The sequence below is a fragment of the Amblyomma mixtum genome, chromosome 10, assembly GCF_055824585.1.
Source record: "Amblyomma mixtum isolate Tamu chromosome 10, ASM5582458v1, whole genome shotgun sequence".
NCBI lineage: Eukaryota > Metazoa > Arthropoda > Arachnida > Ixodida > Ixodidae > Amblyomma > Amblyomma mixtum.
In genome coordinates, this window is record NC_143021.1 from 95,595,939 (window position 1) to 95,719,107 (window position 123,169).

The following is a 123,169-nucleotide window of genomic DNA, read 5'->3' on the forward strand; positions in this document are numbered from 1 at the left end:
TTTCCTCAGACGCATGCCAGAAGCGGAAACGTGTTTGCGTCCCCTACGTGAGAGGCGTGAGCGAGACGCTCGGTCGCATTCTCGGAAAAGAAGGGGTGCTGACAACGCACAAACCGACCAGCACTATCGGTCGCCTTCTCCCCCGCCCAAAAAACCGGCAGCCCAGAGAAAAGGCCCAGGGCGTCGTGTACAAAATTCCGTGTTCCGTCTGCCCGGCGTCGTACATAGGGGAAACGAAGAACTTCGCGGAAAGGATGAACCAACACAAAGCGGACGTCCGTCACATGAATCGTCAACGCAGCGCCGTGGCCGAACACTGTGAAGGGTGTGACCACCCAATTGACTTCGACAGCACCATTGTATTGGAAACGGATGCTAACCCACGCAGGAGGCTTCTACTCGAGTCGTGGCACATACAGCAAACACGAGAGAATGTTAATCGTTCCCTGGGGACTCTCCCCTCATCCTACGTCCATGGGCTGCGGCCATTGACCCGCAGGTCCTCCACACAGGGGCTTAAAAAGCCAAGCTGCGCTCGCCCGTAGTCACACCGTGAAGAAGGGGCCGAGCCGGTCCCGAAACGTCGTGTTTTTTCTGTATTTTACTTGGTTGGCGTCACTTACCTTCTCCTAACAATATGGCGGTTGGCCGCAATTCACCTTCATGCAGCCCCCGCCTTTCATGCACGAACTGCATGTTTTGCCACTGCGAAGCTCACGCTTAGCCCTTTTCTTTTCTTAGCCCTTTCAGCAAAACCGTGTATGTGTTGATTATCGCATTTATGCGCACGCTGCCCCTCCCCCCCTTCCCCTAAAAAATATCTGCTGGCGTACAACAGTCAATATGCAGACCAAGCACCAAAACCGCAGCACATATCGCTCTGTATACAGGCTGGTATGTCCGGTTTGAGCTCCGTACCGGACTAGTCTGTCCGGTTTCAGCTCCGTACCGGACTGGTCTGTCCGATTTGAGCTTCGAACCGGGAATGGACAGTCCGGTATGAGCTCCGTACCGGAGCGGTCTGTCCGGTTTGGGTTCGATACTGGACCGGTATGAACCGGTATAGCCATCAAACCGGACGGGTCTCGCCGGTATGAGAGTGATACGGGACCGGTATGAAACCGATATGTTCCGGTAAAATCCGGTTTGCCGCGATACCGGATTTTTCAATAGGGGCAATCCGGAGACCGGGGTTCGATTCCCAACTCGACCAGTTTCCTACTCCGTTTTATATATTTATCTGACCCGACTAGAAGGCTTAATTAGATTAATTCGGCAATTAAGCAATTAACTAAACTCAGTCCCACTTACTTGTGGCATCACTATACGATCCCCTTATTTCGTTGCATGGTTACTCGCGAAAGTACTGTTGGCCCAGTTTGAAATTCGTCCGCTGTGACGTCACGACCAGTTCGGCCAACTGAAAAGCGTGACATTTCTGTCGACAACTGCTTACGACGATGAGGCATTAAAAGCTTCCTCCGTAATTCTCTGTCATCTCGGCGGACACCCGAACCGCACCGTACAGGAAGGGAGGAACGCCACCACCCTTTCGGCGCGAAGCTACCGGCGCTTGTATGCTGGTCCTGTAGGAGGGCTTAGAGAGTCTCGTTAAATCTTGTAAGGTGCCCGGATGTTATCGTTCCAGTGCCCGGATGAGCGGAATTCAGTGCCCGGATGTTGGCTGTCAGTCTCGGCGTGACGTCACCACACTGCCAACAACAGGAGCTAAAAGCGTTTCATGCTTAGAATTGGCTGTGGTTTATGTCTGGTTAAACCTGGAAGATTGCGGAAGCAACATCTGCTCGTATCCATATATTGTTGCGTGAGCTATAATGCCCACAGTCTCGCTCTTTCGCGTGCTCTTGCACAACCATACTGTACGATGCCCAGATGTTCTCGTTTCAGTGGCCAAATTAGTGGAATTCAGTGCCCGGATGAGTGGAATTCAGTGCCCGGATGTTGGCTCTCGGTTTCGGCGTGACGTCACCACACTGCCAACAAGGGGAGCTAAAAGAATTTCATGCTTGAAATTGGCTGTGGTTTATGTCTGGTTAAACCTGGAAGATTGCGGAAGCAACATCTGCCCGTAGCCATATATTGTTACGTGAGTTATAATGCCCACAGTCTCGAAGTTTCGCGTGCTCTTGCACAGCCATACTGCGCATGCGCGAGGAGCAAGTGACGTCACTGCGCACAGCTGGCCTGTGCGCCGGGGACGGGGAGCAGGGGACTTCCTTATCTGGCGGAAAATAAAGTTTATCATAATCATCATCTGGCGTGCCTCGCCTTCCTTTCCTTAAAATGATCGGAGTGTAAAACGTTGCCAACGTCAACGCCAATGAACACGATGAACGCTTGCTTCAGCGCCGCGTTTCTGGCACAACCTTGTCAATGCCTGCAGCTCACATCTCTCTCCCATCACCCAACGTATCTATTTTCACGATTTAGGCGTCCGCTGACCCAGAGAGCCATTATGCGCACTTCCTTTCTTTAAAATGATCGGAATCTAAAAAGTGGTCAAGGCCAACGCCAATGCACACAACGAACACCGACGGAGAGAAAGAGAGAACAGAGGTCATTCTAAAGGTCAAACGTGGCCACCGGCCGTGGCTACGCGAAAGGCCGTTCATGAGCATAGTATTGCTTTCGCAATAAAAAATTGGCTGAGGCTTACCTTGTTTAAGCCCGGTAATTGCGAAAGCAATTTCCTCTGGCTGCGCCTAGGCTGGCTGGTGGTGGGTCTTGGTGGTGCTCTTAGTAAGGGTGATGTTATGATAGTTAATGACGCTTAAGCTTCGCCTTTAGGAGTGGAAAGCGACAGCGTGTTGTAGCGCTGCCAGGCAGTCCACGAAACGCCACCACTCGTTCGGCGCGATGCCTTGCCCTTTGAACGCGACCCTTTTGAGGAAAGGCAATTACGCAGTAATTCTCTGTCATCTCGGTGGACACCCGAACCGCACCATACAGGAAGGGAGGAACGCCACCACCCGTTCAGCGCGATGACTTGCCCTTTGAACGCAAGGCTTTTTGAGGGAAGGAAATGGCGCAGTAATTCTCTGTCATCTAGATGGACACCCGAGCCGCACCGTAAAGCGGTGAGCCTCGCGCTCTTCCCGCTATGGGGCGCTACAGCCGCTCACCGCTGTTGGTAGCTACCGCCGCTCTACACTGACGGCGCGAGCTGGGGGCCCTGGGGCCCGATTCTCGATATTCACATTCGCCTGTCGGCGCCATATTGCCTCTCTGATTGGCTGTCAGAAGTGTCAATCGCCGTCAATGGGCGTGCCAATCAGGGTCGGTTACACGAGCACTTTTTGCGGTGACGTCAATTTGACGTGGCATTGAAAATGCATTTTCGTAGCGCTATTTGGTGCCCGGCTGGTACATATATGTGATTGTGAAGGGAAAAGAAGCTACAAGTGGTCCGCCGCGAGAGCACTTGCGCTCGACTTGCCAATTTGGAGAAAATAGCTGCACACCGGAAATGGCAACATCCTAGAATCTGATTGGTTGGAACAATATCACGTAAAGCACGTGATAGGCACACATTTTGGAGTGATGTCAGAATGACGTTTCATCACGTTTACGTTGTGCCGCCATTGCAAAAAATGGCTGAAATTCGCCGCCATCATTTCGCCCGGCAAAAGGTACCCGAATCATGCAAATGGGTTAGTGAAATGTTGATTTATACGGCGTTAGGTAGCCGCACTTTAACGGGTATTTATTTCAAGACAAAACTAAGCTCACAAAAGTCTTGTTTTGATTGTACAATGTAATGGTATGGCGTTATAAGAGCACATCTGAAATAAGCAACCCTTGAGAGCGTTAATAGTGAAGGCTTAAGCGTACAGCCGCATAGGGGCGCTAACTGCTCTCCCGTTGCAAATCCTTCGCTCGCAGTGAGAAATCATCGGTCCGTGCGGTTAGTGAAGCGCGAAAATTGCTCGAATGGCGGTGCCGGCGCTGCGATTTGCTGCTCGTTGCATTCATTCGTCGTTTGTTAAATCCTATAAGTGGGAAAGGTGAGCGACCTTCGAGGTCACCGCGATGCTTTCGAGTTGTCTCTGACTAGACAGCTCGTCTGTGCAATCACCTGACGAGGCATATGGTGTGGTGGCTATGCAAGGATGCATTGCGGCGAGAAGCAGTGCCGAACTGTCGAGCTCTGAGGGGCGATCGCCAGCTGTGAAACGTCGCAGAACGGATGGGCTTTGCGCGCGTGATGAGCGGATGACACGCGGCCGAGCAACAAACTCCAGGAATGTGTCGGGCTTCTCGACGAGACATCCGTGTGTGTGTAGCGTCATTCTCATTCCTTTTGCATGCATGCTGCGAATCAGAAATTTTTATTCGGCATTTCGCGTTGCTTTTTTTTTTTCATCATACTGTTTTCAGTTTTTGCACACGGCTCAAGTGGAGAAGACAAAGTCTAGCATGCTAGTACGTTGGTCGATTTCTTTGTTTTTGGTGTTGATGAATGGGAAAGGCAGCATAGGGGAAATCAGCTGGAAGGCGTCGTTTCCTTAAGTGTGGAAAAAAAAATCGCGTGAAACTGTAAAAGAATACTATACCCTGGCTTAAGCATTATGAGTGAAGCAGACAAAAGTGATTTTGCTATTCAAGGTAATATTTTCATAACAGTGTTACATCATCAGTTGCACAGCAGTCACGTGGAAATGACCGTAGGAGGGTGAAAAAAATCATCTCTTTAGGGCGCGCGAAAAACAAATATGTACGACTCTTGTACATTTTATTTACAGGTGTGTTGTTCCTGCTGGTGAAGGTTCCAGCTCACTCGAAGTCTGTGCGGGATCCATCCATGACCCGTTTGTGTGCAATCTCTCTTCATGTGCTGCCCGCATGGAAATCGTCAAGCTGGTGAGCACGCGCTTAGTGTGTTGGGGCAAGCATTAAGGGATAACATGTTAGCCTTTAGTAAGATTGCATACGGCTAATGATATCTGATTGCATTTATATATAGTTTATTCAGCAAGCAAGAACAGTGTAAATAGAACCACATATGGAAATAATGTAAATTAATCATGTCTGTACTTTTCAGGTGACAGCGGAGATAGGTGTGCATGACACGCAGTGTTGTTCTGTGGTTTTGAATTTATCTCAGTGACCGCAATGTCAAGGTAGCCCCATTTCGATTGGTGCAAAATGCGAAAGCATGCATATGCTAAAAAACTCAAGGTAGTCATAAACAGTTAAACTTGTGCCCTTCCTTGCAGTGCATTCTGTAGCGGTTTTCTTGAGCATAAAAAGACTGTAGTAATTATTTCTGTGCATCAGTATGGGAAATCTGCCATCAAGTACCTCTAGCTATATAGAAACAGTTTTCTTTGATACTAATGATTGGTTTTGCAGTGAGCGTATTTTACATTTGTACGTAAAACTAGACTATTTCTGAACACTATGTCTAGGTCGTTGGGAGATTTCAGTGCACAGCATTGATTAGTGTGCAGGTGATGGCGTGCATCTTATGCAGATGTGGCAGGCCACCCTCACCATGGGGTCTCATGTGCTCTGGAGCCAGGATACCAGATTCATGTTTGGTCACTTCCCAGCTGGTCTGGTTACCAGCTGGGTGGCCATACCGGGCTCCTGAGGTGTCTGCAAAGGCCATGGTACAGCATGATCAAGAGTCCTCTGCGAAGGTCACCACAGCTTGCATTGTGCAACCCAACATATTCATCCACACTCAGCTGCAGGACCATGACACCTCTGGCAAGTGGTGATAATAGCAGGAGCACCAACACCTACAACAAGGAGGAGGACACAGCACCATTTGGGTTCTGCCTGACAGACCGGAAGTGCATGATCAGCAGCTGCGTGCGGCAATTGCACTCACTGCCATGGTTTTCACGTGTAGCTATGCCACAAGTAATCAGTGTACATTTGCTCTGCTTCAAGTTTGATGGCATACTGCTAGGAAGCCGGTGAAGTCTTCATCATTTCGGTGTTCTTCATTAAACTAGACCATATTGGTGGTATCCATGACAGTAGAAATCAGTTTTGTCTGGTGCTGCAGTTTTTTGTGAGTCAGGAAGTGTCCCAAGTGTTTTCAGCCTACCGTCTGCCAACTTGCTGAGTGCGTGCTTCAACACATGCTTTGGTGATTGTGAAGAAGTGCTTTCCTTCGAGTGGTGCCTCCCTATGTGCTCTGCTTGTACACAACGCACATTTTATTTGGTGCTTAAGTTCAGTGAAAGACAGGAAGCCACCAAAATGTTTTCCTTCTAGCACCAGGGTGTTCACTGCACATGCATTCACCAGTGCTTTTCTGTTTGCTTTGGTGTTTGTTGAGAGCCAGCAGTCCACAACATCCTCAACATACAGCATGGTCATTGTGTCTCTAGTCATTTACAACATCTGTTCTTCAGGGTGCAACATGCCTTGTGTGGCACTGTTTGTGTGATAAGATCGCAACATGCTTTGTCTCATGGCATCTGGTTGCCTCTGTGTGCTTGCTTTTGACTGCCTCTTTCACAAGCTGCTTGTAGTTATACAGCAGTGAACTATTTTTCCTGAAGGAGAAGTCAGTAATTGTTTCATGGTCATTTTCCCAGATGAAAATGCAAGGCCTGGCCAGCGTCTTCACACGTCTACCCATTCCCATCTTCTAGCTCAAATTTGTACCTGTGACGAAAACCTAGAATTTGTATATTAATTCAGTTGAAGGTAAATGGAGGTATAAATTATGCAGCTGGACGTAATTTGTGTTTCAATAATAAAGCTCCAAATGGCATTTTGTAGCTGGAAGGGCATGATCCGGTTCAATAATTCTACAGGAAATGGATCATAATAGTCGTAGTAGTAGTAGTAAACTTTGTTGATCTTTCTGGGTTACCCAGGCGGTCTTCCCAGGTTTGGGATCTTTTTCTCCTTCCAGGATTTGTGGTCTGTGTTCTTTTTCTGTGCTGGGCCATCAACCTTGAATGCATGCATTGGAAGATCACTGCCCACCTGTCCTCCCAGTGAAACTCTGTTAGATCCCATTTTCATTGACATGTTTCCTTGCGTTTTGCTTCATGAAAATTGGGGATGCTGTTTGGTCATTTTATGAAAAATCCGAGACAACCTGCTCACCCCCTGAACCCTTAGTGTGACTGGATCATATCAGTGTACGTGCTGCCATTTTTCTGTTTAGCAAAGGCGACTGCTGGCTACTTAAGTTTGCGAACTAGGCAACACTAATGTGCATGTATACCACTGTCAAACGGTTATGAAAGACGGGTCTGTCCCAAAAAAATTCTTATCTTTGTAGACGCAACATATTCGTCAATGTGTATTGTTGCACTAGGTAATGATTCGCAGTTAGGCTGCATAATGAATTCTAGGATGCATGAAGTTCAGTGATGGAAATAAATTATTTTGCCAATAATGGCTTCCACAAACTTTTTACTCTGCATGTAAAAGGCACCTCACTTTTTTTAAGCAAATTGTAACACCTAAGAGGCAATGCAACTTGTCTCGCTCCCCAAAAATGTAGGGGCACACTTAAGCTCAGCATTCATGGGTATCACACAACAGTGTTTATGGCTCCCTGCAGCGGTTTCTCTTCACACACACAGTCACTGTTCTTCATTCGTGTTCACACATTTATCACAGTTGCCTCAACACAGGTTCTTTGAACTCTTCCGCACTGTAGTTCACCTACATAATGTTATTGTAATTAGTTTCTCACTAATTGGCACATCTCTAGTTCACTGCAGTAATTACAATGCTAGGCTTCAAATTAAGCCAACAGCACCCGCGCATCACTCCCTCCCACTTTGTACCTCAGTAAAGTCAATGTGCCTGCATGGCCTAGTTGGTAGCGTGCCTGGCTGGCGATCCAGGGGTCATGGGTTTCAAGGCAGACAGAAATTTATTAATTTTCTGTACGTAAAATCTATTATTTTATAAAGTGAAGTAGTTTCAGACATGTGCTGACGTTTGATTCAGATTACAAATCCTCTTGTCAGTGTCTTTCCCTGCCGACATACACGCGTGAAGCACGTTTTTTGACACAATGCCGGCTGGATAACACTGGGTCTTCTGCAGAATCGCAGCCTCTCTCCTTGACAGTGGTGTGTGCAGGCTTTCTGTACCTTTCTTTTCTGGTTGCACATGGCACCCAATAACTTCTTAGCACTAATTGCTATGCCATCATATACCATACAGCACTAATGATATTACTTGGTGGTAGTCAGAAAAAAAAATATTCTTATAGTGTGAAAAAAGAATAGCAGCCTGTTTCTAACTGACTTGGTTTGGTTTCATACTTCTGCTAGAACTTAAAGAGAAATTAGCCAGCAAAGCTGTACAAGACGGTAACTTTTCAGGGGGCTTAAATTTTATGCACAGGCACTTGCAATGACTCCAATTTCATCAACATTTTGCAACCTGTTCTATCATTATATTGGTGATGAATAGCTTCTGTTCATTAATTTAACACTCTCCTCGGGGAAACTCTGAGTCAAACTTGCTTGACATTTTTCACGCTGCCTTAATCATGCTAAAAAAAAAAACAATTTACCCTCCATGCGCACACACCACTAGGCATTTTAAGTGTTATTTTTTTTTCATGCAGTGGAGTGTAATACATACATAGAAGGGAGAAATCTCCAACCTGTCACTTATGCTCGAGCACCAGAGTGGATTTGAAATGCACATATCATTCTTGCCCAAACAAACCGAAACCTCCTTTCCAAGGGATGGAATCACAGGAGCGATGGGAGGCTGCTCTGCGCATTGCATCATGGTCTGGGCCTTGAAGGTCACCGCAGCCAAACAGTGCCTGGTCACCTAGAGTGGCCTGACGGCCGGCGCCAACCTGTTCAACACCCCTTCAGCCACCCTCACCTGATCCACTGAAGTGGGACTAATAAAGTTATTACCAACCAAGGGCTCCTTCCTGCCAACGCGTTTCACCACAGTAATTTTGAACTGCTTCATTGAACAAATAATCTCTGAGCTGTACACAAGCTTTGTTCTCAGTACAGGTAGGCCCTTTGTTATTGGAATGTGGTAATCTACTTTTGCAGAGCAACTTTGATTGGTCCTCAGTGTCCTTTCAGACATTTGCCAACATTTCAGCACCTACATCTGGTATGGTGTCCTTCACTGAACTGTAGATGTCATATTTTGAGTGTACATAGAGGGTTGTCTATTTTAGTTCACAGTAAAGGAAAGTACTTTGAGAGTGAACGCATTTCATTGAGCATTACTCTCCTGTAGTGCACAATAGTGGCATCACAGGGTCTTTATTGCATCAGCGTATGGTGTAAATGTTGCCTAACGGCATTGTGATCCACCACTCAAAGAGAACCAACAATGGCCCTGATATGTATGTGATCAGGAGTTTGCACAGAGGGAAAGTCATGCACTTGCACATCAGGCTAGAAACATGACTGAGGCCTCTTGTAGATTGCTCGTGGAGTGCACATGGCTTGCCAAAACCAATCCACATTATCCAGTGTTATGCTGCATTAATGGACCTTCTGCCAGAATACCACTGCTTGTCTGTGATGCTGCCTCCCTCAAATACTGTGGGCCATGTTAGCCTTGCATTTCATGCCCCCTTTGTGTGTTATCTTGCTGCTGTGCAATGCTTGTGCTCTTCTTGTTGTGTTGCTGTTCTTCCTTCTTAACTCACCATTGTTTTTATTCTCCTTCAGCTCCTTTACCTGACACCGAGGCATGTTCAGGCTTAATATGACATGTGCACTAGATAATACGCGTGTATGTGCATCCTATGATAATAACTTGCATGCACGTTAAAGAACCCCAGGTGGCCAAATTTTTCGGAGCCCTCCACTACGGCGTCCCTCATAGCTTGAGTTGCTTTGGGACATTAAACCCCAATAAACCAAACCAATAACTTGCATGAAGCGAATAAAGCAAGTGTCTTGCACACTGCATTAGCTGTTTGTAATGTGGCATCACCCTCCACTTTCACTATCCTCTTCTATATTCGTCCCACTCCCCAATGTTGAGTAGCATATGTGAAGATATCTTTTTCCAGCCGACTTCACCTCTCTTGACATCATACGTTGCCCTCTTACAAGGAATTTTGCTGCATTGAAAGGAGCTGCCTGGTGCTGCTGTAGATGCATTACTGTTGTCCTACAGCAAAGGAATTGTAGGGATGGGCATGACAAATTTTGTTTCACCTCTCACATTTTGGTGCGTACTTGCATCACACGAGTGGTGTAGCTGCCTATATGCCCTTGGTAAGTGCTGTGTGCTCATTGTTAGACAGAATTAAAGAGATTGAGGGCCTTTTCAAACATTGAAATTAAATAGCATTATTGAGAGCCTTTTTTTATTTGAATGGAATAATGTACCTGCCACTCTACGCCATGCATTCGTGAGGTGCTTTTATATAAAGTCCGTAAAGTCTGCTTGCAGGCAGACTTAGTTAATGTTCACAAAGCAAAAGATGAGTGCCATGTCCTATTCAGATTAAGTGAAACGCCAACACTGTGAAATACATGCTTCTGTTGACAGTGGACTTTTAGCTGTGTCTTTTTCTTTAAGTACTGGCAGGAAACAATATCTCCCTATTTTGCTTTCGCATTTGACGCTTTTGATAATAAGAAGTACGCGCTCATAGCGTTGCACTTGACGCGATTCGCAGTCGCGTTTCGTGCGCGGCCGCTTGCAAACGTAACCAAGGGTAGCGTTAAGTTCTATGCACCTGAAGAAGTGACACGGTGAGGAAAAGCTTTCCAACGCCACTGACGCGTTGAGGTTACGATCGAGAGCCAGCCGTTTCTCCGCCAATTCCTCTCCCCGTGACGCTGATCGCATCTCAAGTACGGAGATGCGACACGCTGCGCGATGGCTTCGGGCAATAAGCGGTCGCTCTTATTTCCGTGACGACCGGCCACAGGGTCTTTAGCGTCGCATTCAGCACCATCACTCAGCTAATGTGTGGCGAGTACGCCGAGACCGCCGCCGCAACGCATTTCACCGTCCATCTCTACGGTGCTACTGTGCTAACTCACCTTCGCGCCGCAACTCGGCGTTGTTTTTTGTACTTGGCGCCAAGTAGCAGGCGACACTTCATTTTTTTGTCGTACTTTTGTCTTTATTCTTCGATGTCGTCATTCTATTCTGCTGTTACGCATTTTCGCACCGCCCCGATTCACACGTCACGGGTACGCCCCGCTCATGGCGGATTGGCGAATATCGAGAATCGGGCCCCTGGTTTTTCGCAGCTAGTGTGACGTCACTCCGGCTGTAGCGCCCCTAGCGGAGGAGCGCGTGGCTCACCGCTGTTAACCGCTGTTGGTAGCAACGTTTGTTGGTAGCTACCGCCGCTCTACACTGACGGCGCGAGATGGGGGCCCTGGTTTTTCGCAGCTGGTGTGACGTCGCTCCGGCTGTAGCGTCCCTAGCGGAGGATCGCGAGGCTCACCGCTGTTGGTAGCTACCGCCGCTCCACACTGACGGCGCGAGCGGGATTAGGCACATGCACACATCATATGGGCTAAGGTGGCTCGTTCTCCACAGGCCCTACATTTCCCGTCCTTTAGTGAATTGCAAGGAGTCATGGGAGGTTTTGCTACGCAGCCAGGACCTCCAGGAACAAAAAGAGACCATCAGATATGCCTTCGAAGCCGCCCGGTTCCAGGGGATCTCTGCCGTCTGACAAGGACGGGATGGCGAGGCCGCCGTCCTGATTATCTGATATAATAAAGTTTTTCTAAGCCTAAGCGCGAGCTGGGGCCTGGTTTTTCGCAGCTGGTGTGACGTCACAACAGAGGTCAAGCTAACGGACAGTGGTAACTACCGCCGCGCCACGCTGAAGGCACAAACCGCTAGCCGTATTGCTTTCGCAATAAAAAAAAACTCTGCCCCTCCCGTAACCGAGAGTAGAGTAAGCATGAAATGTTTACGGGCATAACACATTGGTTGTAGATGGTACTAGTCAAAATCTTGAAATGGGTCTAGTGTTCAACACACCACACCACACATACTGTGCACTGCTCCATGTGGATGCAATCGTTTCCTGTGAGTGTCTGGGGAATCTCTTCCACCCTGCCTCGTCAGCTGTATTCGGTTTCTGTTTGCCTTTCACCTTTGTAATCATTGTTTGCATTCCTCGGTTATTTGTACCACTTTGCCTATGTGACACTGGTGTCGTCACCACTTGATTACGTCACACATAATTGATGACGAATTAATGACAAATCATTAAGAAGTGACTACTTACTAATTAATGACTGAATAGAAATTAACTGCTAATTAATGACGCTGAAGCTTCGCCTTTGCGAGTGGAACGCGACAGCGTGTTGTAGCGCGGCAAGGCAGTCCACGGAACGCCACCACCCGTTCGGCGCGATGCATTGCCCTTTGAACGCGACGCTTTTTGTGGAAAGGAAATTACGCAGAAATTCTCTGTCATCTCGATGGACACCCGAACTGCACCGTACAGGAAGGGAGGAACGCCACCACCCTCCCGGCGGCCTGTTCGCCAAATGCAGCCGGTACAGCCAGCGATGATAGCGCCGCCCACCGGCAGGTAGCAGCCACATTAAGGCTGGTTATAAATATTCATTCAGAACAACGGCTTGACATCGCCGCTATGGCGCAGTGGATTAGAGGCACGTGTTGCGTATGGAAGGTCGGCCGTTCGACTCCCCTCTCTGTGCTGCAATTTTATTGTTTTCTTTAATTTAATTTCTTTATTTTTTTGCCTTTTAGGTCGCAAATCGTGATGCTTAGTGGCATATAACGCCGTTTAAGATTTGAAAAAACATTTTCTGCATATTTAATACACATTATTCACAGCACTGGAACATGAGTTTTGATTTTAAACTAAATATTACATGATAAATAACAATACCTTGGTATAGACTTTTAAGCATTATTTAGGGATTTATTATCGCTTTTAGGTAAGCCCTTGTGACAATCTTCAGTCACCGTGATCGATTCACCGTGGTTTCAAGCATTGTGGCTGTACAGGCTGCAGTTGGCGAATACGCCTCCCGGCGCGATGCTTGCCTTTTGAACGCAAGGCTTTTTGAGGAAAGGAAATTGTGCAGTAATTGTCATCTCGGTGGACACCCGAACCGCACCGTAAAGGAAGGGAGGAAAGCCACCACTCGCTCGGCGCGATGCCTGGCCCTTTGAACGCAACGTTTTTGTGGAAAGGAAATGGCGCAGTAACTCTCTGTCATCTCGGTGGACACCCGAACTTCACACAGGAAGGGAGGAAGGCCACCACCCGCTTGGCGCGATGCCTTGAACTTTAAAAGCAAGGGTATTTGAGGAAAGTAAATGGACAGGTAATTCTCTATCTCGATGGACACCCGAACCGCACCGTAGAGGAAGGGAAGTACGCCACCACCCGTTCGGCGGAAAGCTACCGGCGCTTGTATCCCGGTCTTGTAGGAGGGCTTAGAGAGTCTGGTTAAATCTCGTGAGGTGCTCGGATGTTCTCGTTTCAGTGCCCGGATGAGTCGAATTCATTGCCGGGATGTTTGCTCCCGGTCTCGGCGTGACGTCACCACACTGCCTACAACGCTGGCTGAACGCATTTTATGCTTAAAATATCTCGGTGGACACCTGAAGCGCGCCTTAAGGGAAGGAAAATGAAAAGAAAATTGGTTTTAAGGAAAGGAAACGACGCCTGTCTCTCTCCTATACTGGTGGTTGCCACAACCATGACGTAAGGGCCTTAAGGAAAAGTAAATGAAATGAAAATTGGTTTTAAGGAAAGGAAATGCCTGCCTCACATATCTTTGTGTACACCCGAAAGGGGTGTACACTACAGTACATGTCTCTAAAGCAACCTTCTAAGACATTACCGTATTCACTACACGCGCATCTCCTCCTCCGCCTCCGCACAGGCGGACGGCAGAACGCCTCCACCGTTATTGTGGTGCTCCCTGTGCATTGTGCGCGAACGTCGACAGCCGTGACGTCAAACCAAGCGTAACTGAAGCTTTTCGCTTGAATATCCAGGCTTAACCACAGCTGAGCCACTGTCAATTTTTTAAGGCGGATGCCTTTAATGCCGCATCGTTGTAAGCAGGAGTTGTCGACAGAAATGTCACTCTTTTCAATTGGTCGAGATGGTCGTGGCGTCACAATGCACGAATTTAAAACGGGGCCAATTGTACTTGGCCTAGTAATCATAAAACCAATTAAAGGGATGGTATAGTTATGCTCCAAGCAAGTGGGACTGAGTTTAGTTAATTAGTAAGTTAACCAATTAAGCAAGGTATGTTGCTGGGCGAATTGGTTGGGGTACATCTTGATAAAAACAGCGCTTGCTGACAAAAGACCAGAACAAGAAGGACACACAACCGCGCTGACTAACAACTTTTATATCGGCTCCCTTCCGAAATAAAAGTTGTTAGTCAGCGCAGTTGTGTGTCCTTCATGTTTTGGTCTTTTGTCTGCAAGCGCTGTTTTTCTCAAGACTAACCAATTAGCCTAAATGTCCATTCTATTCAGACCAGAGAAATAAATGAAACTAAAGTACAGAAAGGTGGGCAAGTTGGTTATTATTATCCATGGTAAAACAGCGCGGAAAAAACACGAGGACGGAACAAACACGACAACACGAGCGCTGACTTTCAACTGACGATTTATTACGCACATGTGTACATATATAGCATTCCCGCCAAACACTAAACAGAACAAAAAAACACTGCATCATCACTGAAAATATTAAATCTACATATCTACAAATGCATGCTCCAAAAAGGTGATTTCGCGGTTAGCCAGTGATAATGAGGGCTTACTAATGCATGCTGTACCCCCTTTGTCAATGTAATATGCCTCTACTATTTCCCTTACTATCTGATCCTTATGTTTGAAGATGACGGATGTCTGATGAAGCAATGGGGCGCACGTGTGCTCAGGTTGCCTGTAGTGAAGCGCCAAATTCGAACCGGCTGCCTTGTCCAAAGAATTATGGTGCTCCCTTAGGCGTTCGTTTAGACATCTCCCAGTCTGGCCAACATACCACCCACCGCAAGAAAGGGGAATCTTATAAAAACACCCTCGATGCACTCAACCCTGCTCTCTACGTGTGCTGTGGTACAACCACCACCGATCCTCCTTCCTAGTAGGGCCTCTCGCTTCCGCTGCACAGCTCGGCAAATGTTGCTTAATTTTCTGCGAGACGAAAATACCACATCAATTTGAAACTTTCGCCCCACTTTCTTCAGACGGTGTGAAAATGCGTGGACGTATGGGATGACAGCTATCTTCCGGCGCTTTGAGACTTCATTCGCCTGAGGAACACGCTTATGGTCCGATTTGATTTTGGCCACCAACTTTTCGCATAACCTTCCAATAGTTGCCTCAGGAAAACCAGCGTGCTTAAGCCTGGAAATTTGGCCTTGCACTCCTTTCTCAATAAGATGGACACACGACTTGGTCAGAGCGGCGCGAACACAAGACAAGGCGATGCCTTCCTTTACCAGCTTAGAATGCCCGGACTGAAAACTGAGTAAGGGCTTTACGGAGCGAGGCGAATACAACCAGCAAACGTGTCCGGGCTCAAGTCTCAGCTCCACATCCAAGAACTGAATCCTACCTTGTTTAACGTTCTCCATGGATAAAGCAAGTCCATGACCATTACTGACAAATGTGTTCACGACATCCTGCGTGCATTGTTTGTTTTTTACAAAAACGAGGTAATCGTCCACGTATCTGTGTACTTTCAGTACGCCTTCCGGTAACTCTCCTGCAATTGCTTTGTCAATTCTGCTAAGGAACAAGTCACTTAGCAGCGGAGCCACGCGAGAACCAATGCATATCCCGGAACGCTGTATAAACACACCTTCATTCCATTCAACAATGGTAGACCGGAGGTACATACACAGCACTTCAAGAAAAGCATCAACAGATACACCGAAAACATTGCGGAAGCGCACTTCATCATTTTCCTCACTTATACATTCTGTTTGCTGCGCTTTGTAAGAGTGCAAGGCCAAATTTCCAGGCTTAAGCACGCTGGTTTTCCTGAGGCAACTATTGGAAGGTTATGCGAAAGGTTAGTGGCCAAAATCAAATCGGACCATAAGCGTGTTCCTCAGGCGAATGAAGTCTCAAAGCGCCAGAAGATAGCTGTCATCCCATACGTCCACGCATTTTCACACCGTCTGAAGAAAGTGGGGCGAAAATTTCAAATTGATGTGGTATTTTCGTCTCGCAGAAAATTAAGCAACATTTGCCGAGGTGTGCAGCGGAAGCGAGAGGCCCAACTAGGAAGGAGGATCGGTGGTGGTTGTACCACAGCACACGTAGAGAGGAGGGTTGAGTGCATCGAGGGTGTTGTTTATAAGATTCCCCTTTCTTGCGGTGGGTGGTATGTGGGCCAGACTGGGAGATGTCTAAACGAACGCCTAAGGGAGCACCATAATTCTTTGGACAAGGCAGCCGGTTCGAATTTGGCGCTTCACTACAGGCAACCTGAGCACACGTGCGCCCCATTGCTTCATCAGAGATCCGTCATCTTCAAACATAAGGATCAGATAGTAAGGGAAATAGCAGAGGCATATCACATTGACAAAGGGGGTACAGCATGCATTAGTAAGCCCTCATTATCACTGGCAAACCGCGAAATCACCTTTTTGGAGAATGCATTTGTAGATATGTAGATTTAATATTTTCAGTGATGATGCAGTGTCTTTTTGTTCTGTTTAGTGTTTGGCGGGAATGCTATATATGTACACATGTGCGTAATAAATCGTCAGTTGAAAGTCAGCGCTCGTGTTATCGTGTTTGTTCCGTCGTCGTGTTTTTTCCGCGCTGTTTTACCATAAATGAAACTAAGTAGGAGATTGGTCGAGTTGGGGATTCGAACCAGGGTCTCTGGAGTGCGAGACGAGCATGCTAACCACTCCGCGATGCCCTCTCAATGGTTTGGAATGAACAAAGGCGCGTCTGGTGAATACGGTGTCTTCGTCCACTCCCATCTTCCTCCCTTCCAGTTACGGTGAGGTTCAGGTGTCCACCGAGATATGCGAGACAGGTACATTTGCTTCCCTGAAAAATCGATTTACCGACGAGCAAGGCGTAGCGCCGAACGGGCGATGGCGTGCTCCCTGGCAAGTTGCACGACGCTGTCGCGTTCCACTCTCGGAGGCGAAGCGAAGCGTAACATCTCAACCACACATCAGTGACGCCTGTGATTTCCTTACGAACAGAATCGTCAACATCATCACCGGCACAAAACACACAACGCAAGTGAAGATGGGCAGTAGAGGCACTCTGCAAGGGGCAGTACAACAAGGGGCGAAACAACAGGTTTAACGTTTCGGTCTTGCATGTGTGTATTCCAAAGGCTATGAAGTCCAGTCAGCAGGATCATATCAAAGATCTTGGAATCATGTTAGGAAACAACAAGGTCGCGGACACTGTAGGAATTTAGGAGAAAATAGTTTGTAGCGTCCTCTGCAACACATCACAAAACAAAATCGCATTTTTGCGGTCTATAAGACAATGTTCAATTTTTTAGGCAGATTGCAAAAGGGGCAGACTACAGAAGACACAAAAACGTTTTTCCTATCGAGCCACGTGTTGACAGGTAGAGTTTCGGTGTGTAATTTATAGAAAAATGTTTTGGTGCAAGGAGGAATTGGTATTTTATGCACTCGCTTTGAAACATGAAGAACATGAGCCCAATCTAGACAGAACGATGTAGTGGGGTCAGAAATAACACCGAGTAGAAAATTGGTCTAGCTCGGGAACCGAACCATGGTCTCTGGAGTGGGAGAGGAGCACGCTAACCACTCCGCCATGCCAGCCGGAAAGTTTGGAATGAACAAAGGCGCGTCTTGTGAATACGGAGTCCTCGTTCACTCCAATCTTCCCCCTTCCCGTTATGGCCAGGTTCAGGTGTCCACCTACATATGCGAGACAGGTATATTTCCTTTCGTGGAAAACCAATTTGCCTACGAGCAAGTCAACAGCCGAACGGGCGATGGCGTTCTGTGGACTCCCTGGCAGCTTGGCGGAATGGTCACGTGACCAAATATAGCTGCGCCCATGCTCCCTTGCTGTTAAGCGTCTATAAATGCGCGCTAGCTTTGGCGTGAATGCTTTGCAATGCAGTTCTCTAAAGAGAAATGACAACGACAGGAAGAAGCGAGAAAGCGACAACGCGCAGAGGAGACGGCAGAACAGCGTGAAGAACGTCTTGCAAAGCGTCGTGGTAGTGGTGGCGAAACTTTGTTTCCAGCGGGTGTAGAGGAGCGACACGAAGTCACCCCCCGCTTAAACGGCCGCCGCTATCCCTTGGGCAGCGGCGGCGTCTTCAGCCAGCTGGAGGAGCTTGATCTGTGTCCCCAGGTCAGGGCTGAGCAATAGAGCCTCCCAATGAGCAGAGTCGGTATTGAACTGACTCGCGGGTAGGTACTGAGGGCAGTTCCAGATCATATGATTTAGATCGGCTTTGCTATCACAATTTTTGCATTTGTCTGAGTAGAGTCCTTCCGAATAGAAGCTACACAATTGGGGATTTGGATAGGTGTTAGTTTGAAGTTTCCGCCAGGCTTTGGCCTGTTGCTTGGAGAGCGTTTTTTCTGCTGGGGAGAATCTGAGTCTTGCTAGCCTGTAGTGCTGCATGATATCTCTGTAAGAAAACAACCTGTCCTTGGCGGAGTATAGGGCGGGTGGGCTGCACGACCCCGCTCGGCGGGATAGTTCTCGAGCTAGGTTATGAGCCGCCTCATTACCAGCAAGGGAGGCATGAGCAGGCGTCCAGATTAGGCGAATGCGCCGCGTGGGCTGATAATTTAGCAGAATCTGTGTTAAGGATGCAGCTCGGCGACAACGTTCTACTCGAAGAGTGGTTCCACGTCATCGGTCACCGATAAATCTCAACACCTGCCTGCTCAGGAACGCCGCAATGCTACCAGGCGAAGGCAAAGCGCCGAAGAATTGCCAGAAGAACGCGCACACCATTCCTTACGCAGTTTACCCGGTTTAACCAGAGCTAAACCCCTGACAATTTTTTTGGTCGTTTGGTGCTCAGCTTTCGCCGGTCGCAAGCCAGGGAATGTTTAGGAGCCAAAGGTTCACAGAACAAAGTTTATACAGCAATGAGATGATACAGGGGTTTCACAATAACTAGTACAAGAACATACAAAGTGATTAACAAGCGAATGCAACTCGCGCAAAGTTCGAGCAATGGGAGAGCTTTCTCTCCAGCAGCGAGCTCGAGGTCCAGAGGGCCTTGGTACAGCACGCTGTTGAAGCGGCACGACTCAGTGGAGCCCTGGACTGAGGGCCCACCCTTGCTCGAAGACTCAAGTCGCCAGCGCCCAAGCAGGACGACCAAGAAGTCTTCATCTCCGCGAATCTCTTGAAAGAGCAATAAAAGTTTTCTCTCTCTCTCTCCACTTGGGAGAGATTACAATGCAAAAGAATTATTGCACTTAATGTGCACTACCACAGCATACCACAAAAACAGGACACAAGGCATACCACAAAAACAGGACGAGCATCTTCCTAAGATTCTTCACGACATTGGGGAACTTCTGCACGTGCCCATTGCTGATGATGACATTGAAATCTGTCACCGCGTGCCAACAAAGAACTCGGATGCTGAGCCGAATATTGTTGTCAAATTCCAGCACCGCTCCAAGCGTGATGCAGTGCTGCAGAAGGCGAAAAAGATGCGCATTTCGACAGACGATCTTGGCCACTCCCCCGGCGCCCCTGTTTTTATCAATAAACATTTATCCCCGGCAGTTAAGCAGTTACTTGGAATGGCCATATCAAAAAAGAAGGAACACAAGTGGAGCTTTGTTTGGATCAAAAACGGAAAGGTGCTTGCAAAGAAAGACGAGTCATCTGATGTCATTCATATCCGACAAACACAGGACCTTCATAAGATTGTTTAAATGGAAATGGCGGTGCCCCCATCTGATGTAAATGCCGCTGTCCGTTCCAACAAAGATATCAGGCTGACATGCTTTCACCTTAATATCCGTTCCGCAAGACGTAAAGAAGAAGAATTGGCTACCTTTTTAAATGAATTTTCTTTTGACTTCGACGTGATCATGTTAACAGAAACATGGTATACCTCAAAGGAAGAAGTATACAAACCTGCATGTTATCAAACCTTTTTTTTGAACCGATCACACAAAATTGGTGGTGGTGTGGCAGTTCTGGCAAAATATGGACTGGGTTTCGAACTGATCCCAGAGCTCAGCATGATCAATGCAGATATTGAGTGTCTAACTTTGAAGTCTCGTAGTTACATGTGCTGTGTAATTTACCGGCCTCCTGATTCTAATTTAAGTAATTTCTTCGTTTTCCTTGACAATATCCTGGAAACCGTGAACAAAAACAGGTTCAAAGTTATTCTTGCAGGAGATTTTAACATCGATATCCTTAAATCCTCGCCTGCTCGTGCAGAGTTATTTTCGATCCTAGAGTCAAATGCACTCACCGTTTTTACAGAAACTCCGACCCGTATTACCGTCCGCACAGAAACTTTAATTGATTTATTTATCTCGAATATTCACGCAAGCCATGTGCATTCGGGTGTCCTTTGTAGTGATATTAGTGACCATTTTCCTATTTTCATGCTCATAGAAGACACTCGTAAAGTAGCGCACGATGAACCTTCCTTTACCATACAGAATATTACACCCCTTACACTTGGCGCGTTCCTAACGAGCATCACAAACATTAGCTGGGATGATGTGTACCACTCTGAGGACGTGGATGCAGCCTACGAGTCGTTCATTTCTATATTTAAAACGATTTATAAAAAACATTTCGAAGAAAAGACTGTCAGGATAAAGGGAAAAAACCGCAAGCCCTGGATTACAAAAACGCATCTAAAGATGATAAGAAAGAAAACAAATCTTTTTAAAAAATTCTGAGTACTAAATCTTTGAGTGACTTGGCGAACTATAAACAATATCGAAATAAGGTGACTGCTCTTTTGAAGCGCGAGAAAAGAGCATTCTTGCATGATAAATTTGAAGCCTGTAAGGGAAGCAGCGACGTTTGGAAAAATCTTAATCATTTATTTTGTCGTGCATCAACTGTACTTCCTGTCAGTGGATTAATTCATAAAGGGCACCATATACAAGGATCAGAATTGGCAGAAGCATTCAATAACTTTTTCATAGACATTGTTGGAAATGTGCCATCATATGACACCGTGGGGCTAGATATAAGACGTAATACTGACAGTATTTTTCTTGGACCAACTGATGAGCATGAAATTTGCAGCATTTTTACCTCTTTCAAGAACAGTAAAGCCTGTGATATTGACGGCATTCAAATAGGACCGGTAAAACATGTTATCAGTTTGGTAGCTCCCGCACTTACCGACATATATAGCCTTGCTTTGTTTTCTGGGCAGTTTCCCAAATTAATGCAGATTTCTAAAGTTAGTGTGCTTTTTAAAAGTGGAGACAAAAATAATATGCGAAATTATTGGCCCATTTCCATCCTACCAGTTTTTTCTAAAGGTTTAGAAAAGGTCATCCACAGTAGACTAACAAAGTTTTGCGCTAAATTTTCCTTACTTTCTTCATACCAGCACGGATTTTTGGAGGGCAAGTCTACTGAAACCGCCTTGTTGAAGCAAAAAGAGATTATTTTGAGTGCTTTTGAAAATAAACAGATATGTCTAGGTATATTTATAGATTTTTCTAAGGCATTCGACCGCCTTAACCACCAGCGTTTATTAAGAAAATTGGAAATTCTAGGCATTCGGGGCACTCCTCTGTCTCTTATAAAGTCTTATTTGCAGCATCGCCTTCAATGTGTAGTAATAACAAAGCAGGCCTCATCTTTTTTGACTGTTAAAACCGGCGTTCAACAGGGAAGCATTTTAGGTCCGCTGTTGTTTCTTTTGTACATAAATGACATCACGAACATCGACAACACACCAGAGTACATAATATACGCAGACGATACAACTATGCTTTTTAAAGGCGACACTCCTGATTCAATAATTCCAGTTGTAAACAGTACGCTAGACAAACTGAGGGCTTGGAGTGAACATAATTCTCTAATCATAAATACACAAGAAACAAAACCAGTCGTATTCCACCCTAGGCAACGTGTAATTTCTAAAAACTTTGATTTATGCATGGGAGACTCCATTATAAACGTTTCACCTTCTGTTAAAGCACTAGGAGTTATTTTTCACGAAAATTTGAGTTGGAATGCTCAGATTGACAATGTTATATCTAAACTTTCAAAATGCACGGGTGTTCTTGCAAAATATCGCTCCTGTTTACCAGTGTCAATCAAACTCATAGTGTACAATGCACTGTTTTTGCCCTATCTCAGTTACTGTTTTTTGGTCTGGGGCAGTACCACGGAAACAAATATCCAAAAGCTTTTTCGTGTGCAAAAGAAAGCAATTCGTTTTATTGCAAACGCTGAATACCGAGCTCACACGGATGAGTTGTTTACCCGCCTCAATACCCTCAAAATTTCAAAGCTCTACGAATATTACTTAGCGACAAGGTATAAAAAATCCCTTCACCATATCCATGACAGCTTTCTGTACATGTGCGCGCTAAAACCAAATGACCCAGCATATACTCTTCGAAATCCTGAATTTTGGTGGATCCCCTTTTCACGCACTACATATGGTCATCAAATGCTCCGCCATAGCGTTCCAACACTGCTAAATAAGCTTACCTTGAACAACGTCTGTATTGACACCTGCAATCAGAGAGACATCCGGGACATATGTTTACGATTGTAATGTTATTTATGTTGTTTGTGCCTGAGACCGCATTTTAATCACTTGACGCACTTTTTTTTATATTTGAGATCTAGTGACCGCTTTGCTTGACATGTTTTTTGTATTACTAGAATGTACAGCTTAAGTGCCAAATGTTTTGCGCTTTATTTCACACGCAAATCTTATTCGTGTTATTTTTTTTGTTTTTGTTTTGTTTTGTACACGTGTCCCCCCGCGCTGCAAGTCATGTATACGGGGGGTTCAGGCTGTTTCAAGTGGAAGTTGTTTCCACTTTTTGCCTGAACCAACCCTCATCAATTTGTGATGAAAATAAAAACGTTTGATTTGATTTGATTTGATTCGATTTGAAAGATTGGTTGGTTTTGTGGGGTTTAACGTCCCAAAGCGACTAAGGCTATGAGAGACGCCGTAGTGGAGGGCTCCGGAAATTTCGACCACCTGGGGTTCTTTAACGTGCACTGACATCGCACAGTACACGGGCCTCGAATTTCTCCTCCAAAGAAATTCAACCGCCGCGGCCGGGATCGAACCCGCGCCTTTCGGGACAGCAGCCGAGCACCATAGCCACTGAGCCACCGCGGCGGCCGATTTGAAAGAGCCAAGCAAACAAAACACAATTTGTTCACTGAAGCTTAAACGGCGGCTCGGGCGGGCAACGCCCTTATTATATAGGCTCACTCCACGTCTGGCTCTTCTTCGCGCCAAGGCAGGGGTGCACAAAGACAGTGTCGGCTGTGTAGTTTTCTTCACCTTCTCGCGCTGGGCGCACGTCATCATTGGTCAAACGCCGAGAGTTGTTTCGTGGAGCATGTGAAATTTTCAGCCGTGGCGCCGCCGCCATTGCGATAGTGAAGATGTGAAGGGCATCTCTTAGCTCACGGAAGGCTACGCCCTGTCCATCAACATCGCGTAGAAGCGACTCGGAGTGTCTGGGACAATCGACGGCAATCCCTCCGCCGCCGCCTCGGCGAGCGGTAGGAGAGGGGGGCAGCTGCACCCACAAGGGTAGTCGCTCTCCAGGGGTTCCTTCTCCCGCGTTTCACGACGCACGGCGCTGTTTTATTTTTTTTTTGTTTCTTGCCAAAGAGGGGACGAGGCTTCTTTTTTACCCTTTGCTGGTTACAACGGACCAGTCGTCGGTGACTCCGCGAAACACGGAAACGGGCGCCTAAGAGTTGCTCCCTAAAAAGGATATTCAGGGGGTCACTTTGTTGACCGAAAGTGCGGTGAGGCGGAAGCCTTAAGCGCAGTGTTGCTGCTTGTGTCACTGGTGTGCGGCTAAGATGTTAAGCTTCGCCTCTCAGAGCGGAACGCGACAGCGTCTTGCAACGCTGCCAGGGAGTCCATAGAACGCCATCGCCCGTTCGGTTCTACGCCTTGCTCGTCGGTAAATTGGTTTTTGAGGAAAGGAAATGTATCTGTCTCTCACATCTCGGTGGACACCTAAACCTCGCCGTAACGGGAAGGGAGGATTGGATTGGATTGGATTGGAAAACGTTTATTGTCAGCACTGAGCCCTAGTGGGTATTATACTAGGTGGCTTCGAGCCCATGGCTCTTGGCGACCTTGTGAGCCCACTCAGTGGCCCGGACTTGCGTCAACGGGTCTGAGCTGGCCAGTATAGCCTCCCACCGCTCTAGAGAAGGGACTGGTAGTAGGTCCGCCGGTGGCGGCGCCTTTTTGCAGCTCCATAAAATGTGGTCATATCCGGCTATCTCGCCGCATTGTTTGCAAGTAGCGTTGTATTGTGTTGGATCCATGTGTGCTAGTCTCGACGGGCTAAAGAAGGTTCGCGTCTGGAGCCGACGCCACGTTACCTCCTGGCTTTTGTCGAGCTTTTTGTCTGGTGGCGGATAGATCCTCCTTTCTAGTTTAAACTGATTGGTGTATTCGTGAAATGATATGAATGCATCTCTTGTGAAATTTGGGGACTCAACCCGGCTCACTGCTCGGCTGACATAACCTCGAGCTATACTGTGAGCCAACTCGTTTCTCCTGTTCCCCGAGTGTGCCGGCACCCATATTAGTTCAACCTCTCTTTGGTCCCAGGAGGAAGATGGGAGTGAACAAAGACACCGTATTCACTAGACGCGCCTTTGTTCAATCCATCGAGCTGGCATGGCGGAGTGGTAGCGCGCTCCTCGCACTCCAGAGACCGGAGTTTGAGTCCCGAGCTCGGCCAATTTTGTACTCGGTTTTATTTATTTATCTGGTCTGACTAGAAAGGTTAATTAGGCTAATTGATTAAGAAAGCAATTAACTAAACTCAGTCCCACTTACTTGGAGAATCACTATACGATCCCTTAAATTGGTTGCATGGTTAGTAGCCGAATTACAATTTGCCCCGTTTGAAATTCGCGCACAGTGACGTCACGACCGTTTCGACCAATTGAAAAGCGTGACATTTCTGTCGAAAACACCTGCTTACAACGATGAGGCATTAAAGGCTTCCGCCTTAAAAGTAATTCGCCTCTGCCGAGAGGCCTTAACGGTCGAAATACCCGGCGTTGTCTAAGCCACCGAGATCCCCTTTTAACCAGACACTGCGCTGCTGCACACGGCGGGGTCCGTGGTGGGGCCCTACTCACCAGCATTCCCTTGCGAATGCCCCCAGCCAGGTCTAATATGTAAGCTGTCGCGGGTTGCATATGTATGATGCATGCTCAAGTTTAAGAAGAATTAGTGTTCGTTCCCGGACCCCCGCCTCACCGGGGCAGTCGCCCTACGAACTACGCATAAGATAACGCGGTCGTTTAGCTTTGATTATGCTTAGGACAACAGCAAATTGATCAGCTGTTCAAAGTAGAAATTTTGTTCATCCAATGTTTAGTTTAATACCTCAAGTTTGAGTATAATATTATCATCCATCCAAGCGCAGCCAAAAGGATATAAAATGAATAGCTATGGAAAGCTATTCCTTAGTTGCTGTTTGGCTCCGCATGTGCAGATGACAATCATTTTACGGCGGTTTCCCGACGACGTTGGATTTACTTTGCCGAGCATGGGCGGTAAAGGGGTTTAACTCAGTCGGATTGGTTTGGTTTACGGGGATCTAACATCCTGAAGCGACTCAGGCTATGAGGGTCGCCGAAGTGTAGGGCTTCGGATATTTCGACCACCTGGGGCTCTTTAATGTGCACTGTCATCGCACAATACACGTTCCTCTAGAATTTCGCCTCCGTCAAAATTCCGCTGGTACTGCGGGGATCGACCCCGCGTCTTTCGGGCCAGCAGCCGAGCGCATTAACCACTGAGTAACCGCGGAGGCTTTTAACTCAATTGAAACATCAGCACTGAGGCCGGCAATGCGTAATAAGAGCCAGGAAGGGGCGTACTGAAAAATGGCTGAAAAAGTTCTTGGGGACTGCAGAGCGTGATAATGGTCATGGAATCGAAATGGTACAAAATACGAATCAGGATAAATGTCATGCAGGGTAGCGCAACCTCTGCACTGACAGCCGCCGCATATTTGCAACAGACATTGAGACAGTTGGATTGGGAAGGTTTGGGGTGTGCTGTCAGACAAACCTGCTCTGCAGATGCCACCGTCGCACTGGCTAAAGGACCGCCTTAGTTCGCCATACAGGTCCTGCTTCTACTTGTGGTGGGCAGCATCTACAATATCTGCCAATCTATCGGCGACATTGCTTCTCAACACCATGTGACACAGCCTGCTTCCTGTGCATTGCCTCCATTCATTCTTCAGGCACGCTATCAATATCCGTGAATAGTCAAAAAAAAAAAAACTTCTGGGCTGCATCGTGGTCAACGGCTGCAAGTTCAATGCCAATATTTAAGCGCTGATGTCCACGAGACCGCTTCAGTGGGCAGGACAGCAGCGTTGCAGCCGGAATGGCTAACGGACTTCTTTTGCTGGTCATGCGGGAGGTGCGCAATTGCATTCGTTTGTGTGGGAAGAAAAGTGACGATCGGTACTTGTTGCTGCTCCCGTGGCCACGGAAGTTTTGAGCGTGTTGACTGAATGCTTCACAGCTGTCTTATTTTGCTGTTGCCTGGGTATGTGGAAGTGAATCCAGGTGCTTTTCACACGCGTTGGAAGATCAGCACCGACGATTTGAGCACAGACACGGCGAGCGAGGTGAGCAATAAAGCAGTTGATGTGATATTAACACAATCGAAACAAAACATGGAAATACTTCGTATCTTGAAGGAATTACAAGCACCCCCAATCGCGATTTCATCCAGTAGCAATTATATAAAGAAAATCACGGAAGAATTACGGACTGGACAACAAAGTATTGATTCAGCCCTCGAAAATATGAATTCCAAGCTTATGGCTGATGAACGTTCACTTGAAACAATTGAAGAAGTGAAGGAGGCTATCAAAATGCACTGCCTTTGATATTGGCAAACACACTCAACTGTTGCAGGCGCGAATTCATGAATTAGAAGACTAGAGTCGTAGAAATAGTTTAGTGTTTCATAAAATCGCTGATCACGATGACCAGGAAACATGGGATCAAACGGAAAAAAAAAATGTTCTAAACGTCCTGCCAAGTACATTGACCCTGAACTCAGGCGTAATGACATTGATAGGTTTGGTTTTGGTTTTTTAGGGTTTAACGTCCCAAAGCGACTCAAGCCATGAGGGACGCCATAGTTAAGGGCTCCGGAAATTTCGACCACCTGGGGTTCTTTAACATGCACTGATATCGCACAGTGCACGGGCCTCTATAATTTTGCCTCAATCAAAATTCAGCCGGCGCGGCCGGGATCGAACCCGCGTCTTTCGAGCCAGCAGCCGAGCGCCGTAACCACTGAGCCACCGCGGCGGATTAATGACATTGATAGGGCTCATCGATTAGACCAGTGTTTTAATTCTGAATGCCTTTGGTGATTCCGAAGTTCACCAGCTTAAAACCAGAGGAAAAAAATCTGAACTGTAAAAAGGATATCAAAGCAGAAAACATTGAAGTAACAGAAGATTACTAGTTTGCCACACATCAAGCATGCAAAAAAATTATTGCCTCTCCTAAATAACTAACCGGCTCCTTCTCTTTCAAGCTAAAAAAAATGGAGGACGCTTAAGCTTCGCCTTTAAGAGTGGAACGCGACAGCGTGTTGCATCGCTGCCAGCTAGGTGTCCACGGAACACCTTCGTCCGTTCGGCGCGACGCCTTGCCCGTTGGAGAAATCACTCGGAGTCACCAGGAGGCCTCTCAAAACAGCCCATCCGCCAAACGAAGATATTGTGAACGGGCTTCAGTGATTCTGCTCCCTTAATTGGCCTTGTGCGTCTCGGCTGTGACTGTGATTTTGGAGGAAAGGAAATGCGCAGTAACTGTCTCGCACATCGATTGCGAATCAACCACGCCATGAGGGAAGGGATGAAGTTGAGAGTGTAGGAGAAAAAAACAGAAAGAGAGGCCGTAACGGAGGCCTGCGTTGGCGTCGCATGCGTTGATCACAACAACATACAGACGCGTACAGCACAGGTGCTGGGACAGTATGGGTTCATTGATATTCAAATGGTTGACACACGCACAAAATATTACGCATACAGGTTCGCTGGGCGCAGCCTGTCCATCTCAAGCACAAAGAGGCCGCGAATTGTTGCGCCCACGCTGCCGCCCGCAGGGCCGAAGCCTTCGTGTTATCACCGGGCTCCGCGTTCTGACCAGTTGACATCTTCAAAGCTTTCGTCTGCCAGTCCTGAAAATTCAAATCCACAACCCCTGTTCGGTGTCAGTGCACGTCAAAAAACCTCAGTCCGCCGAAACTACCGAATCCCTCTACTACCACGTCCATGATAGCTTCAGTCGCTTTGGAACGTACACCTCCAGAAACCAAAACCAAAACCAAAATCTTACCTGAGCGCAAGCTTTTCACATATACTTTCATGTCTACAACATTGATGGTGCTCCTCTGCCACAGCTGATGGCAGTAAATTAAAATGTTTATTAGTAGAACGCGATTGTTATCGGGTTCATTTTCAACATTCAGATACACATAATTACTTATGTACGCATCAGTAAACAAAGAGAAGCCGCTGGTTCGGTTCCGGCCGTAGCACTCGAATTTCTATGCAGGCGAAATTCTTGGCGCCCATGTTCAAAGCGACATCAGAGCACGTTAAAGAACCCCTAGGTGGGCAAAAATTTCTGGAGCCCTTCTCTACGGCGTCCCTCTTAGCTTGAGCTGCTTTGGGACCTTAGACTCCCATGAACCTAAACTAAACGAAACCAGTTCACTTCACTTCACTTTATTACCTTAAAGACCCCAGTTAGGGGGTATTACATAAGGTGTGGGTACAGATAGAATCAAACTTTATGTACACAGATGTTATTCGTTAAATATGGCAGTTATAACATTCAAAAATGAGGATGGGCAGGTGGTTGCAGCGACGTCGTGTGGAAGGCCGTTCCAGGCTTTGGCTGAGCGAGGAAAGAATGATGCAGCAAACGTTGTGGTATGAGTCTGTGGACGGGAAACTGCAAGGGGATGACCAAGGCGGAGTGAAATGCGTGCTCGAGGGCTAATTTAGGGTGGAATACGCAATTAGCTGTAAAAACCTTATGAAATAAACACATACTGGCGATACGACGACGACAGGCAAGGTTTGTTAGGCTCAATTTCGCTTTTAAATATGATATGCTGATATCATATGAATAACATGAACGAATGAATCTAGTGGTTCGCTTCTGTAGCGATTCTAGAGATCTTAACAAATAGATTTGGTTCACAAAGACACTTCACGATGTGAAAGACCACAACGCATTCACTAGGTCCACTCTTATTCATTACGAGCCAACGAGCCTTCGCAGCGCTTAATTCGGCATTGAAGCCTGTCAGGGTGAGTGTACTTCCATGCAATAAAAAAAAAAACTTTTTAGCGTGTTCTGCATGTGCTCTCTTTGTAATCTGTGGGACCCGGGCTCGATTCCCCGTATTTGCACATGAATGTTTGTGTTCTCGTGTTACAACGCCTACAACACCGATAATGGCAATAACGCTGACACCGGCTTTTGTGCGACACGAGCCCCTTAACGCTGGTGCGTTAGTGCAATAACTTCGGCGTGAAGGACAGATCCTACATGTATGACCCTATCAACCATAAAACATTCGAGACTACCCCACAAAGCACCAAGCCGAAAACGCAACACGTGCCTTTGTCTCCCCATGCTGCATCTAGTCCTGGTAAATCCAGCGGTTACCAAGGATTAGTAGCCGTTATCTAAGCGGCGCTAAAACATCACTTTTATTTACAGATATCCGAAGTGTCATCTAAAGACGTACAGAGCTCTGCTCTGCCTTAAATGCGCGTTGCAGTGACATGATCTTCCTGAATGAAACTTGTCTGCATGAATACATACGTGGCTGTGTAATATTCGATTCACCAAATCATTTCAACTTGTATCGTGACAGGAAATATCGGCCTGGTGGTGGCATAGTGATAGCAGTCAGTAAAGAAATAGTCATATTCTGTTCGAATAACCTCAAAGATAGAAATTATATGAGTATCTCTTCAACTAGGCTACTATAGAATAATCGTAGGCACATGATATCGACCGCCTAATGCATCTCCCACATTTGTTGCAGAGCTTCATGATGTCATTAATATCATCGTAACGCGTTACCCTTCGTCGTCTATCTTTCTGTTGGGCGACTTCAGCTATCCGGCATATCTATTGGTCCTAGCTGAGACCGGCCTCATTTTCGACACTATGCATTGAATTAACTAATGTATGCTCGCTGTTTAACCTTACCCAAATCGTTACAAGGCCTAAAATACGGAATTTACAGCAGGTAGATTGGACAACGTACTAACAACAAACCCAGAACTGTGTTACTCTGCATGCCCCAATAACCTCCATGCCACAGTAAAGCGACCATTCTCTGCTATATTTTTCTCTCAACATTCCCTTACAAAAATATGCTAGTCACGCTAACACAATACACATGTATCATCGCCAATCCACGGAAGTTTCCACGGAGTGTCCACGGAAGTTTTAAGCGTGTTGACTGAATGCTTCAATAACTGTCGCCTTTTGCTGTTGCCGGGAAATGTGGAAGTGAATCCAGGTGCTTTTCACACGCGTTGAAAGATCATCACCGGTGATTTGACCACAGACACGGCGAGTGAGGTGAGTAATCATGCAGCTGATGTCCTATAAAACAATCGAAACAAAACACAGAAATACTTTGTACCTTGAAGGAAGCCGCCGGAAGGAAGGCGCCGATTTCAACAAATCAGTAATGATCTAGGTTCTTACGTGCCCACTTTATTCGATGGATTTGACTAGTGATCGGTGAACGCGAACTGGCTCTTATTCAAGAAAAAAATCTTAGATCTCGCCATCCGCTTCATAACCACTCCCGTAATACTGCCGCTAATCTTTGCAACGTTTGCTTATTCATGCTTCAAGGCTGCCGACACGCCGCTTTATCGCTTCCTTTGTGACGCCAGACGCGCCTACATGTATCACGATTGAGCGCATCCAGGCGGAGCTGGTTCTACTTTGCCCCAGAATGTTCTAGTAACTTTCCAAGCTTTATCTTAAATGTTCGCTATCAGCTTTAAAAAGAGCACGGCCGACAGCGGCGGGGATTCGGTTCGACGACCCCCGAGCACGCTTGTTGCTACGACGCCGCCGAGTGATTCAGTTCTTTGCGGGCGCAAGTCAGCCCAAATAAAGAGTTTCGTTTGGAAGGCATTCTCGCTGTTTTCTTGTTCGTCGGACTGCTGTCACCACTACCTGACATCTGGTGGAGTTGCTTACCTCCTATCCAGCTATGCCTCTCACGATGGAACCTGGTGAATAGTCAACGTCCGTCGTGCTTCGCCAGCCCCGTGAGCCACCGACTTTCCGTGGAGAACCACACGAAGATGTAGAGGACTGGCTGGACATGTACGACCATGTGGCAGCGCTGAAAGCCTGGGACGACAGCGCTAAGCTTCGAAACATTTATTTTGCAATGGATGGCACTGCCAGAACGTGGTTTGAAAACCACGAGTCTTCCCTCACGATCTGGGCGACCTTCAAGAAGCAGCTACTGGGTAGTTCACTAGCGTCGTACGTAAGGGAAGAGCCGAATTCCTCCTGTAGTCAAGAATTCAACGCCCAAACGAGACCGTGACTACGTATGTGGAAGATATGAAACACCTTTTCGGGCGCGCCAGCCCTGACATGACTGAGGAAAAGAAGCTCTCCTTCCTGATGCGTAGCGTGAAGGAGCAACTCTTCACGGGCCTGATCCGGGATCCTCCAACAACCTTCACCGAGTTAGTAGGTGAAGCTTCAAAAATCGAAAAGACTCTTCACGCCTGGACCCGTCCCTACAACCGACCACTTGAAGTGCTGTCTGCAAGACCCCCCCCCCCCCCCCGCCCCTCCCTCCAGAAGATACCCCTGCAAGCGGAGAACCTTCGAGATCTAATACGCGAAATTGTTCGCGATGAACTTCGCCGACTGCTGCCATCCCAATCACAGCCGACGCAGGAGACTCAGGTGGCGTCTCTCAAGGGCATCATTGGCGCGGAAGTGCATCATGCACTTGGCTCCCCGTCACCAACGACACCAAACGAAGCTACAGCCATGACGTACGATGCAGGACTACGCAATCCTCCGCCTCGACGAGTCCCCCCCAAGCCGTCTTCGACGCGCACCAGCTCCACAAGAACGACCGCCCCAAGCTCCCTCACGCCTTCATTACGAGCGACGCAACAGCTTTAGGAAATGCGACGAGTGGCGGACTCCCGACAACCGCCCACTGTGTTTCCATTGTGGCCACGCCGGGCACATACTTCGCCACTGCCCGTACAGACGCATCGGGCTGCGAGGTTTCGGCATCTACGCCCATCGACCGCTCCCTGGCCAGCGACCACGGGAAATCGACGACTACCTGCGCAGAGGGGAGTACGTGTCTTGAAGCTGCCTTGTCCGCTCCCTGTAGCCGTCCACCACACGTTTTGCATCACCGGGCGGCAGCTGCGCCGCGGGTGTCCGGGGAAGGTCCCCTCGCCCCGGTAGGGGAAACTAAACAAATCAACCTGTGGAGTAAGGTTGCTTGCCGATGAAACGACGAAGATCCTCCAGCGATACGCCGTATGAAGACACCGCACTCACTACGCCGACGACGCATACAACAACCTCGACCACGACGCGAACCGCCTTCAAAACTACGCCGCCGTCAAGAAAAACTCCGACCACACGCTCCACCCACGATTCACATGCGCGACGAAGCCGTAACCCGACGCCGAGGACGACGTGCAACTTCTGAGCCTGGACATCTGACTTAGCAGTGGTTATCGACGGCCGGAAAGTCACCGCTCTAATCGACACAGGAGCCGATTATTCGGAGATGAATGGACCATTCGCTGCGCAGCTGAAGAAAGTAACGACCGCTTGGGACGGCCCACAAATTTGCACCGCAGGGGGCCACCTCATTACGCTATCAGGGCGATGCACCATGCGAGTGGCTCTCAAGGGAAATTCCTATCCCGCGACCTTCGTAGTGCTACGGCAGTGTTCCCGCGAAGTGATCTTGGGCATGTATTTCTTTAATGACAATCAAACGATCATCGACCTGCGATCTAAGATGATCACACTTTCCACGGATGAGGCCATCCCGTCGATGAGAACTCCGGAACTTCACTTTCCCAGTCAAAACGCACTACAGGAATTTACGACAGAAAACTTCTGTAGTCTGTCGTATTTTGGGCATGTAGTATTTCTGTAGTCTGTCCTCTGTAGTCTGTAGTGTCGTACTTCTGTAGTCTGTCTTCTGTAGTGTAGTATTTCTGTAGTCTTTCTGTAGTGTAGTATTTCTGTAGCCTGTCTTCTGTAGTGACGTAATTCTGTAGTGTCGTATCTCTGTAGTCTGCCTTCTGTAGTGCATTTGTGTAGTGTGTTGTATTCCTGTAGTCATTACCAAGTACGCTTTATTTGTCAATTAATATGCAGCTACAGAGCAGCAGTCTGACTCTGAACATGCGATGCATTCCTGCAGTACAGCCAGGTATAAAAACACCTCATTTGGAGCAAATCGACTATTCATTTACATATATACAGAATTTTTCTTCAGCAGGTCTCTCCTGTTCAGATTGTCCTAGGTGAAGAAAAAGAACAGTGATATATATAGTATGCATACACAACAAATGCATGCAAATGTTACAAAAGTCATAAAGTGGAATCTTGATTATGCATTCCCCTTTCATGCAACGATCCACATTTAACATCATATTGGCACGGGCCCGACGTAAACCCATAGGAATAATGCATTAAAGCCTCAATTATACAACTGAAGAATATGCACACGCCGCTTCATACGATGGCTGGCGGAAACCGTCCGGATTGGGAGAGACATTGGCATGCAGAGCATTTTATTGACAGAAGTGACGTCAACCAAGCTGTTTCCAGATAGAAATCAAGATGCAGACGTGCATGCAACGTGTGCCCAAGTGTACCATGGCCTGTAATGACGGTTCTGCCGACGGCTCAGAATGAGTCCGTGCATGCAACCCGCATCTATCAGTGCGAGGCGGTCCGCCTGGCCCGTTTTTCCGCGCGCTTCACTTACGAAGACGTTGCGGGAATAAACTGCACGTTCATACCACCATAAAGTTATTGTAGAGGCGGTAAAAAGAGTAGACATTTCTGTGATCGCTGGTGGCTAGTTCAAAAGCGCTTCTCGCTACACCTTGAGTAAAGCACATGTTAGGCCTACAACACCAAGCAAGCGGTGTACTGTCAGCCGGCAGAACGCACATCACTGCAGAAATCGTGCCAAAGGTGGACATTGCGCTTTCTTTTTTCCTTTAAGATACGAATTCTTAGTACAGATACTGCTACCTGCTTCTGCATAGTGACAGCGGTTTTAGAGAAAGTTTGAACAGAAAGACATGTCGCTGGCATGGCCGTATACTGTGCGCTGCACATCTCCGAAGGGTTGTAGTAGTCATATTCCTGGCGCGTCGTTCCTATTTTTTCGAGATTCATCCGACATCTACTTAACGTGCAGGAACAGAGCGCTCGCCTGCCTTGTCTAAAGCCGCCTCTTCCACGCTGAAAAGCCTGGCTGCGTGCGGTCTCAGAACAGTCTGCTAATGTGGTCCATAAGTGCTGTTAACAGTCTAGAAGTGTGTGATGAGAGGCTAGTTGGTAAGACATACTGAAGACACAAAACTACGCAGGAAACAGGACACAGAAAAGAAGCAGACAGGACGAGCGTAGACTAACAACTGATTTATTGGTCGAAAACAACCTTCCTTCAAGAGCAACGCATGCGCAACCAAACTTAACGCCCAAAGCAAAAGTACACAATCTTATCAACCTAAAAAGTCAAGTTCCTTCTTATACAAGTGAATTGATGCCTCGCTAACACATTTTTCCGCACCGTATCTAGCAATTTGCCAGGCTTCAAAGATTTCGCGTGCCTTCTTGTCCTTCGCGCAGCCTATAATCTTCGTTTGCTTGAAAAGCGGCGTACAAAATACTTGTTTCTTCTTGTCATTGATCTTACAAGACTGGCAGTGCCTTGCTAAATGCTGCCCACCGTGCTGGCTCAAAGAGTTATTATGCTCCTGAAGGCGTTTATTAATGCAGCGCCCCGTCTGCCCTACATATACGGAACCACAGCTGAATGGGATCTCGTAGATAACTCCCATCTTACAGGCTACAAACTTAGGTCTGTGGTTGACTCCGCACCCTACTTTCTTTTGCAGGTTATTGTTAGTTAATCGGCATAAACGAGACAGTTTACATGGGGTGGAAAAGAACACGTTAGCACCAAATTTCCCTCCCACCTTCTTCAAACCGTGCGAAGTCTTGTGCACATAAGGAAGGACTTCAAACTTCTTCCTCTCACTTTCAGTGAGTTCTTGTTGGTTTTGCTTCAACCGTAGGGTTTTCAGCAAAGATTCTGCAACAGCTTTCAGAAGAGAAGGAGGAAAACCCGCAGAGTAAAGCCGGTCTACTTGACTGGAAAAACTACGTTTCACATGTGTGGGCATGACTTGACAAGCGAAGATCTTAAACATGAGGTTGCGATTCCCCTTTTTACGAGCTTTGAGTGGCAGGAATCATAAGGTAGAAGAGCCTTCTTAGATCTTGGTAAATAGGCCCAGCATAGATGGCCCCCTGTATGAAAAAACAATTTTAAGTCTAAAAACTGTAAACAAGAGCTTTCCGGGAGCTCAAAAGTAAAATTCAGATTAGTGGCTGTAGATTTGAAGGTCGCTAAAATTTCATTCACAATCATTTGTAGGCTATCGTCAGGGTTAATATTCAAAAGGATTAGGAAATCGTCAACGTATCTGACCACATGCGTGATCCGGTCATCAGTGAGAACGCACGAAAGTTCAGTGTCAATTTGAGCTAAAAATATCTCAGTTAAAATAGGCGCCACGCTCGAACCTATGCAGATACCTCGCCGTTGTACATAAAACTTGTGCTTAAAAGTTACAATGGTAGAGGAAAGATAGAGTTTCAGCAATTCAAGAAAACCATCGATTGAAATGCCGCAAGTATTCTGGAAGGACACAACTCCCGAACGTTCGATGCAGTTGCGGACCGCCAGGAACAACTTGTCGTGGGGCAATGAATAGAACAGTTCTTGGTTGGTTTATGGTTGGTTTATGGGGTTTAACGTCCCAAAGCGACTAAGGTTATGAGAGACGCCGTAGTGGAGGGCTCCGGAAATTTCGACCACCTGGGGTTCTTTAACGTGCACTGACATCGCACAGTACGCGGGCCTCTAGAATTTCTCCTCCAAAGAAATTCTAGCCGCCGCGGCCGGGATCGAACCCGCTTCAATGTCTATTGAGAAACCTGAGTTGATACTTGACGAGTTCTCACTAAACATTTTCACCAAGCTATCAGAGCTACTGATCTTGTACGGATCTTCAGGTGTCAGGCTCTTTAGGTGTCGTTGCAGGTACCTGCTGACAATTACTTGCCAAGTACCTCTTTCCGTCACGATGGCTCGGAAAGGACACTCCGGTTTGTGGCTCTTTGCACTGAAGAATACCGTGAGAACATGGACCTTGTTCTTGTCGACTTCATTCTTCAGGCGTTCAAGTTTCAAGTTCTTGAGAAGGGCTACCGCCTTGGCCTTGGCTTCGTTTGGCTTTTGAGTCGAAGGACGGAAGTTTTTCCTTAAAGCTAAAGAGGCCTTCTCACCAAATAGCTTCTCAGGCAAGACCACAAAGCCGCCTTCCTTATCAGCCTTCATTAAAGCAAGTCCGGAGTCATTAAGGCAACCGGCTACTCTCCTCAACAGGGAAGTGCCGTCCTTTTTCTCTTCGTAACCATTCCGCACAGAGTCAATGCCTTCCAATAAACAGTGTCCTTTCTCTTCACCCTGCACCTTCTCTGCTATCTTGTGAGCCGAAGCGAGAAGCTCGTGCTTCTTGAGCGGCACTTCAAGGCAAAACTTCGGACCCCTACTCAGAACCTTTTCTACTTCGGGTGTGATCACAGCCCCTCCAAGAGCAACAACAGGAACCACAAAAACCTGCTTTTTGGGCGCTGTAGGTAGGCTCAGCCTAGTTTTGTTCCAAAGGAATTCGGTGCTTGCCTCAGCCAGCCTCTTGTAGTCCATCAGTAGCCTGAAGCCAGCAGGTCCCGTACCCTTCCAACTGAAGCACACAAGTTGTAGCCAGTCCATCAACAGGCGAACATGCCTCCAATATTCGCTTCTTAGAATCTTCGCCATCCGCTTCCAATGACCTTCTGAGCAGCCCAGAAACCCGAAAAGACTTGAAACACCGGGTGGACAGACGTTCTTCCTTAGGCAGAAGCCCAAGACCCTTGCTTCGTTCGTCGTAGCAGCGATGAACGTGGTGCACAAAGCGCATTGCTCTTCGAAAGAACGTTGACATAAAACAGAGCCCCATGTAGAAGAAATGAATTCTAGAAGTGTGTGATGAGAGGCTAGTTGGTAAGACATACTGAAGACACAAAACTACGCAGGAAACAGGACAAAGAAAAGAAGCAGACAGGACGAGCGTAGACTGTTTCCTGCGTAGTTTTGTGTCTTCAAATGCCTCCGGGTCTACTCAAGGAACACGCATACTCTTGCAAACAAATGTGTAAACATCTACCACTTTGGAAGATATAAAACTGGCCACAGCTGAGGGGAATCTCGTACATGCCCGTTGGCGGTACTTTTTGAATGCCTCATGCCATGTGCAACGGGGGTGGTGTACACGATTCCTCTCAGCTGTGGTCGATTTTATACCGGCCAAATTGGTAGATGGTGAAACAATCCCTTGCAAGAGTATTAGCATTCCTTGGGTAGGCCCGGACGACCTTGCCTGCCTGTCCACTGTCCCAGTTGTAAAGACTGTTAACTTAAACTGAACTGCACACTATTATTGGATGAATAAAGGGCCAGTTGGAAAGAAATTCTCAAGGCTGTTACCATCCTGAGGTCGAAGCCAGATAGGTGGGTTAGCATGCCTTCTGTGTCCATTTTTCAGAAAGAATTAGAATTTGTTTCCCTCCCTAGGTTGTTTTTTCAATGATTGTTTGCAGATTACATGCGCAACTGATCCATATGAGCACTCATTTCTTCAATAAATGTTCAGTTGTCGTACCGCCTTGTGTTTCGCCTGCCTTTGTCCCATCCTGTTTTGCTGTTTTTCTAACGATTTCCAACCATCTGGCCTACAAGCACGTCCTTCTAAATCTGCAAGTCCATTGCCAAAACTGTGACCGAAAAAAGCCATGCCACCCATGTTCGAAAAAGTGCCATTGTGTTAAAAAAGCACCAGAATAAGCCGACATGACGAACTGGTGGGAGCCGCCGGGATTTTGAGGCTCGAGGATTAATGGGCAAGAACACCCTCGGAAAAAAAGATTGCCTTTCTTCAGGATCTGTTTGACCTAGCCCTGGTTTTAAAAACATCTTGCATGCCTTGACTTTTCTGCCAACTCCTCTATTTTCGCGTGTTTGTCTGCTTTTATCTTTAATACTCATTGAATTTCATCTTTTGATATTTTATCTCTCTCGTTTTTACAGTAGCTCATCTTCCTCCTGTAGCCATGTTAATTCTTGGCTTCACCTTTGTTGCTCATGTGCATTTATTCCCCTTTTATTCTTTCAGTTTTTTAGCTCACTTCACCTTTGTAGACCAATTCTTGTTTGCTTGCCCAATCACCATTTTCTTTTCACCGCATGTTTTTTCTTGCCATTTTACTTTTATTTCACTGCCCTTGATCTGTGTTTGCGTGTAGTGTTTTAGTTCCGTGTTATCAGACCAGTACTTAAAAATTTTGGTCAAACCGTTCCACTGTTTCACGTGCTGGTGGTCTTAAAAATGACTTGCTTAAAACTATTCCTTTAACCTTGTTATGGTTTCATCCTTCCCTGCTCTATAGTCTTGGTTTCTGTTTCTAGTTTGTGTTGTTTTCCCACTATTGGCCACATCACTTATTGTTGCCACGAGTGCATAAAATTGCCACCTGGTGGCGCCTGTGTTTTGGTTATATATGCAGTGTTTCGGTGATTCTGGAATAAATCTGTAGTCAGCACCTGTGCCCTCATATTTTTTCTTTCTGACCCCAGTCTGTGTTTCTAAGCTCTGTCAGCCACAAAGGATCAGCACCAACTAGACCGACAGCTTGTCCTATTCAAGCTCAATGCGTACTTTTCAAAGAAATGTTATGGCGAAAACACTGTACTTACAGTAAAGCCTGCTTGACTGAGCGAATACCACTGGCAATTCGCAAATTCCCAGCCTGCTCCTGATTGCTGGCTCAAGCCGCATGCAACTTTGTGGCTTGCCCGACTTCCACGCAACTCTTGGTCCCTTGAAACTGAAACATAGAGGGATGAGTGAGAGATATCAGATTTGATATGCTTGCATTGCTGCAATGACTAAGAAAAAGCGATATTTTCCATAAGAACAATTATGCTTCGCAGAGTAAACCTCGTTTATCACGACCTCGTTAACACTGACATACTGCACAGTCCCAGCATGACTGCATCTAGTTCTATGGTGTCATATGCTTGTTAGCTATGAGCCCTTGGCCTTGCACTGGTTAATACAGACAACCTCGGAACGGGCATTCAGCTCCGAGCTTTTGAGTGATAGATACTCACAAGCTCAGTGGTCCCAGGGGTTCTAGAAATATTGGCAGGGCTACACAGTAACAAGCATTCCGCACCACTTGCTCTCGCTTCATTGCAAAAAAACTCTCACAGCAGACCTGTCCTCCATTTTGCAGTGTGAAAATAATCAAATTCAAAGCATGCGCACAAAATGTGGACCTCTCTTCGAACAGAGCTTCATAAATACGGGTATAATTATTGTAATTAAACCTACCTACAGTTTTCAATTTATCCTAAAATTTTATGCAACTCGACGAGCAATAAGCATTAAAAAGGAATTAAAATAGCCAGCACTGTTTAAACAATATAGCTACGAAGAAATACGAGACGTATCCACTACTCTCCAGTGGTTCTTTAGCTTCATGCATTATCAATCTACACTTTCTTACAGGCACATTTGCACGCGAAACTTGGGTTTAACCCAATCTTGATGAATCTTTCTGGAATGCAACAATCAGGAGAAACCAGTTTTGCTCAAAAACAAAGGGCCCTATACACTGCATCACAAGGCCAGCTAGGCGCACTTAAGACTACAGCCCACAAGTCTCCAATTTGCCTGTCCTCTACAAGTTGCAGGATCCCTGTCCGCTGCTTGTCGAATTTCACTATCCCGCCTTGCTAGTTCTCCCACTGCCCTTCTCAAACTCTTGGAATTCTGTTGCTCTAGCAGATCATCAGCTATTGTATTATTTTTTGTTTTAGCACTACACACTCCATGCCAACAATGCTGGATAATGTACTTTAAATAGGTTTGTAGAGCGTGCAAGTGGCTTGCAGCTTGACGAATAGGTGAGAAAAAAACGTGGAGCCTGACAAACAGGTGTGAAAAAAACGTGGGTTATTGATATCGTAGCCGAAATGAAGAGGAAGAAATGGGCTTGGGCAGGAGATGTAATGCAAAGGCAAGATAACCAGTGGTCCTTAAGAGTGATAGAGTGGATTCCAAGGGAAGGCAAGCGTAGCAGGGGGCAGCAGAAAGTTAGGCGGGCGGATGAGATTAAGAAGTTTGTGGGGATACGGTGGCCACAACTGGCGAAGGACAGGGTTAATTGGAGAGACATGGGAGAGGCCTCTGCCCTGCATTGGGTGTTAGACTGATGATGATGACAACCTGGTGAATTTGCCTCACAACCGCTGCAGCCTGATATTTTGTAGAGCAGCACAATGGCCTTCATTTTTTGAGTGGTGAAGTATTCAGCTTTTTGTTTCATCCATGAGTGTAAAGGGAAGACATTTTATGTTGCACAAAATGAAGGAATTACATGCATACTGGGCTTTGGAAGAATGCCCTGTGGACATTACAAAACACTGCCATCCTTGCTTTATCTCTGCCTGGTAACAAAATTCATTATTCTCCAAATACTTTGGACAAAGACAAGCTGCCGTGCACTCATTCGAGCTCAGTGGACTTTCCCTCAAACCAATCTTCAGTAAATAATATCAGGATTAGGCAAAAGTAACTGTAGTGTATTTCAGTGAGTCAGTGCCTTTTACAGAAAGTTTTGGAAACAGGAAAGTTTATGAGCTTTGTGAGCACATGATGATTGCCCAATCTATTTACATAGTCAAATGGGAAATTTGCCTTCCTATTCAATTTATGCACATTCAAACGATATTTACCGCTGCAGGCCACATCAGTTCTGTACCAGGTAGCACATGCCAAAAAAAAAGCCTCGATAGCGTAATAAGTAATGTGTGGTTGAGTATAGAACTTAAAATCTAGGCCATATCTCTTGGATCTAATCTTGACATATTTGTGCATAATACTATACTGCAGATACAAAAAGCAAAGCAATAGAGAGAGACAGAGAAACTTTGCTAATGAAATGAACAAAATATTTAGCTGGCACTTAAAATCACTGACCTGTTACTCAGCATGAGGAAGGAAATAAGAGGGAAAGACGAAGGAAAACAGGTGCAGAAAATTGTTAACGTTTAGAAAATAATAAATTTAAACAATTTTTGGAAATGATGTATCCATTACTTTACTTGGTTTTAAAGGGTTTAATGCCACAAAGCGGCGCAGGCTATACAGGGCACTATTGTAGAGGACTGGAAAATTCTTTAGGTGTGCTGACATCACACGGTACCTGGGCCTCTAGCATTTCGTCTCCATTGAAATGAGACTAGTAAAGCTGGAATCAAAACTGGCTGGAATCGAACCTGCCTCTTCCGGGTCAGCAGCCAAGCACAATAACCACTCAGCCACCATGACGGCTCCCATTTGGGGTGACATGCATCAGTGTGGTGACTGACGGGGCTGACAAAGTTCACTTCAGAAAGGGTGTGCATTGATGAGGTTATATAGTTCAATTCTCCCTATGCCACATAATTAGACAGATGAAAATTTATTATGAGCATATGCTGCCTATGGCAGGCCAAGAGATGTAAGACACAAAGTATCTGTCCATAAAATGAAAGCAAGAAGAGCACAATTTCCTGCTGTGAGTAACCACTCCAGTATCCAAAAGGATAGCCAGCTTCTTTAAAAAATGTATGTCCTGCCTATGTCCATTTATGATTCCCGCTCAAATTTTAATTCGCATTTATTTCCAACCAACTCAGTTATCTCCCAGTCTCTTATCATTAACCCTATGATTTTCCTGAGTGGTTCACCGCACTGTTCTCAATTTTAAGCCTTTTATAAAGTACCCCACTTTTCCCGACAGCTTAGCAAAGGCAAAGCAGCTTAAAATTTCTTTTTGAGCATACTGCAAGCTGCTGCTCGTAACTTCTGAGTGCATGCCTAAGGCAATACACCCCTTTCTTATTCTCCCAACCATTTCTTTCAAATGTTCTATATCTGTGCATGACCTGGCCGAGGTGTATTCTGTTTCGACTTCCAGTACCTTACTGCATTTCATAAAATGGCCTCTTTCCTGATTATTAAGTATTGATTTAGCTCTCATTTTCACAGTGAGTATTAATGTCCTCAATCATTTGCAAGAATTCATCACTTATACTACAACTCACCACTAATACTACAATAACATGAAATCAAATATAACTGAGCGGTTCTCCATGAGTCTTCGCATTTCCTGAACCAACCCGCTGCTATGCAGAGAGGGTCACCTCGTCTAGCCTCATCACATGTTGTTCAGGGTATGTGGGTTGTGCAAAGTAAACAACCGTTGATTTCAGGTCACTGCAGTCAAAACTACAAAGTAGCTGGTGCAATGAAATGTTAGTTCTAAGAAGGTCTGCTCGTTTTTTTTTATGCGGGCCCAAGTGAACACAGGCTAAACTGCATGCTGTTTGATGTCAGTGCAGGATAAAGATCCCCAGGTGGCCGAAATTATTCTGCAGACCTCTGCTACGGCACCTCTTTTCTTCTTTAACTCCCTCCTTTATCCCTTCCCTTGCATCATGGTTCAGGTGCTTATCAAGATGCGAGAGAGTTACTCTGTCACTTCCTTGCCTCAAAAACCAATTTAAAATTTTTCAAGGATACTTTCAAGAACGTAGAGGTACAAACTGTACAGTATAACCACATGCCACAGCAATAAACCAGCAATACATCTGCGCTGACAGGAGCTTGCCAAGTACGCTGCAAGGATGCTATGCCACGCAAGATTTGGTGTCATCATACAATGTAACTTTACTGACTGACATTTCAGTGTACAAGCAAGAAATACCATTAGAGTATTATTGTACAGCACAACGTTTTTAAAAGATAAACGAACATTTTGTTCCTTTTAAAGGACACACATGCATAAAAGGCAACAGGTGTGGAATAGTCACTGCACCTGAAGCAGGCTCAATTTTATAATAACAGCGCAGTGTCAAAAGCTACATGAGCGGCTATATTTCGTAAAAATTTGCAGTTCATGTAATAAGCTGAGGTACTGCTGTAAAGTGCATGTAGAGTTCTGCATGCATTTTTAAACACAGCAGTGAGCCTATGTTGAAAATATTTTTCAAAACAGGCAGGTAAGGTATGCGTAACTGAAAAAGATAATTACCATGAATGGCTTGGAGGGATGGCACAGCTGAAGGCAGGAAGCACGCATGGCCCAGCAGATGCTGGCAGCTGGCAACTGCAGATAAATACGTTCCGACCAACAGCTGTCAGTGCCAGTGACAATGTCATGAATGACGACAAAACAAACTGTCGACTGCTTCAGAAACTAAAATAAGGTATTAATATAAGAACACAAAAAGCAATGAGGTGGCCCATGACAAAATAAATAAGGAGATTGTATGTGAAACACCCATACACATTCTTTGAGTACATTTACATGACTGTCATAACCACATTGAAAGATGAGCTGGCTGGAATACCGCTTTATTTTTATGCATGATTAAAAGAGCCCAACTATTCGAATATAGCATGCGCAGGCTTTAGTTAATTACTATTAGGGTGCCTTGCACCAGCGTCTAATGTATTCTTAAATTGAACGTAGCACCCAGTCGACCAGTTTACCTTGCATAAATGAGAAGAGAGAATGCAAAACACATGCATTCAATACCAAGGAGCCCGATATCTCACGTCACAACTGAGCATGATACGAAAATTAGTAGTGCATTTAACAAATTGCACACAAATAAAAACAGCAAAACATTTGTCGAGTGGTAATGCAAGTAGGGGCAAGAGCAAAAAAAAAATACCGAAGAACACTGGTGAGTGAGGTGCAGGGAGGTCCGTGGGTAGGGTTCCGTGCCTGGGAACAGTTCCGAGCGCGGAGAACTGCTGCCGGCAGTCAACCAAGAATAAATAAGAGAAAGTGAAAATGAATAACAAACCATCACCAAATGCGAACGACCTGAAAGCGGGCCGCATAAGCGAGGCATACAGCAAAAAGCTTGAAATCCCAAATAAGTGTGCAGTTGCATCCCCAACAGTTCAGTGCCCTGAAGGAGAGGAAGCATGGACGCCTACAGTTCAGGGAAGACACAAGAACGACCTAACTGACATAATATTTCCAAATTCTGTTCCAATGGGGAAGCACATATAAAAAGTTTACAAATGACTAGTACATATGCGCCAGCCTTCCACATGCGATCACTGTCTTCAAAAAAATTTGCATGACGAATATAAGAAGTAAGCTCTGATCCGATGAGCACCAACACCGAGCAAAATCATCCGTCGTCTGTTCGCAGTTCGCCTAGCGCGAGTGCTTCATCGCGCAGCACTGCTGCTCACAATAATCTTCTAAATAGCACAAATCCATCCGATGGGTACCAGCCGCGAGCAAAATCACCCGTTGTCAGTTCCCTTGCCTGTTCTCAGCTGTCCACGCAAAAGCGCTCTCACACGCGGCACTGATCGTCGTCTGGTATCGATTTATTCTGGTATCGATCTGGTAATCTGGTATCGATTTATTCAGGCTCATCTGTTGCATTCTCCCCTCAACAGTACTGCTTGGCGTTTACTACACACCCTCGAAAAGTGATGCAAACCTCTCCGGTCACCTGCACAACATTAATGATGAACTTACTGACACCTACCCAAATGCCTGTATTCTTCTTAATGCTGATTTCAACTACACAGACATTGTTTGTCACAGCTTAGCTAATTCCACAACAACTTGTAATTCACGGGCGAAGAACTTCGTCGCCACCAGATTTCAAACAATTAGTCTATCAATTAAGCTCGTGTTACAAGAGGACCCCCAAACTTAATACTAATACTAATTAACAGTCCTAATAATAACAAAGGTAGTAACTAATACTAAACCACTTAATGCTAATCAACAGCCCTGAGAACCTATCATTGGCAGGTCACCTTCCTGAAAGCAGTGATTATAAAGTCATACATGGCCTATTCTCAGTTACCTATGCACAAAAATAGACATCCGGCAAAACAATACGTCTGATTTGTTTGGTTTATGGGGTGTAACGTCCCGAAGCCGCTCCGGAAAGTTTGACCACCTGGGGTTCATCTCTGCGATAAGGGCAACTAAGAACAGATTGAATCATCTCACTAATATGTTTGTCCCGCGGATTACTTTTCGACTTAGTCACGATAAATCATGGTTTACACGGCACCTAAAACGCATAGAAAACAAAACAAAACGCTTCTTTCGCGCAGCGAAACGCAACTATATGCGTGCTGCTTGGAAACAATACTTCGAAGCCGAAAAATTATACATACGTTCCGTACGTAGCACCGAATACAAATTTTATAAAGATGACTTATCGAGCCTATAAACAACAATCATAAGCCGTTTTGGCGAGTTTTCAACCTTAAACACTCTCGCTATATTACACTTGCACACTACTTATATGAGGTGGATATTAATCAGGATTGTGCATAAATATTTAACGATGCCTTGGTATATGTTTTCAGCACTGAAATCGACACGCCTCCACAGTTATCATCCGTTAAGTTTGAAGCCTTCATGTCTCATTTCACTTTTTTTCGAAGAGGGTATTTCATCGATAATGAAAAATGTGAAACTTTCACCGTCAGCTAGAATAGACTTCATTAAATCAATACTGCTGAGTAACTCAGGTCAGGAATTATTCAAGATGATTGGAAAACGGGAAGGGTGGCTCCAGTGAACAGATCATGTAACAGAGACTCACCGTCGAATTACCTCCATATTACATCAAACAGCATGCCCTGTAAAATGATGGAACACGAAGTTTACTCACAAATTATAAACCATCTTTGACTCAAGTGAATTATGTCATTATTCGAAACACGGGTTTTGTATGGGCCTCTGTTGCTAAACACAACTAGCGCACTTCCTTGACGACCTGCACCGTAACCTTGAGTGTGAGACGCAGATCACCCCCATATTTCTTGAAGAAAGCTTTTGATATGGTTCTTCGCCGCCGTCTACTGTTAAAACGTGCTGAGCTGGACCTACATACTAATGTTATTAAATATATTGAAGAATTCTGAAATAATCGTTTTCAAGCCGTCTGCGTTAACTGTGTTAAAGGGCACTTGTCTAAATCTCTCCAGCTTACGTAAGGCGTTCCGTAAAGGTTTGTCCTTGGTGCCCTCCTATTTCTGTTATATATTAGTGATTTACCATTGCATGATTCCTGGAGAACTCGAACATTCCCTGATGATTGTTTCATTTATCGCACAGGTAATAACTATCATGATCGTCACGCTCTTAAAATCTTAAGAGCATACTAAATTTGTGCAATGAATGCCTCATTTCCCTCAATCCTACTCATGTCCTTCACAGGCCGTCAGAATCCCTACCCAATTTCGTTATTCTACTTTAATACACTAGTTTATTAAGTAAAATTATGTAAAAATCTAGGGGTCACTCTTTCTTCTATTTATAATGGCCGGATTATATCATTGTTGAACCGAGCACTAGACTTTTTAAAGCGCTCGTTCAGTTTGCTCCACCACATCTAAATGTCTCGCTTATTGATCACTTGTAATATCCAAATTCGAATGTGTATCTGCCCACATCCAACATCAAGCATGCCTAATCACTGCACTGGAAGCTTTAAATATTAGGCCGACCGATTCATTATTCCCGCGTATTGTCCTTCACTACGGCGTCCCTCGTAGCCTGAGTCGCTTTGGGATGTTGAGTCCCCATAAACCATTAACCATTCAGCATATTCATACGACGTCTGTGTCTCATCTTTGCAAGCAAAACCTGTACTTCCATTCCTTTCTTTACAGCGCCACATTAAAAGCCACATTCTTTATCACAAATTTTTTATTCTCCTTTGAATCAAGCATCGTATATCATAGCCGTAGCACGCGTATCTTATCGCGCCAGTCATCCACAAGTTGCACGCACACCATCGCATACTACTATGTATTCTGGCTCGTTTTTTTTTTTCGAGCAGCTATGGACTGCAATCGCCTTCAGTATGACATCGTCACTATAGCTTCATCACCTGCTTTTCAGCAACATATAACTGATCATCTGAAATGTTAAATGATCATCGCCGTTTGCTTTCCTATAACAAAGTCTAATCCAACCTCTTATGAAAAAGCCCCATGAATGAGGGCCTTTAAGGGTGTAAAATTGAGCTGAACTGAGGTGAAATTTCCTAATGCAAACTTTAGTTACCTCCGATTTGCTGATTTGATTAGCCCGTGCAGAAATTAAGGGGAAAATTACAGCGCATCGACCTGTACCTTGAAGTTGTATAATTAGTTTATGATTCGAGATAGATTGTGACCATGAATAGATTGTTTCCCAACAAGGCGGACAGGTTGCTCTCAGCTAAAAAGTTCGTTTCTGACATATATTTCCAAAACTATAGGCGGCTGCTATAAAAACTACCATCTATGAATTCTAACGTTCTGCAGTCGCTGTTACAACTTGCGCTATTGAGGACACAGTGGCATCCCGACCGCCTGCCATGGTAATTCTGTCTTGTAAAGCGTGCCATCTGCGATGAAAAATCGCCAAAGAATTTCTCATGTTTTACCAGCCGTTCGAGTATGAAACAAATTTCACATCCACATTGTCGCGCAATACAAAGTGGGCATCTTCAAAGACACCATGCGGAGGAGGATCGCGGCCACTGCTAAGACAGCGCCAGTGAAGTGCTGACATTGATACGTTGCGTTGCAGTGCAGGTTTGGGCCTGTGTTCGAACACGGTACGACCATCCCTGTCGATACTTTCTGGAGAGGCTAAAAAGAAAAGAACGGGTACTTTGCGAGGAAGGATGCGGCAGAAAAGGTGCTAGAAGCGCCATTTTATAAAGATTCATTATGATACGCAGCATAAAAACACTATTCATCTCAAAATCCAAACTTTAATGCTTTTAGCAGAATTTCGCCTATTGAAACCTCAGAAAGTAATAACCCCAACCCTTCAGCGATGCTCATCTAGAGAAGAGTGGTGCGAGATGAGTATCGGCTTTGGCGATTTTTACTTCGTGAACTTCTTACCGAAAACATTACTTCCTGGTGCCTATGCGAAAGCCCGTACTCTGCCGGACAAGTACTTCACGCTAACTTCGATTCATCAAGTGGGACATGGGGTCCAAAAAAAGACATCGCGAAATGCCTTGAAAAGTGATCACATGTTGCTGTAGTGCGCTTAGTCCGTCGGTCCGTCCGTCCCAATCACCACTGCTTGAGCGAGCGTCGGTAAGGCGTGTATAGGTGAGCGGAGATTTTGTCTCCGGCAGAACTCGCCCATACGCTGCCTTCTCGCAGTTGCGCCACGCTCCGTTCGGTTGGCGGCCGGTGTTGTGACATGTGCTGGGCTCGAGAATGGTTTGTACCGGTTTAACGTCCCAAAGGAACTCAGACTATAAGAGAAGCCGTTGTGGAGGGCCCCAAAAATTTCTACCCACCATGGTTCTTTAGCATGCACTGACATCGTACAGAACATGGGCCTCGAGCACTTCGACTCCGAAATGTGACAGCCACTGCCGGAATCGAACCCGCGTCTCTGTGGCCAGCAGCCCAGTGAGATTGTCCACGTCGGGGGTTGTCTTCACAGTATAAACCGTCTGCCGCCTAGAGGAACCCAGGATTTCTCGGCGTGGAAGCACAAGCTCGTTGCCGCCGCCGCCGAGACCCTTACATTCGCGCCGGCGAAGCAAAGATGCGCTCGCATTTTGCATTAGTGAGAATGTAATTGTCCTTACAAAATTTTTACGTATATAATAAAGAGTTTTTCTTGCAATTGTCTATGATTCTAAGGTGCATCTTTCATGCAATGAAATGCGTGCATGGGGATCAGTATGCAAGGAATGTTGGCATATGTATTGCCTGAATAATGCTCTGAAAATGTCAGCTGCGTCGTTTGAGATAAACTTAGCACCTTTGATATGTCGACACACATTATCTGTATTGTACGGAATGCTGTAACTTGTCGTAGAGTGTATTCATAGAAATATGTATTTTATATTGAAATTAATGGAAAGGGTATATGTGTCAATACAACCATAGAAAACATGTTCTCTGTACATTGGCCCAGCGCTGCGGTTACCATTGTTGACCAGCAGCGCAACCCATTTTAGTGTACCACAACAGCAAGAAAATGGTGTATGAAAGCTAGTAAATTGCCGGGCGCGGACGTGCGGAGAGTAGGCGGACAGTGATACATGGTGGTAGATTAAAACAGACCCTCGCCTGATGCATTTTTTAATATACCACTGTGCTTCACCTTGGCAGGCACAATTCTGTCGAGCTCTTGAATACAACATCTACCCAAATCCTCTAGCGGGCCTGTTCTTGGACCAGTCTGCGCGTGAAGCTTATTCCAGTTGAACACCCCTGCACCCGCGTGTTTTGGTCGCTCGTAACCATGGAGACTAATAAGCCGTTATTCGACCTCCAACCGCTATGTAAGTTATTGAATAAGGGGTTGCCGCTGCAGCTACCGTCTGTAATTCGTGGTCGCTCGAAGGTAAAGAAGTCCCTCATTTTTCTTTCCTCATGATTCACAGAAATTTCTAATAAAGAGGTGCCTTTTGGGTTGAGGCATAATGGCTGTCTCGACGAATTCCTTCCCAAACGACATGATGCCATGATGACAAAGTTGCGTAGTGTCGCAAGGTAAGCTTAGTTTACTGCGCACGAAAGAAAAATATGCGCACTGTGATTGCCCAATATCCACCACTGGCATTTCGTTCCTCCAAAACACACGGCCGTTACATTAGACTCGTGCCTTTATAACCAAGAAAGAAAACATTACAACAAGGTCACGAATTTCTAAGAAGGCCAATAATTTCTTGAGGATATCCGAGAAGGTTAAGAAGAATGTAAATTCTAATTGCGCACTGAACGTCGATGCTTGATTAAATAAAACCAGAATAATGCTTCCGGATTAGGGAACTCGAGCGGAAATCCGGCTCTTTCTAGAGACACTGGCAACTGCGCCATCACCGCCCCGCGTTTCTTCCTCTAGTGGCTGAACTCTGAGGCTTTTATCGGGCACGACGCCGCCTCGGCGCTTTGGCTGACCATGTTCACTTGTTCCGCGCTTACTGTTTTCGCGTGCTGCTGGCGCCTCTTGCGTGCGTCCCTTTGAGTGCGGCAGAATGCGAGCAGATGCCCGACGGCTACATAAAGAGGCCGGGATGATTCAGCTGGGGTGAGTTTAGGGATGACTGCCGCGGCGCCACGGCTCCCAAAAAAAAAATGAGGGAGTGGCTGGCTTTGGGCGATGCTCAAATGACGCATGACGATCACAGGCCTGTGTGTTCTCACCAGAACTCTACGCAGGTCGCCGGAATCGTTTATTGCACGTGAAGTATGTGTGCAGTAAAGCAGGCCGCTGCAGTAGTGATAAAAAATAATAGGAGTCATTCATTACTTGCGACAGGAGGAAACAACATGGCGGACAGCCTTCAAAATAGCGCTTACTAAGCAGGTGCCGTGTAAATTGGGAACACGTACAATTCGTTTGGTTCACTCATCCCATGCGAGCGTAGCAGGGGACGGCAGGAAAGTACGTGGTCGGATGAGACAGGCACAGGACTCAGCGAATTTAAGGTGCAAGGGAGAGGCTTTGCCCTGCAGTGAGCGTAGTCAGGCTGATGGTGACGAGGACAACTGAGAAGTGGACTGTGGCAGACGCAGTTCACGCATGAAGGAAGCTTGTGTCTTACACAGGCAGTAAAAGTCCGGGTATGAACAATACAGACCATTCACTCTGATACTCGGGCGTGGTCGCGGAATAGCGCGCCATTGAAGAGCATCAAAGCTGTCGAGTGGTAGGGGTTTGTGTACTTTAACACCCCGAGGCTGCGCGTAAGGTGCGGGAAAAGCCGCATTGGAGGATCCAAGGTTCAGTGCAAACGCAGAAACGATATTACTTGGACTGCGTTACCGTATTGAAAGTACAGGTGCGGTCATAAGTAAACGGAGCACGTTGTTGCGTTCGAAGTGCAATCACGCTTTCTCCATTGGTAATGAAAAAGCGTTGTTTGCCTACAAGAAAGCCCAGAAACCTTCGCTACCAGCATGGGCGTACCACTGCTGGAAATTTCAATTAGGTGACGCGTGAAAAATATTCGAAGACAGTTGCGCGCTCCGATTAGTTTTGTCCGCCCCCGTACCAGCTCTACGCCTGCGCTAAAGCCACATTTTTTAACCATGGGGTATTTATTAGCGCGCACGGACCCTGCGATACTTGATTTCGTATTTTACCCGAATCGAAATGTGTCAATCTTTGACCTGCGACTGTAAAGTCAGAAACGTGGGGCGAAATCCGCTCAAAACAATCCCGGAAAGAGAAAGAAATGTAGAACTGCGAGCTGAGAAAATACAGCACAAAGACACGAAGAAAATGTAAAGCGCATTTGTTCCGCAGTTTTTGTTTGAAGACAGCATTAAATTTCAGATTTTATTTCAGATACCACGTGGTTACAGACTCTCAATAAAAAAAAATGGCTTGACAAGAACAGCCTGCTGTTGCACTGATATACTGACACCGCGCTCAAGAGATGCCCTTTCTCTAAAGAAAACGGATGCACGAAGCAAGTTTTCTTCGCGTGCAGGGTATGCCGACAGATACAGGTCAGCAGGAAAGCTAGCCTTCCTGGCCGACAAAATACGTGGAGGCACTGAGACAAGGCTCTGTTCATAGGCGTCCGCGGCGTCCTCTGGCCCAGGCTGTCTATCTACCCTTTAAGTTTCTTGAAGTGGCCAAGGTCCTGGTGACAGTCATAATTTGAGTCGTCACAAGCAGAGCGAAATCTTATCTGGCTAGTGGGATCGTACTTTGAGACTGTAACTGAATTGTCATGTGCGTCTGTGCCGCCACCGCATTGGTATAGATACAATGTCCTGATACCAAACAAAAACTGTTCTGCCATGCTTGCTGTCGACCACCTTCAATTTGACCTGATACCCAAACTATCACGAGCACTACCTTGCAAGGTAAAGACACAAATAGCTGTAGGTTCTTTCACGAATGTTATTACGAAACTAAAGGTAGAAGCAGACAATCTTTAGTCGACTGCACCGCGGCTGATTATTTTCGAACGGATCAACCTGCGGGCAGACATGCGGGAGGAGGGCAAAACCGTCGCTTTCCGGAGGCAATGCAGGTGTACAAGAATTCATATTGTCCCCAAGCTCAAACGCAGGATCACTCTCCAATCGGGGAAATCGCTTTCCCGTCTGCCATGAAAAAAAATGTCTAGTAGGTGATATGCGCAGCTAGGCACGAGCACGACACTGAAGCAAAAGAATAATATCCTCAATCGGAGAAGAAGCTGCCAGGATGGAGTGAAATCGATAAGGAGGAAAAAATATTCTTTCCAACAACTAGTTCTCGTTATTGTTACAAAAGTAATGTTTCAGTGCCACATGATTATAAAGAAAACACTATCGGCTATGCTTTGTGTGCCAGAATTCCGAGTGAGCAAAATGCTTAGATATAATATAATTCAGAGATAAATATCTCTGCATAAAATATAATTAACGTCACACAAACAATATGGCCCGTCGAATACGCTCCTCTGGACTGAGGTGCAGCATCTGACTAGCGACTTCTATTATGGTGACAGGATAGCGTTGATCATATTACTAATGAGTGCTGTGCGGCTTGCATCCACTCGTGCATCGATGACCGCTAGCAGGCTTAAGTTCTCTAGTGTCGGTTCCAAGTGCAACACGTGGAGATCGGTCAGGGCCATTTCCTCCTCAATAACGTCCCCTTCCCTCTGGTTGTGTACCGGGCCAACGCCGCCAAACACGAACACTCTTTCGCCAGTGATGCAACAGCCGGGGAACCACCTGGCAGACGGACGAAAGCCATGCGCCTTCACTTCAGTCCAGCACGATATCTCAGGGTCGTACTTGTGAATGTCTGCAAAGAAAGTGTTCTGCAGTCGATTGTGCCCTCCAAAGATGTACAGCTGTCTTCTGTAGACAAAGGCTGAATGCCCGTATCGACCCACGGGGGGAATGCCTTGTACGTGCGGGCGCACCCAGGTCGAGGTGGCCGTTTCCAGATAGTATAGAGAGTTGATGCTTTCAAAGCGACCGGTAAGATAAGGGTGTGCTCTGACTCCTCCCCAGACATACATGCGGGTCCCGATTGCAGAGGCTGTGTGGTAGGACAGCCGAGCCAGATGCTCTCCATTGGTGGGGATGCGATGCCACTCCATGGTATTCAGGTTAAGCACGCTCACCTCTTGCGAATAATCCTTGTCACCAAAGATATACATGCGCTGACCCACTACACAAGCTGAGGTGCCGCGACGCGCTGTCAGCGCTACACCGGAAACTTGAGGGCGGCTCCAAGTCATGGTGCTGGTGTCGAAACGATACAGGACGCTTCCCGACTGCGAGCCGTCCTGGAAGCCCCAAAGATACGCGCGGTGGCCGTAGGCGACAACGGTGCAACGGAAAATGTGAAGTGGTCCACCGTCGGCCGGTAGCTGTGTTTGCACGATATCCCACCGCTACGTTGCAGGATCGAAAATGAACACGTCGACGAGGTTGCTTAAGGGGTGAGGGCCGTCCGCGTGAAAAGAATCGAACGAGTAGACCTTGCCGTTGATGGAGATGGCACTGTCGTTGACCCGCTCTGGAACATCGTTCAGTCGCACAGTCCACATGTTGTGCAGGCAGCCAGTACTCTCAGAAACGCGGCTCGATTGTTGCAGCGATTCTGCCGGCGTCAAAGGGCCTATTTCTGAAGCAGCGATATAGTGAGCACTTTCCGCCGCACGTGCGGTCGCAGTAATAATAAGGGTGAATATATGTGTCAGATATTACAATATTCTCGCTATTTCATGATGCGTAAGTGGACGAGCACTTACAAAAAGAAACTATAAAGTTGCACAGTCGCCATGCAAAAGAATGCAAAAAACGTCATAACGGGCATAGCAGTGGGCAAGAAGGCGCTTCAGTGATTTTGCAAGCGTGTTACTGAGCGAATTACTTTCTTGACGTTGCGAGCCACGTCCTTAATGCTTACTAGTTCACTCGTTAATAGGACCCATCATACCGAATTGCACTGACACAGAATAAATCTTAGGGAACCTTATAATATTATGTGAACGATATCTTGGTGATATTCTGCTGATAATTTTTTTTTCGAAAATAACACTTTTTTATTTTCCCACCGTTACCATGTTCAATTTTAGCATGTAGCAGTGCTGATTCAATTGTTATGAAGCGCCAGCCCATTCACATCGTGAGCAATAACCTATCTGTTCGGCTCTATCCCGGTAAATAAAAAAATGGCACAAGGGCGGATAATTAAGAATTGCTGTTTGCTTCTCGCAAGGGGAGCCAAGAATGGCCCAGTAACCGTACATATTTCTGGAGAACTGGCGTCGTGTCCCGCGATCACAGTGCTTTTAATAGTAGTGCAAGTGAAAAAAAAATATGATCGCTAAGTTTTGCTTTTATTCGTGAAGCTCGCACAATTTTTAAGCAGTTGCTTTGAATAGTAAAAGATATTTCCTTTTCTAATATCGCACAAATGGCAAACAACCGCTGGAGACAAGCTACCAGCATCTATGCTTGATATATAACATCCATGCGCAGCAAATGAAATTCATTCACACGTGGAGAGCCTGAAAAGAAACAGGAAAATACCATTTTATAAGAGTTCAACAGGTGCGGTGGTGACAGTGATTCTTATGCGAACATCGCAAAAGCTTGTTCCAATTCTCCATTCATGACATTTTACGTACACCCAATCGGTAGCTTGCGGTTACTTCCAGCTCTTAATGCTGCCTCTCAACGGCGAGTTCTTCCCGGTCTGTCGCAGAGAGCACAGTGCTGTGTGATGCAGTCGCTACATCTACTAAGGAACCAAAACGAGCTTGAGAAAGCAGCTTTCTTTTCAAAGACGCTCTCTTTAGAAGGGGCGTTATCGCAGCCTCATCCTTCGTGTCGTACTGCCGCCGCACCGTCTGCAGAAGTGGGAAGGACCGAACCATGTATACAACCTGAGGCCGATAAGCATCTAGCGTCCCTGCACTCCTCGCATATAACACCTACTTCAGGGGGCAGTTGGAAGTCTGTGGAAAAAAAAAACGTATCAAGGTATAAGAAGATATGCTAGTCATTCCATCTAAATGACTGATATTACGATGGAGACTTTTACTTTTAGTGCGATAGCGCCTATAGATGGCATTCCTCGCCTTTGTGTTTTGTTTCCTGCTTATCTGAGATCATGAAAGGCAGTTTACCAGTATCCCTCAATAGAAAAGCACATAACAGCTGTATCTTACAGACTCACCTATGGGACAGAAACGCGGACGCGAACGAAAAAATTCTCCCCCAACACTGCCACTGCGTTCGACTTAAGGGCGTTAGCTACGGGAGCATCAACTGTTTACATTGGTTTTCTCAGTAAACGTGGAGCAGACCTAATCCGGACATCCACGAATGTTTCCTTTTCGAAAACATCTACTATGGAAAGCCGTCGCGTTGGAAGAGCTTGTTATTCGGTGGCATAGCGGGTTGAGTGCTTACTCAAGCGCAAATACTTCGTGCCTGGAGAGAACGGATGGAGAGAACGGAAAGAGTTTGTTATTTTGTGCGAAGTAAGGCAGCTGGCGATTGGTTTGCACCGCAGTTGTGCTTCCTGCACAAACTGTGCTACGATTGTGAGCAGCAGCTGAGCACTGCTATCGAGAGGTTGCGCACGCCTTTTCTTCTTCTTTGGTGAGCAAACTACGAAGAAAACATTTCATCACTTGGAGCGACAATGAGGCAATCATGTGCTTTTGTACAGTGAGCATCGTGGACCGCCGTCGGACAGCCGTTTCGTCCAAGCAGGACGAAACTACCACCTGACAGTATTACAGGTACGTTCACTATATAATTTTACACGCTAAACCGGATGCGTTTAATTTAGTATTTAAACGGATACAACGCACTCCTGACTGCTGTGCGACTTCGTCCGCCGTACGCAGGACACATTCACTGCGAGTGCCGTGTACGCACCGGTGTTTGGCTACGATAGAAAGACGATCTGTGCGCAGAAGGCGTAAAATCCGACTTCGATGGTCATTTTGAGTACTAAATCTTGCTGAAGGCTAATATGAGCCACTGGTGTGATTACAACGATGTACCTCTGTACTCTCACAATGAGCGAGTGTTTGCTGCGGCGGTGTATAAACGCGGCTCCTCTTTCCAACTTATTTATAAGTGTTGGTTTCTCAGACCGCATATATTTGCTGCCTATGTAAAAAAAGACAGGAGCGATGATCGCCTGTGACGCTGCATTTTTTTCTAAGTTACATTGGCGATTATAAAATTCTTGGGATTTCAGAGCGGTTTGTATGTTGTGCCTTGCATTTGATATGTATACAGCCACACAGTAACATAGTGAAACTAAAGCTGCTGGATGTTCTCTTGGTTTCCATTTATTGTTATGCGTCCAGCAAAACTTTATTTTAGTATGCACCGTAGAATTTGAGCATAAAAGTTAATATGTATGCAGACTTCATTTCATTGCATGTGCTCGGTGTTGTGAACGTGAATTTCTAACACAGGAACGCTCCCAAGGATGGCGTCCAGGCCTGCGTCTCAACGAGCCTGCGCGTCGTCTTTGTGGAGAGTGTTGCGCGTTCGGCCGGTGAGCTACAGAGACGCTCCCCAAGGACGGCGTCCATGCCTGCGTCGCTCCGAGCCCGCGCGTCGTCACCGCGGAGCGCGTTGTGCGTTCGGGCCGGACAGCTACCGGAACGCTACCGGGGTTGACATTCAAGCCTTGCAGGCCAAACAACCACCAGGACGCTCCTGATTGGACGAAAAGGGGCGGGAGTCTGTGCCGACTCTATTTAAGGGCTCCTGTCTTCTTTGTCTGTGTCATTTCCTGTTGTTTTGCCTGACGAAAAGGGGCGGGAGTCTGTGCCGACTCTATTTAAGGGCTCCTGTCTTCTTTGTCTGTGTCATTTCCTGTTGTTTTGCCTCGTGCCATGTATCGTGCGTCTCGCTGCTTGTAAATATGTAAATACATTTACCTTTTTTTCACGCTGCTCCTTATCAAACCCCCGTCTCTTCATTGCTCCGGCCGGTCGGCGACAGCGGACCCGCGTCCCGGCGACATCGGAGAACCCGCGTCTCAACATCGGCTAACAAGCGAAAATTTTAAGCATGTAGAAGTCTTCTTTGAAGGGTCAGTTCGTTAATGTTTGAAGTTAACGTGGCGCGAAAGGGACACGGGTGGAAGGAATGAGCAAAACGTTAACTCCAGACTTGAAGCTTGTGTTGTAAATATCACGTGGCCATTGGTTTCAAGCTCTCAATGCATGTGTACGAGGTCTGTTAGAAAAGTATCCGACCTTTGGCCGAAGAAACAAAAATGGCATAACTGGAGCGTTGGAAACCTAATTACCTTCAAAGTAGTCTCCTTGGGACTCAACACACTTCTCCCAGATGTGCTGGCACTGTTGGAAGTATTCCGAAAAGGCCTTTTTTGGAATGGAGTTTAGCTCAGCTGTCGTTGCAGCCATAATGTACACTCTTGTGTGAAATCGCGCTCCTTTCAATGACCTCTTAATTTTGGGAAACAACCCGAAGTCGCAGGGGGCCATATCGAGAGAGTAAGAAGCCTGCTGAACTACAGGGGTCTGGTTTTTCGCCAAAAAAGTCTTAATCAAGTGCGAAGAATGTTCAGGAGCATTGTCGTGGTGGATGCGCCAATTTCCTGTTGACCGCAACTCCGGTCTCTTGCGCCGCACAGCATCACGTAGGCGACGGAGGACATCCCTGTTGTACTCTTTGGCCATTGTTTGACCCTGGGGCCTGCGTACTCGTGGTGTGCCACACAGCGAGAGTCCAAGAAAGCAGTCAGCATCACTTTGACGTTGCTGAACATATGGCAGGCCTTCTTTGGTCTTGGGGACGTGGAATGCTTATACTGTGACGACTGGGATTTGGTTTCCGGGTCGTATCCGTACACCCAAGACTCGTCACCAGTGATTATGGTGTTGATGAAGTCGGGGTCACTCTTTGTGGAATCCAGCGTGTCCTGTGAGACTTCAACACGAAGCTGCTTTTGCTCCACCGCGAGCAGCTTCGGCGCGAATTTCGCCGCAACTGCCTTCATGGCGAAATCTTCGGTGATAATGGAATGTGCGGAAAAACTACTGATGTCCACCTCTTTTGCAATTTCTCGTATAGTCACACGACGGTCCCGCATCACCAGAGCGTTCACTTCGGCAATGACCTGGCCATTTCGGCATGTTGATGGCCGACCGGAGCGTGGCTCGCTCTCCACCGATGCGCGGCCATCTTTAAACCAGTTGTGCTATTGCTTAATTTGTGTGCTGCTCTAAGCATCATCACCGAAAACCGTCTAAATATTCCGAATGGTTTTCACTTGGCTGACTCCCCTTTTCTGGCAATATTTGATGCATTAGCGCTGCTCCTGTCGCACCGCCATTTTGCTTGCACTGAAAAACCGACGAGAGCACTGCGCACTGCTTCACTCAAACGCTGCCTCCCAGCGACTGACGCCATCGGCAGGCGGGAAAAAATTCGTGCATGCGCACGACGGTTCAAGGTCGGCTGATGCAAACGCGCTTGTTTCATATCCATCAGGTGTTCGCAAAAAAAAAAATAAGGTCGGATACTTTTCTAACAGACCTTGTATTAATGAGCCAAGAAAAAGGGGGAAAATGCAGCATCATGGGCTTCGTATTTAAGCAATTTTAAGAAAGAACTGCAATGTGTCAGATTCTGGAATCTTGTGCGTAGGTGACCAAAGAAAAATAAATAAATGGATGGGTTAATTGTATATATAACATGCATGCTGTGTATGGTGGTGTTTTCAAAAACATGATGTGAAAAGGTCAGTTTCATTTGTAATGTAGATCCAGGCACGTAGATCCAGTTACAAATTACACATTCAAGGAAAGCAAGGCAGTAAACAATGTGAACGCTTTTTGCACGATAAGTGTTAGCCACTTGCTGACATTAGTTGAGATCATATATAACGTATACATTGCTCTTTCATTTTGCCGACGACAAGCCTACGGCTTTAGTCATGAACAAAGTGGAGCTTTGGGCTAGTTGGAAATACTTTTTACAGAAAGTTGCAAGACCGTACTCAACATGTACGCAACAAGGTATTGTTAGCGCTTCCAGCCTTGTCCCTACAGGCCCACACTGGGCCGTCCCTACCAAGCGTGAGAAAAAGTAGCTAACACATTCATTACAAGTTGTTCATTAGTGCTGTTTCTTCGGTTCATGCACTGCCGCACCGCTCTTCGAGGCTCGCCCTTTAAGCTGCTTTTATTCTCTCATATAAGCTACAAATTGGGCTCATCAATTGGCCTCGTGTAAACACACTTCCTCACGCCGACAAAATATCTACAATAAATTGCTCACGTCTCGTATGTTTTTCATCACGAGTTAAGCGAATAAGCTTAACAAGGCGACTTACTGGTCCTTGCAGGCAGATCACTTGCAGGAGGTGCTTCTCGTGGCAACGCAGATATTAAAACTATAAACTGTCGCTTCAGGACGCCGCATTGGAGAGTCCGAAACTAAGTTGTATCACTTGGGTTCTTCGACCTGCGCTGGCATAGTACGGCAGATAGGCGCCTTTTCCAAGGGAGTATTTACTGCCACACATAGTACATAACACACAAGTTGCATGAGCCTACTCAGCATGTACGCAACAAGGTAGTGCTAGCGCTTACAGCCGAGTCTCTACAGGCCCACACTGGGCCGTCCCTACTAAGTGTGAGAAAAAGTAGCTAACACATGTATTAATATATTTATTGGCATAAACTACTTTTATAAAGCATGCAGCATAATTAGCTTGCAAGAAATAGCTCAAGCATACCAATGCTTGACTAAAAAGTAGACGTAAGTTTTTTGCATGAAAACTGAAATAGCCCAAGTTGGAACATGATTTCTAGATCTGCATGCATAACAGTTATGCTATAGAGCAGACGAGTGAGGCTAAAAGAGGCGCTCGTCATGACATATATGACGGAAGCTACCAGTCACTCCCGTCACGAGTTCCGTCAGCTACTATTGGTCATCCAGCATTCAGTTCAAGCTTATTTGCATGCAAATGCTCTCAGGGAGGGCTTGAAACTACATAGTACGCTAATGTTTCGCTTGGATTAAGTAGAGGCAACCGGAGCATTCATGCATGATGGCCAATGTGAAAACACCCACCAATGCCAGCACTGAATCAGATTCACTTAGGACTGCGCCAATAATATACAAGCTTCAGAGCAAATGATTACAAAGTGCACTCAGCCTTCTCTTTCTATGGAATGATTGTTCAGTATTCATTAACAGTGGTTTGCTGCTGCTATTTCTACCTCATGCACTGCCGCATTGCTCTTCGAGCCTCACCCTTTGAGCTGCTTTTAATATCTCTCACACAAGCTACTAATTGTGCTCATCAATTAGCCTCTTGTAAATACACTTCCTCACGCTGACAAAATATCTACAATTTATTGGTCACGTCCCGTATGCTTTTCATTATCCTTTGTTTGGTGCTGTTATGTTAAAACCACTAACAAACCTGACTTGAAATTCTCGCATACACTGAGGAAGTGAGTATGCTTCTTTGCTAAATGAATAACAATAACAGTAACCTATCGGTACATCCTTTTGCACTTTAGTGACGGCCTTTTGGAGAGACCTTTCTTCTTCTATTGCACTGTCGCTCTCCTGAGCACTTGCTACTGAAGCTGCTTGTATTGACCGGTTATTTTGGTAGCCCTCTTGAAAATGCTGCATCCCTTTGGCATCCCTCAAAGGTGTCGTACAGTGGACAAGAAAAGCCTGTGGACCACGCATTCCTCGAACGAAGACTATAGCTCTGGAGCGACGGTGAGAGTCGTTCGAGTGCAGACGTGCGTCGCATGGGATCCCCAGATTTCAACCCCCACGGACTATATCGGCCCACTGGGCCACCAACTTTTGGTTGGATTTGAAAGACCTCACAAGCTGGATCACCCGGACACCGGTTTCAAGACGGTAGGACCATTTTTGGCAGTTTTACCGGACTTTGAAGCCCCGCGTGGCTCGGGCGACTATTTAGCGGGAAACGCTCGCTGCTAAGCCTACTTAGGCTTAGCACGACTACGGCGTTCGCGGCAGCCAGGCCCGCTCAGCGACAGCGATGCAGCCTGTCACCGCCTCCCGTACCGCAGAATGCCCAGATTTTCAGCCATCAACGAGCAGAATAGCCCAGAATTTGTTAGAAGCACAAGAGGTGGACGACGCCTACCTCGACGTCTCCGACTCCGAGATTTCGGCAGGCGGGGGAATCGAGGACTCCGCCATGCAGGAGCAGCAAGACACCCAAAAAGAAGACGAGGCAAATTGGGAATTGGCCCTGACCAAGCGCCAAAAAAAAAAGCGACAGAGAAAAAACGGACGGAACGCCACCGCAAACGCTGCAATTTCCCCGGCCGCTCAAGGTGACCTCGGAGGGTAACCCCCGGCCTCTACGCCGACAGCTGGCGCACCAGCTGCCGGCGCACTGAAAAAAGACGGGAAAGTAAACGCAACGGAAGCCCAGGCGAAGGTTGCCCCCGCTCCCCAGGGACGATTTCAAGATTATTTTGCGACCGAAGGGACTTGTAGTCAAGTCGCTCCAGCAATTCCAAGTGGCCCGGGCCGTAGCCGCGGCATGCAACAAGTTCGAAGGAAGAGACCTGATCACCAGGCTCCGTACATGATCCAATATTATAATCGTGAGCACGCCGAACGACGAGGCCGCCCAGCTCGCGAGACGCATCACTAGCCTCAAGATCGAAGGACGCTCATACGACGTGAATGCTTACGTGGCCGCACCGGAGGACACCCGGCGTGGCGTGTTACACGGAGTTGACTCCGGAGTGACAACGAAGGAACTGAAAGCCGATTTGTGGACGCGCACGCAGGGTGTTACCATCCACAGCGCTCGAAGACTAGGCAAGACCAAGACAGCTGTCATCACTTTTGACGGACCCATCACACCGAAACATGTCATCTACTGCGGAGCTGAGTACAAGTGCTACCCGTACCGGCCGACAAGACAAATCTGCTACGTTTGCTGCCAACCAGGTCACCGCTCCGGCGTGTGCCCCACACCGGACGCCAAGGCTTCCAAACAGTGCGGGATGCAAAACCCGCCAAAAGACCACCAGTGTACCCCGAGATGCTTGATCTGCGGAGGCGACCACGCTACCGGATCGAGGGAGTGTCAAGACCGATTAAAGAAAGCCAGGGAGTCGCGAGGCAAGGCCAACAGCGGCAACAACGGCGGCGGACGCGAAAGCAGACGCCGCAGCCGGAACGACCGTGGCAAGAAACCGAGGTGGTTCAGCTCGGAGGGGGAGTCCTCCCAGAGCCGCTAGAGATCCCGGGCGTCACGGAGCAGTTCACGGAGCCGGTCACGGTCCTTTCCGCCCCTGCCACCCCCGGCCATCAAGGGAGGGAGCCAGCAGCAGCAGCAGAACAAGCAGAAGCAGACCCGAAAGAGCGGCGGCGTCAAGGTGAGCTGGGGAGCCGAAAACCCCTGGTTTGCTCCGCACTCTGGAGGGATAACTAACAAACAGAACACAAACACAAACAGCAACCTCGAACAACCTAGACAGGAGGACGCGGAGAAAACAGCGCTGAGACGCGAATTAGAACTATCACGCGCTAGGCAGACAGAGCTAGAGCGCCAAATAGCAGAGCTCACGAAGACAGTACGAGACCTTAAGTCGAACAGCCCTCCGCAGCCACAAACATTAGCAATCCAAGCCACGTCGCAAACAGGCAACGAGGATCTCACTAAATTTAAGGCAGAAATCCAGCAAATGATGCAGCAGATGATGCAGCAAGTGCAACTACAAGTCACAGAACTCCGGAGCGGCATCCGCAAGCAGAAATTCGCCGATAATATTAGAGAAAAGGCCTACCACCGCCCCGCGCTGGCAGCCCTCGCCAACTCGGCCACAAACAACACTGAAGCTTAAATATGGCCAACAAAACCTTTGGCAACCAAGAAACCCTAGACGTATGGCAATGGAACGGCAGCGGCTACCGCAAGAAGCAGGGCCTCCTCCAACAACACATTCATACACAAGCACCGCCCGACATCATAGCGCTTCAAGAGACGGGCACTACACCAACACTCGCAGGATATACGTGCTACGAGACTCAAGAGAAAGGAAGAACGGCAACACTAGTCGGTAAGGCGCTCATCGCCATAAACCATGGCAAGATTGCCGACACCGACGTAGAACACGTTATACTAGAAATTATACCAAAGAAGAAAAGAAAGAGGGGCAGCATCTTCATTGTGAACGTATACAGTCCTCCAATACAGAGGAAAGCAAAATTTGACGAACTTTTCCATGGCGCACGCAAACTAGCAAAAAACAACACGCCAATCATACTAGGAGACTTCAATGCCATGGACAAAAGCTGGGGATACCAAACAGCTAACCCAAAAGGTAAAGCACTAGCAGCGGCAGCAGAAAACACTGACTGCAACCTCCTCACAGACTCAGACACTACAACAAGAATTCGAAACACCGTCAGTACCGACACCTGCACCGACCTGACATTCATACGGGGAGCGGAACAGGCAGTGCGGGAGAACCTGTTAGAAAATCTGGGCAGTGACCGTTACATACTTAAAACGCAAGTAACCTCAGACAGGCTAAAGAGCCAGCTGGGATCGGCAAAAATTGCGGATTGGAGCGCTTTTCGAGAGGCATGCGACGGGAATCTCGCCGCGAACGGGATCCAATCGATAGAAGAGTGGGGAAACATGCTGAAAGAAAAACAGCGCAAGTACAATAAAGAAATCGCGCGAACGACGCAGACACCCGAGGTGGACGCCAGGCTGCTCAAGCTATGGGAAGCTAGACGCGGGCTCACCAAGAGGTGGAAGAAACAAAAGTACAACAGAAAACTAAAACTTAAGATCGCAGAAGTCACAGCGAAAGCAGAGGAGTACGCGGCGCAATTGGCAAGGCAAAACTGGCAACAATTCAGTGACGCCCTCAACGGACTTTTGAGCACATCGAGGACGTGGTATATACTCAAGGCTCTCATAGATCCAACAAAAACCAAGGCAGAAAACAACAAAGCCATCTACCGGTTAATCCACCGGTTCGAGGGACCAGATTCAGCACTCCTGGAAAAAGTACGCGTTAAGTGCTTAGGGGACACACACCCAGCAGCTTACGCAGAGCGCTATCGGGGAAGTGAAAACGACACCCTGGACAGACCCATCACGCGAGAAGAGGTCTACGCAGCGATTCAAAACACAACCAGAAACACGGCCGCGGGTGCAGACAAGATCAATAACGCACTCATCCGCAACCTCAGTGATGAGCTTGTAGCGCCCGGCGACGCTATAACGCGCTGGCGCTGAGATCGGCGTTCCCGCGCTAGAGGAAAATAAAGATGGACAGCGCGTGCTGGGCGCGCAGGCCCGGCACGGGCAGTTCGGAACGAGAAGCCTGCCACGCTGGTCGTCTCTCTCTGGTGCTCCGCTGCGACCCCGCAAACCCTCTACAGTGGTGACCCGGCGAACCGTGCCTTCTTTCCCAGCGGCGTCCTAGCATGGCGTACTGGCAGCACCCAAGTTTCGACCCGCCGCTCCCGGCGTTCCGGCCTGCAGGCGTCGGCGGGTGGTTCGCGCAACTGGAGGCTGCGATGTACCTGAACGGCATCACCATCCAGCCGTTCAAACACGAAGTCCTTTGCGGCATCCTCCCGCCCGATCTCCTGCGTCGGCTCACCTACTCTGCCTTCGGCTGCCGGCCATACGATGAGCTGCGTGCGGCCGTCTTGGCGGACTTCGGCGCCTACTACGTTCCGCCGCCGCTCTACGACGCAGCGGACCCGTTTTCGCCGCCGCCAGCCTCTGGCCCTGCTCCGGCCTCGCCCGCGCCCACGCAGCCTTCATCAGAATCCGGCCCGCCTCAGCAGCCCTTCGCCGCCCCGCCGCCACTCCAGTCCAGCGTCTCCGGCCCGGCTTCTTTAGCACCGACCGCACCAGACGCTGCCGCATCGCTTCCGGCAGCACATCCTGCTACCCCTGTTACGCTAGCAGCACTGTGCGACGACTCCACGGTCCCGAGTCCGCAGTCATTCCCTCAGCAGCTCGGGGAGGTGCCTGGCCCACCGCGGTTCGCCACATCAGCGAACTCAGCGACAGATGCGCCCCGCGCCAGACTGTTCAGCGCCTCCGGCCATACCGCCTCCCATATGGACGATACAGCGTCTACGGCACAGCCCGGTGAGCAACTTTTCTCATCTGCAATAGTGTCGCTGTCAGTTGAGCTCTTCCTCGACGAGTGCCCCATTCCGCCAACTTCTGTACCCTACTGCGTAGCATCGCTGCCAGCCGAAATCTCACCTGCCACCTCATCGCCCATTCTGCCAAAGCTGTCAGTCACTGACATGAGCGATCGTGCTAAAGACGAAGTGATATTGCCACCTCCGCAGCATATGCCGCATACCAGCCCCACTACCCCAGCGGCCACACCGCCTGCCCAAGAGGCCCTACCCCAAGCCCCCATTACTGTCAACCGCTTCTCGGAGTCTGACCCTGGCAGCTCGACACTGTCGCAGCAAGCGTCTGCTTTGGTGCCTGACTTTAGCAACCTTCAGCAACGAATGGTAGAGCTACCCACACTGAGTAGTGCAGCAAATGTCCATCCACCAGCTGTGTCTGTTGCTGTCAGCCAGCGTCTGATGTAGCAGTCTCAGCTCCACGGCCTGTCACTGCCACAACCTCCTGGCAGCCACCTACAGCCAACCATGCCCACACGCGCATCAGCACTGGCCAGTCGCTCCGGACTGTCACTCTCGCTTCGCCTAAGCACCTGGAATTGAGCCCAGCAACTTCCTCTCGCATCGTCCCAGCTGTCACCGTTGTGTCGATGGTCAAAACACAGCTGCTGTCAGTCCACGGAGCCGTTTCGCCCACTCCAGCGCTTGTGATGACGTACTCGGTGCGCCAGATTCCCACCGACACCAGCTCCAACGCCCCCACACCGACGACACTTGTGTCTGGGGGCAGCACTACAGTTGGTGACGTCCCGACCATGGCCTCCCCTGCTCCCATGTTCGTTGTCAGCTCGGCACCCTGCATCATTCGCCCCTTGCGCAGCAGCCAGGGTCGTCCACCTGAGCCGGCGCACTCCACCCGACTGCTCTTCCCGGCCCCTGACTTGAATTTACCGGACCTTGGAGCGACCCCGTGGGTACACTGTAACTCTAGCTGCCTCCTTGGCTGCCGTGGCTACTCCATCTCTGCCCCGTCGGAACGTACATTCCGACGTTCCGTCTAGGCGGGGGGCCCTGTAGCGCCCGGCGACGCTATAACGCGCTGGCGCTGAGATCGGCGTTCCCGCGCTAGAGGAAAATAAAGATGGACAGCGCGTGCTGGGCGCGCACGCCCGGCACGGGCAGTTCGGAACGAGAAGCCTGCCACGCTGGTCGTCTCTCTCTGGTGCTCCGCTGCGACCCCGCAAATCCTCTACAAGCTAGTCGCAGAATTAACAGACTTTCTCAACAAACACTGGGAAGCGGAGACCGTCCCCGAGGAGTGGAAGCATGCGGAGGTTGTCATGATTCCTAAACCGGGCAAGGAACTACAAATTGAGAACCTCAGATCGATCTCGCTCACATCGTGCCTAGGAAAACTGTACGAACGAGTGGTGACGCTGATACTGCAACAGTACATGGAGGACAAAGAACTGTATCCCCACAGCATGTTCGGTTTCAGAGCAAAACTATCGACCCAAGATGTACTACTTCAAATCAAAGAAGAAGTGCTTGGGAACGTCCCCAAGAGCGGAGAAAATATAATAATGGCATTGGACATCAAGGGGGCTTTTGACAATGCAAGTCATGAGGCTATCCTTACGGGCATGAACGACCTGAACTGCGGGAGGAGAATCTACGGCTACGTCAAAGCCTTCCTCTGAAACAGAACGGCAACGATTGGCCTGAAGGAGCTCAGATCAGACAAATTCCTTACTCCAAATAAAGGAACACCTCAAGGGTCGGCCATCTCCCCTACGCTCTTCAACATAGCCATGATTGGCTTGGCAAAACAGTTAGAAGCAATCGACGGCATACAACATGCCATGTATGCCGACGACATCGCCATCTGGGTCAACACAGGCTCGCTCGGAGAGAAAGAAGAGAAATTACAAAAGGCAGCCACCTGCGTAGAGAACTACGTCAGAGCAAGAGGGCTAGCATGCTCCACCGAGAAATCAGAGCTCCTAAGAGTTTGGAGAGGAAAACAAAATCGCACAGTCCCCACTAGCGACGACTTAAAGTTGAACGTCTACCTCGAGGGGAAATCGATACCGGAAAAAACACTCACAAGAATCTTGGGGATGTGGATACAGTCAAACCAACGCTGCACTCACACCCTCGCCCTACTCAAAGCATCCACTCTACAAGTGGCCCGCATGATCACGCGCATCTCACACAGACATGATGGCATGCGAGAGGAGGACACACTCAAGTTGGTCAGAAGCCTGGTAGTCAGCTGAGTGACATACAGCCTCCCCTACTACAATCCCATCAAGAGTGAGGTACAACAGGTGGACGTGATTCTACGCAAACCCTACAAAACCGCACTCCACCTTCCTCACAGCACTTCAACCGAAAAGCTCCTAGCCCTAGGACTACACAACACTTTCGATCAATTGAGAGAGGCACAATTAGTGTCCCAACTACGCAGACTACAACAGAGCCCATCTGGCAGGGAGCTCGTAAAGAAACTGGGCCGCGCCGATCAAATTCAAGAGATACAGAGGACAGAAACAATCCCGGACGAATATCGCACCACACTAAAAGTAACATCAATACCCCGGAACATGGATCCTAACCTACACAAAGCACGCAGAGAGGCAAGGGCTGAATACCTACAAAAGACATTAGCACCCCAAGAAACGACGGTATACGTGGACGCAGCCACATACACCAGAACAGCGGGGCAGCACAACAGCAATGCGGTAACAACGGTGATTGACTCGACCCTCCGCGAGATCACCAGCGCATCACTACAACACTGTACGATAGTCGAGGCTGAGGAAGTGGCCGTCGCTCTAGCGGCAGCGGAGGGCTATCGATCTAAACGGTCTCTGAAAATCCTTACAGACTCACAAACAGCATGCCGCAACTACCTATGCTGCAGAATAGGGCACAGAGCGCTCCGCATACTCCGCTCTGGGGACACGCCGGGACACGCGGGAGTAACAGGGAACCAAGAGGCCGACAGGATAGCTCGAGGGTACACTTATTACCGAGCATCCAACGTAGGCGACCTCGAGGGGAACGAACCTGTACCCCAAGATTATTCGGCGATTCTAAATTATTACAAGGGCTGCAGAAAGCGGTATCCACCACCGGACAACTCCCTTAGCAGAGAGGACTCTGTCGCGTGGAGGCAGCTGCAGACGGGCTCCTACCCAAACCTACACGTACTCAACAAAATGTATCCAACACAATACAATGACAAATGCCATTGGTGCCAAGAACCCCCAACGCTGTACCACATAACGTGGGCATGCCAGAGAATAAGCGTGGTACCAGTGATAACAAACCCGAGTGCGGAACAATGGGAGGGAGTGCTCTCTAGCGATCGCCCGGTCGACCAAGAAGGTCTCATTCGGCGAGCAAAACTGGCAGCAGCATCCAGCGGAGCCCTGGACTAAGGGCAACCGACCTTTGAGCAAGATGGATGAAGCCATCTCAAAACCGCCGAATACAACCGAATCTAGAGCTAATAAAGTTTTCACTCACTCACTCACTATAGCTCTGCTACGAAGTGGCCACGGGAGACCAGATTACTAGTGGTAGTGGTGGCAAACATTTATTGGCTCTTCACAAAAGGAGGTGTGTTGGCCCAGGCCCTATTGGCCCAGGTCCTCACAAATCTTGGTAGAGCTCCTAATCCAAAGCCTTAATGGGCCCCGCCGTGGTGGCTGAGTAGTTACGGCGCTCGGCTGCTGACCCGAAATACGCGGGTTCGATCCCGGCCGCGGCGGTCGAATTTCGATGGAGGCAAAATTCTAGAGGCCCGTGTACTGTGTGATGTCAGCGCACATTAAACAGCTCCAGGTGGTCGAAATTTCCGGACCCCTTCACTACGGCGTCCCTCATAGCCTGAGTCGCTTTGGGACGTTAAGCCCCAATCAACCAAACCAAACCAAACTCTTAATGGCGTCTAACGCCGCTCGCGCCCTTTCGACCAAGGTCATTTGGGACTGTAGGTGAAGGCAGTTGAGCAGCGCCGCCTCCCGTGCCTCCCTAGAAGGGTGTGAAGTGAAGGAATGGTATGGGTGGGGATTGGAAGGGCAAGCCCAGACCACCCGGAAAACGTCCGAGAATGTCGCTCCGCACAGACTGCAGCCCCCATCAAATTTGATGTTGAAGCGTTTCAATACCGCCGGGCACAGCATTGGGAAAATTCGAGATTTTGTTCTTTGATCTTCACAGGTGGGGCCTCAAGTAGGTGACTAATAATAGAGCTATCGGCTTCGTTTGAGGAACACGTCTCCACAGACTTCTGTCCCCAACTGTATATCGCCTTCTCCACCTTGAAAGAAAAACATCTATAAATATTGTCACGTTGTAGTCACGGAAATCCAGCAGTCAGGAAGACAGCAACAAGCCTTGCAAACGAAGCTCTTTATTTGGGCTAACTTGCGCCCGCAAAAGAACTGAATCACTCGGCGGCGGTCATCAGCAACACACGTGCTCGTCAGTCGTCCAACTACGATTGTCCGCCGCTCGCGGCAACGCACAATTTAGAGCCGGCAAGGAAACTTTGAGATAACAGGACAAGATCATCTACAGTAATCTAGAAAAACGTAGATGCAGCTCTTCATGGCTGTGATCAATCGAGATTAGTTTTGTGAGGACGGACAGATGGCCGAAATTATGCGGACAAAGAGAAACATTTTGCCCATAAATGCATTCGCGTGGTAAAATTTATTCACAGTTACACCCGTGGCAATGCATACGACCAGCGCAAGCGTGTTCATTTTGCGCTTTTGCGGCTCTTGCAATCTTAAATGCTGGGCTACGCATATTGTGTTCTGGTTTTGGCAGCATTAGAACGAGGACTTCACATTCTTAGAAATGTGCAGGCGCGACCTTCAGCATCTGTGATCGTGCAGCACGTTTGCGGTAAGCTTTGTGAGAGTATTCGTCCAAGTATGAACTCCGGCATGGGTGCAGCGTTCACAGCGTGACACTCCCCCTCGGCTACATACATAGTGCTCCCGCAAGCCGGTTAATGTGACACGTAGCCGCTGTTGCTGTATCGTAACTGCTGCGGCTACTACTGCGCAGGCGCGATGAAACAGCGCCGTGCGATCATTTCAGTTTCAAGCAGTTTGACGCTATATTGTTGTGAACGCCAGTCCCTCCTGGTAACGACGAAGTTTGGTGAAGTGTGGGGGGACGCATCATCTCGAGCGCTGCAGTGCAATGTCCACGTCAATTTCAAGCTCCATGCTTTGGCTTCCAGAAAAAATCTTTTTCGAAGGTTCATATTGAAAGGTACAGTGAGAAAGAGACACAAGACGTACAGAAAGAGGACACAGAGAGGCGCTGACTGGCAACTAGTTTTTTATTATGAAAAATTACACATTTTAAGCAACTCTGTCATCTGACAACAAATCGAGAGCATTGCACAGACACCTTGCCAGGGGAAATTCATTATCATCACACTAAACCTACTCGAACAGAATTCCGCCTCCTCCCTTGAATTCTCAAAGACAAAATAAGGAGTTATCAAGGAACGAGATCTCTTTATCAACTAGCATAAGAGAAGGCTAGCTTACACACTACGACTGTCTTTTTCGGATAAAGAAGGCCACCATGAGTTCGCTTGGTGTTCTATCTTTGTGCCTAAATAAGATCTTTGTATTAGGTACTGAAGGGCGACTGGTCTTGGTTTTCTTATTTTTATTTTTCTTCCCATCTTTTTCACATTCGCGACACCGGTCTTTCAAATGAGAGTAGTTAGTATCGGAGAGAGATTTGAGATGTTCTCGCTACGAATGTTTATGCATCTTCCTGTCAGCCCTATGTATACTTTGTTGCATCGCCTGACATTTAAGGCGAGCTTCATCGCTAATTCCAGCTGTAGAGAAGAGTCGATATGCATTAAGAGGTAAAAATATCGCTAGTTCTTTTCTTTCTTCGCTATTTATCAACTCTGAAGGGTTGCTAAACAACACAGGTATCAAGCGAAAATAAGCTTCTGACTCGCCAAAAGCGCGTCCTCCAACGTTCACACTGGCTGCCTCGGAAGTTCCTTCTCTCGTTGAACTGCCCACGGCCCATCATTACCACGACGGGGGAGCTCCTGGTGTACTTTGGCCACTCCTGTCCACTTGGCAGCTCAGGAACGCTGCAAAAAGAAATGGAGCCTCTCGAATTAGTTCCGTAATAGACCGAGTAACGATAGTCAGCGTCCCAAGCAGTATCGAATTCCTTTTTTACTTCAAGAAATGCTTCGGCGCGGCAGACGGCGACAAAACGTAGAAAATACACCACAGAGCGCCAGCTAACAACTGATTTTATGGAAACCCGCGTCAACGAATATATTCTTTGCACTAATCAACAACAATATAAAAAAAAGATAACATGCAGTGAAGAGAGCACTAGGTACAAAATGATTGGCATCCATGGCACGTGTGGCACAAGCGAACATCGTCATGCCCCAAATCTAATCATTTTGATAGAAACTCTAATCCTCTCTTGGGAAGCGTCACAGACGGATTGCTCCCGCATTTTGTCAACGAACGAAGAATGACAGCTGCTTCAAAAATTTCTCTTTGAAGCTGGTGTTTTCTGCGGCTTAAGGGGACAGGGTAAGCAAAAAAATCTGAAAGATATGAATTTTAGTTTTTTGATAAATATGAAATTAGAGTCTTTTCTGCATCGTTTGATGTATCACACTTTATTCTGTGCAATTTATATCAACCTGAAAAATCTGTCTGAAAGCAAAGTTGTCAGCGACACACCCCCTTTACGAGCAATGTGTTTTCTCCATTTTTACTATAAACTAAAAAAAAACTACAACTGTTACTAAATTTAGCTGCAAGAAAAAGCTCTCTGGCAACCATCCAAGCTCTCTGGCAACTATCCAAGCTCTCTGGCGACCCTCCAGAACCCAAACGAGTCCTTCAACAATGTCGTATGGGAGTGTGCTCAAAAAAATGTCTTCGCTGGCCTACAGACATTAGGCATGCGGACTAAGTCCGGGCAATAACGCTGTCCGCTGGCTGAAGCAAGTCGATCGGCGTCGAATTTACTTTAAACAGGCACCTGAAGCAAAACTGCAGGAAAAGAAGCGCCAAGCTCTCATCATCTAGGTGATGATGACTATGCAGCTGGTGCCTACTGTATAAACTGGTCAAAAAGAGTTGGCTAAGTCGAAATCTAAGAATAGAAGGTTTTGTTTACTTTAAACTCCGTTTTCTCAATACAAGATTTTTTGTTAAGGTTTGGTTTATTGGGGTTTAACGTCCCAAAGCAACTGAGGCTATGAGGGACGCCGTAGTGAAGGGCTCCGGAAATTTCGACCACCTGGAGTTCTTTAACGTGCACTGACATCGCACAGCACACGGGCCTCTAGAATGTCGCCTTCATCGAAATTCAGCTGCCGCGGCCGGGATTGAACCCGCGTCTTTCGGGCCAGCAGCCGAGTGCCGTAGCCACAGAGCCACCGCGGCGGGGGATATTTTGTTTCGTCGGTACCATTATTTTCGAAATGACAATAGATATAAAAGTGATTTTTTCTGTGTATACAGTACATATATGTGGCAATTTCCTGTACCAAAATTGTCAGCGTGCAAATGATATTGTTTGTTTTAAAAAGAAATATATACAAAACTTGGTCAAAATCAGGGTGTAGAAAGTAAGAAAATCACTAATAATTTTATTTCTTGTATATTATAGGAATTTTGGTACAGCGGCTAGAAGATGGAATTCTGAACAAAATGAAATAAATATCTTGCTGCTGTCTTTATTAGTTGCTGAGAAAAGTGTACCACAATATGCCCCAAAATACATGGGAAAGATGGCGCTTACCCTGTCCCCTTAAAATAACACTTCTAAGCTATATTCCTTCTTTACTTCTCTCCTCGGTCACTTCTTGATACTGCAAAATATAATGCAGACGATAGTAGTGCCATTCTGGTCATTAGGGTGATTAGAAGTGGCTTTTGTCCTCCAGCGGAGGCATTCCGACTGAAGATAGATTAAAATTAGAATGTGAGAAGCATGAGTAGTCTAGAGATAACTGGCCGGTATTTCGAACTCCATTAATGACAGTAGTCAGGCGATCACGATGGTACGGAACATGAAGCTCGCGATATAAGTTTTGGTATTCGCAATGTTTGCGAAGTATAAAATGCGTTTACACTCAACAAATGTGGCAGCAAAGAGCGGATGTCGGTAACATACTGCCTACATCGCCAACGCTACGTTCTGCTAGCTGTTAGAGAATGTGCTAGCCACAAGGAAGTTGTACGATTGTGCTGAATTACGGAGTTGGTGTGAATGCATGTTTGAAATATTGCGCGCGAAAAAACGATGAGTAAGAAAAGCAAGACAAGCACCGAAAAGCAAGATTGCACACAGCGCTCGTGTGTGTGATCTTGCTTTTCGTGCCGTTCTCCATTTTGCGCCGGCATTTTTCAAAATATACAAGCCTCTTCTGGTGGCTTCAGCCGCACAGTTTCTACAACCCACCCAAATTAGCTTCCGTTCATTAATAGGTACTGAATATGGTTTCTCTGTGTTTCCATAATAATTTTTTTCGTCAAACCGCGGCCACCGTGTACGGGTGTGGGCAGAAGTAAGCGAAGCACTGCGATTTCGTTCTAACATTTCTCATGCGTCGCCTAATTGAAATTACTTGCTACTCTGCGTGCATGTTGGTAGAGGAAGCCAATGCTTCATAGACAAAATATGTTTCTACATACACAACAAGGAAGACGTGATTCCACTTAGAACGAAGTCGCGTACTCTGTTTACTTATATCCGCATCTGTACGCACTGTCCTCTCTATGGACGTCGTGTAGGCAAATGCATGTATCAGTAATGCAGCCATCCTGGGTTCCATTCACGTGCTGAGTTTGCCTTTTAGAGTACGCATTTCGTAAAATCTTCTCTTGAAGGCAGATTTACAACGTGCAGTAGAGTTGACGGGGTCAAATCATTCGTACCGCTTCGTGGCGTACCCGTTGAATCGGCCCTGTCACCATCATTATTTATTATAGGTTTTATCCATCTTGCATTGCACTTGCATCAGAGTCCTTTTTTTTGTAGGGTGATGACATCATTCTGTGGAGCACTTGAAGCGACTTTGAGACTCAAGCCGCCGTACTGCAGTCAGCCTTTGATTTCTTTTTTGTTCATTTTGACCAAACACATTGCTAGGGTCTTTCGAAGCTCTTACAATATTATTTTGCAATTTGATTGTTTCAGCACATGTCACAAGAAAAAGCCATTTCGAAAAAGGAAGTTTACCCAACAGAAATCCGATGATAGTGAGACCTGCGGAAAAACACATGCTGTAGTCTTGCATAGTAAAGTACGTGTACAGTATAGAAAATAACATTGATTAAGAAGTGGTGCAAGCAGTTCCAGAGCATAATAGTTCAAAGAAACAATTATGACAAGTCGGAAAGAAAACTGCCCAGACATCCAAAATTAAAAACAATCTCGGGTCGCTAGGAGAAAAAAGGAGTAATGAATGTTGCGAGTATGAAATTTATCCTCAACTAAATGCTGTGAATGTTGTGTCGTTGCATTTTATTTAGCTGAAGAAACTGAACCGCGGACACTACTAAAGAAAAAAGAACTTGGGGCGCGAGTTCCGGGTGCGGTTATGAATAGTGGTGAGATTTGGTCTGTTTAAGCGTTCAGTTGGGGAGTCATTAGGCCCATAGTTGTTAAAAATAAATATGTCTGCTTCGTGCTGAACTCGTTTCATTATTTTATGCATTTCTGTGTGTACGGACACCAACCCACGATGATGTACTCAACTTAAGTACGTACAAAGGCAAACGGGATTTACAGTTCGAGAGAAAAATGCGCAGAAGGTCACTAAACAGCGCGAATAAGAACAGGGATGAATGCTGTTTTCGCAAGGGTTTATCACTTTGTAAATGTCTAAAGAAGTGAACTCATTTACCTCGAGTGCTCGAAGCCAGGCGGAACCTGTTCTAAGTTCATCCCCTTAGCAAAAACTAATACGTTTGGAATATACGGTGGGCTATTTAAATTGTATTTTAAACATATTTTGTATTCATGAATGCACTAAAAATATGTAGGAAATACGTTCCTGAAATTTCATGCTTGGTATTCGAAATATATTTTGAAAATGTGCCAAAAATACCTCACTTAAAGCACACTTCGAGCACTTTTCAAATACGTGAAAAAATATGTATGCAGTTTTAGCATCTTGTCAGTGTATTAAAAGTGTATTTTCGGAAATATGAAATTAATTCATTGAAAGTATACTTCAATTCTAGAATACGGGCAGCCCTTGTAAACGTATATGTATGTAGTTTTAGCATCTTGTCAATGTATTAAAAGTGAACTTTCGTAATTATGAAATTAATTCATCCGAAATATACTTCAATTCTAACAAACGAGCAGTCCTTTTAAACGTCTTTGCACACTTCTAGCTGCCGTTGAACAGTCGAGTGCTCGAAATTGCGTTTCGGGAAATGACATTTGCGTGTCGTCAATGTATTTGAAGTGTACTTCCGTAAATACGCAATTAATTCGTCCAAAGAACACTGAAATCCTAGCAAATTGGCAGTCCGCATTAGGATGTTTGCAGCGCACTACAAGCTGTCGTTGAACAATCTAATGCTCAAAATCGAGTTTCGGGATCGCATTTTGGTGCTGGCCATCTATTTAAAGTGTACTTTCGAAAATACGCAATTAATCCGTCTGAAGTATATCTAAATTCTAACAAATGGGTTGTCCGCGTAAACATATTTTCATTACACTTCAAGCTACCGTGGAACAATCTAGGGCTCGAAATAACGTTTCAGCGAAGAGTGAAAACTTTCCCTTTCTTGTCATCCTTTCGTTTATGGTAACCTCTAGCAGGAAGGTGATCACCACTTATACCCCTGCTACACGGGTGCTTCGAATGCCTTCCAACCGAATGTCATCTAACGATGCTACACGTGACTTATACCCCTGCTACAAGGGCGCTTCGACTGCCTACCAACCGAATGTCATCTAACGATGCTACACGTGTTCTGTCTAAGGGAGTGCTTGAAGATAATATTACGCCAATGAATATTAACCGCGTCAGCATGAAATTTCCCCGGTAGTGCGCCGATGAGGACAACTGCACTCATACTGTTGTTTACATCGCTTGTTTACATAACATAACATAAAACGCAATCTGCGCTTTCGTTCTATTGAACAATCTGTTTTCTTTTTTACTAGTTGTACTCGTGCTTGTTTACGCAGTGCGACAATGTGTGGTAAGCGATGATGCGATTGCACGCCTGAGAAAGCCGGGCTGTTGGCATCGCGGAGGACTGGCGCTTCTCGCTTCTTGTCCCTGCTTTCTCCGACGTGACCAGTACTTTTTTTAAAACTACTTTATCTAGAAGTATGTCTGGCGATTGTTATCCACAAGCTAGCGACGGCGACGACTGCTGCTGGCCGTAAAGCACGGCTCGGCAGTCTGGGTCACACCGGCGATTCCCGTTCATCGTACGCGTGCCCTGCGATGTAAGCAATAGTTGATTTCAGGTCACTGTTGCCAAAACTACACCTGGTGACTATTTGCATTCGCTAAACCTTGTGATTCGCTCTTCACAACCGCCGAAATCACAGATCCAACCCTGCGAACTCGCTGGGCCTAGTCGTCGCGGAAGGGAACAGAGCCGTCGTCGACTGAAATTGATTTGGCAAGCGCTTATCGCTGGTGAGTGTTCAGGTGTGCACAAGTGAAATATAGTCGTTCGTTTCGCTCATTTAGAAGCGCGAGCATATACACACCGCCGCCTCATCACCGTGCTCTCGCTCAGCCGCCGACAAGGCTGACCGTCCGCCGACCGGATTCGTCGGTGTCGTTGGCCTGAAAAACGTGTCCCTCTAGAATCATATTATAGTAAACTAGGTATTTCACTATAGTTACATGCTGTTGTTCAGCGTGATATATACTGTCGTTGTCGGACTAGTGTGACCGCCGTCGTCGTCGTCGCTGTACACTGAAAACGAGCTGAGGCTTTCGAATGCGTTTCGAAAGTGTCGTGCAGCACCGCGGCAGTCCGTCGAGTCCGAATGTCATTCCTATTCTCGAATGTCATTCCACTCAATGTCATTCGAACATTTCTGTGTGAGAACGTGATAGCATTATACCAGCAAAAGCGCCTTGGGTACTTCTGGGTCCGAATAAGCCAGCGGAAAGGACCCCGTCTGGCAGGGCAGACCGGCTCCCTTACACGCGCATGTATCTGTTGGTTGACAGCTCGACTCCTGACCTGTGCCTGACGCAAGTTTCAACTAGCAGTTCCGTTCTCAATTAACCCCAGATTCGAACGCGACCAGTAGGGTACTTTTGCGATAATTTGGCAGCCCACAGAATTTGCGCAAAAAAAGGCCTCATCGTGCAAAATAGTGCGTCGCTTTCGCTGGGTATATATACGGTAAGCCAAGTACAGCGCTTGTCGTAGGATTTGTTGTTTGCTGTGTCGCTGTCGTCTTCGTATGCTGTGTGTAGGTATCTGCCTTTTCATTCAATCACGTGACCTTATAATATGAGACTCCTGTTGATTAATGATAAATACCCGTGTACGATTTGTTCTCCAGTTGAAGAATTAACCCGTGTCATTGCATGGAGCCGCCCAGTAGACTTTTTAAGCCCGAGTAAACATATTTGTAATGTATTAAATGTATATTTTTAGTATATTTCTAATGTATATTTTTATTATATTTTTAATGCATTATAAATATGCTAAGCGGGCAAAAATGTACTTTTCACATATTTTTAAGAACGTTTAAAATATTATTCCTCGTATACTTAGAAAGCATTCGTATTGCAGTTTAAGCATAGGGACAAAAAATGCGAAATAATTTTGAAATAAATAGAATACGTTTGAAATGCATTTTAGCACATCCTCTTTTTCGCTAAGGGTCGGCACAGTTGTGGCTACTTTGCACGCCTTATCTCGAAAGGTTGTTGTCAGCTTAAAATAGAGCATGGCCAAGAGCGGAGGGCAATCTTTTGGACGACCGCTGTGCCCGCTTGTGAGTATCAGCCCCGAGTTACTCAGTTCTTTTGGGCGCGAGTGAGCCCAAGGATCAGTTTCTATTGGAACCCCACTTTGCTGCCTTCGTGACGGACGGAATGCCAGCACCACTACATGAACATACACTGCTTGGGCGCAGGGACTGCGTCACGACTCACTACTCGGCTTTATTTGCTCGCCAAACCTTCTTTTTATTTTTTGCCCAAATTTTATAATTTACATCCCCCCCCCCCTTTTGACCCTAAGGAAATAAAAAAAAAACACTTGAAAATGAAAAGCAACATATGGCACCTTAGATGACGAGTGCCTTTGAGGATATCCTGGGTAAAATATCCCTTATTTGGAAATTAAACGAACAGCTAATGCGTTTTTTCCGATCGAGTTAACCTCCCAGAAGGTAGCCATTCATTGCTCAAAAGTGGAAGGAATTAGGGCAGACACAATAAAGGAAATGCTCAACCGGCGTGAAAGCCTAGCGTAGGCGGTGCATCGGGCTTTAGCGAAAATTTAATCTAGTCGATATCGGCGCCAGTCGGTGAAGATTGCTACAGCCGGAAGATTGAAACTCTAGCAGCGTGGTTTTGTGTATCTAGGTCTCAAGTTGAAATTGAATATACTTTTTAGTAGTACAATAAGAAGAAACACCATCAAAAATCCAGAAAAGCCTGACGAGGCCTGCGCTACCTTAGATAGCTCTACTAAAAGAAATTATAAAAAAAGTGATCGCAGTGCACAGAATAAGGAAAGATCGTTGCAGTGGTCTTACCAAAAAAGTACAAAAGTTTTTGTATGCATAATATTTTGTATCCGTACATACAGATTTAGCCGATTTTTAACACAAGCTCGCTGAAATGGCGCCCAACAGTATAAAAGAAATACAGTTTTGAATTACATCATTTCCAGGTTCGTGGAAGTAATTACAGAACTAAAGAATGACGTTAAAAAGCTGAAGTCATCGTATACAGCCATACAATTAGTGTATACGTCAGTCAAAATAGGAATGGGCTTCATCAACGAGAACTTCGAACAAATGAGTACCGAACACACTCCGTAAAGGAATTGAAGAATCAAAACAGCTGAGCCTTGAGTGCCAGACTGAGAGCTAAATTCTAAGCAAAGAAGCCAGGGACACTTCCCACAGTTACAGGGCTAAGGACAGGACAAGAGAGGACGACAGGACACAGCACTGACTCGCAACTGAAGCCTTATTGGCAAACTAGTCAGTATAAATATTTGCCGCCCCTCTGGCGGCCAGATTTGACAACGAGAAGATACAGTTCATGCATACGAAACATCGATCTTCAAAAAGCATTGGCACGTGTCAACAGCCACATTAAAGATAAGGTCTTTCTTTCTCTGACAGAGCCATGGAAAGCACACAAATACATTCCTCGTGAAGCCGTGTTGTCATCAGTGCCTTGATGATTTCTCTCGCCAAAGCATCGCGGTTTCTTCCATTTATAGTGCTATCCTGATGACATTCATCTTTCTTGCAGGCTCCTCAGTACTTTGTCACGTGCTTTGTGGTGGCAACACGTGAGACGATCTTTCAATAACGCACCAGCCACTTTAGCCGGTGTACTTCTTCCGACAGGACACACAGGCAACGGATAAATCACTCTTTCCTGGCAAGAGACGAAACGTTCAGCGTGCCTCCTCGAGCAGCCTTGAGGTTCGCTGTTCGAGGAATGCACTTCCCGGAATAGACTACACAGTCGCATAAGCGCTGCAAAGCAACGTCCACTCCCGCACGCTTCCCAGTTCTCCTCAGGTTGTGTGAAACCTGGTGCAGGTATTCACGACAGCAACGTTTCTTTTCTTTTTTCATTATTAGTTTTTCCATTTATTGCTGTCCACAACTCTATCAGCAGTTTTTCTTCCACGGAAACCCTAACTTCTGAAGGGTAACCGGTCTGCATTAGGCGACGTACTTGGTTTTGAAGCTTTGCTGCAGCCTGTGCTCACATGTCTTTTGCGCTGTATTGTTAAAAATGAACAATTGCTCTTTTCACTGGCTTCGAACATGCTGATGAATATGGAAAAATGGGTTCTTGAAAACGCGGCTCAAAATCCTAGCACACCTGGGATGAAGTGAAATGAAGCGAGAGGTCTAAAAAACCTGTAAAAAACAATGAACTGGTACTTCGTTTCTTAAAACAATGCGATTGAGGCAGGCATACAACTTAGAAATGGTTTGTTAATAAAGGCTTCAGTTGCGAGTCAGCGCTGTGTTCTTTCGTCCTCTCTTGTCCTGTCTTTCGCGCTGTAACTAGGGAAGATGGTCACCACAACTCGCCCACCCAGCAGCTTGCTTTATTGAACTTCATTTCTCGTACAAAGGGCCCTTTTGCATGTGATATAGGTCCTCTTTATTTTGTGCCAATCGATGCCTGGGTATTTTGTTGAGCTATGCTGACAAATTCCTTTATGTGCAATTAAGTGCATGCTTTTGAGGTAATTATTATTAAAAGTGTAGTAAGTATGAACGGTGGCCTGTCGTCTAGTTCTCGTCTACTTATGCCTTGGGCTGTACTCGGCATCTAGCCTCAAGCATTCCTTCTTATGGACTTTTAACGAGTCAGCATTACTCGCCACGGTTAACGATTTTGGCGGCGTGTTCGCGTGGTCCTTCAGCGTCACGTAAACAGAAAAAAAGTTTTATGGGTCGCATTCGAACTGAGGAATTTTTCGTGGGATGCGAGTACGGAACCTCATAGCCTCGATGAGTGCAATGTTAGTTTGTTGTTAGAGGGGAACATAATCTGTGCGGCAAGACAGAAGCATTTGCGGCGGAACTTTCAATGACGTAAACCTAGGTGGCGTGAACGAAACGAACGTGGAGGGTGTACGCAAACTCCGCCTCTGTTGACGCCATGAAAGGCCACTACACGCTCGCTTATAAACCATTCCGCGCACCGCCTAGTCGCGTCGACCTAGCGCCAAACAGTGATGAGGCGATGGAAAAAAAAATAAGTAAATTGTACAACAAATGAATATGTTTTCAATGAGTAACAACAGGACTCATTTTTGTTGGCCAACCATACGTGGCCAACAAAAATATAAGTTTGCATTTTAAAGACAACGAGAATTTGTTCTGGCTTCATAGTATATGACAGGATGGCGGGATAAGTGCCTCAGAGAGAGCACACGCTAATTCGTAGTGGCTTGTTAATGAGTTCCCAAAAGCTGTGCTCGGTCGCGTGGGCACTCTGACGTTTAGTAATATTTAAGATCGCCTGTCTTCAATCTTTTTAACTAAACATATCAAGTTGAATTCACTTCTGCTATTAATGCTTAAGAAAAACAAGGATGCGGAGGATGGATTTGTGGGTTGTGAGGCTGATAACCACTGCCACCTCAGCCTAACTTACGTATGCAGAGCGATGCGGCCGAATATATATCCTGTTTCCATTAACGCCAAAAAAGCAGTGAGAATCGCACAGCATTTCTAGCAAGCACCCTGTGTCCATACCAGTTTTGCAGAAGCCTACTGGCCTTATGCGCGCCTTTCTGTCTCTCAGAAGACCCGCGCAGAAAGGCCTGTCTCAAAACAACGCAGTTTCCCTTCCGAAGGCATTTTCAGACCCAAAAATAAGGCAGTGGCCATGCTCGAATCGATGCCTGACCAACGTTATCTATTTCTGCATCTGTTTTCCAGCAAATGTAGTCTTGCTGCTGCAAACAATATCCGGCGGACATAACTGAAGAAGCAGAAGCGCGAGGGTTGGCAAGCACCCACACCCTAGAAATCCCCCGCCGTGGATATGTGCCAGTAAGCCTGAGGACATCATCATCATAATCATCACGCACCCGCTTTCGGCGAAGGTTGCTAGCATCCGCACGAAGGCTTTGCTCATGCGCCCGTCGGGCGAGTCAGGCTGCTGGTCGTACTTGTGGCCAAAGGCGAATGCCAATTCGGAAGTGTGGGGAGCGCCCGTCCAGCTGGGGAAAGGTGCCGTGGGCGACTTGTGGCTGAAGACGTAGGCGTAAACATTGCTGCCCCTCTCACTGTGCTTCTCAGCGAGGAACCGGAGAGGGCAGTTGAACAACCGGTCCGAGAGGTAGTCGATGTACTGCCTCCTCAGAGCATTGCCGTCGCCCTCTGGAGCGTCGGCGGTGTACTGAAGGATTATGTCATGTGCGTCCGCCTTCTGCCATCGTGACACGACGGCATTAACAGCGTCGGTGAGACCTTCTGAGGCGTCGAGGTCTTCGACCAAGAGCTCCGGCTTTGCTGAGGCCAGGAACGAGTACGCTGCTTCGTCCGAGGTGACGCCCGCTAGGATGTCGACGGATCCAAAAAAACCTCGCTTGATTGCGACCAGCGGTATCCTTGGCAAGAATGAGTCATGATAGGTGGGCAGAAATGCTGTGATCTTCGGCGATGTGCTTTCGGCGGCAGCTCGAACCAGTTCCTCTGCCGACTTGCGTCTGAAGCAGTCTACGACTTCATCTGGGTTGGACGAGAGATTCTTGCTCCCTCCGTTAGAGCAGCCGACGATGTCGCCTACTCTGCTGCCCTTGACCATGCTTTCGTGAACCGTGTCCCACAGGTCTATGCTGTACATGCTGCCGCTCATCAGCACCGCTCTCCTGAAAAGCCCCTCGCTCATCGGGGACAGGACGTGAGCGTGTGTGCTCACCGCACCCGCACTTTCGCCGAACAGGGTTACTCGCTGAGGGTCGCCACCGAAGTGTCCGATGTTGAGCTGCACCCACTGCAGGGCCATGACCTGGTCCAGGAGACCCACGTTGCCCGGCGCCTGTGGAGTGTCGGCGCTCATGAAACCCAGGATGCTGAGGCGGTAGTTCATAGAAACGACCAGCACGTCCGCCATGGCGGCCATCGCGGCACCGCTGTAGTTCCCCTGTGTGGTGCTGCCGGAATGGAAGCCTCCTCCGTGGATCCAGACGAGCACTGGCTCAGGGGTGCCGGACTGGACGGCCAGGTCGGGGACCCAAATGTTCAGCCGCAGGCAGTCTTCGGTGTAGGAGACACCGTGCATCCCAAGCCTGGCATTTTCCACCTGCATGGCAACAAAGTTCGATGCTAATACTCCCACATAATGGTGTAGCTCTACAGTGACACCTGAAACAATGCATTCATCATGGAAATACATATTTCATAAAGAAATAAAATCTCGGTTTCACACATATTAAAGTTCATTGAAGAAATTATGCGCTACGTTCCGCCGATTCGTGCACATTCTCACCCTCTCACCCCCCCCCCCCTGCCACCACACTGTCCATTTCACAATAATCGCAACTATCGCCTCGTACGAGGTAAAAAATAACTGGGCACTCATAGAAACATCGCAAACTACTGTTCAGAAAGCATTGCAGCTATTGGCAGGAATGTGATTTTTCCCGTTCTTTTTTTTTCTCAAAACAGACAAACATTTTAACACGAAAATCTCCTTTCCTGAAGTAAAAAAGGGGCACCGGGCAAGCGACACTGCAGTTGACAAGAAATTCGAAGCGGACGTTCTGTTCAGTCGCCCAGTCTCACAGCGTCACTGAAGTTGTGCGCGAATACGAGCGCGTCAACGACAGCAATGTGCGAAGCGTTCTCAGCTGCGGTAAACGCAGCGTAGTGGTGTGACTGGCTCAGCACCGGAAGAAGAGAGTCTTGCGTGGCCGTGCGCGGCCCCTGTCCTTCATCGCCGGAAAGCGGCACCAGTCTCTGCAATGAGCCCACGTGGTGTCTAAGGCGCTTTTTTTCTTAACAATAAATCAGGACAATGCGTTTGTCCTGCGTGCTTCTTCTTCTTCTTGTCCCTGTCTTTTTATTACGCTTTGCTAAGTTCAACATGTATTACCAACTCGCCCAACTTTCTGCACTGCTTGAATAAATCAGTGTGGCGCAGACAGCTCAATTTCAAGGCAGTGATCATGTAGTCCCCTTAGGTGTCCTTGCATGAACGCAGCTACATACTAAAGACAACGGCAATTCTTAGGTGCTCGAACTTATACTTTAACTTTAATGCAGCCAAAGTTGTTTCAACTTTTGCTCAGCCATATAGCCTGCATTAGACCATGGAATATCCGTCAGCCGTTATTCCTAAAACGTAGCGATATAGTTTAGACTAACGTAAGCAGTCGAATTAATCTAATTCAATGTTTAAAATAATTGCCAGGTGGAAATTGTGCGAGGTTGAAAAGTGGAATGCGGCTATAACCCTCTCCACGTTCAGAGTACAGGAGGGTGCAGGGCAAGTGCGAGAGGGAATGCAGACAGTGCTGAGAGTTGTGAGGAGACGGGTGACCACACAAGGAGTCGCTGATCCACCTGACCACGGTTAGACTTCCTCTTATGGTTGGCAGCCTTGATTCAATGGCCGAATGCGGGGATAAATGGCCAAAGCAAAGTAATAACATCATTCGCTGCTTAGTGTTCCAAGGAGGTGAGTTTAGGTCTAGAATTTTTTTAGAAAATTTTTCATTCGCTTTCTACACACTTTATCCTAGCAAAAGACAGACAGAAAGCAGCCGTGTGTAATCCTGACAGTTTGCCACGTGGTAGGACACCTTGTTAACTAAGTAGAAAGCGGACTTATCAGAATTCCAGCTGAGTAGATCTACTGCAGAGCAAAATCCTGTCCGATTAATTTCAAACCAATTCTGTCCTATTCCTGCGACGCTCCCCCTATTCCTGGAAGCCTTGGAACTTCATTAGCAGATTTGTTTCCTTACTAATAAGTATTACGTTAGCCTTGCCTGCACATCGACTCCGCTAGTATAAATGACCGCCGGTTACCTGGACTGCGTAATTAAGACATAGTTCTACCGAATTTAGTTTTCTGATAACAATAAATCTCGTTTGTGGTCTCTCTTCCTCCGTCTTAAACTTATACCCGTCATTTACATTTCTACGGCTCGCTGGGCTACCTTAAATTTATTTGTTTTGTGTTGGGTTTCATCGTGGACAAAGAGCTGAGGTCTAATTCACCGGATACGGCGATAAAAGTGTTTGATAAATAACTCTTAAGTGTGTAGCCTATTCTGTTTCGGACACTAGGTTCCTTTAGAAATAAAAAGACACATACAAAAACTATATTGCGCTCTCGCCTATGACGCACTCTAGGATGGAATAGAATGTTACTATTGTAAATCCTGCAAAATAAGGTTTTTGTAGTTGATGAAATTTTAAGCAGGGTATTAAAATGTGGTTTACCGCAGCGATTTCTCCTCATACTTCCCAGGTAGGCATGTTTTGATTCATTAGTTCGAAATTGTGTTTAGAATGCGTGTTTTCAATGCGAAGCTATTATTTACCACTTCAGGGAAATATCGTTCCCGACTAAATAACGTCCATGTTCCAAATATTGCGTTGATCAGCTGTTGCCTATGTCTGACAAGTTTTTCCATGTGAACTAATATATCACACAGGTGTCACTGTACTAATTTCGTGCAGTGATTGCAGAAAGTGGTTGCTGCAATGAGCTCCTTGTTGTGAGCTTTTTTAGTGAACAAGCTTACTCTTTCGTTCCTATCAATTCCGATACGACTTTGTACCCTGCCGAAGTTTATACCACGCTCTTGCCTTGTCACTGTGAATATATTATCTGCGATAACGCGAACTACGGGTATGGCAGCATTTCTAGACTTTAAAGCTCTGAGCATGCTGAGAGTCAGTGCATATTTAACAGCCTTTAGTGCCGCCATTTATTACTATTGCAAAAGTATTTCTATGCTCCGTCAACGGAGTCGTGTGAACAAAAAAAGTGTCCGCAAAACGTGTCCGCCACACTTGTGATCTTCTCAGGAGAGGTAGCACCAAACGAATGGTTGCAACCGAAAGAGGATGATGTGAAGATGCTAAAAATATATATCTGTAGGTTGATTATTAATTACAGCGAAAAATTTCGAAGGAACGCCGAAATAGAGCCGACGTCGATATAGTGATGGACAGGAAAACAGCCACAGACGGCAAAATATAGCAAAAATAAGCAAATGAGTAAAAATCAAGTTTGAAATGAATTGAAATGTATATCATGAGTGATAATTACCTGAGTAATAAGTTTATTTTGACATAGAATAATTAATTAGTTATCATCAAAAACCACTGGACCTTTGAATAGTCTGGACGGGAATATAGTAAGTGGGCGGGAAAGCAACCACGGTGCCAAATTCAAAAAACCAAAATGGTTCAGTGAGATAACAGAAGGTATAATCAAAGTAAATAAATTGATCTTTTACTGAAGCCTAAGATAATTGCGCTAATTAAGTTGTTAAATTAACAAACAAAAAGAATATGATAAAGACAAGCAAAGAGAGGCGACGAGTGCTGAGAAGGCGTCAGTGCTTTCGCATTCTCCCAACCTGAGTCGCCGCAATGATCTCAATTTTTTTTTCTCTTCGCTCACTGCCCGACGAAACATTTCAATATAATGAATGAGGCACATGCGGGTGGTATTCTTTTTCTTTCTCAGTTCACCTCCGCTACTGTGCTTGGCTATGGACGAGGATGGCACTGGTGAATACTGGAAAGTTTTGTTTCAACTAGGGAATAAATGTCCCCGAAAGCACAGCATTGGGCAGTCGTCACCGTAGCTCAGATGACAGAGCTTCGGGTGGAAAATTCGGAGGTCGTAGGTTCCGATTCCACCTGCGGCATGTGTTTTTTATTCTTCTTTCTGATTATTTATCTTTAAAAGATTAACATGATTAATTTCGCGTTCATGAACACCACAAAAAAAAGGCAATCGCCTATACTCTCTTATTTTGGGTGACTATTGCTTTCCGTCATGTAACTAATTACGAGCTCCTCTTTTCCCTTCCATTGTCTGCTCAACAACTAACAGGGACATGGATTCTAAGAAGTCACTTTGATTCCTACTCAAAGCTGGACTTTCCCATTCTGTGATCGCATCATCTCACATTCCCAAGCATCTCCACATTCTGGACGACATCGGCAATGAAGTGAAGTAGCAGTCACTGACCATAGTCGAAAAGTTTTTCGTTTTTTTTTTCGACTATGGTCAGTGACTGCTACTTCACTTCATTGCATCACCATGCCTGACCAGACGGATTTCCGTCGAACTCTTGACTAGACGACATCGGCATGGGTATGCAGTCTAAAGTGCGTTTAAATTTCTTGTATCTCAGTTTTCGCTTCTCAGAGGGCAGTTCCTGTTCTCCCATTTGAAGAAGATATTTATGACTCGTAAACTACTTCCTTCTGCGAAATGTGCTGTTCTATGTCAGCGCACTTCAATAACACCAGGTGGCCTAAATTAATCCTATGCCCTGCATTACGCCTAACCTCATCCTGTATATGCCGCTCCTGTACGTTAAACACCGCAAAATACACCTCGATAAATAGTACATGTACCTGTTATTCCTAGGACCTTTGTCATAGTCTTTTATTGCTTCGTTGCCTACAGGCTTCCCACTTATGTTTGGGATAAAGTGACATGTTAGTTGCACTGCGCACTGCTTTTTTTCATTACTCATTCTAGATATAACTTTATCATAGGAACTTCAGTCATATTGCTATCATGACTCTGTGTAGGTGCGTTGGCCGGTACAAACCTCCAGGTGATCTTCAGAGTAAGCTGAATTAAGACAGCTGCCACCATCTGGATTAATGATGAAAAATTCGATAATATTGCCTCATGTGTCCTTTTTCATCAAGGCTTCCACACTAAGTGTTTCCCACTACACTACTCAACAAAAATCAATTTGATATTTTAATAGTTTTTACATCAGGGGCCCCTCAACGGTACTTCTACAGCCAATGAGATACCTGTAGTCATCAAGAAATGATCATCAGTGGATGTCTCTAGTGAGTGATAGTCTCCCAGCGAGGCGATGTGGGCTGGAATTCTTCGATAGACTTGAAATATACGAAGTCAACATGGATTTTGCAATTTCGTATCAAAGTGCCTTTAGGGCAGCTGGATCGGGATAAATGGTGTGCTGTACAGGTGAATATGTCTGACGGCCAGGTATGAAACCAGCTGAACAAAGGCAAACGCGTTCCATATGACGGCGAGATCGCCCTGAAATTTTTTTTTTTACATTATTGAAATAAGATCTCATGCGTGAGATAAATCTAGCTGGAACATTTTTAATGGATAAAAGAATGCCTACCCCCCTCAAGCCTCCGTATATACTTCTTCTGTTTGTCCCTCAACATTATCATAGTCGTATGAATCAATTTCTCACATGACGCCTGATAGCTGTATGAATAGGACGGGGTAGGCTAGTTTCTTTTGAAAATGATTTTTGCTTTAAACGTTGCCATGTTCACTTTCGAACGTCAGATTTTGCATATCTACATATTCTTAGATCACCCACTGTCTCACAGCTCACAAATCTACCGAGGGCAAACAGAGGGTGGTTAAATGGTATATTCATCTATAAGCATGTGTGAAACGGCGGCACCTGAGTGCCCAAATTCTGTTCGGGTGAGGGGGTTAGCTTCATCTAGTCTCTTCAGATTTTCCGGTCCTGAGGTTGAAGCTAGCGTTCCAAAGCCTCAGTGGTCCCCGGCGCTAATAGTCGGGATAAGGCAGCAGACCTGGCGATCTTCTTCAGTTCATCTTATGGGGAACAGCGCAACAAAGGCGGGGCACACAGAAGAAATTCGCTGACTAGCGAATTGTATTGAAAGAGTGAACATGGAATATACGCAGGAAAAAACAAAACAAAAAACCTAGCCAAATGAAACTACATCATGTGGGAGGCACGATAGTCTATTTCATTGTTAATCAGTCTGAAAGTGCGTCACCTACCCTTCCGTGACATTTATTAACAAAGAAATAGACTATCTTGCCTCCCACATGACATAGTTTCATTTGACTAGGTTTTTATTGTTGTTTTTTCCTGTGTAGGGGTGCGTTTATTAGGCGTCCTCAAGAGACCGAACCGCCGTGCAGGATCTGGCAGCGTAGACGGGCGTAGCCAGCACCAAGAGAGCGGGGCAACTTCGTCGTCGTCAGGCGCAGCGTAGTGTCGGCGCATAACTTCGTCGTCGTCAGGCGCAGCGCAGTGTCGGCGCATGGCGGTAGCGGAACCTGTCACAGTTGGCACACTACACCTGCATATATTCCACGTTCCGTCTTTCAATAAAATCAGTTCCTAGTCAGCGCATGTCTTCTGTTTGTCCCGCCTTTGTGGCGCTGTTCCCCCTAAGATGAATACTTACCAACTCGCCAAAATTTCAGCGTTACTCAATGTGAGTTCAGTTCCACTAGAACATAGATTTGCTGTGCTGGTGCCAATTCCAGCAGCACCACGATTCGAACAGCGGACCTTTGTCACGGGAGACACAGCTTGTTTTTCATGCAGCGACTCTCAATAAGCGATGAATTCGGGTTTAGCTCGGCCGCACTGATAGTCGGGCACACATACCGCTTCGTATCCTGGCAAAATACAGCTCGAAGTCTCCGTCTTGCATGTGGGTTTGTCTCTACATTTTCAGCTTATCATTACGCGGCCTTATTTGTCTACCACCTCTCTCTCTTCCATCCGTGCATACATCTCGGCCGGTTAAATCTGACTTCCTCTTCGCACACACGCACTAAAATGCTTGCCGTGGTTTTTTAACTTTAGAGGGCATGATGTACAGGGTGTTTAGCCTAAGATTTTACAGATTTTTAAACATTGACTTTTTGAGTCCAAAGAACGTTTTTTTCGGCATATCACTGTCAAGGGTGAAATACATAATACAGCTAAGGCGTGTTCACTAGCAGGCTTGATAGGTAATATTGAATAGTTAACTTTTTAGCTCTAATTTATACTCCTTAATTATCGACAGTCGTATCGAACACGGTAAGTAATATCCTTATCACTTTTTACAATTTCGAGAATGCTTTTACCCTCGGTGCTGTGGTCCAAAAGTTTTTGCCTGCACTGCGCCAAAATAGACGCGCTTTCAAGAAACTTACGACCACAGAGAGCTTTCCAGTGCACGTAACTCGTCGACAGCGATTTGTTGGGCCGAAGCGCCGAGGTTAATCTTGTTGTAGAAATTCTGAAAACGGTTACGGAGATTATTAGCGGTAAGCTACACGCCTCTTAGTAATTGGGGAACTTAACAGTAATTGTTAAAAAGCTAAACATTATATATTGGGTAACCAGTGCTGCTGTTAGCACGCCTTAGCTATAATTTGAGGTAGTTCACTGCTGAAAAAACTACGCCGAAAAAGGCGCTCTCCTAACATAAAAATCCTATTTTTAAACATTGTGTAAAGACTTTGGTGGAACACCCTCCACATCATACCCTCTATAGGTAAAGCAGCATCGCCAGCATTTTAGTGCGTGCGGGAGACGGCGCAAAAGCTTTTCACTCAATCCACAGCAGCGAATGGGCGTCCAAACCCAGACTCGGTCTGCTAGCTTGTATTCCGCGTTGCGTCTTCGTAGGTTGTAGGGTCCGGCGTCGGTCCGCTGCTGCTTTTTGATCCGTAATCGGATTTCTTCTTTGTGTTGAAGGTAAGCGGCGATGTCGACGTTATCTTCGGTAACGTTGGGCAGCATGGCGTCTGGCGTGGTCGTGGCCTCCCTGCCATGAACGAGTCTAAAAGGCGTCCGTCATCCTGCTGCTCTCCTGCACTGCGGTGTTGTAGTCGAAGGAGATGTAAGGCAGGATGACGTTCCAGGCCTTGCGTCCACCATCGATATTTATGGCTAGCATGTCGGCGGCTGTTTTTGTTCAGGCGCTCAGTCGGTACGTTGGTCTGCAGATCGTATGAAGTTGTCCTCAGGTGGCTGGTTTGGCTACAACGCAGGATGGCTTGCGTCAGTTTCGCTCTGAACGCTGCTCATCTGTCCGTGAAGAGAACATCGGGGCGTCGTGTCGCAAAAGGATGCACTCAACGAAACATTTGGCGACTTCTGCTCCTGTTCAGATCAGTAGGGCTTTTGCCTCGGCATAGCGGGTCAGGTAATCAGTCACTGTGACGAGGCACTTATTTCCTGACAGTGGCTTTGGGAATGGGCCAAGCAATTCCATGGATATCTGCTAAAAGAGCCTTAAGTGGTGTTCAATAGGGTTCAGAAATCTTGCTTGTCGGGTGGCAGGCGTCTTTCATCGCTGACAATCTCGGAAGGTTTTCATATAATGTGCGACAGCGGCAGACGGTCGGGGCCAGTAATATTTTTCTTGAATGCGGAGAGGGTGCGAGAAATCCCGAGATGTCCAGCTGCCGGCTCGTCTGTGAAGACTGAAGAGCTTCTTCGCGCGGACTTGCACGTGCAAGGAGGTAGACTGGTTTGTTCGCTGCGAAGTTCTTCACGAGGACATCATTCTGTGCACAGAACGAAGACAATCCTCACTTGAACGAGGCAGGGGTGAAGAAACTTTGCCTTCCAAGTTCTCAATGAGGCGTTTCAGGTCGGGGTCCGAGCGTTGCGGCTGTACAAAAGAGCTAGAGCTGATGGGTCCCAGGAAGGCGTCGTCTACGTCATCCGGCGGCGGTACCTTGCTTTCCAAGTTCTCTATGAGGCGTTTCGGGCCGGGGTCCGAGCGTTTCTGCAGTCCAAAAGAGGATCCCAGGAAGGCGTCGTCAGCGTCATCCGGCGGCGGTACAAGTACAGCTGCTCTTGAGAGGCAGTCGGCGCCAGAGTGCTTGTGCCGGGACTTGTAAACAACGCCGACGTCAAACTCCAGGAGCCACAAGCTCCATCGAGTGAGGCGGCAGGTGGGGTCCTTCAAATTGGCAAGCCAGCACAGTGCGTGGTGACCGCTGCCACCTTGAATGGTCGCCCGTAAAGGTAGGGCCGGAATTTCGACGTAGCCGAGATGATAAACGGCTAGCGTATGCAATTACTTTCTCCCGCCCGTCGAATTTATGAACGAGAATGGCGCCTAGGCCCACGCTCCTTGCGCCTGTATGAACTTCAGTCTAGAAATTTTCATCAAAGTGTGCGAGGATCGGAGGGGACTGTAAACGATCCTGAAGTTCCTTGAAGGGTTCCCCTTCTGGCGGTTCCCATTTAAATGGTACGTCTTCCTTCGTCATTTGGGTCAGAGGATCGGCGATTCGAGAAAAGTTCTTGACAAATCGCCAGTAATACGTGCACATTCTGAGGAATCAGCGCACAGCATTCTCATCTGCGGGTGGTAGAAGCAGTGCGATAGCAACGGTTTTCTGCGGGTCTGGCCGTACTCCCTTCTTGCAGCAGCTCTTCATAAGCAAACGGGCACTTTTCTGCTTTCAAGGTCTATCAGAATGACTGGATTGCCTCTAGTATTTTTCGAAGCCTCTTTAGCTGCTCTTCTACGTGTCAGGAGAAGATAACTACATCATCTATATATACCAGAGAAATTTCCCAATTCAGGCCTGCCGGCACAGTGTCTATTAAGGCGGAAGCCGTTAATGCCTCATCTTTGTAAGCAGGACTTGTCGACAGAACTGTCACGCCTTTCAATGGGTCGAAATGGTCGTGACGTCACAGTGCTCGAATTTCAAACGGGGCCAATTGCACTTTGGCTAGTAACCATGCAACCAATTAAAGGAATGGTATAGTGATGCTGCAAGTAAAAAATAAAAAAAATAAGTAAGGCCGAGTAGGAAATTGGTCAAGTTGGTGAATCGAACGAGGGTCTCCGGAGTGCGAGACGACCACGCTAACCACTTCGCCGTCCCAGCTTTTTTTTTTCTTCAACATGGTATTTATTAGAGTGATGTAATGTTCTATGTACATGAACTATATACAAGCCATTATGAAAACAGTGTTAAACAATACATATTGAAAAGACCATGCACTAGAAAAGGGGCAATGCAGAGCACATCACTAATAGTGAGTGCCACTCTGGTGTTGGTACTCAGTCTGGTCATACACGTCTCTTAGATGAACAACCATTCGTCTGAAGTGATCCTTTGTAGACACAACAGGTTCACAGTGTCTGTCCACCATGCGGGTATGCCAGAGGCTGGGCAGTCCAATCAGAAAGAACATGCCCAGGGGTTCATCAACACATGGCAGCGCAGTGAGATAGCGAACAGAATGTTGCGTCAGATGAATTGTTTTTTTTTAAAGGTGCGTTGCAGGATATCCCAGAAGAGTACTGCATCTTTGCAACTGATGAAACAATGCTCAATTGTTTCTGGTTCATCACAAAGGCGGCAATTAACGGTAGACACAGCTCCAGGGTTTGGAAGGAGCAAAGGCGGGCCTAGTGAGCACGGTGTCTCCGTTCACTTGAATATTCTTCCCATCCCTTACGGCGAGGTTGAGGTGTCCACCGAGATATGCGAGAGAGATACATTTCCTTTCCTTAAAAACCAATTTACCGATGATCAAGGCGTACAGCCGAATGGGCGATGGCGTTCTGTGGGCTCCCTGGTAGCGTTGCAAGACGCTGCCACGTTCCACTCTTAGAGGCGAAGCTTATCTTAACCACACATCAGTGACACAAGCAGCAACACCACGCTTGAGGCTTTTGCCTCACCGCACTTTAGGTCAACAAAGTGCCCCCCTGAATTTGTTTGCTCACTAAGCGTCGCTGGTGCGGAACAGAGACGAAATGGTATCTGTTTGAACTTGAAGAGGCCTTTCGGAGCGATCAATGCAGTCTTTGCTAATTACCTGGCTTAGGAGAGCCGGTCCTGTGTGTCGTCGACGCGGGGTAGGCGGTAGACATCCTTCTTTGTTAATTTGTTCAAGTGGCCATAATCAATGCAGAATCGAAGTGCACAATCTTCCTTCCTCACTAGAACATCCGGTGCCCCCCAAGAGCTCTTTGCCGCCAGGTCGATGTCGTCGCGAAGCACTTCTTCCACTTGGTCAAGACGTGCATCCGCTGCCTTGCATCGGCGACGCGCTGGACCGCCTGAATGGGTCCCGCCATTTTTCCACCTTGGATATGTTCTCGGGAAACTGGCAGGTAACCATGTACCCCGACGACACGGAAAAGACTGCGTTTCTGACGCCCGACGTCCTCTACCAGTTTAACCGCATCCCCTTTGGCCTCTACAGTGCTCCGGCCAATTTCCAGCGCCTCATTGACCGCGTTTTGGGCCTTATGAAGTGGACGATGGCGTTGGTCGGTCTATCTAGACGACGTAATTGTCCACGCGACTACGTTTGACGAACACCAGCGCCGCCTCAAAACTTGTCCTCGACTCTGCTGGGCTCCACATGGAGTAAAAAAAATGCTTCTTCGGTTTCGTGGAAGTAGTATACTTGAGTCACGTTTTTAACCGGCATGGCATTCGTCCCAATCTGGAGAAGCTGCAGGTGCTCACGACTTACGAAGCTCCGACCACTATCAAGGTGCTGAAAACTTTCTTTGTATTCGCCTCATATTTCCGTCCCTGCATTCCAAATTTTGCGACGTGAAGCACTCCGCTGAATACCCTGTTAAAGGAAAATGCCACGTGGAGCAGGACAGCGGCCAAACAGCTCGCGTTCCTTGATGTCAAACATGTCCTCCCCGAACCTCCTACGTCGCTCCATTTCGATGAATAGGCCCCAACCATTCTCCACGCGGATGTCAGCCAAGATGAATTCAACGCAGTCCTCCTGCAGGAAGATGAGTCTGGCGACCAGAAGGTCCTTGCTTATGCCAGCCGCCAGCTCCCTGGCATTGAGATCCGCCGGCATTCTTCGGAACTCGAATGCCTCGCCGTCGTCTGGGCCATCAAGTAGTTCCGTGCCTACCTACGGCCGACACTTTACTATCGTCACGCAGACCAGCGCTCTCACTTGGCTGTAGTGGGTTAATCATTTGAATGCAACGATTGCGAATGCATCTTCAAGGGTACGATTTTACGACAGTCCATCGACGCGGTTCTGCCCCTGAAGATGCTGATTTCCTTACTCGTCACCCTTGTTCTGTGACATACTTGACGGACCTGAGGACTGGGAAAGCACAAGATCCCAACACTGCTGCTATAATTCGCTGCCACCGCAAACTGCGTCGGGTCTATGAGTGGAAAATACTCTAATGTGCAATGTGAAGCGTTCTGGGGTCGACCTCCCGTGTGGTTGCCAGTGGCGCCGGAAATGCTGATATTGCAGGTCCCACGCGGCTCACCTTGGCCGTGGCAAGACCTACCCTCGAGTGTAGGAGCGCTTTTGGTGGCCTAACGTATTGCAGGACGTCTAGCAACACGTGACATCCTGCCAGACGTGCCAGTACAGGAAGCCGTTTACGAGTTCCTAGGCCACCTCTGCTGGCTTTATGCCACCGTGTTTACCTTTAGAGAAGGTTGGACTCGACTATTTGTACCCGTTTCCAAAGACGCGCTCCGGAAACCGGTATGTGCGGGTAGCGATTGACTGCTTCCCCAAGTAGGTCAAAGCACTGTTCGTTCCTGACACGTCGTCGGCTCATGCCATCTTGTTTCTAGAACGGCATCTCGTGCTACGCCATGGTGTGGCCCGTCGCCTTATCACGGACCGTGGCAGCTGCTCCAGGTCGCATGAGTTTGAGCGAGCCCTACGCTCTTTCGGCCTTGCGCATTCCACCACGTCCGTCAGCCATCCGCAGTGTACTGGCCTCGTAGAGCGGGTCAACCGTACCCTCACGGATATGCTTGAGTCCTGCGTCCCTCCGTCCCACACAAACTGGGACCGTTTTGTTCCTCCTGAGACTTTCGCCGTCAACACTGCGGTGCAGGAAACTACGCACGTGACGCCGCTCTCCGTCGTCTATGGCAGAACGCCTTCCATACCCCTCGAAGCACAGTTGGGACGGTCGCACTCTACTACAGCCCACCGAGATTCCGCGAACAGCTTCGTCTCATTCCCCTTGACGCTCAGCGCAACAATCTCACGGTTCATGAGCGGTCACTAAGGCCGCTCCACCACCTCCCTTTGTCCGTCCCGGCGATTTGGTCCTCGTTCGCTGAGCGATCCGCGCTGCTGGCCGCACCGCCAAACATTTTCACCGGTACCATGGCCCTTATCGTGCCGTTAACCGGCTTCGTTCCGTGACATATAGTCTCGAAGGTTTGCCCGAGCATCGCCCACGCGGTGTGCACCGCATTTTCCCGGAACATGTGTCGCACATGAAGCGCTATGTCTCCGGCGCGCGCAATAACCTCGACTTTTCTACCAGGCTCCGCTTGTCGGTTGCAGTGTCGTCGGCAGCGCTGGCGCCAAATCCGGGCCCCATGCCTTCCTCACAGCGTACCACTCCATAACGAGGACTGCGCAATGTGCATGCATCGCAGGTTGTTCCTGCATTCCCGGCGTTCCTGACGTGTGCCTGCACTGGCACGAGGTCCGCTGCTCGGGAGGGTGGCGGCCAGGAGAATCGAGATGGAGACAACAGCCACTGCGTGCTCTAGCTCCCGACAGACACTGGCTGCTTGAGGGGCGCACCCCTCATGTGCGGCGACATCATGCCCCTTGAGCATATTCCCACTTGCCACTGACGACAAACCTTCCTGTCGCCCTTGGCTAACGCCTTGAAGAGCGCCCAATGTAGGAGGTCGCACTGGTCCCCATGGATTCAGATCCGCCTCTCGTGTGACTGCATCGCTTCGGGATCTCACGACCGTCGGACGCCTCCCCAGACTAGAATTTTTCTTCGGTCATTCCCTGTGGAGTCTCTTCTTTTGTGTTTGTGTGTGTTCGGCACACTTGGCTCGTTTCCTTACCCTCCCATCCTGCCCCTCTCTCTCCCCCCCCTCCCCCAACAAGTGGAAAGACCTAACGGGCAAAGAGAAAGACGCCGTGCCACCATAGAAGAGGCATGAGGAAAAAGCACAGGGTCGAGAGCATGTTGGAGAAAACTATCGGCAAGCGGATGGTGGCCAGCGGTTGGTCGCAGAACTGGGTTTCGCTGTCATGGGCCGACCCACATCTTAACAATATCTCGTCGCAGAAAGGAATCGACCTTGGTCTGTTAGCATACCGGTATTCTTCACTGAAGTTAGTCAGCAGTACTTCAGCTTGGCCACAGTGAAAATGTGCGATGCCTCTTGCGATGTCGATTCCTCGGTCTCGAAGAAATTGCATGTTCCCCTCGATAGTGTCTTCAGTGTTATTTATTTCCGTGACGCCTACGGTGATGATGACGCTTTAGCGGTGTGGTAAGCTCACTTGTTCCTCCAGGAGACACTGGGAACGTTATCTTCCAGAATTCTCATTGAAGTGATGGCCTCTTCTGTCGAAAGCGTGATTAGCTTGGATTGCAGTTCGATGATCGCCTGATGCTCAATAAGGAAGTCTATGCCCAAGATCACTTCGCGGGAACATTGCTGCAGCACAACCAAGCTCGCAGCATAGGTTTGGCCCTCGACACTCTCTGACGCTGTGCATCACCCCGTAGCTTAATGATGTGGCCCCTGCGGTGCAAATTTGTGGGCCGTCCCAAGCGTCCTGATTTTCCTCTGATGCGCAGCGAATCTTCTGTTCATCATCGAGTAATCGGCTCCTGTGTCGACTGGAGCGGTGACTTTCCGGCCGTCGATAACCAATTTAAAGTCGGATGCTCTGGCTCTTGCGTTGCACGTCGTCGTCGGCATCGGGTCACGGCTTCGTCGGGTACGTGGATCGTGGGTAGCGCGTGTCTCAGCTTTTCTGGGTGGCGCGTAGTTCTGAAGGCGGTGCGCGTCGTGGTTGAGGTTGCCACTGTGTGAGGGCTCGGAGTGTCGGGGGCGGCGTCTTGAAGCGGCATGTTCGTTGGAGGATTTTTGACATTTCAGTCGTGAAATGTCTCACCTGCACAGGTTGCGGTCTTCAGTTTCCCCTACAGGGGCTGGGAGGTGTTCCTTGTACTGCGGCTGCATACCTGCGGCGTGGCGACGCAAAACGACAGGCTAATGGCGATGATGAGCGCGAAGGGTGGTTCGGCGCATACTCTCCTCAACACGTTGATTCGTTGATTTCTTGCTGACGCTGGCCGAAGCATGGTCGTGGTGCATCAAAGGCAATGCCACGAAGACCGATACGGTGGTACAGGCAGACACGAAGATAACACCGGCTTCACCGCAGAGGAAGCACAGCGGTGGTTGTCGGAAGCCCTCCAGACGTCGTGTTTCCTGAGGATTCAGCATCGTTCGTAGGTTGGGCGGGCGAAGGCAGTGCGGCGTCGTTCGGGAATAGCTGGTTCACGTTGAAGAGGCGGACTTAGGGTGTGTCGTTGACGGTGAGGATTGCTTACTGCAGGAGGCGTAGGTCAAGGCTGGGTTTTTAGCTTGAGGGCAGCTCGATGTCGGGCAGCCAGGCGCACGCTGCACTTCTTGGCGGACGATTTCTTCAAGGTTCGGTAGTTGAGGCGGGTTTGGAAGATGGTAGCAGGCGACCAACCTTGTCCCGAACAATTTCGGGGATGACATTACGCAGGTTGCCTTCGAATGCTGTGCCATCCGATAACGTTGTTGAGGCGACTTGGACCTTTCGTGGGAAATGGCAGGCTTCTGCTTCAAACGTTTTCTCAATGGTGGCTGCTTCGCTGGGGAATTCAGCTACGGTCTTCGGTGGGCTGCGGATCAGACCAACGAAAAGAGCCTGTTTAGCATCACGCATCAGAAGCTCCCCCTTCTTATCTTGCGTGCTGTCAGGATCGACACGTCTAAGAATGCTGTTCATGTTTTCTACGCATGCGGTAACTGTCTCATTGGGGTGCTGGATGCGAGACTGCAGAAGCACCTGAGCTCTTTTTTTTCCTGACGGCGCTTGTGAAAATATTCAGGAGCTCCCGCTTGAACGATTTCCACGTCGCTAGAATACCTTCCAGGCTTTCGAAGAAAATTCTAGCTGGTCTTTCCATGGCGAGAGAAAACGCGCCTTACATTAGTCTGATTATCCCAACTATTAAATACAGCAACACGGTAAAATTGTTCCAGCCATTCTTCCGGATCATCGCCCGGAGAACCGTTGAATGTGGCGGTTGTCGGGTCTGGCGCAAAATAATGGGGGCTGCAGCCCCCGAGAGAAGCATTCCTCAACGCGATCGACAGCCATAGCTACGACACCATGGTGTCGTAGCCATGGCTGTCGATCGCGTTGAGGAGGGCTTCTTTGCAGCGTGCGGTCCTGTAGTAGTCCAGATTTACGTGAACGCCTCTAGAGGCGACGGCTGCTTCGCACTTCATCTTTAGTTGTGATAGTTTCTGCGGCTTTCTTGTCATCTGCTTCTTGGAGACAGTTCGAGCTACTTTGGCGGCTCCCAAGGGGTGAGGGCGACAGGGACATCCGTAAGCACCTCCACCAGAGGTCACGTAGTGGTGGGTACTGTGTAGAGAGGAGGAAGACAGCGAAATAGGCTTCTAAACAAAACTCTTCATTTGGGCTTCACTTACGGTCGTCGAGCAGAATCTCCGCCGCTCTTAGCCGCGCTCAATTTAAAGCTGATAGGGAACCATCGAGATCAAGCGCGCCAAACTACTACAATATTCTGGGACAACGTAGAATCGGCTCCGCCCGGATGCGACCAATCGAGATAAATCTGGTTACGTCTTACATCGAAAACAAACTGATAAGCAGCTTGCGGGCAGCTTTGAAGAATGAACAAATACTGAAAAGATTCGCGGCGATATATTCATATCTAGGGTGATAAAACAAGCACCTTTTTCTAGCGCTCTATTTTGCTGACTTCTCTTCCCTTCTTTGACCTCAGTTCAGATTGCTTTTTTTTGTTTAACGCCACACCGAACAAGAAAAATTTTGGTCTCAATTAGAGGAATGAGCACCACCGTGAGAGCTGTGCCCCTCTGAACACCATCGCAGATGACGAGATATTCAGCTATACGATACCAGGCTTCAGTGAACTTTCGCTCGTTTTTGCATTGCCTCTCGGGGCAACTTTCTGACCACATGCCAGCAAGTGGTTCGACATGTCGCATCATAAACTACAGTATTGCTTTTCTAGTCACACGCGTAGAAAAGACGAGAAGAAGAAAGCACGAAGATCGATATACATAGTTGCAGCGCTTCCCTTGAGTTATTACGACATGAATATGTGCGAAACTTATTCTAGAAAGAACCACGACAGTGCTCTATCAGGAGGAGTTGAGTCGCGACCGCGGATACACTAGGCCCGGCTTCCTATCTGTCCATGTCTCACACAACGCCACACCGGATCAGTGAGAGGTAACGCTGTACAGCTGGGAACCCGCAGATCAGCTTTCACTGGTCGAACGGGCCAAAGCTGCCGCAGCCAACGCAGGAGTCCTGGACTAGGGACTCCAGTCATGAAGGCTACCGACACCCTGGGATCAGTGTATAAACGTTTCGTCTCTCACGCTCTCTCCACATATCATGCACCAACAGGCCCAAGTGTGTACTCTTTTACCCTAGTTTGTTCACCGGTAATAAAAAAAATGAGGACGGCCGCAACCTTTTCATCTGCGCTGTGAAAGAAAGAGTTAACTTCAATAAAAGTAAAAGCGTATATTGAACCTTAAAATGCTACGCGTGTCTCGAAAGTAATGCAGCAAATTTTTTAATCGCGTTGCGACCAGCTGTGATAGTAAGAGCAACTAGGCTTCTCAGCGCTGTTTAGCGCAGTCGGCTCCGAGCTCTGGGAGGATCAGTGTAATTGTCTTCGTGAACCACATGATCGTTCATATGTCACGACGCGTAATGGTGTCAACACTGGAAAAACGGTACACAGTAAAGTTCGGTGCTAAACTCAACAAACGACTTTCCTAAACCTACCAAATGATTCAACTGCTCGACGGGAAGTCTGCTTTGAAATAGGGTCGTGCGAACGTGAAAAGATATAACCAATACCTGCCATGTGCTCCACGCACCATGACAATGTTCCCAGCCATGCCTATCTGCGCTTCCAGGAGTTCCTGGCTAAGCACAAATTGGGAACGCTGCCCCAGTGTGCCGCGTGTCTTGACCTGGATTTGGCACACTTTTTTCTGTCCCCCAAAAAATACTGAGCTGAAAAGAGCCCGTTTTGGGGCTATCTAAAAGATCGAAACCGCTGTGACAAAGGCTCTTAAATTCCCGTCGATGCCTTGCAGGATGCGTAGAGTGCATGAGAGAGTCTCTTGGAAAAATGTGTGGATGGCAGAGGGAACTAATTAGTAGTACGGGAAGCAGTATTTCAGGCTTCGAAGAATTTCAGACGCTTCTAAAGATATTGTCGTGTTTTGTCGGGGACAGCAGACTGAGGCTATGTGGGTAGAAAACCGAACGTGGTTTATTCCATCACAGCTCGTAGTGAAATGCCCGGTGGCCGAGCCGTGCCGCTTATCTTATAGACAGCTCTCGCTTAAGCCAGTGCTGGCTTATCTTATAGCCAACACTTTTCTTTCTTTATTCGAACCCCGCGCTCCGTCAACCGCTTTAGGACAGCTTACAGATTTGCAAAATGCTCGTCTGCCGTCCTTCCAGTGATGAGAACGTCATCCAAATAGCAGCTGACGCCTTTCAGGTCTTTCAGCATTGTGTCCATAATTCTTTGGAAAATGGATGGTGCCGATGAAACCCCGAACCGTAGTCTGTTTACCGCAAAAAGTCCTTTATGGGTATTGAGTGTCAAGTACTCTCTTGACGACTCCGACACCACCACCTGATGATAGGCTCTGTTAAGATCAATCTTAGAAAATTATTGGCCCTCTGCGAGCGCCGCAAACAACTCATCGACTCTCGGCAGTGGGTACCGGTCAATTTCAAGACAAGGATTTAGGAAGGTCTTGTAATCACCGCATAGTCCTATGCCACCGTCCTTCTTTACTACTGGTACAACCGCTGTAGCATAGCTGCTCGTCGCAACTGGTGAAATGACTCCCATGCCTTCCAGCTTGTTAAACTCAGCCTCGACCGCAGGTTGTAATGCAAAGGGCAGACTTCTTGCCTTCAGAAACTTCGGCACGCTACCATCTTTTAGCGACAACTCTGCTCTTTCTTCTGAAATTGTTCCCAATTCGTTATTAAACAATCTCTGGTATCTGTCTAGAAGTGCGCGTAGTCTGGCAGTTTGACTCGAACAAGCAGAACCATCTGACCTGGAAATAGCGTTGAACTCGAAGATACTGCTCCAATTGAGTCGGATGGCTTGCAACCATTGTCGGCCTAGCAGCGGAAGTCCTTTTTCTTTCGTAATGTAGAGGCAGCTGGGCCCTCTGCTCTCCGTACTGCACGGCCACGTGACCGACTCCAACAGGCTGGACTATGGCTCCCTGGAACGTCCGCAGCTTCACCGTCGTTGGCATGACCTTGATTGAGGGAAACATCTGCCGAAACTGATATAAAGACATGACGGACACAGTAGCCCCTGTATTCAGCTCCATGATCAAGGGCCGCCCTTCACGTGCACAGAAATTTTATCGGAGCTAGACCAGGCGAAATAATTTCCTTCATGCTTGCAGACGCTTGAACGGGAACCAACATCTTCATCGAGTTTCGCCGCGCTCCCTTCGTCTTTTGCTGCTTGTTAGCTTGGCACACCCTTTGAATTTGTCCTTTCTTATCACACTTGAAACAGGTGGCCGCTATGTGCGGACACAGTCGGCTTGCATGCTTCGCCGGCCCGCAGCGATTGCAATTTCGCTGCGTCATATCGCTTTCCCCAACCGCTCTGACCTTGTGAACGTCCGGAACGCCCGTATCGGAGGCATGGGCTTCTGCTACACTCTTTTTCGCTGCTTCCATGGCTAGCACTCGTTGCGCGGCTTTTTGAAAGGTTAGCTTGTTATCCTCCGTGAATAACACTCGCTGTACGTCTTCTCCGCGGAAACCGCAAACAAAACGGTGCCGCAGCGACTGATCAAGTGCGGATTCAAATTCACATGTCTGTGCCAATTTCCGCAACTGTGCAACATATTCCGAAATCGATTCAGTCTCGAGTTGCGCTCTCCTGTGAAATTTCGCGCGTTCACTAATTACCGACAGCTTCGGTGACGAGTGGTCGCCTAGAAGTTTCTTTAGCACGTCGAAACTTTTAGCTAACGGCAATTCCGGCGCTGTCAATGACTTGAGGACACTGTACGTCTTTGGGCCTGCAAGACTCAAAAAAGCGTGTACCTTGTCGTCCTCGGGGATACGGTTGACGAGAAGAAACGACGTTAAGCGTTCCTCGTACGACGGCCAGTCGCTCGTAGACTCGTCGAAGGGCTCGATGTGTTCCAGTCGACCCACGAGTTGCGTCACTGCTCCCGCCGCTGCCGAACCATCCGTTGCCATGTCAGCTTGCTGTAGAACTGGTCAGAGTCCCATCCTCGTCGCAAAGTGTCGTGTTTTGTCGGGGACAGCAGACGAAGGCCAGGTGGGTGTAAAACCGAACGTGGTTTATTCCATCACAGCTCGTAGTGAAATGCCCGGTGGCCGAGCAGCGCAGCTTATCTTATAGCCAGCTCTCGCGATCGTCGCGCCGCCACTATCGCTCTAGCCGCGACGATTACACAACAGATATATTTAACGAATGAATGAAACGTTTATTAAAAGGAAAGGGGAAGGCTCTCAGTAGCATTTGGGAAATTGGGTAGTATGGGGTGTAGGTGCAGGAGTAAGTTCTAATGGGTGTTTTTTTAGCCTTCAGGGCTGCGCGTAGTAAGTCAGTCGACCTCTACTTCAATACTCGAAGCAAGGTTCTGTACGGGCTGCCCAGGTATAAGTTTTCTTATGGTCATTTCCAAGACATCGATATGTTAAGTCATCATTATTTTACTGATATAACTGCATCAATTTCCAGAAAGGACCAGCGTAGTCGCATGAAGGATACGATTGAGTTGTCGGAACGACTAACCACTCCCCGCCGCCTGCCTTCGTCAATGAATTGTTTTATCACAAGACGAATTAGGATACCTTCAGTCAAAATGATTCTCTTCGTACAAGCACACCGCCGCCATTCTTTGTTACACAAATTCGTGCACAGGTTTTTGCAAGAAGAACTGCTGGAATTAGTTAAAGAATGTATTTCTTCATTTTCTTGTCCTTGACCTCTGCCTGCTCGCTGAGAAGAAATGCTACACAGAGCAGCTCCTAGTCGCACTTGCAAGTGGTCTGGTAGCTGGTAGGCGCCTACCTGGGGGCAGCCCGTGGCTTCGGTAGAGGCGGTGGCATCGAGAGTGCCCGTCCAGGTCTCTTTTGGCCGCGGGGGCCGGAAGCGAAGCTCGCTGACAGGCGGCTCAGCGAAAGGGATGCCCTTGTACTGCTCGATGCTTCGTCCGAGCGCGTGCAGGATCGTGCCACGCACAGGGCCCCCGGTAGTCTGCCTGACCACGTGCAGGTCGCTGGCCACAGCTAGTCTCAGCAGAACCAGCAGGAATACACGGCTCACCATGACTGCGTATGGGGATTGTGCGACCGTCTTAATTCCGGGGCGTTAATTCTCCTTCGACGGGTTACAACAGACCTCGATGTGAAAAGACTGTCAGCAACGTTGGCTTTTAGAGGCATGTAGCATGCGGCAAAAAAGCATAAGAAACTAAATATAGTGACAATCATCGCGAAGAGATGACTTCTATCTTGTTTATAAAGAAATCCGCTCTCTATACATACAGCTTTGCTTATCGACGGATGTCGAACTACGCAAACAGATATAGCAGCTCTTGTTGAAAAGGTTTGAAGCAGAAGAAAACGGCGGGATGAAGATTGGAAGACAACCACGGCTTCAACGTTATGTTCCTAGTTTTGGAGTTGTCTTTTGTTTTGTTGTAATGCAGAGTGACGACCCCACATACTACCCCGGTATAGACAGGACGGCGAAGCACAGTGACACATCTAGATTCGGTAGGAACAAAACGCATATATTCAACAAGGGAAGATGTCGCCCGAAGGTACGGGCCTTCCGCCGACGCGCAGCGCACTGTCACAGCAGGAAGCGATTAAGCGCCCACATCTTCGCCTCACCCTCACAGTCAATTTCTACCCTTGCGACCCTCCATATCCCTACAAATCTGCCATAAATACAGAGTTTATGGTAGGTGCGCAGCTCTATAGGCTCATGTGGGCGTCCAGCTCAGACTCCGGCCCACAGCAGTTTTGTTTTATCAACGGCACTCACTTGAGCCTCCCATTTCTCCTTCCAGCGCGTCTTGGAGTCTTTCAAACGACAATTTTGGCGAAAAGTACCCGAGAATACCACCTAACAGGAACACCTACCGATGGGAAACTGCAAAGTATTTGCATGCTGCTAACTCGTAGTTTGGAATAACGAGAAACATCTGGAACTACGCTTTTACATGTTCGTAAACGCAGCAGAAATACACTGCGAGTGCAGCTATTTTGTACCGGCATGATGATATGAGATGGCAATAAAGAGCAAAAATTGCCCCGGAAACTCATCACGGGAGCACTTTTAATTGCTTTTTCATCCCTTATAATAAATTATCTCCTATTTGCCGCTATGTGCCACAGTTTGATTGGAATGGACGATTTTCTGGAGGCTGTACTAAAGTTTTAAACATTATTTAGTGAATATAAAAGAAGTGCACTGAAGTTCACGTTGTCTGACACGAGAAATTGGCGTTAGCAGTACTGGGTGCAAATTTTACTTTTACGGTGATCACCGCTCCTTGCCTCTTTGTATCTTATTCCTTGCTTGCTTTTCCGTTGTGGGTATGGGTGGTTTTCTTGAGGATGAATGTGGATGTTGGCTCGTATCTAGGAGAGGCATTTTTTCTTGTGTGTCCTCGAGAAAACGCAACCGCAGGAGGTAATTTTCGGGCTCCCGAACCGCCGAGATTTTTTATGACTGCAGGGAGGCGGAGGACTCACAAATATAGAAAGTAATTGCTTTTTGTACGAAGTGGGCTATACCACCGACGCACTGAAATGTAAATGGCACGGTGTCACCTGCCATCAATCTGTTTTAGGAGCGCACCTAACTTCATGTCTCCATCAGTCTGCAGCACAGCAGCTATCAGAGAAAATCGATCAATGCTCCGCTGAGTGCCTCTGGAGGCAGTCACGCAAGTATTACTGACAGAAACAACAGACAAAACAACAGGATGGAACCAGAATAAAAAAAAAACGATGGGCGCACGTCGATAGAAGAATAGAAATTCGGAGAAGAGAAGAGAGCCTAAGGCAATCGCGCACGGTGCCACAAACGTCAGCATAGCAAACAGCGGGCTAGAGCTTCTTCGCTGCTTAGCGACAGCAGGATCGCATCCGCAAGCAATGGGCGAACGAAAGAAGCCATAAAAATTTGATACAGCCAAGCTCCATCTACTCTCTTGGACAATTCGCCGCAGAGGATGCTTCACCTTGAGGTAAATGTTTGAAAGTGAGCTTTGTGAACTGGTCGGGGTCCCTGGATACGATACAGAAGGCAAAGTAACGAAGCGCATAATAGGATTCTAAATGCCATCTTAAGGAAAGTATATGCAGCGCAAAACACAGGGACAGCAGAGAAGACACAAACAACAGGACTGGCGCTGGTCAGCGCAAGTCCTGTTGATTGTGTCTTCTCTGCTGTCCCTGTTTTTTGCGCTACATATACTTTCCTTAAGATGAGCCAACGACTAGCCCATACCGAAATGTTGACCTAAATGCAAGTTCGGTGTGTATATATTGCAAAAAAGCGATGAGGAGCATTCATGCAATCCGTTACTTCAATGTGGTGGTCCAGACCTAGATGATGTAACCTCCCGTTTCTCCAAAACATTCAGGCCCTGCAAGTGGACCCCGCACAGGAGAAATCATCGGAGTGCTGCTTAAAAGCTGTTAATTCTTAGTGCAAAAATACTCATACGCTCACCGACACCCAGGAAGAATCTTGCCATCTTTTGATCTTAAGATCTTATGCCGATGCCTAGGTATAACGACGGCACTAGGTAAAAAAAAAACACAAGATCAACAATGAAAGTCGAACCCGCAGCGGTGTAAACAGATAAGCTTGAAAGGTCATGTCGCGGCACACGAGGCTATGGCCGCTTTTTTTTATACGGTGTTTATAACAGTGATGCAATGTTCTATATACCTGAACTATGTAGAAACCACGAAAAAAAACAATCACAGATCAACACAATGCATAGTACGCCACATACAAAGAACCAAGCACGAAAAAAGACTCAACTCAGGGCAGGTCACTACTAAAACATAATGCTGCACACCTGAGCAACAATTCACTACAAAAAGGGCAATGAGCGTACAGCACTACGAGTGGTTAGCACTCAGGTTCAATTTATGTCTGGGCATAGCTTTAGATGCACAATCATTCTGCTGAAGTGGTCTATTGCAAGAACAGATTCACAGTCCTTCAATCAGGCGTGTTTTCCCGAGCATGCGTACTCCAACAAAAAAACAAAAACATGTCTCAGAATTCATACAAAGATCGCAGTGCAGTGCGGTGTCAAATTAAAGTGTTTTTTTTTAATATTTGCTTCAAGATATACCATATGAGCATTGCATTTTTGCAATCAATGAAACAATGCTCAATAATTTCTGGAACATCACAAAGGCGGCTATTTACTATAGGCAATAAACTGCCCTTTTTTCTAACCAATTTATAACAGGCAATGTCTCGCTATGTAACCTATAGATGTCTTGTCACATGGCGAGAGGGGAATTTTACGTACTTTCCTAGTATGTCGTATCCCGATTGAACAAAATTCAAAAAGTGGTACATGGGCCGAGGGAAGAGAATGGAAACTAAACCCTGGTACAACCGTTTGCTGGACTTTACCAGGGGCAGGGTTCATCCCCTTGCACAAAGCCTGCTGCACATGACCACTCCAACCTCCCCCAGCACACTGAGCTCATCTCGGCGCCTGCGCACTTGGGAAATCCCTGCAACGAGGCCACCAACTGCTTAGCCCGATGATCTAGAAACCGCGCACAGGCGCACCTCGTTGGCAATTCCTCGAAGCAGCTGATGCATTCGTTTGCTGAGCTCATCGTAAACTACCGTGCTGAGCACCTAATCTACCCGCCACCCCATCCATGCCTTACTGCCAGAAAATAGACAATCTGGCGTCGCCTGCAGACGCGCACGCTGCATACACAAGCCGATCTTTCTGAAATTATGGCAGTACCTTCTCCCCCCCCCCCCCCTCCCCTCATATGCATCTTGCGCTTAGGCAGAATGGTAAGTTGGGCTAGTTGGAAGCTGCTCATGTTGACAATGGGGGCACAAACAGAACAGGACGAGCGCCTTGCCCTGTTGCCTTCTTTCTCTGTCTCTGTTTTGCTTGCATTCCGCAATGTCAGCATGAGCATCCTGTGCTCCCACCCTGAGGCCACCCTTACCCATATCCTCCTATCATGCCCGGCATCCCCTCACCACGCCAAGTCGGGGCCTCTCTGGACCTGCCCTTTCAAAACGCGTGAAAGAATTCTCTGTCGCGCATCTGTCGCGCGACAAATTTTTTGGTCGCGAGACAAGCTTTCTTATCGCGCGTTGTCTCGTGCGAGAGGGCCTCGTGCCGTGGGTTCTTTCGCGAGACAAAGGTGTTTGAATTGGTTTCTGTGGCACGACAGTCATAATTCCTGCATTTTGTCGTGCGAAGAAGGTGCCTGTCGTAGGATATTGTCGCGCTTCAGGTTTCTGTCCCAGGTACTGCGTGGGACAGAGAGAGTCGTGCCGCGCGACAGGGCCTGCGGGCCTGAAAGAGTTGCCTGTCGCGGGTTCTGTCGTGCGATAGACTTCTACACGGCTATTTTCATGCGACAAAACTGGCTATCGAGAGATCTGTCGCGAGGCACAACAGCCTGTCGACAAGAATCTGTCGCACGACAGATTCTTGTAGAGCCATGTGCCGTGCGATAGACTGTTGTCGGTGGTAATTGGGTTTTGCTATAGAGTTATCGAAATACTGTTGAGCCGTTCTTTACACTGATAGGCTGAAATTACCAAATGGTTCATTAAATCGCGTTCACTATGGCGAGCCGCGAAGAGGATTCGAGTTGCTGCGGTCAATTGGCGACGACCGCCGAGCGAAATGAAGTCTTAATTAACGAACCTTACTCGGGTATTCAACTCGCTTCCCGAGACCTAACTTTCTGCACGGGAATTGGCGGGGAGGAGAGGCGCCGCTCGCACTCTCTTCCCCTTCGATTCGCATATGGCGGTGTGAGCGAAAAAAAAAACATGCTCAAGAGTAACGCGGCTTTAAAGGCCGAGGCCGGGTCTCGTGCTCGTACAACATGGTACTTCTCTCTTACCTGTGTCATAGGGTCCCGTACTCCCCCGTGTAGCACTAGGTGATGTGCTTGAGGTACGAGCAATTCTGCCAGGTGATGTCGCCTCGCCAGTGCAATTGGATGGCGATCATTGTACGGCTTGCCACTCTGTTGAAGTCTGCCGCTTATATGGAGAATACTGTCGTTTTCAACAAACCTGGAGTATCCGTCAGCGGCGAGTCTGCTGGAAAGTCATCTCCTTATTTTCGCACATTGAATTTCCCTCTCCGGCTTTTCTCGCTGAGCTTGCCCTTCCAGTACTTCTCGGCGTCATCCAGTTTAACTGCCGTCAGTGATCCTTCCTTAGTGCTCAGATATAGCTTGTTGACGTATCGTAATATCCAAGCTGTAACTCAGAAGATTCTTGTTGCATTGTTGTATATAGGAATTTGCTCAGCACGAACTGGCGGACGAACTGGTTACACATCTCTGGTTACAGGTTACACTGGTTACATTGGGTTACATCTCTGGTCACACTGGTTACAGGACGAACTGGTTACACATCTCAAAAATTTTTCCGACCGCACGAGAATTAAACGAGGACTGAAACGAGGTGTGTGTCTTCTTTCAGTCCTCGTTTCATTCTCGTGCGCTCGGAAAAATTCTCGGGCGCTCGGAGTTGTATAAAGGACTTCCACAGTTTTCTTCTTACTCCATTGTCGGAATATTTCATGGTAGCGAGAAGCATGGACCCGTTTTTTCAATCACTTTCATCCGTGCCGTTCCTTTCCACCAGGTGGTACTCTCAACAAGCTGAAAGGTGCAACTCCTCTGAGAATGAGATCCGCCGGCATCTGGGATCCAGGAAAATGTTTCCGCTGTGAGGTGTCGGTGAGACGCTGCATTTTCGTTACGCGATTTCTCACAAATAGTTTCAATTTAGAGGGCTCTCTCGTGATCAAAAGCAATGCTATTACAAAGTCAATCGAAAAAGGTGTCACTTGAGGTGGTTCGCTCTTACTTTTGTGGATTTGTTCGATTTGCTAACCTGGATGCTCGAACTTGTAATCCTATCCGCATCTGCTACGCAGATGTAGGCCACTGCCCCGTATGCCACTGGGCTGGTGTCAGCAAATACGCGCAGGACTGTTTTGATGGCGTGTTTGTCTATGCCTGATTCGTAGCAGAGTTGCACTTGAAATCTTTTCAATTTATTTAGTTCCTCGCACCACCGCATCCATTTCGTGTCTGGATCCTGAGGTAGGTTGGCATCCCATTCCACATTTCTCTGCTACAGCTCTTGGATTAAAGCCTTTGCCCGGACCGTGAACGGCACTATCCATCCAAGTGGGTCATGTAGTTTTGCTGTAGTGTTCAGAGCAGCCTTTTTGTACTTGGTCTTGGCTCAGGTAGGCTGCTGGACTTTGGGGTGAAGGTGAAGCTTTCTGTGCTGGGATTCCATGTCAGTCCTAACACTTTAAGGATCACTGGGAGGTTCCTAAGTGTCTTGCTCGACAATCGTCCGTCGGAAACCATTCGGTCTTTGTCTGGTTATTGGAAGCCCACTTGTGCAGTGTCATAGAGGCCGCGCTGAAGACGGTCCTAGCTTCTTCATAGATCTTCAATGCTCTGTCTTCGTTATCTGCTCCAGTTAAGAGGTCACCCACATACAAGGAATGCGCCAGCTGTGGTTATGAGTCCGGATACTCTTCTACTTTCTTGAAATGATACTTAAGAGTTGCTGTCAACAAGAAAGGACTCGTTGTGGTTGTGAAAGGAACTCGCTTCATTCGCAGTCTGTACTTTGCCTGCTGGTTCTCTGGAACCTGCTTTCTTGTGGTGTCAGAGAAAGCGCAATGCATCCTTGTCGTTCTCTCTTATCTCTATTTGTAAGCATGGCGTTTCAATACCTTCCACCAATGTATTTCTGTTGCTTCTGAAATTCAGTAGCAGTGGGATAAGGTATGCTGCCAAATTCGATCCACTCTCTAGGTTTTGGTTCAATGGCTTTAACTTATGCCCACACGATGTAGCAACAGAAAACAGTCGAAGTGCCTTCACATCGCTCGTTTCTGGAAACCCCTGCTGGTGAAGCATTTAGTAGATGAAGCATTTAGTAGAAGCTTTCCCTGCTCTTCTTTTTGTACTACTGGCTCAGCTATGTCTTCCATGCAATACTGCTTGATGACAGCGTTGTAGGTTTCCAGCAATTCAGTCCTTTGCAGGCGGTTTTTCTATTGGGACAGGCATTTCTCACTGATATCTGTGTTTTTGCTTCCAGGGAAGGGCTATTCCGTTGCGAAATCCACTAAATCCACAGGTGCCGGTTGCCGAAGACTAGGAAGTGCATCGGCGACCTCCTGCGTAATGGCATTCTGGATCTCAGGACTGAGGACGGGCGGTGACGGGTGGGGGTTAGAGATGAGCGATAGCTGCCGGGCGACCTCTTCCCGCACGAAGTCTTTGATTGTGGCTAGCAAGTCGTGGTTGATGCCCAGGCCGGAGATGGAGTCGGCAGGCGGGGGAGGGCGACGAGCGCAAAGACGTTGCTTGCGCAACTCGTCAAAACCTTGGCACAGGGTATACACCGAGGCGACGGTGGTGGGGCTCTTCGCCAACAACATCTGAAAAGCGTCGTCGTCAATGCCTTTCAGGACGTGCTTAATCTTGTCAGCTTCGGACATAGCCGGATCAACACGCTTGCATAGGTCAACTACATCTTCAATGTAGCTCGTGAAAGTCTCGTCCTTGTGCTGAGCTTGAACACGCAGGCTTTGCTCAGCGCGCAGTTTCCGCACGGCGGGACGGCCGAAAACCTCCGCAAGTGTGCTCTTGAAAACGGCCCAGAAAAGAAATCTTTACTCTTACCTCCTGTTTTACAGTTTACCTACTTCCTAGAAACTCACTTTTCTTGTATCCAGTGTGTACTGATGGCATGGATCACCACTGCAGTTGCATAGCAATTCCTTCTGCGGCGCTCTTGCAGTGCCTTGTTATGGAAGCCTCCCTCTACGGTTTCACTGGCTTGATTTCTTGCTCACGTTTTTACAAGCCGGCAGAGCAATGACCGATTTCAGCATCGTTTGCATCCCTATTTCTGTTATGGTAAGTTAGCGAGCAGAGTGGCCCAAATGGAGGTCGCTCACAGGTAGAGGCAATCAGTCGCTAGCACGTCTTTGGGGACTCCGCACCGGGGCCTTCGATAATGCGGCGTTGCCTTTGAAGGCGGCAGCGCTATCTTTGCGCGCTCACTTCACCTTCGTATGGGGACAGTGGGTATCAGTCACCGCGGCGGAGGCAGCGTCAGCGACGGGCGAACGGAATGCGTCCAAGGACTGTGAATGGGAGCGGCTCACTGGAGAACGCGTGTTCGAAATGAAAATGGGTGATTTGTGTAGAGTGGCTAAGAAAAACAGAGAACTAAGGAACATAATAATTTTTATTGGCAACGCATGATGTAGTCTCACAGCGCTTTTCTTTCCGGTTTGCTAACGTGAATAAATGTTGCGGCACTCATTCACGGCTAACACCGGCAGCAAAGAGAACGACTCTTCAGGATGGTCGGCGCGCTCGGAGGCATTAGCCGTGGACGGCTTTGGTGGAACGTTTTATGCAAACGTATTTAGTAGGTCAGTGTGCAGTCAAAGAGATGTCAAGTAGTTGAAAGAAACAAATATCCAATGTATTTTGTCATTTATTTTGATGGTATTTACTATAGTAATCGCCAATATTATAACTACTTCCTTATCGTTGGAAAGGCAAAATCAGGACGGCAAGTATAAAGGTTTTTCGGCAACTAATTTAAACATTTTAATATATTGCAGCAATCATAGCTTAGCTAATGAATTTTCATTTTTAACGATGCGAATAGAAAAACAATATATTTTTTATACGAAGAAAGAACCTGTTTCAAAAATTTTGGACCCTCGGTAAAAAATTTGAAAAATTATTCGACATATCCCGTTGGAAAATCGCATGACAAAAAAATTTGGAATATACGTATTTTGACTAGATTACTGTGCCTTAAATGAGTCTTCCAGTTTACAGAAACATAACGCTAAACTTTACGGTCAGCAAAAAAAAAAGAAAACTTAATAATCGTGCGCAGCGCTTTGAGCTCCATAGTGCAGTGACAAGGTGCTCTCATGGCCGTTTTTTCGGTAGCTCTGTTCCGTCCAATGTTGGCGGCACGGAATCGTTAAGAACATGTCCAGCACCTTCAGGGAAGCCCCCAAAGGAGTCGGTTTTTTTTTTGGAAATGTTGTGAACAAAAGTCCGAGCTGGGAGCAGCAATAATCTCTAATCGAACAAACATTAGACAATTGGACGTCGTCACCTCGTACACAGTAGGCGCTTGCACCTAATGAGTGGGGCGGCGATGCTTAGAAATCGTGAGACCTACGTCAGTGCAGGTTCAGTGCAAGAAGAGGACTCCGCCTTGAGCGAAAAATCTTGCGTGATTGCTCCGTGTTGACAAGTTTTCTGCGAAGTTTAAAAATACTCCCTCAAGCGGCCGAAGAAAACACCGAAACCAAGCCTGAAGTTCGATCCTGTTCATTTTTGTTCCGTGTGGGGCACAAGTCAGGCCCGTAAATTTTAAAGCTGATCCGCAGCCTGATTTTCAGTCGTCTAATACCATGCCTGCCGTTGCAGCGACGTACTATCTTGCCATGAGTAGAGGAGCCATTTTCGCTATTATTTTCTCCAAGCCCACAACATGCTCAGGATGCTTCAAAATGCTGACGGCAAAAACCAGCGGGGCTGCCCAGAGGTAATACGACCTTGAAAGAGCCGCCGCCTTTAAACGTTACAAGCGAAGCACGAACCCCTACCAGAATTCAAGTGCCCCCAAACGGGCAGTTCAACGTCCAGCAAGACACTGCCTCTTACGCTGCACCGTGGATAATACTGCTATATAAGGAATTATCTGGATCCAAATCCAGAAAATGTCTCGGTCAGCTCGAGCATGAGGCTACGTTTTCTGTCGATGTGTAGTTTATTCTTGCCATCGAGGGACGGGTAAACAAATGAATACAAAAAGAGACGAGTCTCCCCTTGTCACCTTGGATATGAATTCAGAGCTCCTGAAGAGAATCAAGACCGCTGTTCACAAAGAATGGGACTAGCTACCCCTTTTTTACGCATCCCATACTTCAGTGTCCATCCCGTTCATAAAAAAATAAAAAAAATTATCGCTCCCGCAGTAGCGGCACTCAGGTGACAGGGGAAAAGAAAGTAAATCTCACGATGCAAGGCTTGAAAGGCATACTCTTTGCAGGCCCTGTACTGCTGTCAGGACGGTTAACAAGAACGCCCCAGCTGATGTCTTCCACTGACATGCCTTCGAGCGCTGGGCGCTGAGTCCGAGATCATGCTACGTGGTATGTTTGCTGCAAACCCACCATGCAGCATGGTCTCGGACTCAGCGCTCAGGGTCTGTCATATCAGTGCAGGGAGAACAATTCGGAGTTCATGTTAAGCGTACTGACAGCACTACGCAGTTCACAATAAAGTCTTTCGTATTTTATCGAATACCAATCTAACATGGTGAAAATACCTTGTATATGCAACTCACTATGCACTTTACTCACGACCACGAAAAACACATGAAGCGCTGTATTTTTAATAGCACGCGTATAATATGCAAGAAATGAAAAAAAGAACACATTTTTCGTGCGTGATTGAATATCTGGCTACGCACAAAAATTCTGATTGCGTACTGAACTTTACCAAGACATGAATTCAGTAACATCCACAATCGACACGAGCGCATAGTAGTATTTCTGGCCCCGAGGAAGTATGGTAGCACGGCGTCTTTTGAAAGAAATAACTACCAATCTTGCCAAGCGATCGCTGCTGAAAATTATTTCCGTCAGGATTGTTCGTGATTTATGTTAGTAAACATTGCTCCTTACCTCTAATGCTGCAAGGAAACCAGTGGGCTGAATTGCTTACTGGAGACCGTCATGGCTACTTTGTATTCTATCCTTCTTGAGCCTTACCACGATCCGGAGGCGACGGTGTTTTGGCTGAAGTGAAGTAAAAAATAGGGCCAATGGCTGCGAACTCGCGGCCACATCTTGAAAGATCCTCTGCAAGAGTACTATCGAAAATTTTCTTGATATCTCCGTTTGCTTTTTAGAAAGTGACCACCATTTCTCCGTCGCCTTTCTTTATTAGTGGAATTAGAGCCACCTCGGTATGCGTCGCACCTGCCGCACTAAGCCGTGCGCAGCCGACTATTTTTCACACTAGAACAGCAACACATTCGGCGTTGTTTTCATGGCACCTGCAATGCCTGCGTACAGATGGCTTGTACGGCGACAGACTACCTTGCATAACAGCACAGAGCACTGGCTGCATTAAGAGCTTCTTCATCTAAAGCAGCAGTCAAACGAATATTTTCTGCAGCTTCATGAAGCGTAGAACAGAGCTAACGGGCCGCGGAATCGTCTCTCTGGGAGCCTCATTGGATTTCGAGTGGTGCATATATAGGCCGTGAAAGTTGTCAATGCAGCAGCCCGTCCTGCTGCACGGCAAGATGAGAGTTTTGGCGGTGCCCCGGAGGCTCCGCTTGCATGACCATTGGAACACACCACTAGTCTATTGCAGTAACAATTGTATTCTACGCCGGCCGCTCCGTAGTCGTAGGCATAAATCAGGACGCAACCTGGCAGACCAGGCAAAGAGCATTTAAATACTAGGGCATTAATGTGTGTAGCGTCGTCTATGATGAACGTGGTACTTACTTCAGTAGGCGTTTTTGTTGGAAACAAGAAAAGAACACACAACGCGGGAAATATTGTCGAGAGAGTGCTTCTTTCGCGACTTCAAAAGAAGCATCCAGTGAAGGAAACAAGTTACCATTTGATATCGTTTCGTACAAGTGAGGAGATGCTAATAATAACCAACCAGCGCTGTTATTAGGCAATTATCATTTCGTATAAATCGACCGTATGGAATGTTTCGACTTAAGCTTGTTAAAGGGAGTCATACTATTGTTAATGACGATAAACCGATCTCCGCAGAAGCCAGAACCAACGTCCTTAAAATGTTCGCGCTAAAGTGAGCTGCGGAGCTTTTCTCAACTTTGCGCGCATGATCCACACTGCGCTTATTACCAGAAAGTTGACTAGGCACGCTGCGCCAGAGCTCACTCACCGATGGACGTCGATCCAAGCTGCTGCTACCGGCACGCCTGCTTCGGTTGACGGGTGCTACTGCACTGGCTGCGTATTGGCACACACCGTGCAAGGAGGAAAACTAAAAACGCCTTCCGGTGATGATAGACACACAGCAAACGTCGACAGTTCTGGGATAAAAGTAGACTGATACTACTTCGAAGGTACGCCTGATAAGTTCACGTTCTCGAAAGACGAATCCGTACCGCTGGCATGAGCGATAAAATTATCACAAGGCGCTTTGTGTGCTAAAAAAGAGACAACAGTCTTCCGAATCGCCCATGGATTGGGGTCATCGTAGCCATCGGGGGTGTCGAAAATATCAATTGCATTATCTAAGGTAATATGCGCCTATTTTTTTAAACAGGAATTTGGATCTCAACAAGTATCGCCTGCGACTGCTTTTTGTATATTTGTACGTTTGAATATTCTACTTGGCATGTAGCTGGATGACTGTAGTTTTTAAATTTTTTACAGGAGGTCCTCCGGACAGATTGCCCTTCGAGACCTCTTTCTGTAACACTAGTGAAACCATTTATTGAATGTACCACATATTGAAATGGATATGAATGTCTGAGTGAATGAGTTCATTTCAACCCGGAAGAAAGACATTTCATTTTGAAGTGTCTTTTCTGCACTCAGGCAAGACGTCCTCCATAAGAGAAATGTGTGACTCTGTACACGTTTGCGCGTGAGCAGCAAGTTCCTTCTTAGCGGCAAGTGCCAACCACCCAACTTCCCGAACAAGTCCACGAACGTAGATCCGAACGTCCCAGTATGTAATATCTTCGTGGGCTTCGAACCGTACGCATGCAGTTCCGGCAAGGTAAACTATCACGTTCGCAAGCAAGAGCGTAGCAGCCACCTGGCATGCTTGCTGACACGCTCATAAAGCGAGAGCCTGCCCTGTTGTGAACAAAAATGTTGTGAACAAAGGTCCGAACTGGGAGCAGCAATAATATCTATTTCAACAAACATTAGACAATTGGACGTCGTCACCTCGTACACAGTAGGCGCTTGCACGTAATGAATGGGGTGGCGATGCTTAGAAATCGTGAGAACACCGTCAGTGCAGGTTCAGTGCAAGAAGAGGACGCCGCCTTTAGCGCAAAATCTTGCGTGATTGCTCCGTCGTAACAAGTTTTCTGCGAAGTTTAAAAATACTTCCTCAAGCGGCCGAAGAAAACACCGAAACCAAGCCTGAAGTTCGATCCTGTTCAGTTTTGTTCCGTGTGTGGGCACAAGTCAGGCCCGTAAATTTTCAAGCTGATCGGCAGCCTGATTTTCAGTCGTTTACTACCATGCCTGCCGTTGCAGCGACGTAATATGTTGTCATGAGTAGAGGAGCCATTTCCGCTATTATTTTCTCCAAGCCCACAACATGCTCGGGATGCTTCAAAATGCTGACGGCAAAAACCACCGGGGCTGCCCAGAGGTAATACGACCTTGAAAAAGCCGCCGCCTTTAAACGTTACAAGCGAAGCACGAACCCCTACCAGAACTCAAGTGCCCCCAAACGGGCAGTTCAACGTCCAGCAAGACCCTGCCTCTTACGCTGCACCGTGGATAATACTGCTATATAAGGAATTATCTGGATGCAAATCCAGAAAATGTCTCGGTCAGCTCGAGCATGAGGCTACGTTTTCTGTCGATGTGTTCTTTATTCTTGCCATCGAGGGACTGGTAAGCAAATGAATACAAAAGAGACGAGTCTCCCCTTGTCATCTTGGATAGAATTCAGAGCTCCTGAAGAGAATCAAGACCGCTGTTCACAAGAAATGGGACTAGCTACCCCTTTTTTAGGCATCCCATACTTCAGTGCATTGTCCATCGCGTTCATAAAAAAAATAAAAAAAATATCGCTCCCGCAGTAGCGGCATTCAGGTGACAGGGGAAAAGAAATCAAATCTCACGACGCAAGGCTTGAAAGGCATACTCTTTGCAGGCCCTGTACTGCTGTCAGTACAGTTAACGAGAACGCTCGAGCTGATGTCTTCCACTGACATGCCTTCGAGCGCTGGGCGCTGAGTCCGAGACCATGCTACATGGTATGTTTGCTGCAAACCCACCATGCAGCATGGTCTTCCCTGGCATTCCCTGCCGAAAAATCTGTTAACCCTAGTTACAAAGCGCACCTCCATACCAATTCAATCGATCACAGCTTTCCTTCTACGCCAGGGGAATTAGTGCCAAAACTAGAGAATTTCGGATACCCTTCCCAATAATGACTCAACGCATGAGCCGCTCCCATCGTGGAACAGCCTGTCTATTTTATATGGCGTCACATTAGCGCACCTTTGTAAAAAGCACCACACCAACACATTCTAGAAGAGCACCTGGTTCTTCAAGAAAGATACAGAAGTAGCACAGAAAAGAGAAAATGATGCTGAGAAGGCTACAATGCAATTTAACTTAGAAAACAGTAGGGCTGTCGAAATGTACATCTAGTTTGAGCGCTGAATTTTCCGCTGCGTGCATAGCTGCAGCAGAATGATGAATGAGAACATCGAAAACAACATAATCTAGACTGACTCACTGAGCCTGCTCTCAGCACTACATTGGAGAATTCCATTTGAATCGATAGGAGGAAGCATCTTTCACGGCATAGGAATGGTCAAAACACAAGGGCATATCTTAAGATTCGGTCGGTTCCAGAGCCACGTCGGAAATGTTGGAAATGGGAGAGCCGACCCATGTGCTGAACAAGCTCGCAGCCGTGAAGCAAAAGAATTACTGATCGGGACTTCATGAAGTTAATAAATAATAAATGGAAGAAAAAATGACAGAAAGCGTGTATTTATGATGTTAACTACAAACTGCACTCTTGAAAGCCTAACCTGGCAGAATATAAGACATATGAGCATCATGAACGATTCATCAACTTAATTATATGCCTAATTATATGCCTGTATAAAATAATATTTCTGTGCGCAAACTTGCAATGGTTGTTCATTGCAGACAACGCCTAAACATAAGGAGGGCCATTCTCTATTTTTTCTATTATGGACGCAATTTCGCCGGTTTTACGTTCTAGAAAACTTTAAAAGTGCTCCAAAAGTACAAATTTTAATTGCAATCTTCCTTTTTACCAGAATACTTTAGTTTGTAGTGTTTTATTTGAATAACACTTGAAGCAAAAGAAGACATCCACCTCTTCTCGATGCTCCTCTTCTATTGCCTTGGGTCAGGGACTGAAAAAATAAGAATACTCAAGTGCATTGAATTTGAATGATGGCTTCGGCTACATTGAGGAAAAAGTATTCCAAGCGTCTATTAGGCGGACTAGATTGACTTTCATTGTATATATTGTGCACCTCTAGTAAAATGCGCATCTATGCAGTGAGATTGCAAGTTGCTAGAACAGCAAGTTGCAATAATTCTCGGTAGAGCTGCATTGGTGGGACATTAAACATGAAACGCAGCATTGAAATAATTTACACCACCATGAAACTAATACTGCAGGCTGGTCATACACCTAAACTTCTTGAAACAATGTGAAAAGCTATGATTACGCTTATTATGCATCAAACCAGTGTTTGGATGACAGAAAAACTCGGTTGCTATGCTACTATGAGCGCTGTCGGCCCTCGCTGTTTCTGTAGCCTTATTGAGCGGCTCTTGGAATGGAGAATCAAAACTCATTGCTGGCATTGGTGACATATGAACATATGATATGAGCATAATTTGGAATTTCGGTTCAAGAACACAAACCTGTTAGTAAGTTTGCCAGTCTTCACTACTGTATCCGAAGTCATTACTGTCACGGCCAGCACCACGAATATTTGCTATGAAGATAAGCGTTGTAGTCTAGGGAAAAGCTCATCACTTTTCCATTTTTTTTTCTCTCAATGCTTCCACGGTTGCCCTATAGAAGTTTGCAGAAAGCTGACACTCTTTAAATGCGGTGCTTTACAGCGAATGAAAGCAGAAGAGTTGCTTCGGAAGGAAAATTAACCATACAGCATGATCCAAGTTAGGCAGTTAAGAAGGTGCAAAAGATGAAAAACGGCGCAGCCAAACTAGGTATTTTCCTAACAACATGGTCACTGGTACAATGTGAAAAATTCGTATCTGAAAAAATATAGATCCTGAGATAACGCGCTGTTCGACGTGTGTGACAAATTCGGTGCACTCTTTCTTTTCTGCTATATTTTGGCAAGAATTCAGTCTTTATGCACAGTGTGAGTGAACTAAAGCTTCACCTCTGAGTGATTTTTAACGGCCCGTGTTCCTTGCTTCTTCAATGCGCACCTCTTACTTTCTGCATGCTCATGAAATGATTTGAACTTGCGTTTTCCAAAGAATGCTCATTCGGATTCTTAGGTCAGTTAAGAATTCCCTCTTCAGCTGCACTACTCATCTCAACCACGTTTGTCATGGGGACCAAACATGGCTATCATACATCATTTGAATGTATTGCTGAAGCATTACAGATCGTTATCTTTCCACTATTTAGATAAGTGCTGCGGTTGCTACGCTATATAATACGTTAACACTGTTACGGTCTTCTGAGCCGGCACGCCACCATTGAGATTACTGTCTTGTGCAGGGAATGTGAACCAGTGGGCGCATTCGTTTTGAAGCCCCTAACTGTCCGAGTCTACTTGCGGACTCGAGTCCGGCATGCGATTTTCTCGTGTAGCCCGAAAGCTCTGCCCACCAGTCAGAAAGCTGCCAGCATCGCCACAGCAACGCGTTCGTTTTTCGCTGCTGCGAGTACGCGGGCTACTTGGGGCTCCGAGGAAAGCAGCAGACGACAGCTGCCTGGAAAGTGAAGCGCCACAATGGTAGCCGTATTGAGCTAGGATCTGAGTGTATTCTGAGTGTCTTTTCCTGTCCTTGCAGGACTATACCGAGCGTTAAACCTTCACAAGAACTCCATAGCTGCTCTCTGAGGCATGGGGAGACTTTTTGTTCTTGAATCTTCGTTTTAGTTTCCTGAAATCTACCGCACACGGACGAGCGTTCGGAGCTGCGAGCGCCTATTGTTTGCTCGTGTCGTCAAGAGGTTCTTGTGCGCTGATTTTCCTACATACTGTATGCACGCTTACCTGAAAGCATCGCAGGTTAACCACTCCTGTTCTGGAGCAGCTAGCGCTTGTTAACATTTTTACGAAGGCTTTCTTCTGTCTGCCTATCCGCAACTAGTTGGGCTACTTTGTGTGAGCTTCGCCTCGAACAGTAGCGAGGAGCATACTGCTGAATCTGAGTTCTCTAATCACCTATGCTAAGCTGACAGTATGGTCTTCAAATCGACTCAGTGATCGTGATCGAACGTACGGCGTTGCTTCTGCGTCGTGCTGGCTTTGACTTGCGTCGTCTGCTAGCAGATGACAGCGGCCTAGCACGGTTACCGAGGGGTAGCCCGGCTCCGGCGGCCAGTCCGCAAGCAGCCGCTGGCAAGTAGATCATGTGACCATGACGGTGTTTCCTGGCAGAGCGGAAGCTGAGACGTGTCAGGAAGTAGTCCGGAATTGGAAACTCGAATACACCCATTGAGCATATAGGAGCACTTACCGCATGTTTCGGGGTTTATCATCCCGAAGCTGGATTGGGGTTACGAAATTTCGTGTAGTGGTAAGAAAATTGTCATCAGCCACCCCAGACCATTGCTATCTACCAGTGTCATGCGCTACTAGGTTGATTCTGCATTTCTGTGCCGCTGAAGTATTCTTGTAATCACTTCGACCAGGTCTTCAAACCATACTCGGCGGCCGAATGTCCGCGCCACATTGTCGCTACGGACGGTGACTGAACAGGAATGGTGATTAATGGAAATATACTATATGCATACCTTTGTTATAACAGAACGCCGCTACACCTTTGCAGCATTTTACTCCAGCATTTTTTCGTGTCCCTCACATGTGATACACCAACTTCCCTTAGTATAGGCTTTATTTTTATCTTGAAGTATAAAACCGCCTCTTGAATTTTTACACTGGTAACAAATGCTGTATAAAAACACAATGCATGACAGGCGACAGTTACGTACACTAACGCTCAAAAGTATTCGTCGACATGGTCTGCTCTTGAGGTACATGTTGAGCACTGACTGTTTCTTTAGATACCAAAAGTGCCTCAAAGGCTGGCACAAAAGTTCTTCACACCTTCAAGAAGTGTATGGCTTTATTGTTACATTTATTGCTTAACTCCATGGCTTGCACGGCTT

The 123,169-nt window shown here is 47.2% G+C and overlaps 3 protein-coding genes across 3 annotated transcripts; 1 reads left to right on the forward strand and 2 right to left on the reverse strand.

The window, feature by feature from the left end:
- The first annotated feature begins 4,707 nt into the window (after positions 1-4,707).
- Positions 4,708-6,651, forward strand: LOC149326468 (uncharacterized). Its single transcript, XM_089564586.1, has 3 exons — positions 4,708-4,881; positions 5,495-5,864; positions 6,633-6,651. The coding sequence occupies exons 1-3, from the start codon at positions 4,851-4,853 to the stop codon at positions 6,649-6,651; spliced, it is 420 nt and encodes a 139-aa protein (XP_089420712.1). The 5' UTR covers positions 4,708-4,850.
- Positions 6,652-35,662: 29,011 nt separating this feature from the next.
- On the reverse strand, positions 35,663-37,576 carry LOC149326469 (uncharacterized). The gene is made up of 2 exons (XM_089564587.1): positions 36,472-37,576; positions 35,663-36,279 (listed from the first exon to the last, which is right to left on the reverse strand). Exons 1-2 carry the CDS (start codon positions 37,379-37,381, stop codon positions 35,663-35,665), a joined length of 1,527 nt encoding a protein of 508 aa, XP_089420713.1. The 5' UTR covers positions 37,382-37,576.
- Positions 37,577-53,179: 15,603 nt separating this feature from the next.
- On the reverse strand, positions 53,180-105,035 carry LOC149326470 (acetylcholinesterase-like). Its single transcript, XM_089564588.1, has 4 exons — positions 104,778-105,035; positions 82,700-83,916; positions 71,859-72,003; positions 53,180-53,983 (listed from the first exon to the last, which is right to left on the reverse strand). The coding sequence occupies exons 1-4, from the start codon at positions 105,033-105,035 to the stop codon at positions 53,180-53,182; spliced, it is 2,424 nt and encodes an 807-aa protein (XP_089420714.1).
- Positions 105,036-123,169: the final 18,134 nt, after the last annotated feature.

Coding starts and splice junctions, on each gene's coding strand:
- LOC149326468 (XM_089564586.1), top strand. CDS start 4,851: ATGTGCTGCCCGCATGGAAATCGTCAAGCTG. Junction 4,882..5,494: donor GCATGGAAATCGTCAAGCTG/GTGAGCACGCGC, acceptor CATCTTATGCAG/ATGTGGCAGGCCACCCTCAC.
- LOC149326469 (XM_089564587.1), bottom strand. CDS start 37,381: ATGGCGAAGATTCTAAGAAGCGAATATTGGAGGCATGTTCGCCTGTTG. Junction 36,280..36,471: donor CTCAATAGACATTGAAGCGG/GTTCGATCCCGG, acceptor AAACCAACCAAG/AACTGTTCTATTCATTGCCC.
- LOC149326470 (XM_089564588.1), bottom strand. CDS start 105,035: ATGGTGAGCCGTGTATTCCTGCTGGTTCTGCTGAGACTAGCTGTGGCC. Junction 83,917..104,777: donor AAGCCACGGGCTGCCCCCAG/GTAGGCGCCTAC, acceptor GTTGCCATGCAG/GTGGAAAATGCCAGGCTTGG. Junction 53,984..71,858: donor GGAGGACGCGCTTTTGGCGA/GTCAGAAGCTTA, acceptor TGGGGCTTCCAG/GACGGCTCGCAGTCGGGAAG.